At 41.5% G+C, this 144,179-nt stretch overlaps 1 protein-coding gene across 3 annotated transcripts; it reads right to left on the bottom strand.

Moving 5' to 3' along the window:
• Positions 1-55,312: 55,312 nt before the first annotated feature.
• Positions 55,313-113,397, bottom strand: CA8 (carbonic anhydrase 8). 3 transcript variants are annotated; one of them, XR_013234126.1, is made up of 10 exons: positions 113,146-113,397; positions 111,986-112,177; positions 99,900-100,024; positions 80,026-80,121; positions 74,712-74,774; positions 72,273-72,321; positions 69,349-69,461; positions 66,398-66,458; positions 65,964-66,030; positions 64,739-65,046 (listed from the first exon to the last, which is right to left on the bottom strand). XR_013234126.1 is itself a non-coding variant. In XM_077352330.1 (9 exons), exons 1-8 carry the CDS (start codon positions 113,222-113,224, stop codon positions 61,710-61,712), a joined length of 852 nt encoding a protein of 283 aa, XP_077208445.1. In that variant the 5' UTR covers positions 113,225-113,395; the 3' UTR covers positions 55,313-59,454; positions 61,685-61,709. The 3 variants fall into 3 exon arrangements, 2 of the variants coding, with proteins under 2 accessions (XP_077208445.1, XP_077208446.1); XM_077352330.1 differs by lacking the exons at positions 64,739-65,046; positions 65,964-66,030; positions 66,398-66,458 and adding exons at positions 55,313-59,454; positions 61,685-61,844 and having other exon boundaries at positions 113,146-113,395; XM_077352331.1 differs by having other exon boundaries at positions 64,739-66,030; positions 113,146-113,396.
• Positions 113,398-144,179: the final 30,782 nt, after the last annotated feature.

Genomic DNA, 144,179 nt, shown 5'->3' with positions numbered 1-144,179 from the left:
CAACAATCGTAGGTGAGTCCTAGGTGGCCTGATGTACACGGGAAAAGGAAATTGATGTCACCTTCTACAGTCTCCACAGGAAATAAGGCAACTAAAATCTGAACTATGATAAAATCCAACCAAAGTGAATACTTCTATGTCTCACTGATTTTATGGGATATTTGAGCACATGTCTAAACCTCTTCCATTGCCATCAGAAGAATTTACAACCCAATCCTAAACATATTGGTTCAGAATTAAACAGTTCAGGGCAATGCAGCACAAAGGAGAACAATAATTTGCAAATGTCTTCAGTTTATGATCTCTACATTTAACTCTGTAGTGTCTCCTATTGGATCGCTGTTCCTCCTGGAGAAGTTTTTTCCTTGGTGTGCATTAGTGCAGTTTCTCATTCTTTCTTTCGGTAATGTATAAAATCTTTCTCTTCAAATTTAACACAGTCTCAGGATGGTATCTCTAGCAATAGAGACTCTTTGCTTCTGTGTCTGCAAACGTCATTATTAATGCAGTCCATTCAGAAATTCTGGAGATATACCTTATTTTTCAGGACACTATACTGTCACATTTTACTGTTGCTTCTGCTCTCAAAATCTTCACATTACTGGCTTTTGTTTCTCAAGAATGTGTCCACTTATGCCTAGTGAAGGCTGCACAGGGTGCTGCGCCCCATAATCATGTAGCTCCTTCACAGAACTCTTTTTTTTAAATGAAACCCTGAATTCAACAGCAAAGATTCTATTGACTTCAGTGAGGATGGTTTTTTTACCTCACATGCTTAAACTACTTCAATAAATTACAACTAATTTAATTGGTTTAATTTTATGGACATTACTAACTAAATAAATCCCAGGTGTCTTGTAGTTTTTTGAGCCAATGCCTGAAAACATCTGGGGCCAACTTACAAGGCACAATAAATGCTCCTGCCTTCAGGCAGATGTGGCCATGTTTCTGCTCTTTGTTTACACCACTTCAAAAGGGACACAGACGTCTGAGAGCATATATAAGAGCTGTTACATAGGCTCAGGCCTTTGCTATTTACTTCCCAGTAGATTTAAAGTAGCAGATTGTACCACTAATCTTATTAAGTAGGTCGTTTTAATGGAAGTATCAAGTAATGGAAGTTAAATGAACAGAGCTAGGGCTGGCTGGTTGTAGTTTAGAGCTGTATCACAACAGTGCAAGCAAATTTCCAGTTGCATTTCACTCCACAGCAGCAAACTGTACCATGGAGAAAGCAAACAGACAGACTCTAAATGTGCATTATATCAAAGTAAAATATGACACTGGCATGCAATAGATCTGACCAGCCACAATAATAAATCATTTTTTTCTGGGTTCTATGGGAACATGGGAGGATAAGTGGAAGTCTGCAGCTTAGGCGGTATGGCAACTTTCATCAGATTTGCCTCTACTGAGTATTTGAAACTACTCTTAGATCTATTATGTATGGCACCAGCTACACCAGGCCACCACCAGTTTCTTGTCACTTCGAGTGTACGAATGGGGGAAGAGTTCCCCCTCCAGACATGGTCTGTCCCAGATTCCAGCATGTACATACACCAGCTAAAGCAGAAAATGCCCCATTCTGCTCTGTGGTGCCACAAAGCACCACAGAGCTGAACAGGCCATTTTCTGTCCCTGCTGAGATATTGTAGGCAAAGGAGGAGCTGGGCCTGGAAGGTCTGATCCCTGTGTGCACGGGCCTGGTCCAGCCTAGCCGTGGATAGTGCCTGCAGCGAAAAGGAGAAGGTGGAAACTAGCCACATTCCTTTAACATGGGACACCAGAGGCCCTAAACTGAGTCAGGCCCAGGAGGGGGCTGGGCTGGTGGTGATGTTATGCATAAGCAGAGATTTGCCCTGCTGCCAAGCAAGCACCAGCCTGGCCTTCTCCTCCTCCCTCATGCATAATCGGTCTTAGTGATAATGATGAACACTTCTGTGGCTATGATCCCCTAGTGCCTTGCTAACCTAGTGCCACCCGAAATATATTTGTTCCATTGTGCAGGTGCTGGACTCTGGTTGGCCAGTTATTTCAAAGCAGTACCAGCAAAATCTTTTGCTTATTTACAAAATAAGAGTTTTCATTAACCAAAAGTATTTCTAGATATATTCTATCAGACAGACCTGAGAGTTTGTCTAATAGTGACAAAATAGCCCTATGCCACAGATTGTTATGGAGTGGGCAATAAAAAAAAAATCTGCTACCTGGGTGTAAACTGCACGGAGATTTTATTCCAATCCCAGGTCGATTCAGTCCCTGCCATCTACACAGAATGCGATTTCCATTTTGATTTGGGGCGATTTAAATTTTCCTTCTGCAGCAAGAAGGATTGATCTGGAGTGACCCTACCTTTATTGTACGATATCTTAGAGTGCTTTTAATGCTCAATATTTCAAGATTCAGATTGGGAAAGCAGGCTGTTTTGAACCTCCATGGTAGAGACACCCTTATTGGCCAAATGTGGCCATGTGACAAGCTTGCCTTAAAGGAGAAGCCCCTAATTTCTCTCAACTTCTGTCGTTCTTGGATTTTTTTCTCCCTTCTCTGCCTTCTTCAATCCTCTCCCCCCCCAAGAAAAGAAAGAGGCTCCCTGCTTGACTCCTTTCCCCTCCCTCTTCAAGAAAGGAAAGAAAGAGGCTTGTATTCTCCCCCCCTTCTTAACTACCCTAACCACGTGCAGAACACTTTCCTGTTTCAATGGGGAGTGGGGGGGAGAGGAAGACTCAAATCGATCTGAATTCAACAGGATTGACAATGGAATAAACAAAATAAGTGCAGATTCTGCTCTGGTCTCAGTTTCTCCAAGGGGGCAATGGCAAATACTCTCAGAGAGTAGGGCTCTATTGTATTTGCCACCCATGATGGCTGAGGGATGCCCCTTCTGAATGTGTTTTCTTCTTTAAAAAGTGAGGTGGGAAGCTGGAACCAAAAAGCATTATGTTCCAGTGGGGACAAAAAGAAAACAAAGGTGACCTTGCAAGATCATTTTGTCTCTCAATGTCTTCCAGCCTCTGTTTGACCATTTCTTTGGTGTCTGTCAAGTTTCAGTAGCTCCTGAGGTGAAAAATCCAGCCTTGTTAAATTTGCTCCAACTGTAAGAAACTATGAAAGGAAGCTTTGGTTATCTAAATTTAACTTAAACCACAAATAAAAGGATACCAAACATATTCTAGTCTTCTTTAGATCAGAGCCATCTCCCTAAAGATCCACCGTTTAACACACTGAGGAAATTTATGTGAGCCTACCTGTACATGGAGACTCTATAAGGGAAAATAGGGACTACCTGGGAGACATATCAGGTCAAGGAAAAGTTGTGGGGGAAGGCTTAAGTTCCTTCTGTGATTCCAATCTGAACTGGGCCATGCACACCAGAGAATCAAGTTTCTGTTGGCCATTTCCAGCTCATAATGCTGTGAAGATTAACTTGAACACATTCACACTTGCCTGCAGCGGAGTTTTTGCCTCCAAATTTGTGTGATAGCTATTGCATTTGCTGAAGTGTCTTTGCTGGAGAATCTGCCACTGCCCCTCTAACCAAAATAAATTTCAGTCAGAGTATATATTACCTTATTTTTTTTAAAAATCAATCAAAGAAATGATATTTCTTGCAAAATGTATTGAGATATTTTGGGCAAGGTAGGAGGATTTTATCAGAAAGAGTACACCAAGAACAGTTATAAATGTATGTGAAGGTGTCAAGTAAAGCAGATGTGGAGAAAACATGGAAGTGCCTCACGTGAACATTACTGTCAACATATTGACAGTAAGCACAAAGGCTGTTTAGTCTGATCAAAAGGAAACAATGGAATCACTTTTAAAGGGGAAGAGAGGCCTTTTCTGATTTGACCATTTAACATTGTCTCAATTTTATGTTCTTATGTAGCTCTTTTTAATTCCCACATCTTTGAAAAAATATTATTCTATTAATCTCTCATTTTGATGCATAAGTTTACCTTGGTACAATATTGTGTGCAGTTAAATACTTGGAGACTAGCTTTTTTAGTTTAAACTTACAATGCTGCAAAGACGAATATTTCATTTAGACAGAACTGGACCTTCCACTGAACCTAGGTATTGCCATCATCAACCATTTCTCGATAGTATCTCAAGCTCTTAATATCACTTGAACATCAACAACTAAGGTCTACAACCCTTTCAGACATCCCATTAAACTATTTTGGTATAGAAATGAGAAACTCTGAACTGATGACTGATGCATCCAGGTCTTCTTTGTGAACCCTTCACTGATTTCAAAGGAAAATAAAGGACAGAACATATGTCAAAAATATGACATTTGACTTTTTCTTAAGCAGCAAGTTACCAGAGGCAATATTCCTGTTTCCATAAAGACTTGAGTTATAACAGTGATTTTCCATAAAGATGTGATAAAATTTGGAAACTGGGGCTGCCAATCACATATCCAAACTCAACAAACTATGTGAATAGATATTGTCCAGATAGGTAGCTGGTATAGCAAGCATTAAGAGCATGAATTCATTGTGCAGAGAAATGTAGGATTCTGTCCTTCCTTACCGTACATCAAAGTTGATCACACCAACCATGTATTTTGAAAGACAATTCGGCATGTATCATTATTTGTTTAGCTTCAGGTATAGCAGTCATTTATTTGAACAGGAGCTAGTTCAGAAAAAGGAGCTACACTTTGAAATTGTATTCAGGGAGAGAGTGTGTGTGGGTGTTTTGGGCAGGGGGTTCATATGGATCAATGGTGCACTTTTCTAGTAGCAACAAATATTACCATCTCCAACATATACATAGGTTCTAATATTGGCTAGTTTAATGCAGTATGCTTATCAGTGTCATGAATCCTTTAAACTTTGTTCTTTAATCGTTGCATCACAGTTTTAGACTTCAGATTGAGGGAATAGGAAACATGGCACCACAGTTTGGGCACCACGGTTGAAGAGGGATGTAGACAAACTGGCACATGTCCAGATGAGGGCAACAAAGCTGGTGAGGGGTTTGGAGACCAAGACGTATGAGGAAAGCTTGGGGGAGCTTGGTCTGTTTTGCTTGGAGAGGAGACAACTGAGAGGGGATCTGATAACCATCTTTAAGTATTTAAAAAGCTGCTATGTAGAGGATGGAGTAGAGTTGTTCTCTCTTGCCCCAGAGGGACGGACCAGACCCAATGGGATGAAATTAATTCAAAAGAAAAACTTTCGGAAGGAGTTCCTGACAGAGCAGTTTCTCGGTGGAACAGGCTTCCTTGGGAGGTGTTGAGCTCTCCATCTTTGGAAATTTTTAAACAGAGGTTGGATAGCCATCTGACAGAGGCTGATTCTGTGAAGGTTCATGGGGGTGGCAGGTTACAGTGGATGAGCGATAGGGTTGTGAGTGTCCTGCACAGTGCAGGGGGTTGGACTAGATGACCCAGGAGGGACCTTTCAACTGTGTTGTTCTATCATTCTATGTTCTAGGGAAATGGCCTATGGAATTAGCTGGTATCCATAAACACTCTTTTTGGAGAAACTCCTGCCTCTCAATGGAAGTTGACTGAGATGGGACAGTCAAGAAATTAACCATCTGCACCATTATATGCCCTCCTGAATCCACCAGGATGTTTCCTGGGTACTGCAATACCTCAAAGGGGACTTGAGCGACTATGCAGACAATATTCATGCCTTTAATCAGAATCCGGACCTGGTGTCTTTCATAGTAATAGGGTTCTTGCAGTTTGTTACTGGTTCCACCCATCAATCAGGACATGTCCTGGATTTGATCTATGGTGCATGGTTGGACATTGATCTGAGAACTATAATTAGAGTCCCATTGCCAGATCACTTTGGCCTGAAGGCCTGGCTCTGCATACCACCCCTGCCCAGTATAGGCAGTGAGCACATTTATGGCCCTCCCGTGGAGACTTATGGATCTCCCAGTGGCTTGGTCAATGAGTTAGTCAGTGACTGGCAATGGTGGCAATTGATGAGATTATATCACAATACCCCATCTTAATTTAGTATCCTAGCATATGGGGGAGCTATAGAAGAAGAAATGGGAGTTGAGTGGGTTTGGAGGAAAACTTACAAGGAGGCATCAAGAACATCTTATAGGATACTTATTAAAGCCAATGAGATGGCAATGAAAATCATGAAGAGGAAGTACATTACAGCTTCCATTGAATCTGCTACTTCATGTCCAGCTCAACTGTTTAAAATTATTAAGTTGCTTATGCCTCTAGAAGAGGAGCACTCAAATAATACCCAGTTGGTTCTTAGTTGTGAAGCTTTTGTAAGCCTTTTTGTGGTTAAACTCTTGGTGCTACACCATGACCTTCCTCCAACAATTGAGACAGTAAATGAACTGGGGAGCCCTTAACTATCTTCAGGGGTGTTTTTTGATAGTTCCAGGAGTCTCACCAATGTGGATAGGGTGCTAGCTTCAATGAGACCAACCATATGTCTCCTTGACCCATGTCCCTCATGGCTCATGAAAGTGGGCAACAAAAGGATCTAGAGGCCTCTCCAGAAGATTGTAAATCTGTCCCTGTCTTCAGGAACATTCTGGGGAGTCTCAAGAGGCAGTCAATCACATTCTTTTGGCTCACTGTCTTGCCAATGTGAAGACACAGGAGTTGGCCCTCCAGTGGCTGATCTCCTTCCTTCAAGGTCAGGGACCAGAGGGTAGCCATTGAAAAAGAGCAGTCACACTACTCTCCACTCCCTTGTGAGATGCCACAGGATACAATCCCCTACCCGATATTATTCAAGATCTTTATGCACCCTCTTGCACAGCTGCTCTGAAAGTATGGTCTAGAGTGTCATTAGGATGCTGATGACACCCAGCTCTATCTGTTGATGGGTGACCACCTGGATACACCCCTAGACTTACCAGAGGCCTGGAGACTGTGACAGGATAGCTCCTGAAACTCAGTTCCTTAAAGATGGAAGTCCAGTGGCTGGGAAGAAGGAGCCAGGAGAGGAAGCATGTCTCCTCTGCCTTTATGGAGTGCAACTAACAGCTTTGTGTATTGTCAAGAATGTGATGCCTCCCTTACAAGGGATGCACAAGTGACAAAAATAGCACACAAAGTATTCTACCATCTGTACCAGGCAAAGCTACTAGCATCCTACCTGGGCTCATGAGATCTAGCCACAGTGATCCATGCAACAATCATCTCCAGACTAGATTACTGTAACTCACTCTACCCTTAGCCCCAACCCAGCAATTACAACTTGTACAATGTACTGCTGCTCAGGTCCTTACGAGGGCCCCATGGAGGGCTCATACCCTCCAGAAACTTTATTGGCTGCCAGTCTGGGCCCTGCATATCTGAGGAGCCACGTCTCCCAATATGTTCCCCAGAGAGCATTGTACTTTGCTAACATCAGTTTGTTGATAGTCGCTGGCTCCAAAGTTGTCCGCTTAGCCTTGAACAGAGCCATTTTGGCCCTTGCTCCAGCCTGGTGGAATAAAGAGGGCAAGAGGAGGGGGCAGTTGTAACTATGTTTTAACAGTTTTCTTATTTTTGTTTTATTGTAACTGACCCAAGCCCAATTGTGGGAAGGGGAGAAATAATAAATAACTAAGACTGCCATCACCACTGCATCGCTGGCATCCGGCTACAGTGCTAAATTCAGATGCCTCATAGGAGAGGGCTTCCCTCCCAAAACAGAAGTCATACTGGTAGCTGCTCAGCATCCCTACTCATAAAATATATTAACATTATTTCCTTTCCTGTAAATTAGAGGCTGCCAGAGTTCTGAAACCAGTTGCCATTCTTTATCAGAATGCCAGTATTTTAAAAAGAAACATTTATTAATCTGATATTTGTCAATATAATTTTTAAACGCAGTTGCAATCACTGGGCTTGCCAATTGATTTTATGGGTTGGGATCCAGCATGACACACTTAGCTCCAATCAAGGCCCATTCTAGTCCTTTTAATTGTTTCAGTTGTGCATTTTTGTGACCCCTAATCTAGGGAAAGCAACAAATTGTCCATTACTGTTCACATTATGGAGGAGGATTTTTCCCCCATGTCCTGGTTCAGTTGATTAAAATAGTGTTGCAACTCTGTGTGCCCTTACTCAATTCATAAGACAGCCCGCATTAAAAATTAGTTTCCAACCAGGAAAAGACATTTCCACAGGTGGCTAAAACCTGTCTTTAGTTATAGTACCTTCTGGGTAAGGCAGCTACTGCTTCACCATAATCAGCATGGGGTTGTCATTGTCTGCAGAGTATGTCAAGGAAGATATTTCACAGAGCAGTTCATGAAGGGTCCCTAAAATCCACAATAGGGAATTTATTTGCAGACTGGATGATGTGCAGTGAGCAAGGCCTGCTTACTGAACTCTTGCTGTCTTATAAATGAATACTGAAAGAGCCAAGATGTTCCTCTTTGCTGCCTGTTTTCTTAAGGATCTAATACATCACATCGGGGGGGGGGAGGGTACCTGAATCATACATTAGCTCTGGAAACAAACAGACGTCAAAAAGTATGAAGTCCAAATTACAGCAATAGAGCTGTTGCTGCCATAAAAAGTACATCATTTTTAATATAGATTTCTGAAATGATGGGAAACGTTGCTATCATTTCTGGCTTCCCTTCAGAATGGACACTTATTTATAAATGAATGGCTCAGTAATAACCCAGTGGCACCTTCATAAATCTCTGCAATGTATAGCAGCCTGTAACACATCTGATGAGAAATGTGTTTACTCTTTCAGGATTAAAAATAGAAAAACACAATAGAACAAGTTCATTGGCAGGTTCAGGTGGCCACTTAGTATATAATAGAATCAGGAAATGAAACTGCCCTGTGGCACATGAAGAAAACACACACACCACGAGAGCATTTTTTCCCCACAAAACACATGCAAGCATACGCTTCTGTTTTCTCAGTTGTCAACATTAAAACAAAAATTAACTGTACCTCCTTGCAATCAGCTAAATATTTATTCAAATCTTCAGCTTGTTATTTCTTCATTAGCAAGCTTTCCCCTGCTGCTCCGTGGGATATGTGAATAACTTTGAAAATGTCAGAAGCACTCAAGTTGAATCAGCTGGGGGATGTGCTAACAAGACTCATAATCAAGTGGATGTACAATAGTGGCACATTTCAAGCTGGGAAATAATGGATCGATATTGGAGTTTGTTTCCCATAGGACACTATCATCATTTATTCCGACTTTAAGATTTATTTTTACTCATCACATCAGAGGGATAAAGTGATCCCCCCCCCACCCGTTGACTTACAATGTGCAAGTTTTAAGCTTTTCAGTAAAGACATGTAGTCTGGCAGTCAGTCAGTCAGTCACCTTTTATTGGCATAACATATATATAAGACATAAAAATAGGGTTTAAAATTTCAACAAAATAATAAAATAGGCCATGAGGTTACATAACCAAACAGATCTTAAAATGATCAAATAAACTATAAAAGATAAAATACAAGGTAGGGAGCATATTATAAAAGCATCTTAGTTAAAACTCTGGCAACTAAAATGGTTACCTCTGGGTCTTTGTCAGAGAGCAGAAATTGCAAGGTCATAGATTTACTTACAGAAGGCTTGTTTCCCAGAAAAGCAACAAAGCTGTAGTCTGGCAAATGAATGTTATTTCGGAGTAGAATCTTACCTTATATATTATCTTATCTCTTATCCTTATCCATGGTTCCTTTATATATTTGTGAAACAGCCTTAGGGGTGGAACATGTCCGGCTGTCCAAGCTGGAATAGGGCCAATCAGGGCGCAGCCAGCTTTGCTGATTGGCCCTTCCCCTGCAGCTCCCACCCTCCGTCCCTGGACTCTAGTCTCTTTGATCTCAAATGCACCTCAGTGCCTGGAGCCAGCAGTAGGTAAGGGGAGAGGGTCCTGGGCAAAGGGTCTTGGTGGAGGGCCTGCTAAGCAGGGCCTGCTAACGAGGGCCTCTTGGCCTGCTCAGCAGGGCTTGCTAACAATGACCTCTTGGCCTGCTAGGCTGGGCTTGCTAATGAGGGTCTCCTGGCCTACGAGGGCCTCCCAGCCTGCTAGGCTGGGCCTGCTAAGGAGCTCTGTCCCGGCCCTGCTAAGGAGCTGGCCAGCCCCCACCCGCCACACTTGATCCAGCTGCAAGCTGTGGCCCAAAGCCACCTTAAGCTGCCTGGCTGGGGGCCACGGGAGGGGACCCTTTCAAGGCCCATTCTTAGGAACAGTCTTTGAAGCTAGAATAAATAAAAGGCAAATTTATTCATAAAAAATAAACAGGAAAAGCCCAATCAAGAATTGTTCAAGTGTCTTCGTCATCAAAGCTCCAGTGCATATATGAAGCTATGGCAAGCTTAAAACCCTGTTCACTGAAATGTCAGATGTAGCACTGTCTTTGTGAATGCTATTAAAAGGAGAAACTTGCTACAGGTTCCATGTGCACATTTCCGTTCTTATAAAAGACTAGACTAGATTAGCAACAGAGTACTACAAAAGAAGTATGTATTTTTTTAAAAAAACTTTAATGTATGCTTTTAAAAATCTGAATGTTGACATTTTTCTTAGTTGAACTACAAGGCACAATTATAATTTTTGGAAGAAGGCATGCTTTATTAATATTTCTTGCAAGAGCACTATTGCATGGTGAGCTGATGGAACGTAGTGGATAGAGTGACAGACTGGGATCTGGGACACCCAGGGTCAAATCATAATTGTCCCATGAAGCTCACAGTCTGCCTTTGGCTCAGACAGTCTTCTTCAGCATCTGCTACTCAGGTATCCTTAGCTCCTTACAGGAAGCAAGGAATTTAAAGAGTATTAGATGTATGATGGAATCAACAGCTATATATCTGCAGTGTGAAGCATTATGGAAAATACAGCCTCTATTTGCATATTAATACATTTTCCCGCCACAGATGTTAGAAGTTCCAGAGGTGGGAACAGTATCCAGTATTCTGTACATGTGCCGGCAGGAAGTAAAGATAGTCAAATACTTTTAAACAGGAATGTTACTTCTTTGCTAGAAATGGCAAAATATCCACTGTAATGTGAGGAAACAACTGACTATAAAATTCAGTCTCAGTAACCCAACATGGGAGGCTTTTGCAGGGCCATGGAAATGTTGATCAGTGCTGGAGTCCCTCCTTTGCATGCAGAATGTTTGAAGTTCAGTCCTGAGCATCTCCATTACAAAGATCAGTAGTAACTTATATGAATAACCAGAAATATTGAACAGTTGCTGTCAGAATAGACTATATTGGCTTTGATACACTAACAGCCTCAATATAAGCCATTGAATCATGGAGTTAGAAGGGACCGCCAGAGTTATCTAGTTCAACCCCCTGCAAAATGCAGGAAATTCACAACTACCTGCCTACTTACTGTGATCCCGATTACATGTCCAGATAATCCCCTTCCCCCCAAAACATACAAAAACCCTGGTCTGTCTGATCTGGAGGAAATTCACCTTTTATCCCCAAAATGGTGATGAGCATTTCCCTGGACATGCAAGAAAGGGCCACAAGAGTCAAGATCAAACACAATCCCTTCTGCCCACCCACTTACAATCTGCCTAAGTTCACAGAATCAGCATTTATATCAGATGGCTATCTAGCCTGTGTTTAAAAACTTTCTAAGAAGGAGAACCCACCAACTCCCAAGGAAGCCTGTTCCACTGAGGAACTGCTCTAGCTGTCAGGAACTTATTCCAGATGTTAAGTTGAAAATTCTTTTGAATTAATTTCATCCCATTGGTTCTGGTCCAATCCTCTGGGGCAACAGAAAACTCTTCTCCATCCTCTTTGTGATAGCTCTTCAAGTACTTGAAGATGGCTATCATATTACCTCTTAGACATCTTTTCTCCTTCAGACGAAGGTCCCTCAACCTTTCCTCATACTTCTTTTTCTCCAAATCCTCACAATTTTTGTTGCCTTCCTCTGGACTCACTCCAGTTTGTCTACATTCTTCTTTAATTATGGTGCCCAAAACTGAACGTCTAACCAGAGCAGAGTAAAGCAGTACCATTACCTTATATGATCTGGACACTATACTTTTTTGATGCAGGTCAAAATCCCATTTGCCTTTTTAGCTACTGAGTTACACTGCTGACTCATGTTCAGTGTATGGTCAACTAAGACCCCTAGATCTTTTTTGCACATACTGTTGCCAAGACACATCTCCCCCATCCTATAATGATGCATTTGATTTTTCCTTCCTAAATGCAGAACTTTACATTTTCACTATTGTTTTTCATCTTCATCTTCTTTTCATCTTCATCCGCTCAGGAATGGATTGAAATCTGAAGATAGGGACAGACTGAGAAGGAAAAAATGGTCCTGAAAATAGGTCCTGAACTGTCCCACACTGGTCCCTTCGTTGGAATATGCCGGCTCTGATGTGTGCAAGATTCAACAGCACAAAAAGGCAGAGGACCTTCTTGGAATTTTTCAAATAATCTCTTCCAGAGTTCTGATTGGCTTTTTAGAGACTTCTTACTCCTTTGAGTGTGCTTCCTTCCTACTTGCGACCAGAACAAGAGGCAGAATGAACAAACAGACTGTTAGGACTGATTCTATCCCTCCTCCTTCTATACAAAGTTGTTTCTCTTCATAATAAAACTATTTTTTTTCTTCTATGCAATCTGGTTAATCACTCCTGTTTGGACATCTAAACTCTGTCAACACCTTCCCCCCAAAGGGGGTGAGGCAACCTGCCAGATGTGGCCACCACTTTGTTACATGAGGCACTATCACCACCAAGCAACCTATACCATATCTCTCTCAACGCTCTCAAAATGCTTGTGGTAGGTAGATCCTTATGTTCCACTACCACATATAAGCATAAAACCATAGCCGCCGGATGGACAACTGGCATCTTCAATCTGATCTCATTGATCACAAGATTGGATACATAGGAACTGAATCCAAACACCCCTTTTTAATTTCGACCCTAGGGATGAGCATAAACATAGCTGAAAGTTATAGCCTTCTAAGCTCTTTGAAATCAGTGTGTTTACTCAACTGCACCACTCATTACCTATTCACTATTGGAAAAGAGATTTTCCCCAATGAAGTAACAGATGTAGAGTCCACCACTCCATATAAAAGTCTCTGAACTGGGACCATTATAAATATCACTCACCACAAAAGTTTTATAAGGATACTTTTCAATATATTTGCTGACTTGTATGTTAGATTGATCTTGGGCCCATTACTATTTTCAAAGCTTTGACCTCAGTGTATATTATAGCACAGCATCCTGTTAGCTAATAATATATTGGATTCCTACTGACTCTGTTCCCCATTCATCAATGAACACAAATGAATTAGCTGTTCTGTTTCCATGGAGGAAAAATGTCTAATATGTCTTAAATATTATTCTTTGATCCTGCAGCCTTCCTTCAGATGTGCAAAAAAGCACTAAAATCAATATGACAAATCAATGGTATTGTCCATCTAAGAAAACACAGAGAGACTAGCTAGTGGTTAAAATTCCAGACTTGAAAGTCTGGCTTTTGTCTGATATAAGGTGACCTCTCCGAAAATAGTTGCAGTAGATCTTTGTCTAAAACAACTGAGCTGCTCTTGTGTCCACTCCCCAATTAATTTGGTATAAAAATAAATATTTAAAGTTGCTCTATTTATAAGCATTTACATCAGCAAAGTCTCAAATTGTAAAATGGAATGCTGGGCCCTAGATGAACACTTGTAATGATATTTTTAGACATACATTAATCATTGACAAAGCTTTGATCTGTTTTGTAATCTAGAAGTTCTCGTAGCAGTGTGGCAAATCATTCCTGACGTTGTGGCTACAGAGCCATCTGCTGCCCAGCTTTTGGCACCCAGTATTGCCAGAACACTAAACCAGCACTTTGCTCTAACTTGTTTTAGAAAGGGAAGATGGAAGTGGGGAACACCTAGATAGCAGATAGAATTGCGAGTTCTGAGTTGGGGAATACCTGGAGATCTTGGGAGGTAAAGCATGGGGAGGGTACAGTTTGGGGGAGGGGAGAGACCTTAGCAGGATATAATTCCACAGAGTTGCATCTCAAAAGTGGCTATTGTCTCCAGAAGAAATGATCTTTTTTCTTTGGAGATCAATTATAATAGTGGAAAACCTCTAGGTGCCACCTGTAGGTTAGCATCCCTAATAGCAGAATGTCTTGATTAATATCTGAGCTGAGTTTGTTTCCTCTCTGTTTACAGACATTTAGCTTGGGAATGGCCAGAGATTCAGCACAAGCTGATTGGCAAGAACCAAGAGGCTTTGTTCTTGGCCCATAAATCAAACTTTAGGCCTTAAAGTGAGGTGGGTCAGTGGTCCAAGACTTGCTGACTATTTGAAGTATTTTCATTGGAGAAAAAGTGAGGTAAAGGAACTTAAATAAAAAGAAAAGAGTATCTGTGGTCACTACCATGGCATCCAGGCTACTCTCCTTTTCTCTATCATTATTGACAGATATGGAAGACAGTGATCATTGTGAGGAGGTATAGTGAATTGTTCACAGGTTCTATGGCTGTGTGTGTATTTTCCTTTTCCTAAACTCACTATAGTAAGCTGTGACTTCTTTAGGTAGTAAAAAAATCCTCATTAATATATCAAGGCTGTAGACTGATGTGTATGTTCAGGAAGGCAACTTCTTAGGCCATCAATGATAAGGTTGTCCCTAAGACTGTGTCATCAATGCATAGTTTATCAAGGTGTGCTGTGTGAATCTTTTGTAGCTGGCAGGGGCTTGGCTAACTCCTCACTTGCTTGTGAGAGCAGCATCTAGCCAATAAATCTGCACCTGCATTAGCTCCTTGGACTTGTCTGGTTGGTCCAGAAATGATTGGTCCAGATGTTGTAAACTTTCTTTTCTTTGACTGTCTTTTATGCAACACCTTGTCTGGAAAACCTGTTAGTATTTTAATAAAGTATCATTATTATCACAAGTGATTGGTATCTTCTTGGGTACGCAAATCTCCAAGAACAGCCTGGCTAGACCATCCTCTAAAGCAGGGGTCCCCAACCCCCAGGCCATGGACTGGTACCAGGCCGTGAAACCCTCAGTACCGGGCCACAACGGGGGGAGGCCCCTCCCTCTCCCCTACACACAGTGTGGCACTCCCTGTGCTGGGAGCGATCGGCCAACGAAGCAGCCAATTCACTCAAGCCTAGGCCCAGCAGGCGCAAACGCACAGGCCCGCAAGTGCCACACTGCAGGGGGGAGGGAGGCACCGGTGCTCTGTGCATGCCCGTTTGCGCCTGACGGTGCCCGGGCCTCCCTCTGCCCCCCCCTTGCGGACCAGTCCCCAGCCCAAAAATGGTTGGGGGCCGCTACTCTAAAGTAAGCCAATATTTTGCAAACACAATCTGTTCATTTCATTACCTACCAGGAATATGAATTCAATGTCTCCTATGTTCTCTGAATTTATCAAAGTCCAAGTTCAATGCTCTTTTCACTCACTGGTATAGGATTACAATATAGATGAAATGGTGATCAGTTGATAATACAATTATTGAGTTGTTGTGGTTATCTTAATTTATCCCACTTTTCAATGAATCACTAAATACAAAACTACAAGAATCACTAAATACAAAAAAATTCAGTCAAACTGCAAAGATCTCTACTGAACAAAACAACATGATGGTGTTAAGACTGAAGAACTGGAAGACAATGAACATTTCCACATGAGAAATCTGCCCCTGGACAGCCTTTGAATGTTGGCAGCTTTTAGAGCCCTCTCCACATGACGTCACCTGCATCCAGAGGCTGCCCAGTAGCTGGGTCAAGTTTTGGGCATTTTTAACTCACAATTTTAGGAATCGGCAAAACAGCCCCGAGAGAGCAGAGCTTACAGCCAAGAGATACATACGCCTTACTTGATTTATGATAACTGCTAAATGGAACATAGGTATGTTGGCATATGGATCTGTATTGATTTATATTTCTTGGTACACATTTATGTTATTTGGTTAATTATTTTGATACTGCCTACTTGTAGATATTGGATTGGCAATCACTGATGAAGAGTCAGAAAATGGGAGGAACTTACCTGGGACCCCATTCTGGTTGCCGAGAATTGAGAGATTAATATATCCAATAAAAGTGGAATGAGAGATTTATAATTTTGGCCTACAGATATCGACTTTGGACTTGTTGTTGGTGCTGCGATTGATGGCTTGCTGTGATTGACAAGCCAGAGAGTGGAGGGAGAAGTTCGTTTTGTTTTCCCTTGCAGCCTTGTCAGGGGTCTCCCTGTGAGGAGGGCTGCAAACACAAGATTTACCATCCTGTGTTTGCAAGCAGGAAGCCACTCATACTTTACCCCTCCATGCCGAGATGGTTAATGCAAATCAACAGAACAAAATACTGTTTAGTGCAACTGTCTATAGTTTACATACCATACTGAAGAGATGGTTACAAAGTTGGAAAACATAAATGGTGTAAAGGGGGGAATGAAATTTATAGTAAACATTAAAGGTAAAGGTATCCCCTGTGCAAGCACCGAGTCATGTCCTTGGGGTGATGCCCTCTAGTGTTTTCATGGCAGACTCAATACGGGGTGGTTTGCCAGTGCCTTCCCCAGTCATTACCGTTTACCCCCCAGCAAGCTGGGTACTCATTTTACCAACCTCGGAAGGATGGAAGGCTGAGTCGACCTCGAGCCGGCTGCTGGGATTGAACTCCCAGCCTCATGGGCAGAGCTTTCAAACAACATTTCTGCTGCCTTACCACTCTGCGCCACAAGAGGCTCTACAGTAAACATTACTGGACATTATATAGCTATCCTTTATATAAGCAATTCTTGAGGTGAATCCTTTATAAGAATGATGACCTAAACATTTTGGTTTGTATATTCTGTGGAATAATTCATTTATAGTAGTTATGCACGTCTTTCTCACAATAGTCCAGGACAATAGTAAATGTAAAATACATTAAAACTATATACAAAACATCATTAAACCATAAGTTTGAACAGTGGGTTGGACTAGATGGCCTGTATGACCCCTTCCAACTCTATGATTATATTATTCTAAGAGACCAAGATTTTCAAGGTATAAGCTTCCAAGAGTAAAACCTCCTGTTCTTGGATATGTGGCAAAGGAAGCTTTGACTTTCAAAAGTGCACATACTGAAATTCTTATTGTTCTCTGCTACTGGCCTCAAAGGTAGCTCTTCTACTTCAGACCAACAAAGCTACCACACAAAGCTCTAATAACTGTGTTACAGCCTGGGGCAATCACCCCAAACCCCCCAAGGTTATGATGTTTTAGAACATGACAGATAACGGGTGCATAAATAATAGACCTTGCTGGGAAAATCTAAGCTACTACAGGGAACTGCATACATTTTAATGTGCTACAGTTTCAAGCAAGTCTTTGGCAAGGCTAGTTTCTCATATTTGACTAAGTGGAAGTCAAGGCATTGCACAGTAATGTTTCTAGGAGGCTTCTTACCCAGGTACTGGCTATACCTACATGGAATACATGCCACAAATAGGGAAAAGGCAGTCGGTACAGATCAGCCGTTGCTGGACAGATCCCTCAGACTGTCTTTTTCCTATTGGTCAAATATTCCACACTCAGGGCCAATTACCTCCTGCATTAAGAAGTCAGTAGTCTTCCAGAATTGTGCAAATTTTATTATATAGAAATAAAAGATATGATCTTGACAGCTGGCACCTGATATTGTACCAACTTAAGTTTCTCGATTGGCTTCATGGACAGGTTAATGCATTGTTTGTTGTTCTAATCTCAGGGATCAACATGGACAGATCAGATGTCTGCAAATACCTGAGTGAACACTGAAAATAGCATGAACACATGAAACTTTCCTATACTGAACCAGAGCCACAGTTCTTTCCTTCATTTATGAACGCAAGATACTACCTTATACTGAATCAGACACCTGGTATTGTCTACTCAGACGGGTAGCAGCTGTCCATGGTCTCAGATGCCATAACTGCAGATGCGATGAAGTGAACTTGGAACCTTTTGCATGCCAGTCTGCATAGACATTAGATAATTCCAATGCTCTATACCTGAGCCATGCCCACCATGGTGTAGTGGTTAGGAGCTTCAACCTCTAATCTAGCGAGCTGGGTTTGATTCCCCACTCTTCCACATGCAGCCAGCTGGGTGACCTTGGGCTTGCCACAGTACTGATAAAGCTGTTCTGACTGAGCAGTAATATCACAGCTCTTTCAGCCTCACCTAACTCACAGGGTGTCTGTTGTGGGAAGAGGAAAGGGAAGGCGAATGTAAGCTGCTTTGAGACTCCTGGTAGAGAAAAGTGGCATATAAGAACTAATTCTTCCTCTTCTAATGCGATAACCCACTTTAAAAAACACTTCCAGTATATTTGGGAGGAAGGAGGGAGGCAATTGAGGGCACAGAATGGTGGGCTTAGGGGGCACAACAAAATGTAGGGTGCAAGCAGGCATCTGTGAAAAAAAACATTTTTGGAAAAGGGGAGCAAAACGTCATAGGAGACTGCCTCTGTCCCAGTTAGATGCAGAAAGCATATGGCAAATTTCAGCCTGGAAAACCTAACATTGAGGGGGCTGCCTGTACCACAGCACTGAACCAATAACAGAAAAAAATCTCTGGAACAGGCAGTGCAATTATGGACAGGACTTTTAAGAGAAGTTGCCAGGAGGAACACATGTTGTACAGTTATGGACCCCAGGTCAAAAAGTGCTTTATCAATTAAAGGCATGACATAAAGAGAGGATAGATCCAAACAGGAAGCCAAAGTTGATCCTTCCGAATAAGTGAAATATTAGGAACACAGTTTACAGCTGATTAAATTTGTGAGTTGTCTTTAAGAGTAGCCCTACCAAAAGCACAATATAGTAGTTAAGATAATAACAAGGATTAGCATGGTAGATCTGTTGAACCTAGGAGCAATGACAACTAGATGAAGCCAAACTCCACTTAATCTTGCATCCTGTTTCCACCAGTAGCCATTTCTGTAAAGCTAACAATTAGGACATGAAGGCAAAAGCCTCCCTGTTGTTGTTTCCCAGATTGTGGCCCCCTGAACATGGAAGATTCTTTTTGCTATCATGGCCAAAAGCCATATTTTAACTTATTGTCCATGTAAACATAACCTAAGCCAGCAAAAACCTACTTTTGCTTAAATTTGGGGGAGGGTGGTGGGCAGGTAGAAAACTTCAGGCGCAGAAGGTATAATCCCAGCACTCCGGGGAGGGCGGTATAGAAGTATGATAAATAAATAAAATAAATAAATAAATAAATAACCTCAGAGTTAAAATACTGCTAGTCTTTGTTCCAGAATCACAAGAATTCACTTGCATATTATAATACTATCTGAGACAGCAAGAAAAGGTAAAGATGCCCAGAAGTAAATACAATGTATTGAACCTTCTGCATTGTGTGGTTTTTATGTTTTTGTGAATACTGGTAAAGGAGGAAGTGTGACATAAGACTCAGAGGGATGGAGAACCACAGAATAGTTCTGTTTAGGATTCCCATGGCCAACACTAATCCTGAATGAGAAGTGATAAAACCAGCTGATAATACCCTTCTGTTTTATGATGACTCCCCGTTTCCTTCCTCAGGGCATGTGCAATCATAAATCATACTTGCCTTTTGATGATCATCATGTTTAATACATGTAGGAGGCATATTATCAGAGGGGGAGCAGCAAGTGCTTGTTAATATATAATCTCAAAGCCATTTGAAGCCTGTTTTAGAGGGGGGAAATCCTTGGAAAGGGAAAAATGGCAAATTAAAGAGCAAACTCATGTTGCTTCTGGCTGGACCTTGGTGACTGCTTTAATGCAAAGCAGGTTCTGTATTAAAAAGCAATCACCAATAACATTATTCAAAAGTTACCTGTTGAAAACAGAGTTCAACATATCTCTGCCCACGGGATTGTAAATGAAGCTACGTAGCCTACAGACATCAGCCATAATAAACCTACACTTTTACACTCTCTAATAACACTGAAATTGAGTCCCCCACACACATTAATAACACGGAAATTGTGTTATAGGTAAGGTCACCTGGATACACAACTTTGTATTTAGAAATAATTAAAGACCTCTCCTGATTCTTTCTTTTACCTGCCCCACCCTGACCAGTCTTTTCACACAGGGAGGAAAGTTAGACTATTTTCTTCCTGAGTGACAAATGTCTTTCCAAGTCACACTTTCCCCACAATGTGATAATATTATTATGCAAAACTATAGACACTCCGGCACTGGCCTTTCCACAAAATAAGAATGTTTTCAGAAATGACTTAGAATAGGTTTATTTTCAATTTATATGAAAATTTTGCAGAAGCCTAATGGTACAGAATGTTGTCTAGTTTTATTCCTGATAACCAATACTGATGACATGGTTTGTATTTTATACCTTTTGCAAAATAAAAAACACACATTTTCTAAATATGTTTCTGCAAGCTGAGGTTAGAAAAAGGAGCACTATTAAGTAGGACCATAGGGTGTCCACAATGTTAAGGAGTAGGGGTATCCTTGCCAGCTTCAAACTTTTAAATTCATGTAAATATGGTTTTAGTTAAGCAATCTTGTAAAAACAAGATTATTATTACGTCTCTTTCTGTCACCAAAGCATCTCTAAAATAGTGATCCTTTTATGAAGGGAGAAGAGGTGATGGTACTTCTTTTGTATTTTAAAAAATAGGGAAAGGCTCAGGGCCATTCTGCACCCAAGAAATAAAGTGAAATGCTTACCTTATGCAGATGCCATATTTTTGGTGTTTTAAATTATATTGTCGCCAACATCCAGCATCCAAGCAGCAAACCGGTAGTTACATCCTCCATTTTAAAGCACTAGCTGGGGAATCGCATAAAGTGGATTCCCCAAACTACGTAGTGCTAGCCAGAGGAGAACAACCAGCAAGCCACACACCGAAGTAGCACTATCTCTGCCTCCAGTGCCCATCCTTGCACCTGCCTCCCTCTCCCTTCTCCCAAGGATCTTTTTTTTTTTAAAGCAAACTATCTGGAGCAACAAATAGGCATTAAATCGTGCAGGTAAAGCAAACTCCGCCCCTAGTTAACACACAAAGCATGCCTCTCTAAAGTCCCCCTGCAAAAAAAAAAAATCAGGAACAAGATTAATTTTTTAAAGCTCCAAGGCTCATGATTCCAAAAGGGGTGGCATTAAAAAAAAAGCACTATTAATCTATGATCAGATGCATAGGCATCTGAGAAGTTTTACATTAAAAAAATTAGCTGGCATTGCGGGCCCTTTAAAACATGGAGAAAGGTGACTGGCTGCCTGGCTTGATTGACAGGCGGAGGAGAGTTGCATATAAAGTGTGTTGCTCTCTTCTGCCATTTCAAGCAGGCATGCAGAGTGCTAAGTAGCATGAAAAGGCAGCAGAGGAAAGTGAGAGAGCCAGAAGAGATGAGAATGGCTGAAGGCATGTTATTTTTTAAATGTGGGGAATTGCCCTTAGCTATGTCCTAAATATTTTTTTAAAATCTTGCTTGGCTTTTTCATTGGAAATGACTCTGTTAGTAGGTGTAACCTTCCTTACTCTTGAGGGGTAGTTTAGAGATATCTAAAACATAAACACTCTTCCACAATACCTCCAAGATCACCTTTCAATGCACTGTCTGGCAGAAATAGACTTTCAAATAGATAGCAGAGTGCATCTGTACACTAAGCAGCTATCATGGATGCCAGCCAGTTACCAGGTTTCCAGAGTTTGCCTTGAATCTTTAGATTAGATTAGTGAGATGCCTAGATGCTGATCAACTGCTTGCTTTCTCTCCACACCCAAAGCCACGTGACATATCCTTGAGACAATAGTACCTCTGGTAAGGTGTTAATAATTTAATTTAACTCCCAATTTCTTCTCTATTACAACCACAAAACTCAATTAGCAATCACTAAAACATGCTCCACCCTAGCTATTTCCAGTTCTGTAATCCAAGAGTAATTAAGATACATTTACATTTCTGATTCTACCCAGTTGAAAAATCAGGGTTATTGTTTTGGTTCCTGGGAAATATTGGCGGCCCCACCCTGGGTTTTGGCTGTACTCTGGGCAGACCCATCACCTTCCTCCCAGTCTCTTTGTCAAACGCATAAATCACATCAAGCATATTGTTGTGGTGGCTACTGTACGAAACCTTAACTCAAGGGTACAGTTTTCCTATTTAAGCAGAACATATAGCATCCATCTCTCTGTGCGTATGTGTTTTGTGGGGGTAGAGGTTGTGTGTATGTGTTGTATTTGCTTGGTGTGCAAGTTTGTAAATTACTTTTTTGAATTCTTTCTTAATAAAAAGCAGTTTCATTTTTATCCCAGATTCATTTTGAGAGTTTCTAAAAGAGAATAACCACTGGTGAAAAGCCTGTTATTACCCCTTTCACTAGCTAATTTCCCCAATCAAACATCTGATTTGGGTGACAACTCTAGAGTTATTTTGCCTCTAATAATCCCTTTCAAGTATGCAGGAGGAGGAGGAGTTGGTTCTTATTTGCCACTTTTCTCTACCAGAAGGAGTCTCAAAGCGGTTTACAGTCGCCTTCCCTTTCCTCTCCCCACAACAGACACCCTGGGAGGTGGGTGAGACTGAGAGAGCCCTGATATCACTGCTCGGTCAGAACAGTTTTATCAGTGCCGTGATGAGCCCAAGGTGGGGGAGTGCAGAATCAAACCTGGCAAGCCAGATTAGAAGTCCACAGTCCTAACCACTACACCAAACTGGCTCAATTACATCTTTGGCAGGGAATTCTAGGGAAAGGGTCAGTTTCCCTTCCCCCCAAAAGTACAGGAAGGTCTCATCAAGACAAATTTGAACTTTACACTTATTTCAGGTTTCATTTCTGACCTTGTGTTGTAGAGCCCATGAATAGGACATTGTCCTCCTGCTGTAAAGTCTCGGTAACTGGACATTTTATGGATCTCTGCATTTGCACAATGAGATATCAACTCCAATCTTTGTGCATAATACTTCAGTGCCTGCCAGGAATGGCAGCAATATTGATGCCTTTCAGTGCCAATTCCGTCACCCACAGAGCAGAGCTCAGTCAAACAATACAGTAGTTAACAAATCTGATAACTCTGATCATGCAACTGCATCAAAAGCAAAGATAGGTTATGCCATAACAGGAACACAGTGCTGTCAATAAATAAGCCAAAATGTGTATTTCCTATTAATATGTATTGTGAGTAAATCATCAGTTCACACTAATGTATTTTAAGATATATGACAGGCTGATTTATGGAGTTCTTTCTGCAATGTCCAACAAGTTATTTTAAAAGCATAACTTTATTTGCCAAGGAACTTGGAAAGACAAAGCTTCTTCCTTTTCTGCAGAGGGGGCAGGAAGAGGAAGTTAAATTAAGCAATACTTAAATATTCATAGATGTCTGATTTAGGAAGAACAGCATTAGTTGAAAATTTTTGAACATCAGGGATTTAAATAAGAACCTCTAGTAGAAATCTATGTGTCTCTAGCCATTAGCTGCATCGTTATGTTTTTATTTTGCCTGTGGAAGCTAAGTGAAATGGCATCATTATGGCTTCTGGTGTACATTTATTTTGGGAAAAAGTCAAAATGATTGCACACAGCTGGTGCAAACAAATCTTTAATAAAAGGGTCACATAATGACAAAGTATCACTGGCAGCAAATGAAATTCATGTGTGGGGTTATAGTGGTTGGAGAAGCATGCTGTTTAAAATAGGTTTTGCCAGTTCTGATGTCAAGAGCAGAAGGATAAACAGTTTCCCAGCATGACAGAGATGGATAATGTTGTGGGGTCAGTCTCCCTCCTCCCATTGTTAACTCCAATTTACCCATGCCTACAAAGATATCCCTGACTATGACACTATTGTATTTGCTGAATTAAAGGCCTTTGATTCTCAGTGGTTTGTTACCATTGTCTGTCAGCCTAGAAGTAGTTTCCTTCTCGCGGATTAGGATATTTGTCTCAGGAGAGAAGACAGGACAAGATTCAACAATTTTTATTGAATACTCCTATCCACCATCAACAGTAACCAAACTGATCATGTTCTGTTTCTGAAGGCCTTCTGATTTCCAAATCATGTTCAAGGTGCTAGTTCTCGCCTTAAAGCCCTAAACGGTCTAGGACTTTCATACCTATGGGACTGCATCTCCCTATATGTTCCTCACAAGAATGCTTCCTCATGCAGTTTTCTGGTGGTGCCCAGCCTCCAGATGGTTCAACCATCCTGAGCTAGGTTACTATTTTATGGTCTGGAATTTAATGTTTTTGTATGTTATATCTTTATTTATACATTGCTTTATTGGATGTTATGAGCTGCCCAAGCATTGTGACCCAGAGGAGGAGGCAGGATATACATCTAATCCTCTAATCTAAAATAATTACATAAAAACAAAAATAATCTTTGCTACCTGAATGAGGAAGCCACTGTGAGACCGCTCACATCAGCCGAAGTAGCTTCTTTGCACTGATAGTCAAAGCAATAGTTGATACTCCCTATTATGGATAAGGATTCCAAGATTTTGCTACCAGCTTTATATGTTAAAGGCTAATAATAAAGTACTAAAGTCCTCTTCATATTTTTGCATCACTCTAAGATATAGGAAGGATAGAAGCAGCTTCTTGATTATTAGTTGTTCTTTGGTCCTAACTAGGGTGGCCGTTCTGGGTTGGGAAATTCCTAGGGATTTGGTGGGTGGAGTCTAAGAGGGCGCAGGGGGAGAAAAAGGACCCTCTTTCTGAAGCAGCCATTTTCTCTAGGGGAACTGATTATCTAGAGAGTTGTAATTCTGGTAAATCTTAGCACCAACTGGGGGAGGGGGGTGCTAACATTGGGCTAATGTATAATCAGCTATGTGGCCAATATGTGCCATGTACTGTAGTTTACTGGGATGTTTAACAAACATTTGGGAAGCAATAACAAGCAGGTCTATTCAGAAATAGCTCATTTTAATCAAAAGTATTAACTCTGAAGAAGGATTCCGGTGTGTAGTTGTGTTAGTCTGAAGCAAGAGAACAAAGTTTGAGTCCAGTGGGACCTTTAAAACCAACAAAGTTTTATTCAAGGTATAAGCTTTTGTGTGCATGTACACTGTATCTGACAAAGTGTGCATGCACAGGAAACTTTATACTTTGAATAAAACTTTGTTGATCTTAAAAGTGTCCCTGGACTCAAACTTTGTAACTCTGAGGATAATCATTTAAGAATGCAGCCTCATATAACTTGCTAAAATAAACATTTACTTGGATGCTAAATTACATCTTAAAATATCTATCTGCTCCACAATATTTCTGGTGAGGCCTTGGAAGAGGAGCATGTCTCATGGCTTAAGTGTCACTCAGCACTTAACACCCACTCAGGGCGGCTGTCTCACACCTGAGTGCCTCCTCCTCCAACCGGCTTGCCTGTCTATCCAGTGGCCAGCCAATCGCCTTCCATCCCCCACCCCCTGACCACCCCCTCCTCCTTCCTCTTCCCTCTGAGGCTTGGAGGCTGCAGATCCCTGCCGCATGAGAGCTGCCCCTGCCAGTTAGTTCCCTAATGGTTGCCTGCAGCCTTTCCAGGTCCTGGGTGGAGGGGGAGGCTGGCTGCAGAGTGCTTCCACTCCATCCCCTTAATCTAGTGCCCACTGAATTCCTGAATGCAAAAGGCTTGGCCTCTAGTCTACATATATTTCCAGCATATTGGGATTGAAAAATCCCAGTTTTGGAATTAGGGGCTTGAATCCATCAGATTTTGCTTCTCTGTGTGAGGAGATTTCTCCTTGTGCGACTATCTTACCTTGTCATTTCTACTTCAGTCTAAAACTGCTCCTCAAATGATGTTCCAGGGGGGGGGAGAGGGCAGGACAACAGGGACAATATTTGGGGGGAGCAGAAGAAGGGAGAGGTAAGAACACTTCTTGTCATGGAAAAACTCCAGCAGATCCAAATAAATGAACTGTAAGACTGTTTCTCAGCACAGACCATGTGCTGTAGTTTGGAGCAGATCTTCTTTAGGTCTAAAATGGCAGAGAATCTCAAGACTGAAATGGCTCATCTTTCTTGTCTCCTCATTACTTTTTATTATTATTTATTACTCATACTTTCTAATGCTGTAGAGGGTTTTTATTTTGTTTCATTTTCTCTGCGGCTTATTTCATGTGCACACACACAAAAATCCAATTCCCTCACTATAAAATAACTCATATTCTGGCCTTGTAAATGCTTGGAATGGCAAATGCTGAAGAGATGCTTGGCAGTAAGGACTCATCTTCAATATTTTGATTAGTTCTGCTTGGCTTGTAGCTGAATGGATTTAAGATTGTGCACATTAAACAGAGTCATGTCTTTATGGTGACTTGGCAATTATTTAACCACTTCACTGTACCACAAACCTTCGTAATTCCCAAATAAATGAAATACATTCTTCATCCAAAGTGAGGCAGAATTACTGTGACAACAATGAACTTCATAGGAAAATGTAAAGAGCTTAACAATCTTTAAGTTGTGCTCGGAAGATATTCAATATACCATTGAAGAATTCAAAATATACACTGTGCTGATCTTTTTACCCCAGAAAGATGGAGTGCCCAGAAACTCATTTGAAATTATACATTTTCAGGCAAAGTTAACTTAAAATTTCAAGATGGTGATGTATGTTTATTGCCATCAGGTCCACAAGTAGGATGTACAATTATCTGAATTCAATCTACTAGGAGATGCATCCTAATGTGGGATGAAATGAAAGCCAGCATGAGGTATTGGGAATAGTATCAGATGCTGATATGAGAGACCAAGGTGGAAATCCCCACTCTGGCATGGAAGCTTCCTGGGTGACCTTGGGCCAGTCACATGTGAGGATAAAATAAAGGAGACAAGGATGATGCAAGCTGCTTAAGTTCCCTATTGGGAGAAAGGGGGTATATAAAAGAATAAAATAAGTGAAAATAAATTCCTTGATACTTCTCTCTATATTTTCAGCAATTATAAATTATAACTTGTATAATTTTAGCATTTTAATAAACAGCAAGGGACAAAAAAGAATGTTTAGGGGTTGTCTCATTCACATTTCTCCCACTATTTCTTCTCTCCATTCTGCAGTAGCTCTCATAGCTGTTCCCCTTTTCCAATTCTCTTTTCTTCCCCTCTACCAGCCAACCGACATTTACCTCCCTCCCTCCCATCATTGACTTTTCTTCCTTCCCTCCTCCTGGAAGCATTTCCTTGGGAAAACTCTGTGTGGTGCCAACCACAACGCTGACCCAGAACCAGTTAGACCCTGGCTCCTCTCCCTGCCCTTTACTGACAAAAATTAAGGCTGGCTGGCAATACTGTTGCGGGTGCATAGTAATGGCCATAACTAGAGGGGCCACTGCTATTTTAAAAGCTTAGAAATGCTGAATAAACAGATAATGGTGTGTGAAGGGATAATTCTTCACAGAGCAGGAGAGCCTTGAATGGCAGGCTGCTCAAAAGAATGATTGGTTAGTACCAGCTGAACAGAAAAAGTCTTCTGAACTGAGGATTCTGAGGATAATTCATTCATAAGTCAGAGCTGACTGAGAGTAGTTTAACACAGGAGAACTGGGGAAAGTTGGCAGGGACAAGTAGGTAGCTAGATGGACACTCTCATTTGGGTATAATGCCTTGGTACATTGTTTTTAGATTTCTTGGGCATTTTTCTTGGGCATTTTTCCTGTTTGTAGAAAAATCTGTGTGGTCTCTTTGTGGCCCTGCTCTACAGATTTAAGTAAACATATATAGGGACATATTTAAAATTAGATATATTGATGTGCAGCCCCATACTAAGGCTTTGGTGGAATGCTAACACCAGCAGGGCTGGCTTGCTGACATGTTTTTGACATAAATTAACATAGAGCTTTACTCATTATTCTAAATCCCTTTGTACTAGATTTAAGATTGAGTAAAACTGTTCCATAATTCTCATCACATTTTTCATAATTTTCATTCAGCAAATCTTCAAGTTCTGTTTTTATCTCTGTATGTAATCCTCAGTTCATAACTTTTGGTCCAATGATTTACTGAGCTAATTGGAGAGATATTTGTTGATAATCTTGTTGTCTGATTGCTAAATCCATATAGGAGCAACACTGTCTTACAGACTGTTCTTTTTAGACTGCAGTAATTAGTCAGATAATGGGAAGTTGCTTTTGTCATTTACCTAGCATTGACCTATCCCTGTCTAAAGTTGTGACATTTCTAAGAATTAGAATAAAAATAGACAAGATTTAGCCAACTCCATCATTTAAAAACAAGATTCATCACCTGAAAGTTTTAAGTGAATGTGTAGAATATGCACAAAACAAAAAAGAGGGGCCATTTGAGATCCCCATACACACTAATAGCAGCCAGCAATAGCACACAAAACCTAGGCAGGGCCACCATGTTGAGACAACTTGCAACTATATTGCATGTATAGCCCTTACCATGCAAAACCAGGTCAAGTGACAGTTAGTTGTATTTCCCCTGCCTTTATCCCTCTATTCAAAGAAGGGCAAGCTCCCATGTAACACAAATCATGTTGATAACAGATAATTCTAACTCCTTTCATTAGCTTGTCTCCCAATAAATCAAATCATCTGTCTTTGTACTACTTAGGAACTTCTCTATTAATTATTAATTAATTTTATTTCTCTTGTACTTGATAAGAAGCTGTGATGTATTTTTTTCCTTTTTTCTACAATTTGGTTTTCTTTTATTTAATTCTAAATAGATTAATTGATGTTGATATTATTTACTTGGGCAGAATTAACATTCATTAGAAAAATATTGTACAAAAAGCAAATCCTTCTAACTTATATTGTCTACAAAATAATATTTCTTTAGACAACAATTGGTTGGTTCTGGTCTCTGTGACATTTACTCATTCATGGTTAACATAGTCCTATGACCCTGTCATAAATTACTCTATCTGAAAAGATTCCTCCATCCTCACTGTTAGCAAGGTACAAATGTGGTCTCTGGAGCGCCCTCATATGCTGCAGTATTCAAGACTAGGATTTAAGACTTTGAAATAAGATTCTTATGTTAGAGAACACCACAATTCAGTGAACCGCTTCCCTCAACGTTTCAGAACAAGATCCTAATATGAAGATACATCTATTGACATACTTGAGTTTTCCTTATAAGTTTTTCCTAGATATGTGGTAGATAGTTGTGTGCAGATGGAAATATTTAGTCCCCAGAAAGCAAAAGGTTTTGATGTATGAAAACTCCTATGATCTCATTGAAATACTATTTAATTCAGTGTGGAAACTCTTGTTGACTTTGCTAGAAGCAAAATGTCCCCAGTTTCAAAGACAGAACCTTACTGTGTGTGTGATTTTAGGACCACAAATATAAGGGAATAGGGTTAAAATGGTCATAATTATATATCCCATTTTAAAATGTAGCTGTCACTTTCTTCATGGCAAAAAATGCTCATTATCTCCTAAATGTCCCAATTGCTAGTTTGAGCAAAAGAGTGCTGTTTTCTATTAAAGGGTACCATAATCATTTTGGAATAAAAAAATCCATTGTAGATAGGAATGTTATACTGAATTCTCTTGCATTCATTGTTTTATATGTTGCAAATCCTCAAGTGAGTATCTTAGATCCACATCATGCCCTGAAGTTCTGCCATAACATTTGCATTTGGGCTTTTCGGTTAAGTGAGAAACGTGTTATGACATGTAACAAGACAGGTTTCTGTCAGCTCTGCATTGAAAAAGCTCCAAAGTCCTAGTCAAATAAAGAAACATGTGGATTAAGTTACAGTCTAGAAATTGACTAGAGAGTTGACCATTACTGAAAATAGAATTGTAAAGATAATTGAAAGCTGTCATGTGTAAAAAAAATGGGGGAAGGGTGCTTTGAGTGTAGAAGCTATGGGAGAAGGGAACAGCTCTTTTCTGCACAAAGATAGTGAAACGTTGGATTAAACGCTTCATGACATTGGTTTTCATACATCATTATGGGGCAACTGCACATCACTTGGTATATACAAGGCCATGTCATGAAGTATTGGATCCAATGATTCTCTGTACTAATTTTTTCACCTACTGCTCCCAATTCTCATAAAATAAATATACAACTATGAGGAAAGTAGAACAAATAAAAATATGTAAAGCTTTTTTTAAAAAGAGTTTGTCTGGTGCTTAAATAATCTGCTGTGAAAGAGAATGACCCAATCCCAGCAGACAGAAATGTCAGTGGTGAGGTGCCCTCTCCTGACTCAGTTGTTCTCTGATTCTCCGACCATCTGTGTCTGAAGGGCCACTGTGAGGAGAGAAGAGGCTTGGTTCCAGCTGAAGGATAGGTGCTTCTAGTGGCAGTGGTGGGAGCCATCTATGTCATCTCCTGCTCACCATGTCATTGTTTTATTCAGATATTAATTATTGATAGTGTGCATTTCTCACTGAGGCTCAAGGCACATTGCACAGGATCAATGGGATGGGGAATCACAATGCAATAAGGTTTGGATTGGAGAAATACAAAAAACAAATAGAAATCTGAAACAAAGCATAAGCATTGGAACAGGACACATAAAACAATGCAGAAATTATTTAGTAGGGATATACTGACAATGACACAAAGAACATGGTACTGATCCCTCTACCAGAACATCTTTCTGAACTATTTCATTACAGTGCAGACATTTAGATCATTTCCTTCTTTCTCTCTAGGTCCCAATCTAAATCTAATCCAGATCCCTTTCCAAATAGGGCTGGTAGGGCTCAAATTGAGACTGCATCTTGACAAGGACAAGGCTCTTCTTAGAGGCCTCCTAGGCTTGCTTCTTTCCTCCTTGGTATTCCTTTTTCTTTCTCATTTTCTTCCTACTTTATTACACACCAAGTCCCGTGCTCTTCTTCTGCTGCCTATCTCTGTCTTCTGCTTTTGCTCTGTGGGGTAACATAGACCCCCTGATGCCTAGTGCAAAAATGGGGATACGGTTTCTCCACTTTCCCTTGCCATGGGGCAAATGAGGGCCTGAGTTGGGCCAGGCCTGGGACAACTCCGGACCAGCACCAACATCATGCAGAAGCAGGAATTTGGCCTGCCACTGAATGAGCGGTGAGTCAGGCCAAATTCCTGGTACAGAAATGATCTCTCCTTCTCAGGCTTCCATTTCCTTCCAGGGAGTTTATCTCTATAGCCTGGAAATCAGTTCTAATTCTGGGAGGACTCCATGCCCCATTATGAAATCAAAGAGATTTCTTGCAATATGCACATTTCCTTAATAGCAGTTCCTGTAATATAAAGTATACAATTTTTATTAGATATATGTAGGCAATAATACATTCATTTTTAAGGATAATCCACCTTATACAAGCCCTACCTATCAAAGTTCTTCGACATTTCTCCTTGAAAGCATAAGAAATATTACTCTAAAATACTTTCAAACACTGCCTTGATCTCTGCTACAGATAGATTTTTCTGTATTGTAGCCATTTTGCACCTAATGATGAGTTACTTTCATAATCTATCCTCATACTGGAGCTTGTCTTTCAACAATATGCATGTCTGTATTGAGAGGAGAGTGATTGCTAAGGTACATTGTTAAGGGCTTTCTCTGTCCTGGCCCCCACCTGGTGGAATGAGCCCTCAGAGGAGATCAGGGCCCTGCCAGAGCTAAAGCAGTTCCACAGGGCCTGCAAAAGGGAGCTCATCCACCAAGCTTTCAGTTGACACCAGTGAAGCAAGTCCACCAACCAGAGCCAGAGGCCCTTACCACTAACTATGTCTCACAGATGAAAGTGTCAAAGTACAGTGCAGCAAAAATTGTTGAGTTATAAAGTTACAATGTTATAATATTAAATGTGGACTGTTCTACTGTTCTACAGTCTACTGTTAGAAATATTATATGTTCTCAATGACAATGTTTCATTGACCATTTCCCAGCTGATTTCCCACCTCCAGAAAATGCAAACAGGGCTGGTTTTTGTTTTTTTTTTGCCTCCCTCAGTTGTGAGAAGGCTGGACAAAGTCCCTGGAGTTCAAAAAGACATCTTGTGGTAATGGTTGGCTTAAAAACAAAGCACTCAGACCCCTGTATGATCAGGAAAGGGCTGCCAGATCACCCCCCCCCTCTTTCCCAGGCGGTTTCCCACCTCCAGTAAACAGGAAAAGGGTTGTGTTTTGCCTTCCTTATCCCAAAAAGACCATGGAAACTTTGCAAAAGATTTTATTTTACCTTTGACAATGTAGGTTTGTGGTCGTGCTGCAACATGGACTGCACCATTAAAAAATAAATTACCCAGAGCAGGAAATGGGGAGGGGTAGCTAGGTGCGAGAGCAGAACAAAACTGCCAAGAGTATTGCATGTTTCCCCCTCCATACACGTTTATCCCTGGTTGCTCACTGGTTTCTCACTGATTGTATGTGTGATTTAGGGAAGTAAATACAGTTTTGGCAATTCCCAAAATCGTCATGTGGAGGGGTCTCTAAAAGCCACCAGCATTTTAAGGGGCAGAATCCTTGTATGGAAATGGTCCATACATGAATTTTCACCATAATCTGCTCTGAGCTGTACGGGAGGGCGGTATATAAATGTAATAAAATAAATGAGTAAAATAAATACATGCTCTTATATAAAACAGCCCAAACATAAATGTCAGGTTCCTCCTTACAATTTAGGTTTCAAGACTAGAAGGAGGGGGAAAATTGGAGAGGCCTTGGGAATTTGCTCACATTTATATATTTCCCTAATTTGTTGCAGCCTCTCATCTGTCCTGTGAATTGGGGGGGGGGGGGTTTACAACAGCTGATCTTACCAGAAGCTATAGTTAAGGGTAGGCTGTTTTCAGTCACTATTAACAATGTATCTCAGTAATTCAGCTGAAATAATACTTATTTACTCCCTGTCTAACTGGAACTGTGAGGATAAATGTATTAGTAAATTAACTTAGTGCATAACATTGCCCAGCACATTCTTTCTTTTCATGAACTGTTGTAGACATTTTTCGTCTCTTTAAAACATAGTACCTCTGGGGGAAAGGTCTGGCTTAATGTATCTGTTTACATGTTGATCCTGCAATATGTGTGCTTTGTACATCCCCTGGTGGCAGCTTTGGGAAACGTCTGTGTTTTCCTGTCTAGAAATCAATTTCTTATCTCATGCTCCTGAGTGCCATTGTGCAGCCTTTCCTTTTACCTCTGGGTTTACTGTGTGAACGTCAAGGTGAAAATCTTCAAAGTACTCATGTAAGGAATTAGAAGGAGCAAAGGTACATACCGTTTGGAATGGCTTGCACTTGAAAGCAAGTTGTTTGCTATTTAGACTTAGGACAGCTGATGGCACTGTCACACCACAGGTCTAACAAGGTATGTTGCATTTCTGCCCAGGGAGGGGGAACACCCAAAATGGGTAAATTGATAACCGTCACTGGATCACCATCTATTGCTGATTGGAGAATTTTGTCGCCCTTTTTTCCTCAGTGTTCATAGTAATATGAAAAAGAGAGCTACTTCTCACACTGAAAATTATTGTCATTACCATATTCCTCTTCAGCATTTTGCAGGATGCTGACAAAACCAGATCATAGCCAGACCTGAGAAATCTCCTTATAAATTAAAAGGTGAGATTTTCTAAAAGGAGGTTGAGAGGATGTTCTTGTGACCAGAGCAGGATGAAACAGATTTCATACACACAGGAAGCTCCTGAATTAGAAGTCATCTAATAAGATATTGATAGTATACATGCCATAATGCAATAGAACTGATACATCTTCCATAGTAACACGGAAGGGTTTATCCCAAGTGTTCTGTTCCAAAATATGTTGGAACATCTAGCATGCAGGTGCCAGGATAGAAGATCTACATCTTGAGCTCCAACATGCTATTATGAGTGTATGTCCTTATCAACCACTGCCTGACCCACATTAGTACTTGGCATTATTGCATTAATAAGGCTGGTTCCATATGGGGGGGCTGGGTAGGTGCTCATACAGCAACGAGGCTAATCCCTGCATCCACATGATATTGCTGTCAACCTGGCCCGCTCCTGGTGCGCCTTAGGGGCCCATTGCCCCATGTTAAGGGAACAAGGATATTTTCTACATTCCCTTAGCCACCCCAGGGGCCAGTGGGGCCTAACCAAGTGCAAGCCCATGTAGATGGATACACGCACACATCACACACACACTTTATTTAAAATGTTAGCCACCCCATAGGTTGAGGGACTTGGGAATGTTCAGCCTGGAGAAAAGGAGGTTGAGAGGGGACATGATAGCCCTCTTTAAGTATTTGAAAGGTTGTCATTGGAGGAGGGCAGGATGCTGTTCCCATTGGCTGCAGAGGAAAGGACACGCAGTAATGGGTTTAAACTACAACAATATAGGCTAGATATCAGGAAAAAAAATTCACAGTCAGAGTAATTCAGCAGTGGAATAGGCTGCCTAAGGAGGTGGTGAGCTCCCCCTCACTGGCAGTCTTCAAGCAAAGGTTGGATACACACTTTTCTTGGATGCTTTAGGATGCTTTGGGCTGATCCTGCACTGAACAGGGGGTTGGATTAGATGGCCTGTATGGCCCCTTCCAACTCTATGATTCTATGATTCTATGTTTTAATACTGAAATATTGTAATATCAATCCTTGCCACCTTGGGAACCCTATTTGTTTAAAGGCAACTTAGAAATACTTCAAATAAAATAAACAACAAATCTTACATCTAGCCATGTATGGCTAGTGATGTTTTGGCTCTAGGTAAGTTGGTAACACCAATCAGTTATGTAGCACCACCTTCAAAGAGATTCTGCAAGGACCGTGTTCCTTTGTATTTAAAAAGTAGCATCCTTTTTGTTTGCTCTAGTCCATCATTATGAAAGACTCATGTAATGGTAGCAAGTCTACAAGGTTTCCTTACTTTCTCTGACATTTAAGAGAATAATCCTAAACAGGGTTAATCAGAATCCAACTCAGGTCCATTCCTTTAATCTGATCGTGTTCATATTTTTTTACAATAAAATACCTAATGCTACCTATTTTTTTGCGTTCAGTTTACTAAGTCACATGGTCAGTTTCCTGTTTTTCTTTTTCTTTTACTTGGTGTATGCCTTCAGCTTGTAATACTTTTGATCATTTGGTTCTCTTTTTTGCAATGTTGTTTCAGTTCTCCCTACTTTCTGTTTGTAGATTTGTTTGCTAGTTTCTCTCTACTTGTGTTTCTGAAGGTTCTGTTCTTTGTCCCCTTGTCATCAATTCACTTTTTCCTTTTGGACTTAATGGTCATTCTTTAAACACTGTATTGTTTTGTATGGGAGGGGGGAGGCTTGTGTTTTGTGTGTGTATATGTGTGTGTGTGTGTGCAGATGATCTGCAGTTCTGCTTTTCTTATTGTGCCCTAACTTTTCCTTCTCTTTCCAATACTTTTACATACCCTGTTTCTGTTTCCTCATCATCTTTGTGTCAATGAGATCAGACTTGGATATTTTCTAACCTATTTTATTAGTTCTTTATTTTAATTGTTTTCCTCTTCCCCTGTTTTCTTTTTCTCTTATGCTGCTTCTCTACTTTCTTCAATTGTGCATACTTACTTATTTTCAAAATAAAAATGCAGCAATGAATCTAAATATGTACTCTATGAATGAGGACAGAAAGTAAAGGCTATGTCTACTAGCAATTTCTCTTCACCATGTTGTAAGTCCTCCTATACTGAACAGAATCTGCCCAAGGATGCATTCATGGTTTTGCATATGTCTTGCTGGTGTTCTTAAGGCTTCTGCAGAAAACTTCCCTGTAGGTTGTGCCCATGCTTTCTCCCCAATTTCAATTGATATCAACAGAAATTGAAAGCTGTTTGTTTTCAGATGAATGAATATCACCTTTGAAAATGACAGGAATCATGATGCCTTTTCAGCCTCTATTTTTATCTTAACATCTACTGTTGTGAGCCAATGAGTAGGAAAGTTTCCATGCTTTTCTTTTAAGATCACTCATCCTCTCACAGTAATATGGAGATTTTTGTGAGTTAAAAAAAACCATCACTACAAAGGAATGCAAAAGCAAAGCATCGATTAACTTACCCTTATAGATGAATTATCTTACAAGCTATCGTAATTTTTTCAATAGAAAAATAAGTAAAGAAAAAATATCTCAATAGGACTTCATTTTTCCTTCTTATGAATTGCTGGCCTGGCTGTTAATCAAAAGGCTTGATATCATCATATACCTTTTCCTTTATACTTGCTGAACAATTCAGCAAACTTACAACCCATTTTCTTAGTGATAATCATCCCTTGGAAATGGATAAAAAGTTTTCCTGATTTTTTTTTTGTTGTTATAAAGATGATCTGCTTAGGAAAAGTTAGATGAAAAGGGACAAAGATTCAATATCATGCTGAAGAGTATGAAATGACTTTTTAAGGAACCCCCCACAAACTGATACTGAAAATATAACCTACTAAAAATGTGCATCCCCTTGCTACTTAAAAAAAATGCCCATATAGGAGGCTCATTCTAGAAGTTTCATCAGTGAAGTACAATGTGGCCTAACATTTTAGGTATTCATACTGCTGCTTTTCAGTAGAAATGGTTCAGCATGCCATCCTTTGCATGTCCTTACCAAAAGAACTTGGGTGTTATCCTGTTTTCTGAGCAAACTCAAGACCAGAAAAACATCAGTGCAGAAAACACCGTTTAGATTCCTGTGCAAGTTTGATTTGAACTATTTAAACACTTTTAATTGCTTATGTATTTATAAACTACCACAAGCTTCATTTAAATTAGGGGTTACCAAAGTGGGCGGTATACCCACCCCAGAGGCGGTGGAAAGATCCAGGGGGGCAGTGAGGAATTTGGGGCAGTAGAGGGCAGCGGTATGACTCTTTCAGCTGCAGATGCATTTTCCCAGCAAAAGATGTTCAAAGGTGGCTTGCCCTTACCTGTCTCTAAGTAGTAGCGACCTTGGACTTCCTTGGTTGTGTCCAAGCCCAGTGCTGACCAGAGCCAACTCTGCTTAGCTTCCTGAAGAAAACAACACCTTCAGAAGGTGAGATGGATGAGATCATATTCCTGTTGAGCTCCTTCCCTTCTCAGATTCTGTCCTTCCCAGGCTCCATGAATTTCTTTACCCAGATTGGCAACCCTTCCCCAACAGTCTACATCTTTAGGAGGCTGGGAATGCCTTTCTCCTGCTTGCTTCTGGCCATTGGATTTTCCATTGCTTGCTTCTCTCTCTCATAGAATAGAATCATAGAATAATAGAGTTTGAAGGGATATCATGGGTCATCTAGTCAACCCCCCTGCATTATGCAGGACACTCCCAACCCTATCGCTCATCCACTATAACCTGCCACCCCCTTAAGCCTTCACAGAATCAGCCTCCTTGTCAGATTGCTATCTAGCCTCTGTTTAAAACTTTCCAAAGATGGAGAATCCACCACCTCCCGAGGAAGCCTGTTTCACTGAGAAACCACTCTGTCAGGAACTTCTTCCAGATGTTTAGATGGAATTTCTTTTGAATTAATTTCATCCCATTGGGTCTGGTCCATCCCTCCAGAGCAAGAGAGAACAACTCTGCTCCATCCTCTATATGGCAACCTTTTAAATACTTGAAGATGGTTATCAAATCCCCTCTCAGTCATCTCCTCTCCAGGCTAAACAGATCTTTCTTCATATATCTTGGTCTCCAAACCCCTCACCATCTTTGTTGCCCTCCTTTGAACATGCTCCAGTTTGTCTACATCCCTCTTCGACTGGGGCGCCCCAAACTGAACACGGTACTCCAAGTGAGGCCGAACCAGAGCAGAGTAAAGTGGTACCATCACCTCCCGTTATCTGGACACAGCCCAAAATCCCATTCGCCTTTTTAGCCACCGAGTCACACTTTTGACTCATGTTCAATGTGTGGTCTACTATGACTCCTAGATCCTTTTCGCACATGCTACTGCTAAGACAAGTCTCCACCATCCTATATTGGTGTATTTGGTTTTTCCTACCTAAATGCAGACCTTTACATTTGTCCTTATTGAACTTCATTTAATTCAGTTTAGCTCACTTATCAAGCTTCTCAAGATCATCCTGTATTCTGATTCTGTATTCAGTTGTGTTTGCTACCCCTCCCAGTTTAGTATCATCTGCAAATTTAATAAGTATCCCCTCTAAACCCTCATCCAAATAATTTACAAATATGTTGAACAACACAAGCCCCAGGACAGATCCCTTGTCACTCTTCTCCCAGAGGATGCTGAACCATTAACAAGTACCCTTTGGTTACGATCTGTCAACCAGTTATCAATCCACCTGACAGAATAAGGATCCATACCGCATTTTACCAATTCTCTGAGGACTCAAAGTGGTTTTTACAAATGACTTTTATAAAGAGCTTATAGATTTTTTCCCACATTAAAATATGGCTACTGCACAACAACCAAAAGAAAAGTGTAGACAATATTGTGTGTTTTGAATTTGCAGTAGACCTAACACCAGGAAAAAGGTGTATGTTTGAATGTATGTGTTTGGGAGGGCATTAGGGATGGAGCCTCAAAAAGTTTGGGAACTATGGATTTAAATGAACAGGAGCTTTAGGAGCACACAATAATACATGTGGAAAAGGGTTCCTAGTGGAAGTATTTCTGGACTGGATAATGCAAAATAGCCAATGAGAAAAGATTAGCAAGTATGTCCTGTATGAGATGGTTAAAAAAAAAAAGCCTTCATACCTTTGGTTCAATCAAATGCTTTATTTTCATTGTGTAAGCTGTCTTTTCCCATTAGAAGCTGAGGAAAGTGTTTTCCAGTGCAGTCAGGATCCTAGATTAGCAGAAGTGATTATCAGATCTAATCGAATATTGTGAACTAAAAGTAGCTGGAACATCTGATACCCAGAAAGGAAGATACGGTAGCTCAATGGAAAAGCACACTGGACAGGTTCAGTCTCTGGCTTCTCCAGAAAAAAAATACTACTGGTAAGAGAAGTCATAGCAAAAAATTAAGAAGAAGATCTTAAGATTTAGGCATTCAGAATAAACCGTACCAAGTTAGACGGACCAATGGTCTGACTCAGCATAATTCATTTCCTCCTACACCGACTCCAAGAGTAATGTAATGGTAATGCTATCACATAGACCGACACAGAGAATGGGCAGTAAAACTTTGACACAGTCCAATTGCCCAGCTGTACTTTCTTCTATCTTTTCATCAGTTAGATATATATTTTAGAGGATCTAGTACAAGAGGTGACTCTGGCCTGGGTCTTACCATCCTGTAGTTAATACTGCCAGTGCTGCCACAATTGTCTGTGTGGATGTGCCATTGACTCCCTTAATTGTGCCTGTTGCCACTTTAAGTCAGAGGCTTTGGAATCACACTTCAGTGACTTCGTTCTTGCTTGTTTCTTAAGCATTTATTTCTGTGGCATGAGAAGGATGTGTCAAGAAATAAAACACTTTGAACTTCTGGGAGGGATGATTTGGGCCAGTGCTCTCATGGCAGCAGGACAAATCCCCATGTACAACATCACTGTCTGCCCAGCCGTCTCCTGGCCCTGGTCTGCTTTAGGGCCTTCGATGCCCTGCATTAAGGAAATGCTGATTTTTCAGCCTTCCCTATCTTAACCGCCCAGAGCTGCAAAGAAATGAGTGGTATAGAAATCTTGATTGATTGATTGATTGATTGATTGATGTGGGTGCCATCAGGACCCATCCTGGGCTGGGCCTGTACATACATGCCCCCGCCTACAGTGTCCCAGCATGGACACAAAATGTCCCGTTTGGCTTCATGGCATCATGGACCCAAACAGGACATTTTTCACCTACGCTGTTCCACTCTTGTGCAGGGAACCACCCCCCTGCCCTTACCTGCTACCATGAGGTGCAGCAGAACCTTCCTGCCCTAGAGTTGTGCATGTGCACACACAACTCTGGGGTGGACTGTGTGCGTCAGAGGATTTCATCCCCCGTGTGTATACAGGGAGTGGCCGGGCATCCTGCCCCACTGCATAGAACCAGCAGTGGCTTGGTGTGGCCGCCACTGAGCATAATTGGTCCATCTGTCAGAACAGGAAGTAACAAAGCTTTTTACTAAATTGAGGAGTCATACATCATATGAACTTCTGGGAAAGGGACTCACTACTTCATTTCTCCCTTCAGAGGCACAAACTGAGTTGGAGATCCTCTTCCAATACATACACACATTAACTTATTAAAGAGAGTGACTATAATATAGAAATGCTTACATGCAAATTTGCTATTTATATTCTTTCTCTACAGTTTAATCTTTGACAAGAATTACAGATGGTGGGATGTATACGAGCATGTTGTGACTTATTTCTCTATGAAATATACTAGATCATTTATCATTTATAATTATTTTATTTGGTTGGCAAGTAGATGTAGAGATATCTATTAATATATTAAATTAATGATCTTCCACATTTTGCTGTGGCCCAAGGCAGCTTAAAATTCTATATTAAAACCCATAACAACACTAACCTCTCACTTCAAAAACTGGGCATAGCCTAGACTCCATAAAGCCATAGGAAATAACAGCTTTACGACATCTCCTTTAAACTTCTGAAGTTGCCCCATCATCTCCTTTGAGAGAGACGGAAGCCACTACTGAAAAGGGTCAAACTCCAGTAGAAGCCAAGTAGATAACATTAATCAGAGGAACAAACAGAAAGTACCTCAGGTATGAGGTTGGCAAATGGAGACATATGGGAAAACACAGTTGTGATGCAGTTTACAAACTTAGATATGCTGTGTAAACAGATGGATTGTGAAGGGTTAATTTTTCACAGACCCAGAAAACCTTGAGTGACAAGCTAAAACGAATCCCTTTCCTTGATATAATTAATTGCCATATGCTGAATTAGTTGTAGTTTCTGTGCTGTCTTCAAGGTCCGTTCAGTATAAAGCACTTTACAGAAGTCCAACTACAAGGTACCAAAAGCATGGATTAGTATGACTAGTATGAACAGCCCAAGACAGGGCCTATGTTGTTAATTCTCCTTCTCAAGTGGAAACATTATATTCAGTCTTACAGAAAAGACCAAAACCACCAATAGCTACTTATCTAATATGAATTCCAAACAATGAATAAGCTTGGAGTTGTCAGTGAACCAAAAGCTAGCACAGACCTAGCACCATCAACAGGGATCAACTCTTAATGTAGACTATCCTCCAGAGCAACCAAAATAGACTTGGTTTCCTGAACCCAGACAGAAATGGATTAAGAGCAAACGATCATCCACAAACCCCTGGAGCTGCTATATCATAACTAGGGTTCGGTGCTTTGACGTCCGAAGCAGCCAGAGCCACAGCGCGGGGGGGGAGGGGAGGTGTGGGTGCTGGCACGCCGGATGGCGCACAGGTGCAGGTATAGAGCTATGTGCCTGCATGTGTGCGCTGAATGGTGCACCAGTGGCCGCACCTCCCCTCCCCCCACACAGTGGCACTGGTTGCTTCAGGTGAGAATGGCTGCTTTGGACGCCAAAGCACTCAACCCTAATCATAACATGCTGGGTCTCCTTCCCCAAAGATGGCAGACTGGAAACCAGACTATAAATTATATTTCTTTAATATATTTTTAAGACTAAATACTATCACAGGTTAAATTTAAAGCCAAAGGTTATTTAATCATTAATTATATTCCCTGTGCCTATCTGTTCCACATAATAAGGCCTTGGAGGAGGTAAGGCCTTGGAGGAGGAGCATGTCTCATGGCTTAAATGCCATTCAGTGCTTAACACCCATTCAGAAGCAAAAATAATGAACTGGGAGGGGTGGGTCCCAGTGAAGAAACAAATATAGAAAAATACAGACGCACTGGAAAACCAATCTGGCAATAAAATATCCAAATTGGACTTATATAGAGCTGTCTCTCTTCAGTAATTCTATTAGTCTTATTTCACACAAGCCCCGACGTGTTTCATCTTACAGCTTTTTCAAGGGATGGTTTTTATATTTAAGGGCCGACTTCAACTTATTAAGGAATCTCTTGATAGAGTATAAGGCCATACAATAGCTAAACTTAGCTTGTGGCGCTTCAGACGCCCTATATAAGTCCAATTTGGATATTTTATTGCCATATTGGTTTCCCAGTGCGTCTGTATCTTTCTAACACCCATTCAGGGCAGCTTTCCTGCCCCTGAGAGCCTCCTCCTCCAAACGGCTTGCCTGTCTGTCCTGCAGCCAGCCAATCGCCTTCCATCCCCCACCCCTGACCACCCCCTCCTCCTTCCACTTCCCTCCAATCCCTGCAGCCTTTCCAGGTCCTGGGGGCGGAGAGAGGCCAGCCACAGAGTTCTTCCACACACACCCTAGTCTAGAGCCCATTGTATTCCTGAATGCAACGGGCTTGGCCCCTACTATATAAATAAAACCGTACGCATGCCATTGATATTTTTATTACTAATATACAGGATTCCCTTTTAATGTATAATTAACAGCACAATATGAAGGAGGGGGATGAAATTACTAACTGAGCCAAGTGACCACTGTGATGACATATCTCCAAGATGTGCCACTCCATGGTTATCAAGTGCTGGCTCATCAGCCACCTATCAGTGCAACTGAGACTTGTGCCCCTGTGTCTGCATGCTTGCGAGCAATTTTGGGGGTGTGGCTAGAGTTAATTGGCTCCCTAAGCCATTTCTGTCTGGGAACACTACTGCCAGAGTTGGAATGGTACACTAACAAAAAATATGATGTATCCTATAGGAGTTAATTGAATTGCAAAATCAATTCCCCCTGCCCATGACAGCTAGAATAAGCCTGGTGGAGCCCAAGATACCTACTGCAGCTGCAACCAATTACCTTCCTCCCAAAGGGCAGCCAAGCCCCCTCCCAAGTACCCAGTTGCACCCCCCCCCCCTCCACATACTGTACAACAACCTCAGCCAGGTCATCTTACAACTCAGTTGTTAGGGGCACTTTGCAAAGGTTTCTGTCTCCCTGCCATTTGAACGTAGGCACTGATGGTGAAGAAAGCACTTAGAACTACCAAGGAGGAGAGCAAAGTCCGTACTCTGTGGCTGGCCTCTCCCATTTCAGATTCCTAACAGGGACCTTACTTTTGGAGGTTCAGCCCAAAGGGACAATCATGCACTAACAGATAAGCAAGGGCAAGGAACTTGACCAGCTCCCCTGTTTCCCTTGATTAAGGCTAGGTGCCGCCCTGGGGATAGTGTCTCCCACACTCAAGCCCAGCATTGGGTTCATGCAGAGGCAGCATGAGCCACAGCCTTCCAGCACCATGGTCCCTGACATACCATGGGAAAAGATCCCAGGGAAATTTCCCCATTTTCCCCCCTACACTGAGTTGCAAACTCAGGCCTGTGATTGTTTCTCACTCTTGGCAGAGGATATGGCTCACCAGTGCTTAGGGGAGAGGGGCTCTGATAGGTGCTTGACTCTATGTGGCAAACCAGCTTGTCAGGAGACCTTGTGACTCTTTTCTGTTCAGGATCAGAGCCTTGAGCAGCAACTGCTGGGTGTGGATCACCAGCAGTCCCTAAGCACTTTAACACAGGACAGGTTGGTGTAATTCATATGGCATCATCATGTGCCTCAAGGGTGAAACCCACCCCACCCCCCATGAGGCTGTATTTGTATATCCTGTCAGGGCAACACATCCTGGCTGAACATATTTTTGCTTTATTTTTCTGTAGGTGAAAATTTGTCAGGGAGACCACTGGGTTTGTCAGGGAGACCACTGCCTCCCCACAACACACTGCTCAGTCTGGTTTCTCAGCCCTCCTCTTTGAGTGGAGCATTGTACCCAGCCAGTCTTTTCAAGATCCACCTGCAACTCGACCCCACTTTGACAGATGGCATGTGGGAGGATCCTCAGTGTTTCTCCCCATAGCTCCAAAGAGGTAGCAGGTGGAGTCTCCAGACCCTGTCATGATTTGCACTTTAATAAAGTTTGTGTTGTGCTACAACTTTATCATAGCAGGGGTCCAGTAGCCTCCAAGGCTATCACCAGTGCAGCCAGACTCCTCAGAGACATTCTACTATATTTTACCATGTTAATGAACTGGTTATTTGTGGACTTGAACTAAAATCCATTGACCTTAGTTTGTTCTAAAACAGAGTGAAGAGACTGCTGTACAAGACATTTTAGTTCCTTTTCATATTAAAGTTATATGTTAAGCCATTTTTCATTCTGGTAATCTTACCTATGAGCCCAGAAATATTACACTGTGCTGATAACAAATCCATTTAAACATAAAGATTTTGTTCAGTTTTGTAGTTTTTATCCCATATCTCTTCAAAGCTGGATAATTTGATTTCATTTTTCTCTCTTCAAAACACCAGTTCTTAATAAGATGTAATCTCTTGAGCTGTTATCAGAATTATTTCTGCAAAATATTCAGTATTACTGAAACCCATGTATTATTGACATAAAGATTCAGTTCACATATGCGTGCACATTATTTGATTTCTTTGGACTTGAATTTTGTATTATTCACTGAATGAAGAATATATGAATTACATAGAACTACAATACATCGGAATATTGGAATTTGGTGCATATGAAAGATCCATCCATGGTACTGTTACCCAAACAAGATACTGAGTTGGGAAATGTACCTAGTGAGAGCAGTAACAGTGTGAGCTCCACTGGTGTATGCCAGGGTTATTCCCTTAGAAACTCTCAAAATGAACCAGACTGGATTGACAAGTGTTTTTAATTTTAAAAGCTACATTTTAAGTAATCAACAAATTTGCATATGAACTAAAACTCATCATACACATGAGATCAGAAAAATAGAGTTGAAATGGTGTGATAGGAGAATATAAGGAGGGTATTCTGCAGGGAGTTGGACTAGATGCCCCTTCCAACTGTATGATTCTATGAGAATATAAATTATAGGTACCATCTCAGCATGAAGAAGTCCACAAGAGAAACAACAAACATCTCTGGAAAAAGTGAAGCCTACAAGTGTGTAGAGATGTACATATCAGATCCAAGAATGCATAGGTATGGAAGATGAAAGTAGGCCCATACCAAGTGGGGGAGATGTAAAGAATCCCAGAGAACACACAGAGAGAAGGGGATTCTGGTCCTTAAATAGACAGATTTGTAACTTGAGGCTAAGCTAGGGTGCTGTAGTGCTGAAAACAACGTACTCAAATGATTATGATAAAGAAACTAGAAGATATGGGATGGTCTTCTTGTTTGGTCTGAGACAAAACTCTTGAGGTTTCCCAAAATGGGAGCAAGAACTGTAATTGCCCCAGGCAGATTCTGATTGAATTTCCCAGTAAAGAGACAAAGCCATGATTGCATTATCTATGTGAGACTAAAATGCAAGTGGTTTCTTGACAACCCCTAGACTGTGGAACAGGATGCTGACTAGATGTGGCCGATATGTTAGTGATTTCCCTAACTGAATTGTGCTTTTAGTGTTACTTATATTAGTAATACCCTTAGGAGCTCTATTGTCCTGCAGGTATGCATTGCTGTTTTGAATGGGAAAAAAGAGTCAGGGGCTAACAGTCCCCTGGAAGCTAACAGTGATCTTAGCTACAGTAATTTGTAGTATCTAATGGCTTGTTATTTTCCCATATTGTAAGCCATTTTGAAGGGAGAAAAGCTGGTCAAAAGTCCCCAGTCACATGCAGAAAGAGGTCTTTCCTTGTTCCTTTCCCAGAACCTGGAACTGAATGAGGGTTCCTCTATATACACAACATGCTCCAAACCTCAGTTAGTGTCTCTTCCCCAGCCTGTAAATCAAGATGTAACTAGCTCATTATTGTGCCATGATTCTATCCAGTTTCAGGATGTTTTATGTTATCGAGACCACCGTTATTGGTCTGGAAGGTTTCTCTAAGACCTTATTATTTTCTAGCTGGTTCTAGTAAAATAAACTTTTCTTTAGAATGTAACAATTCTTCAACTTCGTGTGTCTTCTTTCATAAATTAAGGAAAACTCAGTTACCTTATCCACAGCCCTCCAACAAATACCTTCCCTTTCTCCTACAGAATGGGTAGACCAGTTTCAGGGAAATTTGAAGTGCAATAACCAAAATAAACTTGCAACTTTAAAGTTTACAGATAAATGATCCCAATATAAAATGAAAGAAAGAGAATGCACTTTTTTTTGCAATAACACACAAGGTAATGAGTTTAAAAGATCTGCACCATCTTTGAGAGCAATGTGCTCCAACAATATGTGTAAAAAATTGTTAAAAGAAAATTCCCATATTTTAGTTTTCTCAGTTAAGGCACTATCTTAGAAGGCATCAACTGAACATACAATTTTAAACAGACAATTTTGTATCAACATAAGATCATCTTATCATATGGTTACAATATATTTTGAACATTTTAGTGTAAAAATCTAGGCAGAGCAACAAAGGGATTAGAGATGTGTCATTTCTGGAAAAAGTGAGAATATAATTTTACATGGTATTAAGGCTCCCTTTGCTCAGGTCAGCAAATATTCAAGTGGACTACATGGGCAGAAAGGAGAGAGAGAAAGCATTAACCAAAGAGTCCAGAATTAACTGGTGAGCCAATTTCCTCAACTATAAGTAAGCAAGGTCAGAGGGGAAGGAAGTATGGGTGTAGCTAGAAAGGCAGAGGTAGGAGGAAACAAAGAATTATGTAGTCTCAGGAGGTCATTGAGAGAGTGAGCCACTATAACAAAAGCACCAAAGGCCACCATACTTTCCATCCAGCTGAGAAAAAGGGTTGTAGATGGCCTCCTGCTGAGGTCACAGGGGCCAGGGCTTGCCCTCATTCCCCTTTCTCACATACTAAAAGTTAGAGATAAAATTTTGACAGGCTGAAGAGAAAATCACTTTAAGAATTTATATAAGTAGTATAGGGCCCAAACCAAATTATAGAAAGTGAACTTGTGAATCAAAATAACTGTTCGATATGTTCATAGAGATTATTCTGGAGCTGCAATACAATCACGCAACTCTTTAAATAGGTTGTTAATGTAATTTGGTTATGACCTGCTATTAAATTTTTTGATTATTCCCTTGGCTCTACAAAGGATATTGTTGCCAAACAGAACCAGGAATTGCTAATTAATCTCTCTGTTATAGCCAGGGTGGAGTCAGCATCAAGCTGGAAATCAAATGATTGAGGGTGATTAAGAGAATACATAAAATATTGTTGCTGGTGAAATTGGTACCTATAATTAAGTACAAGGAAAGGAAGATAAAAGAGGAATGCATTCATAGAAAAAATGTTAGTTTGAAACTCCTAAAACACTAGGTATCTCAGGCATTTTTTCTTTATTAAGAATTGTGTACCTATTTAACAAACATTAATAATATATTAAGATTTGATATTCTTTTTAATTTTTATATCAGTTTTTCAAATGAGGGGAAAACATCTGTCACTCTCTTTTTATACAGGAGTTGCTAGTAAACTTGTGTATCTCCATTCCCAGTGAAGTTTGTATTAGATGTATTGTAGAAACACACACCCACACATGCATAATTGGCACCATTTTAATTATATGTTTTTTTGTTGCTTGGTTTTACTAATTTTAGCTCTGTTACTGTGCTTTTTGAATTTTGTTTCATTTGCCTCCTTGAGTGCCTTAAGGAAAAATACCCCCTAACTTTTATAAATATATAATAAATTTGGGAGCTATTTATATAGTTATATCCCATTTCCCCACCACCATGGGGACCTAAAGTAGTTTATATCAGTCTCCTCTACTCCCTCTTATTCTTACAATAACCACTGTGTAAAGTAGTTTAGATTAAGAAAAAGTTGCTGGCTAAAGGTCATCCAGCAAGCTTCCATGGTAGAGTGGGAATTCAAATGTGGATCTTCCAGATCTTCGGGCTCCACAAGACATGAAGGGCAGGGGGAGCCTGGAAATAGAGCTTCTCATATACACCTAACACATTGGCATTGTACCAGTAAAGGGCGCTTTCATATAAATACCAGTATAGTGTGAAGTGTAGTTCATCTGAGATAGTGTGCCCTAATCTAGAATTGTGCATATTATCTGGCCTGTGAAACATTGGATCTGATGGAGAAGAAAATGATGTAATGTCTCCCTTTGAAAGAAACCATTATTTTCCTTTCCTGAGCTCCTTTCCTGTGTTTATTGTGGTTTCTATTATAACCTTAACACTTTAATCTCCAATACTAAATGTTGCACTGTTGAGAAAGGGTAGCTTTCCTCAACATTTTAAAGAAATTAGACTCGTATTAAATTGTAATTTTAGCACCAAATATCAGCTCTGAAAACTTGTAATTGATCTGAATCACACCACCAACTTGAAAGTCATCATAGTCAATGCACACATGTGCAGCCCTCAAGTTGGGCAAATCATGACCCTGGCCTGTTTCAGGCTAGGAACAGGGGGTGGGGGGGGATTCTCTGCAGCTCTGTAGTCCAGATCTAATGGAACTAGAATAATTCCTCAGGGGTTGCAAATGGGAGCTCCTCTGCCCGGCATTTTGGTTGAGGCTGAACAGAACCATTCCTTCCTCTGGCCACCCCAAGCCTCCCTCCCATGTAAATCATCATCTCTACCATCCAACGATGGGGCTTTAGTATGCTGTAATAATCTTCTGGTCACTATTGTTCCATTGTTCTACCGTATTAGTGTTCTATTGTTATTACTATTTACTATTATTGTTATTTATAGCCACTGATTTCTCTGTACTGTTCCGCCAAATGTTATGTAAACTGCCCTGAGCCCCAGGGGAAGGCAGTATATAAATGTAAAACAAATAAATAAAAATAAATGAATTAACCTCTGTGGGGCTTTCAAAATTAGTTACTGGCAGCTGCCATCTGACGAAGGAAAAAGGGCGTCAGATCAGGGGAACACTGACCAACTCGTTGTAAAAAATAACATCTAGTTTGGCCCTCAGATTTAAATAATCCTGGTTAGTAGGGATTAGAAATAACTCCCTGTGAAAAATACCATTTTTCAGTGACCATAGAATAATCAAGACAAATAAATATAAAAGTCAGTCTTTTAATGTTTAACTCAGCTTCATCTTCCAGCTACTTTTAAATCAAAGTTTTTAAAGGCATCTTTGTATTTTTTGGACAAAATTTATGACAAGTTTAAACTTATTTTTTAAATAATGATTATCTTTGTTTTTTCTTGATAGTACATCCTTATCTACATAAAGAAGCATTTAATGCACCTTTGATTAACTCTTTATTCCAAAACTGGGTTAGAGCATTTAAAACCCATCAAAACAATGAGATACTTGAGGGGCCAATTCAAACTTATTTTCCCACCCAACTTGCTATCAGTTTTGGACCATTATTGAATACCACTGTGTAAAACCTGGATGCCATAAGTAATAAAAAGTTAAGAGTAGTGAATTTGGAAGTTTTTATGTGTTTTCCCCCTTGTAATATAAAGCTCATTCCCAGAATTTCGCTGGACCGTGTGGACAGGCCAACTGTCACAACTGTCTGTCAAAGCTGAATTAGATGAAGGCAGACAATACAGGCTTTGTGAGGGAACTGAAGCAGTAGCCTCAAAAGTTTCCATTTCTCATCCAAGGGCACTGTGGGAACATTGTCTTCCCCCTCTCTGAAAAGAGAATGGAACAATTATGTTACTGAAATTCCACAGCAAGTCTGAAAGACTGTTTATGTCCAGCCAGGGAGACAGTGAAAACTGAAAGGAGTTTCATGACAGCAGGAGTGGAAGTTTTGTGGTATATTCTTCAATGGTATGGTGGGCTTGATGCTCCTTTCTTGGAGCAGCGTAAATCAGAAGGAAATCCACAAATGTTAATGTTGTGGAACTACAAGAACAGGCCTCAGTTACACCTGATATTTGTGTAGCACTGCTCCACCATACACTCTAGAGATTTTTATTACTGCCAGTCACTTGCGTATTTTTTCCAAGCCAAAATTTCAGAGGAAATTATAACAGTATTGTATATGTAATCATGAAAAATTCAAGCATATCTTTGAAGAAACCCTCTGTATACATTTATAATACTGAGTTTCTCCTCTGGATTTGGACTGGGGAAGAAAAAAGCATGAATCCAGTTGTGTAAAGTTTCCATTGGAGGCTGGGTGTTTGGTTCCCTTTTTTCACATGCTTAGGGTAATCACACCCCATATCTCCTTTAATAAATGATCTGTGACTTTCAGGAAAAGTAGCCACCCAGATTTCTTTGGCAGCTTCCCAGGTCAAGAGTCACTATTGTAGATTAGATCAGTCTATTTTACTAATAACTCTCTTTCCTAATATTATTTTAGTGCCAAGAATGTTGTATCTAAATATATAAATAGATAACATAGCATGGTTCTCTTAGGCAGAATGTTCAGCTTTCACTTGAATTCCCACAGTCTTCACTGGTGATCTGTGAACAAATTACACTGGCAAATATCAAATGAGATCCAAACAGATATTTAAATTTGCCCACTAGAGTGTTTTTACATTTTAGAAGACACAGGGAAAAGATTATCCTGTCAGTCTGAAAAGCAGTCTGGGCAGCTCGTATTTAAGCAGTACAAACAAAAACCAGAAATTGGATATTATTGCTTTAGTTAAATTTGGGTAAGCTAGCCAAGTCAGCCATTCTTTTTCACACAGAGAGAGATTATCTAATTATTTCTTGTCACTGATGTTTGATGTCATGTTTGCCTTTCTGTATGTACTTTTTTTTACTGTTTATGAGGGCCTTTGCCTCTGTTCTCCCAGTCTCCTCTGCACCATTGCATGCCTGTCCACCAGCTAGTGTGGATATAGTATTTACTTCTATTATCTCATATCTCTAGAAGGGCAGAATTTGTCTTCCCCCCTTGCTTTTACCTTCCCACCTTTCACTTCAGCTCTGTCTGCCAGCATAATACCCCTAGACCATTAGAAGCATGGGAGATCCATGTTTTGTTTGCTCAATTTATTTTAAGGGTTAAAAGCAGATGCAAGGGTTTCTCATTTGCTTCTGGGGAACAGCATAACAGGAGGAGGGAAAACACTTTCTCTGTTTGTTATCAGTGCTAGGGAAAGGTGCAAAAGTATTCTGGAAAAAATAAAGTCAAGAAATAAAATCATAGATCTCTCAAAGCTTGTCTAACTGTTCTCCATGGGAGATACACTGTAGCCCTGTTCACAGGTTATTGTGAACACAGGTTCACAGGTTATTGTGAACACATGTGCGATCCATGTTGTGTACTCGTGACTGTTCTTTGTATGTGCATTGGATAATTATGTTGATAAATTCAGCAAATATGGAGCTGTATGTGTGCCACAATTCCCCACATTCATCCAGGTCCTGGTCCCTGATTTCACACATTGCTTCTTTTGAACAAATAGATGTGTGCGTGTACAAGCAGGAGGTTTATTGAATTTTCTGTAACATGTATACACTGTGGCAAATTAATACAAAATAACTTTACAACTGATCCTTTGATATGCTAGAAATGTTAAAGAAGTTGAGTTGTCCTTGTATTCAGGATTATTACAGTCAGATTATTAGTAAAAAAAGGTAAAGCTATGCCCTGTGCAAGCACCGAGTCATGTCTGACCCTTGGGGTGACGCCCTCTAGAGTTTTCATGGCAGACTCAATACAGGGTGGTTTGCCAGTGCCTTCCCCAGTCATTACCGTTTACCTCCCAGCAAGCTGGGTACTCCTTTTACCGACCTCAGAAGGCTGAGTCAACCTTGAGCCGGCTGCTGGGATTGAACTCCCAGCCTCATGGGCAAAGCTTTCAGACGGCTGCCTTACCACTCTGCGCCATAAGAGGCTCTTTCAGATTATTAGAAACATTCAAAAATATAAAGTTATATTGTGGTGCATTACTTTTGAAAGTTGACGAATCCATTAAAATACAGTTGCAAAATTTCCTAGTTGTTGCAAAAAATCACACTAGCAACATAAACATCTCAACTGTCCACAGTTATTACAGCAAGGCTGGAGTACAGTGATGTGCTTTCTTTGAACAAGGCTGGAGTACAACAAGGCTGGAGTACAGTGATGTGCTTTCTTTGAAAACAGTTTAGAGATGGGAATTGGTGCAGCAGCTAGGTTATTGGGTACGTATTACACTGGCTGTGGATTTATTTCTGGAAGCAATTAGAAGTGCAGGGGACTTTTCTTTTTTTACCATTAATACCCTAAATTGGATTAGGATTCTACTCCCATTCATTCCTGCCTGTTTACTGCAATCAGCACAATAGTTTCAGCTTTATGAATCACCAATAACTGAATTAGGTGGGTTGATAATCTTCTCCATCATAGCACCCAAGATGTGAAATGCCATACCTTACCTGCTCATTAGGCACAGGTTTTTATTTGTTTGTTTGCTTGATTTATTGCCTGCTACTTTCGTAGTAGACTCGTGGTGGGTTAAACAATCCATTAAAACCCCCTTAAAAACCCCATTTAAAACTATCCAGACATACATTGATACAACTCATAAAAAGCAGACTCCTAACAATTAAAAAACTGGTGGTCATTACCCCACTAGCCCATCAGAATTCTAATGTAGGAGTGGGAGGAGGGAGCACAGATCATATAGTGGGTGCCACACTCTTAACGCTGGGGGGCCCATCAGTTCTTCCTCACCGCACCAGCCTCAACCATAAACCTGGAGGAAGAACTCCGTTTTGCAGGCCCTGCGGAATGCCAAAAGCTTCCTCACCGTTCAGTGCCAAATGAAAATATATTGCATTTACTAGGTTGCTCTGCTGTTTGGCTGGTGGCAATCTGCTTTTGTTGCTGGTGCATTGTCTTTGCTAATAAAATTATTATTATTGATTTGTTTTAATATGCTTTTAAATGATAATTACTTTTGATATTTTGATATTATTATTATTATTATTATTTGATATTATTAGTGCTCTCTTCCCAGATTATTAGGAAAAGATTTTGGCTTGTATGTGATTTTATGTTCATTTTTATTTTTGTTGTAAGCTGCCCTGAAAGCATGCACACAAAAGCTTATCTGTTCTTAATAAAAGGGTAAGAGGATGTTGGGAGGAGCTGGGACTATCGCTTATCCACCAGTCAAGAAGGCTATCCTGGCTTCCCATCCCTGATTGGCTGTCTGTCCAACAAACAGCCATTCAGGAGGGATGTCCCACCCCTTGCTGTATCCCCCTCTAACTTCTTCCATCTGGAATAAGTGCCAGCCACTGGTAGGCGGGCAAGTAGGCAGGCAGCTGGAGCTGGGAGGGTGGAAGGCCAGGGACTGCAGTCAGGGGCAGTGGGAGTGGAGGGAGGAGGCTTTGCCTCTAGTACCCAAAATAAAACTTTGATCTTAAAGGTGCCACTGGATACAAACTTTGTTCTGCTGCTCAGACTAACACAGTTGAATCTCTCCTGAAAGCTGTTATACCAAGAGTTGATATAAATACAAAATAAAATAATTTTATGAATATGTAATATTATTTAATATTTCAAATATTAATTAATTCATTAAGGTTCTGGATATGGTTGATGTGTTTTAAACCTTGCTTTAATGAATGACTTCAGCGTTTTTGGGGGACTGTGAGAAAACTGTTTTCCATTTAGCTTTTATTGGAAGACTCAATGTCATTAAAATATTTTTTAAATGCTTTTTGCCTTGTGTTATCAATTTTGCACAGATGTTCTGCAAACTATGTCTTCTATTCCGTCTTTCAGACAGATTTCACTAATTGCTATCTTCAGCCCAGGAAGATGTTTTGGTAATCACTGACTTGTGTTTGCAGATGTTTCACTGGGCATGTGTTTTGTATGTCTATTGTTGTCAAGGTCACTGATGAGATCAGATTTTTAACTTTTGCATGAATACTAATGTGAATTTTATGGGTGACAATTTAACTATCTAGAAAGTGTCAGAACTCAGATATCACAAGTCCTGCCCTACACCTAACTAGTTCTTCTCAGTATAACGCATTCTAGAAGTTTCTAATCGCATCCAGTTGTTTCTAAACCTAAGAAAAGTCCAGTCCCAAGCAATTTCACTCCCCACCCCCACCTCATACTGCTCTACATGTAAGAGTCCTATGTTATCAGCTATGTTGCCTTCCTGTCACCCACTTAGTTCAGCCTTGGTGAGTGTGTGCATAGTTGTGATAGAAGAGGAACTGGATTATTCCTCCTTTGAATTCTTGTTCTTTATTAAGTTATTCCTTTTCTGCAGTGTCAGTATTATTTCCTTTGCATTCATTGAAGTCTAAGTAATGAACCTTGGATCAGTTTGGCCTTGGTAAACATAATGACTTTGAGCAGGGGTAGTCAAACTGCGGCCCTCCAGATGTCCATGGACTACAATTCCCACGAGCCCCTGCCAGCGGTTACTGGCAGGGGCTCGTGGGAATTGTAGTCCATGGACATCTGGAGGGCCGCAGTTTGACTACCCCTGACTTTGAGCCTCACAGGAAGTAATGCAGCAGAATTATTAATGTTTCATTGCCTGCCCATCCCAAACGAAGACACCAAATCAGCAGCTTTGCTGTCTGCACCCTGATTGGCCCTATTCCAACTTGGACAGCTGGACATGTTCCATCCCCCCCCCCCAGGCTGTTTCACAAATATATAGAGGGACCATGGATAAGGATAGCAGATCTTGATAATACACAACCATTCATATGGGTTACCCTATCTACTGGTCTATTTTAAAGGTATGCATAAACCATATACAGGCAATCTTACTGTAACTCTGAGCCCAGGTCAGCATTTCTGTCACACCTTGCATTTTGTTGCCTGCATAGGTAATGGTATGATAGCTGAACTTTGATCCCCAATCCCCTCCTAACAATAGCACTAGTAATCAAATAGTGAATACCCACACACAAAGAGACACACATCTGTTAAACTATCACAAAATATCCTGGTAAATCAACTTGATCCATAGATGCCTTGAGATGGTCACCAAATATACTTATGCAGAACTACATTTACCACTCTCGTGGAGTTACTCAAACAGTAACTCCAAAGCAAAAGAATCCTGTGATTGTGTTACAACAGAAATTATTAAAAGCTGTTGAGAATTCTCATTGTCTGTGCTAGATGTTAATTTCCTACTGCTGCACACAGATTATATTCACTGGACTGACATCTGAGCCTCCTGTAAATGAGGGCATTATCACTGACTTTAGAAAAGCACAAAAACAAGTTCTACAAATCACTCCAAGAACCATTTAACCAAACAGAACATCATCAAATTAGAGAGTTCTATACCTGGTGTGCAAGTTCCATATCACAATACACTCACAGAAACCGAAAGAGTGCTGTTATGACAGCTTTTGGCAAAATCTATCTTGGGGAATGCACATACTTTCTCAGCTTCAATTAACACTAAACTAATTAACTCAGCTCTCCTATATATTGTGAACAGCAGTTCCATCTTTCTTAGCTGGTCCCAAGTGTGATGTAAGAGTGATTGAGTATCTAATTACTCTGTAATTGAATTTACACATTATACACTTTCACATTCAAGCTGTATGCTCATTCAAGAATCTAACTAAATGAAATTAAGTTGTATTGGCATGTGAACACCCATTGTATTAAAGATGTGAAACATAACTAACAGCAAATATGGACATTTCATATTTTATTGTATTGGTAAATGGAACAAAAGGTGACATAAACAGGCAAGTTGTGTCAATTAAAACATTTATTCAAGAATACCAGGAATCCCCAAACTTTTTGAGCCTGTAGAGATTTTTGTAATTTTGAAAGGGGATGGTTAGAACCAACCCAATATGGCCTCTGAGAAGAAGGAAGACCCCAAGCCAAAACATCTTCCAAATGAGGAGCCTAACCAAAAAACGGCTACCTTAGGAGGCAGAGCCTCTTTGCTTTGCAATAGAATTGCAGAAGGAGAATAAAGATAAAGAAAAGCCTGGGGAAAAGGAATCAAAACGTGAAGAGGATTACAAATAAGAAAATCCTAATGTTTCAATGAAACCAGAAGCCTTTACCATTCCTCTTGATCTTCCGGTAGCAGCCATGGGGGAAAACATTTCATTTGAATGAGGGCAGATGATAACAAGCTCTGTCTTAAAATGGCCACACAGACTTTCTGAAAGCTTGGTGGGCACCAGGAAAAGTACTGGTAAGTGCCATGGCACCTACGGGTACCTGCTGGAAAATCCTGACGTAGACTTTTGTAGTCTTTAATAAATGTGCATGTTAACATTTTAAAAGTTTAACAAATACATCTTATGAACAAGATGTGGAGTATAGATCTTGGCTTGGAACCTCCCCCAAAAGCATGATTGGCTGGTGTTTCTAAGGCAGCTATTTTATGGTTCATCTAGTCCAAAAATGTCCCTTTCCCAGATATGAAATTTCCTGTCCAAAGGAAAGAAAACTTCAGTCTGAAATTTTAAACACATAGAATAATAGAGTTGGAAGGGACCTCCAGGGTCATCTAATCTAACCTTCTGCAGAATGCAGGAAATTCTACACAGAATCATAGAGTTGGAAGGGTTCCTGATTCTAACCTTCAGTGAAACATCTTATTAGCACCCATTGAAGAAATATTCTGCTTTTGCTACTTATTTTAAAGAGAAAAATTACCTCACTCACTATTCATTCTGCCAAATATAACTACTAAAGAGGTACAATCCTCTTAAAGGTACTAATTCCTGTGGTTGTTTCTTGGTACAATTGTTCTTTAGGTAGTAAATGGCCCAATTAGTTTTATAATTTCCCAGAAGCTTTTATTTGATATCATGTGCTTAATGGGTTAGAATCCAAAATTCAAAACACTAAACAAAAGTTAAAATATTTATTTTATAGAGATTTTGTGTGGCTAGACTTTAGGAATCTTTTCTTTGCCAGGAATTTATACTGGAATATTTTAGAAATATTATATTTCAATGTATCTGACAATATACTGAGTATTTCTCTTTAAGAATGCCTGCTTGGTTTGGTACTCAGGATATTCTGTTTTTTTCTGGTGATGATAGATGTGAATTGTATATGAATGAACAATACCAGCAGCACTTTAATTTACATTTGCATGCATACAGACTGGACTTTATCTTTTGCTTTTGCAGGCCTTGTATGGAATACTGCCAGACATCCTGGTAAGCAATAAGACCAGCCTTCTTGAATACAGTATAAGATAGAATGAAGATAATTAGCTGAACAGTTATTATGAATTGTGCATTTGTTCTTCCTTCACATTGCTTATTAGAAAGCAATGTTTATATTTCCAGTAGGTGTATGTTATTGAAACAAAAAAGCATTTGTGAAAGCCAATTCCAGCAATTAAGTTAACATAGAAAAAAGGGGGGAAATTATTAGATCCCCACCCCAGCACTTCTTTAGTGAAACTCAAAAAATCCACAAAGGATTCCAGTAATCAAGAAAGAAAAATATATATTGACTAGAAACATCAATAACTATGAACATGCCAAGCATGTAGAAATTAGCCTATAGAATACTTATATAAAACTAGAATTAAAGCCAGTTGTAGCTGATATAATGGGCGCTAGAAGCGGGGGGGGGATAGCAAAGAAAGAGGGAGGTAGAAAGGAACAGAGTGAGAGAGCTTGGCACTGGGAAGAGGAAGGGGAGGGGTTGCCCAGTCTGTAAGGGCATGAGGTTGAATATGTGTGTTGTGGGAGGCAGTTGTGGCGGCATGGTCACAAATGAGGGCATGGATGTGGAGATATGGGTGTCAAGAACCTGTGGTTTTGAATTTTCGTTTAGTGTCGGTGAGGACTGACCTTTGGGAATTGTGGCATAGTGGTTACAGATGAGCTTTCCAGAGCCATGTCTTCAGATATGTGGAGGGGAAATCAGACTGGAGACTCTTCTTAGGGGGACATTACATGGCAACCAATTCCTCCCAGTTCTGCATCATTGCGTGAATTAGGTCACAGACACCAAATTGTCACCCTGCCCTAATCCACATGGGGTAGTCACAGTACACAGGTGTTCACCCTGCTCTTTCTGTCTCCATTTTCTTTACTGTTGAGATAATGTTATGTGCTCACCTGCTTCTTACACTGTTGCCCCTTAGAAGAAGTCAAAAGTCTGCACTGAAAGGAATGTCCAATAACCATGTTGTTAACAAGCCATAAGTCAAAAACCAGAGGGTTATCAGAGCCAGGAGATTCCAGAGAGCAAGACAAGAGTCAGAACCATGTAAATAATAAGCCAGCAAGGAAGATCCAAGGTCAAGATCATGGTTACCCGTCAGCGTTGTCAGGAGATTCAGAAACAAGGAAGTAGAAGCAGGCTATCTCAGATAAGAGACAAGTTGTTCCCTCGCTGCATTCTTTCAGGCCATATCTTAAACCAAGTTTGCAATGTGTATGAAAATACTTCTGTAACTACCCACTGTCAGAGTCTTGCATGCAGTGACAGCTTTGTAGGTGTGCTAATTTATATCTTCCTTGTAAAGCTACTCTAAACTTCTGTTGACAGCATCAGACTGTGGGAGAAGGCTCTGAAGAGCTCTCTGTTTCAGAGGCTGTAAGTTTATCAGAAACCGTCCTACTTGTTTCTGGCTGAGCCAGGTGATAATGAGCAGGATCTGATCAGCTGGCCCTTCTTCTGTGCCAGCTGCCTCAGCTTCCTCTGTGAGCAATTCCATTTTCTCATCGGAGGAGCTGACAGGGGACACACACATTCATCCATACCTTTAAAAATTGCTTGCTACAATCCCACCCTCCTCCTTCAGATGTACTTACCAGCAAATTAAATGTTGATTGATTGTGTATTTTGTCCCTTGCTCTTTAGGTAAAATCTATTTTTATTTCTCAAGGATGTGTATATATTTAATCAAACAGCCATTCATTTAACACTTGGAAAGGTAGAAGGGACTCAAACTTTAAACAAAAATATTACAGTGTTGCTGAGAGGAGAGATTTACGATGCTGCAAGCCAGCAGCTCGTCAATGCTACGAAGACCCTTATTTCCACTGCAAATTAACAGACTTTTAAAATAGAATAGTTTCCTGAACAAAAACATGGCGTATGCATTTCCAGAGCACAACCACTGTTATCTTTGTTGCAAATGTTTCTACACAACAAATAGAGAAATGAGGTTCATACTGAAGGAAGTCACCATAGCTTGGTGGACTTTTCCTAACAGTCAAATATCAGCAGGAAACCCTCCACATCTCTCCCACCCAAAAAAAAATTCAGTACAGAAGAACAAATTTGCACATGATATCATCAATCTATCATAGGGTTCTTGTTCCAGGTGAAATGAAGAGGGGTTGACCTGGTGCATTGGAGGTCATTAGTAGCAGATGGAAAATTGTTGACTATTTCCAGTAATCTGAATTTAGTAGGTAGCAAAGTAGAAGGGACCAGGGGGTTTGCATAAGAACAGTCCCACTGGTAATGTAGATGTTGATCTGAAAAAGACTAGAATTCATTTAAGTTCTTATATCCTATGTAGGTTTGAGAGCCATTTGGAAATAAACAATGTTCTGGATTGCATTTTAGCCCTGTGAAACCATTAAATGTCCTTAAATTATACCTTCAGTCAGTTTAACCATTTGCTGAAAGGAAAATGAGCAGTCTTAGATCAGTTGGTGCATTAATTTAGAAAGTACTTGAGACTCCTTGTTAGAAAGTCACTGCTGTTGGGATCAGAGTCCAACATCATATCCTCCTCATTCAGATATGGAGTGTTCCGCTTGGTCTGTTTCAACATGACCTCAGGGGCAGGATCCTCTGGTTGAAGGTCATTATCAAAAGGATCTGGGGACTGAATCATACATTATTTAATAATTAGTGTCAATACATAACAGGAATCAATCAATCTATTAAATTCAGTTTTCCTTACGTGTCACATCAGTTAAACAGTACTATACTATATTTTTCAAGAAATTTTACATATGTAGATAAAATAACTAATTTGGACTGTAAGCTCAGCAGATTTCTCAGTAACCTGCTGTAAATTTAACAACAGCATTTAAATATGATCAGGTTGAAAATCATAAAGTTTGTGACCGTTTTGTATAGGAAAAATATACTGTTAACATTAATGTTTTCACTCCATAAATAGTTCCATACACGTCATGGCTTTCCTGTTTTCCTTAGTATTGTGGAAATTATGTGGGATAAAAAATTCAAGGACTTGGATCCTGGGCAACACAAGAGAAGCTTGGTACACAGAGTGGTCATTTCCCCTTCCCATTGCCATCATTCGTGCCCCCCAATATTGTGCACCTAGACTCTCAGGAGCATCATGGAAGTCAAAGTAGGGAATGGAAGTGAAAGGGGGCATAAACAAAAATCCCTTTCTCCATCTTCCACAAATAGAAATGCTTACAGCAAGTAAAAAAGGGAACTTGGAATCCTGGCCACATTTGTAAAAGTTTCCTATAGTAAGACAGTTACAGAAAAGACAGCTTGTTTTGCAAAACATGACCTGCAAAAAGGGTATTGAAAACAAATGTCTGAACTGGAAATTACCCTTTTATCTTAGTTATTATTGGACATTTAATATTTAATTATTTACGACATTTCTGTACTGCTTTTTCAAAGTACTCTCTTCAGGGAAAAAAAAAAGAATTCCTGAAGTTTATTAAAATACTGGTTAGAAAATTAGCACTTTAGATGTTCAGTTTCCTCTTAGACTTTTCCCAGGGCCAAAAGGGAGGATGCCTGATTAATTTAACAAGCTGTAATCAGAACTTTGATGATGGTAGTGGTGGGAAGTGTCATCAAGTTGCAGCCCTTTTACAATGAGCACGTTGGGTTTTTCAGTGTTTTTCAGACATTGGCTGCAAGTCACAGCCAGAGAGAATGACATAAAACATTTGGGAGCTGGAAGGTTCTCCTTTTGTTCCAGGGCTTTCACTCACATTGCTGGCACAATGGTTGCTGACAAGATGCACACATCCAATCTTCCTAAAGTGTTTGGTATGAGTTGCAAATCTAGTCCTGTCCTAGTCTGCTTTTCCTTCCATTCTTCTTATAGTGGCTGCAAGCCAGAACCTGATTGGGGAGCAAGACATAAAATGTCTGGGAGTTCCAGATTTTCCCCAAATGGAACATTTTTCTGGGGAACCTTCATATGAATTCTGAGCTTGAGTCACAGGGTTTTTCCCTTTAAACAGCAGCAAAGAAAGAAAAACCACCTTTACTCTGACTTTAAGAAGAAATGGCACAGTAGCCACAGGCAGAACCTTCAAATAATGGTCTACTGAGAGCCAGTCTGTGGAGGGGAGGGAAAGCTTAGCACTACTTTCAAAATGGCATCAATAAGCTCCAGCAGTTCATTTATTATTTAGCTGATCCATGGCTAAGTTTCTGGTGGGAAGAGGGATTCCTGGGCTGTGGCAAGTCCAACAAGACTCTTATCCAGTCAGGGGTAAGCAGAAAGAAGGTTGGGGGGCAGTGCCAGGGAGTGCTGCAGGGATAAAGGAGGTCATTGCCAACTGCATCCACCTCCAACCCACTCACTACAGTTTTCACAGTGGGGGCAAGTATGCTGCCATTATCCCCTAATCATATACTTTCCAGGTTTTTCCTTGCACAGCACTGATCTTTCCTTGATTTGGTCTGAGGCAAGATTTTACTGTATGTTCTTACACCCAGCCTACAGTGACGTAGCAACAGGAACACACAAGTGGGGAAAATGAGAATGTGGAAGAGCCCAGAGTCACTGAAAAAACAGAGTTTAGGACAGAGGTATTGTAAAGTCAGACCTCTGAGCATGTGCAACTAGAATTAATAATTTATATCTATTACATTTAAATTATACATTTAAATTTAAATTAAATTTAAATATAATTTTAAAATCAGCATTTCATGTGCTAGTTATGTACCCATAATTGATAGGTATAAATAAGCAAGAAAAGCACATTTTAATTAAATACAATGTCCCCTTTGATCTCCTCAAAAGGAAACTATCACATATGTGATGTACTTTTTTTTATCTTTAGTAGAAATTTCTACCTTACACATATTAATGATATTGTATTACTTACAGGCTTCTTTCACATTTTTGCTCTACTACTGGAAGGCTGCTCTTATGACTCTGTCACTGAGAGGCTGTGTTGGCCTAAAGTTATCGCCTAGAATTCCATCGCAGCCTTCTAGGATTTCTGCCCCTTTAACATGTGTCCTCAGTCTTCGAAATTCTTCTATCTGACAAAATAAATAATAATAAAAACCATTTTATTTACTTCAAAATTGCTACCAAATAGAGCAGTCTTAATCAGGTATACTCAAAAGTAAGCTCTGAGCTATTCAAAAAGGTGTTCTTAGGATTGCAGCCACAAGACTGAATCCCATCTAAATGCCTCGCATGGAAGCACAGAATCCCCAACTCCTATCTCCCAAAGCAGTACCGACCCCACAAATGTTGTTCTTGGTGAACAAGGGGCCCACCCTCATGAGAAGCAGAGTTGAAAAGCTATCAAAGAAAAGTGAAATCCCACCCCTCCCCTGCACATGTGAATCTTTTGACAGGATTCAACCCATAGTTGGAAAAAAACATCTTCAGTTTTTCCATACTGGTTTTGATTATTAGTTATTTTTGTATTTATTTCGTTTATAGCATATGGTTTCATTCAGACCTTTAAAAGTGATATAATAATTAAAGGTAAGAAATATAATGGTCATGAAAGAAATGGGTCAGAATTGCTTAAAATATACATCTTAAAGTCCAAAGCATCTACTTTAAAATTTGAATTATAAAATGCTGCATAAAATCATATAACAACAAAAGCTCCTGATTTAGTCAATACTCTTAGCACTGTTCAGTGTTCTCAGTAGGAACTAAAAAGTCAAAGCCCTATTTCAATCTGCAGGAAACTTTTGCCAGATTGTTGCCTTGTATGGGTTCTGTAATGTAGAGATTGTTGGCTTGTGACAGCTCACATTTTATATATATACCTCACATGTGCTGGGGGTTCCCAAATGGCACAGGACAAGTCACACCACTCTGAGGGCCAGTTTGGTCCACAGAGGGACTTTTCCAGGTGGCCTTAATTGTCAATCTGCCCTGGGATCCAATGTCTTTGGTCAGGAGTGAGCAGAAATACTTATTTGGTTATTCTTGCTTACTTGATTAACAGCTTGAGATATTGTGTTACTAAGACTTATTTTCCTCTGCAGTAATGTTTCTAAAATCTCTAATGCTCCATTTCTAAAACTGAAAGAATGGAGCATCTGGCATTGTCATTATGAATGAAAGGAAAATCTGGGAGGATCTTGGAAAATGTTTTTTAAAAAAGATTACACATTTTGAAAATTTCTTGTTCATTGATTTTATATCTATTTGATGTAATTTCAGTAATAAACATAGTAAGACCTGAATAATTCCTGGAAAAAACTGCAGATAGTAGGGAGCAAGATGAACCAGAAAAAGGTGGTGTATGTCAGTTTGTGACCAAACCACAATCTGAATCACACTGGAAGGTTTGTTCTGAAAACCCCATTGAAAAGGATCATAAGACTATAAGTCTTGCACCTTTGTTTTCATTGTTCCCCTTAACTCTACTGTTGTGCACCCTTGATTGTCTCCCCCCTCCCCCTGAAGTGTCCTGAATGTAATTTTTTTATTGGGTTATAATATTATAGCACTGCTGTGTAAGACTACAATGCTGCTTTTTTTTTTTTTTACTAAGAAACAGCATTGTAATGCAATAATCCCCTTTGTTTTAAAGGCGGAGGGAGGGAGTCAGGAGGGAGGATGGCGACTAGGAAAAGTGCATACCCAGATGACTCGAAATGGCAGGCATGGAGAGAAAAACCCAACTGAACATATTTCCCCATTAGGCAGCCCTGAATTAGTCCCCCATTAGACCTTACTTGAAAAGATGAAATCCAGTTTTCTGGGGACAATTTGGGATTGTGTCTGATGAGGGCAATTCAGGACTGTGTCTGAAGAAGCAAATTTTAGTGTGGAAACAGACAAAAAAAGTCAACCCTTTGAAAATGCAAATCCGAAGAATATCGCTAATGTGGAAACATTCTGAGATGTCCTATTTTTTTTTAAATTAAGCTACAATGTTTTCAATATGAAGAAGTCTCAGTCAGCAAAAAATGCTTTTTTTGCTGTATGTTTTGGTAGAAGAGACAAATATTTATTATATTTATATTTTATTTATTATATTATATTAATAGCACAGATTTGAAAACCTTTGAGATTATGGTATATGTTCCCTTTTTAGAACATTTTAAGATGAAAATAAAATCTGTATAATTCCCAGTATTTCTACTTAAACCAATGAAATAAGGTCATTTCTTATCCCGCACATAATATGGAATTGGAGATGAATATTATTTAAATATTCTAGACTCAACTAAGGCATCTGAAAATATTTTTTCTAAGAAAGATGAATAGATTTCAGCCCAGTCCTGAGGGCTGCTGTGGTGATGGTGGTGGCCAGCTTCCCCCCGTAATATTGATGGCCCTGGTCAGATCCCTATGGACATTCTGTAGAGAGAGGAGAATATCACATTCCCATCCACAAGGTGAAGACCGCATTGCGAGCATGCTATAATCCACAGGAACCCCAGCAATACCCACCAATCAGGCTGTGATGCCCAATAACATTATCCTGAGTAGCACACATGGGTGTAGCCAATCACCATTGGCCAATGCAGCCACTGCTCGTTGATGCCACCCCTCCAAATTGCTAGAGTACAGGGAGGAAAGACTCAGCAACAGTGTACCTCAACAGGGGAATGAAGCCTGATGTCCCTCCATAGCCCATAGGACAAGGCCACACAATGGACAAGTCACCCATCTGCCCCCAGCAAAAGTATTGGCCATTCACAGACAAGTTACATAATTTTTTCCCTCCAAAATGAAATAGTTAAACAAAACAGAGGTCCAGTGGCACCACAACAACAGACAACTCTGATCCCGGCATGATGGACCCAGGATCCCTGGGTCCATCCTTCAGATGTGTGAATGGGAGATTATCTGGGTGGTACTATGCACAGTTCAGAGAAGAGGGTTGAGAAAGATGTGCTGGGAGCGGATGGGGGTCAATTCAAATCTTCTCAACAACAAACACACAGGGACAGAGTTGTAGATCACAGACTTTATTGAACAGTAGCAGGGAAATAGTAACAAGGAATCTAGTACAGCTTCTGTATCTTTGCAAGCTGCTGCAGGGAGCCTTGGGGAGATGAGGCAAGCCCTCCCTTATCACAGCATGCCTTTGAGTGGAATAGACTTTCTGTGATAGATAGCTGCCTGATTCAGGATTCTGCAGGAACTGGGCTAGAACTAGTAAGATGGCAGCCCCATGGTAGAGTGAAAGGATCACTGCAGCCAGACCATACTGCACGAAGAAGATAAGCTTCCCAAGTGTCCTTCATGTTGAATCACAACCTAGACAGATGCCAAACAAAGATACAGGCAGTGGCGTCAAGCAGTGCATTAGCAGTGGTCAGGAGGAGCATGCTGGAGGGGCACTAATAAGGTTGATGCTTCCTCCTAACCACGTTTTTATATGTTTTCATATAATTGTGATCTCACACCAGATCATTTGTTGGTCAAATGTGATTGCATAATGTTTTTTTCGTTTGCCTTTGCCAATTAATTAAAGCTGATCCAGAAATATCCGATCATATTGCCTTTTATTTGAGATTACAACTTGTTTGGCCTTCTAATCTTGCTTGAAAAAGATAATGAGCACATGTGTCTTTAGATGCACTTGTTTGATTATCACCATGTCATTATCTAGGTGATGATCATACATTTGGTAGAAAGAACTAGCATAAGATAATATTGCTATTTTCTATATAAACATATTATCTCAGTCAAATCTCTCAGGATAGAACTTTCACAAGATATTAGGTGAGATTTCTGCTTGTATGTGTGATTTTGATTTATATAAAAATTCCTAAAAGCTGTTTTAGATGATAACCTGAAATATGGATTGCTTTTAATTTTTCTTATTCAGATATGGCTGAAAAATACTAGGGGATTTGATTTTTGGCACTTATTTTTGCAGTTGCTAGGGTTAATTATCACATTTGTATAACTGTCTAATAAAGATTTTTTTTTCCAATCCAGATAGTTAACACTCTGAAAGCTTTCTGTCTGGTTTGAAGGTGAACACAAAGAAGAGCACTTGCAATTCATTTGTATGAACAAAATTAAAGCTTCCAAACAACCTTATCCAATAGATCCCAGAGATATCTATAGCCAAATAGCTTTTTAAAAGAATGAATTGGTCCCAGTTCTGTAATTTGGTATGAGAGCACATTATTCCATTACACCATAGCCATCCAAATGCCATTTACTCATCTGCTGGGTGGGTTGTACTTCATGTATCTACTCCATCTGCTGCTGCTGCATCAGGCATTGGTCCTGCAAGGCAAAATATGCCACAGTTTTTTGGCCATCTGGTCCTTAGGGCACAATGCAGCAACTTCCAGTAATGTCCCAGCCCCCCACCCCACCCTGGGGAAACACCCTGGTAATAGCTATCTGGTACAGGTCTGCCAACATCTCTGCCACCCCAGCCCCTAACATCATAGCTAGCACTCCTAGCTACATCCCATGATGTGAGACGTAAAATAGTGGAAATGGCTGCCTCAGGTTGCTTCCATATGCATACACATTGCTAGCCTTGACTACAGGAGTTTGCATTGTTGAGACATCACCCAGGGTTCATATGAGGGGAAGGGGATGCAAACATCTGGATACAGGCTGCTGGGACCCTGCCCATGCTTACCTGTCAGTGCTTGGTTTTTCCTTCAGTGTGCACCTCCAGAGATGAGATACCAGTAAGGGTTCTGAAATGAGATCACTTTGTCATGCAGAAAGGAGGTTGCTTCCCTCCCTTATGTATAAATGCTAGGCACCTCCTATCTGGTGCTATGTGTACTTCCTGTGCCTTTCCCATGGCCAGGATGTTCTAAGAGCATGAGCTGGAGATGGCATTCCTTGCTTCCTGCCATAGTATCTGGGATAAATCTGGCATTCCACCCCTTTTGGAATTCATGTTCTTTTGCAGTTCATTTCTGTCTGGGTGGATTTCTGAGACCTTGAACATGATAACTGGAGCAAAACAAAAGACATTTTGTGCCAATGACTGGCTTTAAAACAAGGTGCTCAGAGCCCTCTATGACCAGGAGAAGGTTGCCAGATCACCCACCTCCCCCTTTCCCAGCTCATTTCTTACCTCCAGAAAACGCAAATGGGGCTCTTTTTGCCTGCCCCAATTGTTAGAAGTCTGGACAGGTAACTGAAGCCCAAAAAAGACATTTTGTGCTAATGGTTGGCTTTAAAAGCAGGTGCTCAGTAGGGTTGGATGCTTCGGTGCCCTAAGTCAGTGGTCCCCAATCCCCGGTCCGGGGACTGGTCCCAGTCCCGGTCCGTGGATCAGTCGGTACCAGGCCGCGGCTCCTCCTCGTCATCCTCCCTGGCTGCTGCCTCGGGGGTTGCCCTGCCACTCTGCTGCCAGCTCACCTTTGGTGCTCTCTGGCGGCCGCCATGGCTGGGGCTCCCCCTCAGCATGGCACTGCACAGCTGCTGCTGGCAGCGCCCCCCAGCAGGTGGCAGGATGTCAGGGGCGCCGGCAGGAAAGCAAGTGGCTTAGGCAGCTGCGATGTCCCTCAGCAAAAGACTACCCCCCCCCCGGACCTCAGTAAAATTGTCAAGTGTTGACCTGTCCCTGGTGATAAAAAGGTTGGGGACCACTGCCCTAAGTGGCTGTTCGCTCCCGACACAGCCAGCACTGTGGGGGGGGGAAGCGTAGATGTTGGTGCGCCGGCAGGCGCACACTTGCAGATGCGAAGCTCTGCGCCTGCATGTGTGTGCCCACCAGCACGCCAACACCCGCACCTCCCTTCCTCCCTGTGGCATGGCAATGGCTGTGTCTGGAGCGAATGCTGCTTTGGGCGCCAAAGCACCCAACTCTAGTGCTCAGACTCCTGTATGTTTGGGAGAAGGCAGCCTGATCACTCCCCCCTTTCCCAGTTCGTTTCTCACTTCCAAAGAACAGAAAAGGAGTTGTGTTTGACCTGCCTGATCCTAAAAGACTGTGGAAACTTTAAAGATTTTATTTCACCTTTGAAAATGTAGGTTTGCAGTCACTGCAACACAGATGGCACCATTTAAAAAAAATACTCAGAGCAGAAAATGGAGAAGAGAGGGTAGGTCCAAGGGTGGGACAACGCTGCAGAGACTATCATGTGTTTCCCCCTCCATACAGTCTTATCCCTAGTTGCTCACTGGTTGCTCACTAGTGGGTTGCATGATTTAGGGTGGCAAATCCAGTTTTCTCGATTCTCAAAATCATGCGTTAAAAATGGCTAAATCGTGACCCGGCTACCGGACAGCCTCGAGATATTGGCGACATCATGTGGAATGGGCTCTATATGCCACCAACATATGAAGGCTGTCCAGGAACATTTTCCTTGTGTGGAAAAGGAAAACATTTTCCTTCCTGCAAGACAAAGCTATTCCATCAGGCCTACAGTTGGGGCCCAAAATAACAATTGGGGTTTTTATGGGGATTTTATTGTGTTTTATTGTGTTTTAACTGTTTAAAACTGAGACCTATTTGGAGAAGGGTGGTCTAAAAATTAAATAATAATAATAAAAATAATAATAACCATCAACAAATGGTTGGCCTTGCCGCTGGGAGAAGGAAGACCAGCTCCTAATCCTAAAAAAAGCCCTGTCTGGAATAAATATTAACTGGGGCAATCAGTTTTTAGATTAATGGTGTTTTAAGATATTTATATGTTTGTATGAATGTTGTTACCCATCCTGAGTGACTTGGAAAGATGGGTTAGAAATAAAAATATATTATTATTGTTATTATTACTACTACTACTATTACTACTACTACTACTACTATACTGCTCAACTTAGAATGTTCATAAAAAGTCTGCAGAAGACTATGCAGCGAAAAACGATGAGGGAAAAGGAAGCACTTTAGGAAGTGCTGTGGACACTACAGTGATTGAGAAGCACAATGAAGGGGTAGAAAATGGAAGAAAGCACTTTCCCTCAAAAGCAGCTCAACCTGCTTTGCTAAACCAATGCAAGTGTGTTTGTATGAACAGGTAAATAAATTCCTCTAGCTGATGTGTACTAAAACGGATCTGTCTGAAGAAATCCATTAGCAACCAGTTACTAAAATGTAATACCCAGGCAGTTTGAAAATGGCCAGGAAAAGTTACTTACTGCTACTAGAATCTTATTTCTATTAAACAAAATATATAGGTGGAGGTAAACATTATCTTCAAATGTTCAGTAAAATCAAGACAAGCTACTGATATCAAGAATAATTCAGTGCAATGTAGTTAACCTGGAGCAACAATATTCTTCCCTGTTCAGAACATTTAGTTTTGGGTCTTAGTTCAGTCAACATTTAGCAGTGGTTATCTGAAGGTACACTATTATAGCAGATTGGCTTTCTTGTGCTCCATTTTTTCTTCTTTCTTTTTCGATAGTAAATGTTTTTAAGTGCATGAAATAAAAGGTAACAACAGGGTATTTTTATTTCTGACCTTTCCATTTCTTTCAGTGACACAAAAGATTTGACCTTTACTTTAAAAGCCACGTACTGACTGATCTAATGAGATCTGCAAGATAAAACAACTATAATGCCCTACTGTATATTTGCACGGTATAACCTTTCACTGAGAATCATACTCTAAGAAGAGTCATTACCTGAAGCTGAGATACAGTCAAAGGATATCTAAATAATATCCATGTCACACCTTCACTGCAGGGTGGAACTGTAAGAGAGCCTTCGTACACCCAATAATCTCGTAACAGTGGGTCTGGAATTAAATGGAATTAAATGGATAACTTAGTTTGGAAATAGTAATGAAGCAATCTTTAGCATGCCTTTTATTCTAAAAACTGAGCATGTAATCATGCCCTACCATTGTGCAATGTATGTGGAAGCCACCGATGGGCATGGGCAGATTGGCATCAAGGCCACTGGGCAAAATCCTGGAAAGTCAATGGCTACCAACCTTGGTGGGGGCACTCCTGGGGTCATCCTCATACACATACACTGGGGTCACACCAGCCCCAAGTGAAGAGCAGCCTACTCCTCACACAAAGGGGGAAGGAACTGCTGTTGCCAGAAACCTGTAGCACAGGGCTTGTGAGAGCAGCTGCCATGGCCACGAGTCAGCAGCCCAAGCCCTGTGTGTGGCTAGTGGTAGAATCTGCTGCCCCAATTTGATAGTCAGAGAGGAAAAGAGAACAATCTTGCATGTTGTAGTTGGCTAGTGCTGCTGTTTCAGTGAGTCAATGGCCAGTTGGCTTCCATTGAGCTGTATGTGGACAGGGGGAAAGAGGGAGGTTCTGCTGCTCTTGAGTAAAAGTGAGGTGGGCAAAGCAAGTGAGCAGTGAGGAGACTCCATACCTAGAGGCATGCAAGAAAGGGAGAAATGACAGATGCCTGGAACTGCCTCAGCCTGGAGTAGCCACGTGTGGTTCTCAGGTGGTTTTTAACTCTCCCTGCCCTTCATGGAGCAGCTTCTCAAAGGCAGTGGGTAGGACTGATAGTCACTACTGGGTGAGAGGATGAGCCAACTCAGCAGCCAGTCGCCTTTCTTCTTCCTTTACCCACTCCACTGGGAGACATGTCTGAGGTAGACCAGTGAGCAGGGCCATTTTTTGGCCCATGATAAGGGTATTGTAACGTTTCCTAGGGTTATTTCATCAGCAAGTCACATTCCAGCTGGTGTTCTGACCATTAGATGGCAGCACATTACTGTTGTACTCAGGAAGGGATTATTAAGAGTTGCAACTTGCTCTGCTGCGTAATAGCCCACCCAACAGAAGCCCCCAGCTTTCTCCTGTTTGTCTTGTTGTATAGTGGATTCAATAGGGAATAAGCGAGGCGCAGTCATGCATTACAGCTCTTTTATTTCTTATAGTGATTCCAGGTTGGAAGTAACCATGCTGACTGGGGACTTGCCTGGACAAGCCCCCCAAATATATACACATAAGCAAAGGTGGACACGCCCCTGGCTGAGCCTTGATTGGATTAGCAGAGCCTGATTGATTTAAACTCATTGGACCCTGCGGTTGGGAACTTGGCAGTTCATTGGCTGTCCTTCGTGGCTGCTTGGATCCTGCTCCAGACCCCAAGCTCAGCCCTCTGCTACCTCGCATACACAACATGTCTCCCTCAGCATCTGGTTCTTCCTGTAGAATCTCAGAGCCAGGTTCTTTTTCAGCACAGCCAGCTCCAAACAGCTCCCGAAACAGTGGGAGTAGGGGAACATTATGCAATGAGTAAGGAACAAACCAAATAAGACAATCCGTAATCTTTTGCAGATTTGGAAAAAAACTAACAGACTCTTCATTACTTCAATCTTTGAAAACTGGAAAAGGTTATTGAGTGAGAACTGCAATCTATGTTTTTATCCCCAGTAGAAGGCCAATTGCACATTTGCTAGAACATTTGGAATCAAGGAAAAGACACCAGAAGAAAGGGGTAAACATCCTTTTACCCTAGAATTTCCTAATATTCAAAGCATCGATTTTTTTAAAGATCCATGGAAGATCCCATAGTTTAGCCCACAATAAGTCAAATAATAGAATATAGATTCTATTATGTGTGACATTTATTAGGACTTAATTATCCACCCATGTGAAGAAATCCATTTACTTTGGCATGATCCAACATGAAATTCACCCATACGTCTCTCATCGAAATGACTAGCCCCAAATGCCCCTATGCAGATATTCAATTGTCTGATGATGGAGAAGTCCATGTTCATATGTCAGCCAAATATATTCAATCAGTTTGAAGTTATTATCCTTTCTCGTGTGTATCTTTGAAGTTCCATCTTCTTTATTTCTGACAAGTACATATACTTCTTTGAGTATTTGTGTCAAGTTTATGAATCCCCAACTTCCTTTCCATGCATTGATTTATTCATGCAAAGCAACTTCAGGCAATTATGTGTTGTGGTAGAAAGTGCTGTCAAGTTGCAGCTGTAGTTTTCAAGGCAACAGACAAACTGAGGCAATTTGCCTTTGCCTGCCTCAGCATAGGAACCCTGGACTTCTTTGTTGGCCTCCCATCCATGTGCTGACCATGACTGACCCTGCTTAACTTCCAAGAGCCGATAGTGGGCTAACCTAAGCCATTCACAACAGGGCAATCCATTTTTTCCTGGGTGTAACAGCACTCTTAGCCAAGCATCTATTCTAAAACATTCCAGATAGTAAAAATGACAGGTATATTAACTGCAGCAAAGTTGTAGGCTATAGCTGCCAGTGGAAAGGCCAGCTGCTGAGATCCTGTTTGAGTTACACTTCACTGCAATGCAGAAAGACAGCTATTTTGAGAATTATGACTCATTGTGAGGAACACAAATGTTACCTGGTGAGTACTCAATATGTATTGTGCTGACAGACACTATTCATCATCACTGCTATTTTAGTAGGACACAACATGTTTAGAGATCTCTCTTCTGGTAATCCAATTACATTAAAACTGCTTTATAAAAAGAGAGACTGCCAAACAATTTATAAAGTAGCAAAAACCATTTGAGTGGTTTACAACTGCAATATATATATATATATCTGAGCAAAGTTTTTGCAGTATAAGAAGGAAAACTTACCAGGCAATAATGTATTGGGATTAAAACAGGGTATTGTCTTGCTCTTCCCCTGAAAAATTAACAGGAATCAGTCTTGTTTCTAGTTCATATCAGGAATCAGTAGCAATTTATAAATTTTACAATTCATGGATCTATTCTATAATGTTCCATAATAACAATTTTAACAACATACAAAAAGCAATCCTTTACAAAAAGAATTACAGTAATAGAAATAATCAAAACAATAAATATTGTTATCTAACAACAGTCTCCCAGACTTCATCTTTACGTTGTTGTTTTTTTGTCAAATGAACATCCTTGTTGAACCTTAATAGGCTTCTCCTCAGTTTTCCCTAAGTATCCCCCTTCATATCTCCCAATTAATTGCATTTATGTAAGTAGCAATAAAAAGCAAAGTACTATGTGCCATGTTTTACCCAGAACTTTGGTAAACGTGTTGTTTTTCTGCTACATTTAGATGGCACAAGTACAGACACAACCTGACTTACTTTTTAAACATGACCTTAAAAGAGGGAAGGGGGGGATCAGCTCCAGACTGGGGCATGTGGGGAGACATGTGGGGAGACATATGGGAACCAGGACTGAGACACCTGCCCAGGGAAGACATAAATATAGATATGCATATGCATATGCATATACATATACATATACATATACATATGAGAGAGAGAGTGAGTTTACACAGCATTGCTGTATTGGTGTTGCAGTTAATGAAGATATTTCTACTCGTGCAAATAGAGGTCTCAAGATTCTAAAGTTCTCCCCTGTAGCTACAGCATGCAGCAGGCTACATCGCACACCACTGTAAAGAGTCCTTCAACCTTAAGGAGTGGCTTTAAGATGGACACAAATCCTGATATGGGATCAAGAAGATGGAAAAGTCCAGCTGCACAAGCAGAACTCCACTTACAAGCCGCTGGATGTTTCAGATTGTTTGAAAATCTAGCATAGGTAGCCAAGGATTTATGTTCATTTTAAACTAGTGTGCCTGGGATAAAATTGGTAACAGAGTTGCTATTTACCCTCTGGGGATGCAAGAACACCAGTCTCATTCCTCCTTTCCTACTCTCATTCTAGTAGTTATTGGGGGAGGATGCTGACCCTTTTTTGGCATGGTTTAATGTTTTATCCTCTGCTTTTTTATAAGGGGGTATGGTGTACTATACCAGGAACATATACAAGTAGGGCAGCCGAAACATCTGGACATTGCATTGCCCGTTTTTATGGCAATCTTATATATGGCTTTATTACTTCTGTCATCCAGAAATCTCCTGGTAGGTCAGAGATATTGTACATTTCCCTTCTTGTCTTGGACTGTGAATCTTGGATTACGGATAGAATTACTAGATTCTGTGCATATCTGTAACAGCTGGCCCTGTTAAATAAAAGAGCAAGGGGTAGGTGGGCAGGGAGTGTCCAGACATTCCAATTGGCTGGACACTCCCTGCTTCCAACAGCTCTGTCCAGGAGTGCTCTGGCAGAATCGCCGCCATTGTGCTTCTGGCCACCCCAGCCCAGCGGTGAGTGTGGCAGGGAGGGATGGCCACCTATCCCCCTTGGGCCAGGAAGCCCAAGTCAGGAGGACTTCCTGGCCCACCCATAAGCGCGGAGCGGAGGGCAGGTGGCTTACCTTCCCCCTTGGGCCAGGAGGCCCTCATGCTGCCTCCGCAAGGCAATGGGAAATATTCCTGGCCTGATGGGAGGCACGGGGGGAGGGGGTAGCTTCCCTTCCCTCTTGGCCCAGGAAGCCAGCTTTCCCTTCTACCTATATTTCTGGCTCACACTCTCTTTTCCCTCTCACTTTTCTTTCCTTTCTCTTTCCCTATCCTCTTTCTCTCTCTCTTTGTATCTCTCTATCTTCATCACTCTCTTCATAGAATCATAGAACCATAGAGTTGGAAGGGGCCATGCAGATCATCTAGTCTAACCCCCTGCTCTACGCAGGATCAGCCCTAAGCATCCTAAAGCATCCAAGAAAAGTGTGTATCCAACCACAGTATCCAAAAGTTGTAGGCTATATCTTCCTTTCTACCTCGCTCTCTCTTTGCTATTTTCTCCCTCCCCCCATTCTAGTGCCTGTTATATCAGCTACAATGGGATTTAAATCTAGTTAATTAATAGTTCTGTATGAATTTAATGAACTTGATTTGCTATTTTTAATATCATTTATGTAATAGTTCTGTATGTAAACATTTCTGATATTGTATCTATTTGGGGACTGATCTTTGACTGTAATAAGTAATTCACTGTTAACTTTTAATATCTTTGATGAGGGTGCACATGCTCCCCTATTTTTAAATATAGTCACCATACATTGATTTAACACTGATATTTTTGACATTTTCCTCTTGATTATTGTATGCACTGACCCTTCTCTCCCCTACTATTCAGTGAGTCTTTGATAATGAATATGTCCTTTTCCTTTGAAGGATGCCATACCTTGTACTGGATATCTTGTAGAATTTCTGTCACAGCCTTTAGGCCTGAATGTTCCTTTCCTATCTGAAACATAATGGGCAATAAATTAAATGTGACATACAATGTTATGGAAACATCTCTTCCTGAAATCTGTGTAATGACAAACTCAGCAACAAGTCATAAACTCAAAACTATGGAAACTTATTGTATAGTTTCTGAACCTGTGACTCAAAGAGGTGATGGGATAGGAGTGCAGTTTGACATAGTAGACAGAAGAGTCAAACATTGCTTTCTTTATGATGGATTTGTGAGATGGAAGGATGTAGCCTATATAACTGCAGGCATCATTCCCACTCCCTTCTCTTTCTACTTACTGGAGAAGAAAATACCCACCTTCTGTTTATTTCAGACTGGGAACATTACAGTCACCCATTTGGGGAGCCACAGGAATTTTCCCTATTCTATTTTGGAAATGGTAACAGGAAATCCACCAGTTTCAATAATATCTAGGCATTATTATTCCATGTTGAAGGTAGCAGTGCAGGCCAAGTTGTACAGCTTAGGTGAGTGCTCTTGGATAACATTTATATGGTGAAGGGTTAATCCTCAAACTAGGCCTGAGGCCTTGGTGCCTTCATGAACCTGGAACATGAAAACCTTGAGAAATTTGGTTGATGTCATTTACTTGGATTTTAGTAAAGCTTTTGACAAGGTTCCCCATGATGTTCTGATGGATAAGTTGAAGGACTGCAATCTGGATTTTCAGATAGTTAGGTGGATAGGTAATTGGTTAGAGAACCGCACTCAAAGAGTTGTTGTCAATAGTGTTTCATCAGACTGGAGAGAGGTGAGAAGCGGGGTACCTCAGGGCTCGGTGCTCGGCCCGGTACTTTTTAACATATGATCTAGATGAGGGGGTGGAGGGACTACTCATCAAGTTTGCAGATGACACCAAATTGGGAGGACTGGCAAATACTCCGGAAGATAGAGACAGAGTTCAACGAGATCTGAACACAATGGAAAAATGGGCAAATGAGAACAAGATGCAATTTAATAAAGATAAGTGTAAAGTTCTGCATCTGGGTCAGAAAAATGAAAAGCATGCCTACTGGATGGGAGATACGCTTCTAGGTAGCACTGTGTGTGAACGAGACCTTGGGGTACTTGTGGATTGTAAACTAAACATGAGCAGGCAGTGTGATGCAGCGGTAAAAAAGGCAAATGCCATTTTGGGCTGTATCAACAGGGGCATCACATCAAAATCACAAGATGTCATAGTCCCATTGTATACAGCACTGGTCAGACCACACCTGGAGTACTGTGTGCAGTTCTGGAGGCCTCACTTCAAGAAGGACGTCGATAAAATTGAAAGGGTACAGAGGAGAGCGACGAAGATGATCTGGGGCCAAGGGACCAAGCCCTATGAAGATAGGTCGAGGGCCTTGGGAATATTCAGCCTGGAGAAAAGGAGGTTGAGAGGGGACATGATAGCCCTCTTTAAGTATTTGAAAGGTTGTCACTTGGAGGAGGGCAGGATGCTGTTTCTGCTAGCTGCAGAGGAGAGGACACGCAGTAATGGGTTTAAACTTCAAGTACAACGATATAGGCTAGATATCAGGAAAAAGTTTTTCACAGTCAGAGTAGTTCAGCAGTGGAATAGGCTGCCTAAGGAGGTGGTGAGCTCCCCCTCACTGGACATCTTCAAGCAAAGGTTGGGTACACACTTTTCTTGGATGCTTTAGGATGCTTAGGGCTAATCCTGCGTTGAGCAGGGGGTTGGACTAGATGGCCTGTATGGCCCCTTCCAACTCTATGACTCTATGATTCTATGTCATTATCCTTGACCCATGAACCCTGCAACTAGAGGAAGGAAATAGCACACCATCCTCGAAACTTGGCAAGGAAGGCTTCAACCATAAATTCGGGGATGCACAAATAAAAGGAGACCTGACTCTTCTGTTTCCCACCAACTGCCTGCATAGCAAATGGGTTTGTAATGTGGTTTGGCCTCCAGATGCCACAGATCCCCTTTGATAAATGCAAACAAATACACTTGGCTCTTTTTACTACCCAACTGAAGGTGTCAGCTCTCTTATTCTGTGCCTATAACGTACATACTTGTCATTATGACATAGACAAATTATATCTTGGGGCTTTCAAGGCAAGTGAGAAGCAGACATAGCTTGCCATTCTCTATGGAAATTTATAAGCATCATTCAAAATATCATAAAATAGCATTCACACTTTTCAAGGCTCCAGAATTTTTCGTTGTTGGATGTTCAATTAAAAAACCAAACAGAAGAGATGGGGAGGGAATTCCACTAATGGCATAGTGGAAAGCATCTTTTCCAATATGAACTGAAATAATTTTCTTATTCATTATTCCACCTTTTTTGGGGATACTAAATATCCAACCTGAGGTATAATCCCGAAGTGTTCAAAGTTTCATACTATTTTTAATCTTGCTCCTTTGCTTTGGAAATTGTTTGAAGGCCACCTACAATCTTCAAGATCTATACTGCTATCAAGTGCTTAATCAGTGATACACAATGAAGAATACAGACAATAGCTTACCAAAAGGAATGGGAATGCAGTGAAATTTATCACTTTTTTAAAAAAAGTGCAGAAGTATCTCCTTTGTTGCTGAAGATCTATGGCCAGTCCAACCTTGACACATTATTATATTTTATTAGCAGAAAAGCCCGTTGTACAAAAAATACAACAGACTCTAGCCTCTCCCCCCCCCTCTGGGCTGCTCTGCTGAGGCCAGGCAGGGCTGCTCGGGGTGGGAGCGAGCTCTGGTGGGGGCTCCCTGCCTCCCTCCCCCCACCCAGGCAGCTCTGCTGGGGCCTGGTGAGGCTGCAGAGGAGCTGCTCAGACCCGGGGCCACCTGACCTGACTGCCACTTCTTCATGTGGCTGGACAACAGAGGAGACAGGACAGAGGATAGATAGCCACCTCACATAAATGCTGATTGTGAACTTAGGCAGCTTGTAAGTGGCTGGGCAGAAGAGACTGTGTCTGAGCTTGGCTCTTGTGGCCCATTCTTGAATGCCCAGGGAAATGCCAATCACCACTTTGGAGTTGGGAGGTGAATTTCCTTCAGGCCAGACTGGCCATGGATTTTGGGGGGTGGGTTGGGGGGAGACATCATTTGGGCATGAAATTGGGGTCACTGTGGGTGGGCAGGTAGTTATGATTTTTTTTTTTTTTGCATTCTGCAGTAGGTTGGACTAGATGTCCACAGAGGTTCTTTCCAACTCTTATGCTTCTATGATTTGATGATTATATATAACTTTTGATGCAAAAGTGGGTAGGTATTCATACCTAGAGCCACCAATTATTGTCAAAATCTAGTTGCCCATAACGACAAGTGAATCAAAGTCTTTGATGTGGTTTGGGTTTCTTCCATTAGGTCATACACACTTCAAGGATATGGTGCAGATAGTTTCAATTAAACTTTTTTTAAAAAGTAATGCAAAAGTTGAGATGTAGAAAAAGAAAAAAGAGTCAGAGATTTATTTAACTGTTTTATATAACTTTGAGTAACTCCAAGGTTAGCTTTGCTGAAATTGGAAGACAGCTTACAAAGCAATTATGGAATAGTCCTCTAGGATACAGAACATAGAGAAATGAGAACTACTTTCATTATTTTTACCAGTTCTATCTCTGTGTCAGAACTATAATCAATATATTTTTACATTCAAGTCTTGGAGCCATTTATAATCATATTACGAAAGATGACAAATTAATAGAAGCTGAAAAAATCAATACAAAACAAGAATAACAAGTTTCTTCCTGCCCCCCTGAGAAATGAAAGAATTAATTTTCTCTTGGCTATGTTAAAGAACTAACTTCAGCCATTCAGGTTCATACACAATAATTCCAAAGTGCTCCAAACTCCTTTAGAAATATGAGTTTTAAACAGTTATCCCTGTTAGAACCATATGCACAAGGGTGGTTCTTAGAAGTATTTCCACCTACCCTTCATTGTTTAACCAGTACTTAATGTGATGTACAATATGATGTACTTATTAGTGAGGGCTGGTAGCCCAAAACTTTTCATAGAAAACCTTTTGTTCTCCCAGCAGCTCAGGTTGTCCAGTACCTCCATATTCTGTTTTTTTATATATATGTCTAAACCACTATTTCTCTTCTTCTGTGATGCCACTAAATTCTAATCACTTACATATATCAGCAACATATAAATTTGCTGATTTAAACATTTGTTCTAAGAAACATATTATTACTACTAAAATATATTTTCTATAAAATATGGGATATGGGATGGGGGACTTACTGGGAGCAGCAGAGAGACCAAGCCAATATACAGCAATATGTGGACATCACTGCCCACATGACATGGAAGTGACAGTGTCACATCTGATATTTGGGCAAAAACTCTATGGTGTATTTGGCTTCTACCATAGAGCTTTTGCTCAAATACGAGAGTGTCACCTTGATGTCCCAGATGTGAAAATGTCACATCCAGGTCATGTGGGCAGTGATGTAGACAGGTTGCTGCACATCAGGTGACTCTCCTGCTTTTTCAGGGTAAGTTTCCTCTTGCTGGCCAGCTGATTGGTGATAGGGAGGTGAAGCCTGGCAGTGGGGGGGGGGGCTGTCTCCACGGGGGGGGCTGAAAACCCTATTAAGCATATATATTAATCATACTTAACACTCTTATATGTTGTTTATAATCTTAAATTTACTGCTTTCTCCCATAAATATATGTATTTGGAAACAAATATTTATTCCCATCCAAAAGGAAATTAAAGATTACTATCTCATTTGAATCCATATGCATTTATGGATGAAATCCTTATCTGAATTACAGTTGTAATCTTTTCTAGCACTGAAAGATCCTTAGTTTCTTCAGCTAAATCATTTACATCTGATATTCCTTCATCTTCCCAAAGTTTAGAAATAAATGCTAAAGCCTACCAATATATAGATTGCTATTTTTTGCCAGTTCTTATATTTCCTAACAAGATCACTTATGTCTTAAAAGGCAATGCAGAACTGTCCTACATTTGATTATATTCAGAATATTTTCGAAAAACCCAATATGACACAAATTATAATCCATAATAGTGTGACACCTTGCAAACCAAACATACGTTGAGTTCACTTCAACATTGTGTGAAATAGGAATCACAGAAGCAATATTCCTGTTACTGGATCTAGGACTGCCATCTTCTGTTTCATAATAGCTGTTCAAGAAAGCAATTTATAGCCATTGTTTCTCCCATCATTGCAGTACTGTGACAGGAAAAGCTGTGGCCAACATGCTCTTTACAATAATCGGTCAAAATAATAACAGGAGAACAGTTACCTGCACAAATAAAGCAATAATGGCAATGCCATTCTTCTTCCCAATTGCCTCATCAATACTGTGGTACATTGTGGAGTTCCAGTGAATTAGGTGAAGCTACGAAAAAAGAAAGAGAAATCACCCATAGGAAAACAACCTAGTCATTGACTAAGATTGCCTCAAATTTGGGATACTGGGGCCATTTCTAGACACTGCCCAATACCGATACATTTTTAGACATGTCAAAAATATCAATGCAGTAGCTTTGGCTGAAAAAATAGACTGAAAGAAAATAAATGCATTTCCTAATAAAGGAAGAATTTTTCATTTACAGTAACCTTGGAGCAGGAAGACCTTTTTCCCCTCTACTTTTTTGTAATCAAGAAAGACCATCAAAAAGAACAGAGTCACAGGGAAGGGAGGGAAGGGGGTATTCCAACACTAACTTTTTAAAATGTCTGGATATTTAGGGAGCTTTTATTGAAAATCTGACAAAGGAATTTTACCTGTTATCTTCAATTTTACCTGTTATCTTCCCTTTTTAGATCAGCCCCCCCCCCTACATCTACATCAGCAGTGACCCCTGGTTTCCCGGATACTTCTGCCGCTATCAGGTGGGGTGGGTTGGGTTTGGTTGGTTTAGGGATTGTTTTTAGGGGTTTTATGTATTAGGGGTTTTATGGGGGTTTTACATGTTGTTTCCCACCGCGAGCCTCAGGGGAGCGGTGGGCTAAAAATCCAATAATAATAATAATAATAATAATAATAATAATAATAATAATAATAATAATAATAATAATAATAATAATAATAATAATAATTTATGTAAGATCATAAATGGTCACCTACATCACAGACTATGTGAGAATTTCTAACTGCAGCCACAATTGGAACTGGGATGGTTGTCATTGCCATTTTCTTTTTTGTTGCCCCATTAGGGATGTTTTTAAATAGCCCTTTCAACATCCTGCACATATCCCACATAGATAATACCCTTTCAAATAGCTACAAGGAATTCATAGTTATAAAAGAGAGTAGTCAAATGTTATAAGTAGGCAAAGTAGTCAAATGTTATAGGCAAAATATTGCCTATACCTTTCAGTGTTAGGAAAACTTCTGTGTACCACCTTGAGTCACCATGGTTGGTGGGATACCATATTTTAATGAATAATATGCTCCAATAGAAGATACTGTTACTTCTTGTTGCCATTGACATTTTTATCTCACTCTTCTTCTGGGGCATCACAATGATACCTATAGTTCCATGTATCCAACAGCATTACCTGGTAGGTTAAGGTTGAAGCCATCCAGTTAGTTTTCCATAAGACCAAGGACTGAACTGGAGGCTCCCGGTTCTTCATTCAATACTCTATCCACACTGGCTCTTTGGCCACCACACCACCATTCTACTTTTGCCCACAACAGGTAGGGAAGGAGTGAACAAGGGACCATTGGAAGAAGAGTGTGCCAACACACCTGTTGCTTAATCACATTTAAGCAACCTAATCTCATTGACCTAAATACAACTTTGAGCAGCCTGACTAGAAAGGACCGCAGCCTGTGGTATGTGATAGGAAATCCAAGTATATGGCCTTGTGCCCAAATTTTACCCACAGTAATATGAAATATACATTTATTGATTGATTGATTGATTTAATTTATTTATTTAATATATTTTATTTGATTTTTATACCACCCTTCCATACAGCTCTGGGCAGTTTACATAAAATGTCATAGGGTAATTACATGGAACATCATAAGAAATGTAACAATCATAACATAACATCAACTAGAACAATATTTCAACAGGAATAGTAACTTAGAATCCTTAGGTAGGTCACTTTTGATAGTATATTAGTAGTTACATAGTATATTATAATATACTATCAGCTGAGTATAGATCAAAACACAGATGAAATCACCTGGTGCATGAATTGGCCTGATTGTTTTGACACTGAAAACCATTCTGGCGTGGTGTCTATTCACTAGCGTAACATATCTTGTAAGAATGTCTTGAGCAGTGAAAATGGAACCATACCACTCAGAATTCCTGGCAAGAAGGGTAAAATGTAAGTGTGTGGAACTGAAGCCAAAATGTACTACTCTCATAATTTGTCACAAAAGTATTTTAATCAAATGTATACCTTTATGACTGAGGAACTATCAGGAAAATCTTTAATTTAAAAACTTGCTTAATTCAAAGATAGATGCTACGGGTCACCAGCATCTTCCGGCTCTGGTGAAATGAGCTCCCGTGAGAGCTGAGGGCCCTGCAGGAACCTCTGTGGGTCCACAGGGCCTACAAGACAGAGCTCTTCTTCTACCAGGTCTTTGGTTGAGGGCAGCACAATGAAGATAAGGGCTCCCTCCTCATTTTTAACCCGAACAGCAGATCTCCCATATCCCTGAGGCCCTAGTGGGTGATAGCTGAGTGGGTGGGTGGGGTTACAGTGGGTTTTTAATGCTGGGATTTTATTGTGTTGTGGGGTTTTACTGTTGAAACCCACTGCAAGATGCTTGCTGATAGCAGCGGGTAAGAAATCCAAATAATAAAATAAATCAATACAAATAAATGCAAGGCACTGAAAAACCTTCAAATGTAACCATACAAGCTGTTTGTTACTCAGCTTGGTAATCAAAAAGCTTTACACATTAGATTACTATACTGCTTAATAATTTTCCTTTTTAGGAATCCTCACTTTTACAAGCATTTTACTATCATACTTTTGTAGTCCTTCCTTTGTTGAAAATGGTTCCTTTAATTACCAAATTAAATTTAATGACAAAATTAATTTTAAAAAAACAGAAGCAGCTAGCAGGATGCTACCTGTTATTGATGTCAAATTGTCCTGTGCACCGTTTTTCAGAAAAGAATTGATTTAGCTATACTCCACTAGAGGGTGCTCATGCTATCTCATGAGTATTATATGAAGCACAAAGAATTAAGGAGTTTGTTTACAGGCATCCATGGGAACTTCTGATAAAGAGTTAAGTCCCATTGTTTGCCCTGTAGGAAAAACAATGGCCAAATCAGTCCCACTATCATCTTTTTGTAATGTCAGTGTATACCTTGCCTTCAAACATTATAACTATGCTACAATAGATAAGTTTACAGTGACCGGATTCTAAGTCACTTGGCCTTTTTAATTGCTTTCATTATAGGGGTCACATTCAAAGAGGTGAAGATTTCATGCCAACTTTTTCTCTTGCTCTCTAAAAAGGAAATATGAACAGCAGTTATTTCATGACATATTCCATTAAAATGATGTTGCCTGTTGGGGGAGCGGCTTTGTCTGTAATGAACTGGTGGAAATGTTACAATAAAATCAGAGTCCAGTAGCACCTTTAAGACCAACAAAGATTTATTCAAGGCGTGAGCTTTCGAGTGCAAGCACCCTTCGTCAGATAGGCAAAAGCTCACGCCTTGAATAAATCTTTGTTGGCCTTAAAGGTGCTACTGGATTCTGATTTTATTGTGCTACTCATTTGAATACGGCTACTCATTTGAATCTATTGTGGCGGAAATGTTATAACCTTCAGATAAGAATAGATTAATTCATTTTGGCTACCTGAGACTCTATTTATATTTGGCTTTTAAAACCTGTACACAAAAAGTGCCTCACCTGTATACAAAAACTGCAAAACACACACTCTGTGTCTCCTGTGACTTAGAAACTTTATTCCATAAAACCAACAGCCATTTTTTAAAAAAAGAATTCTCCTGCCTTGGGGAGAGCTGCAATCAGGGGATCCTTATGCCCACCAGGGTGTCAGCAATCCAGGTACACCTGGGAAAGCTGAGGTCTCACAAAATAAAGTACCAGCTGAAATAAAAATGTATCCACTCTATACAGCAAATGAGTGGAGTGTGCACACTGCAGAGAGGAACCATAGCCCAGTAAGGGCTGAGCAAAAGGAACCACAGGATACCTCACCATTCCTCCATTTCATCCTCACAACAATCCTGTAAGGTAGAGAAGCCGGAGAGAGAGAGAGACACGTCTGAAGTTGCTCAGTGCACTTCAGGCCTGAGTGGAGATTTGAGCAGGAGTCTCTGCCCAACTTTCTAGCCATGACACCAACCTGGCTGTCTTGATTAGATCATCCTGTGAAGGCAGGGGATGCCTTCAGTACTATTAGTGTTTCTATTAGTATTTTGGAAGCTGATTTGAAAAAGCAAAGCTGGGAACTTAGCTTTAAAAAAAATGTTCCTTATGACTGGAGTCAAAAGGTCAGAGTTTCTAATTCTGTTACTGTGATAGATACATTTCCTAAAAGGATTTCTTTATATCAGGTGCCTGAACCCACACATCCAGGAATACAAACCCCAGATTGCAAAATAACCTTCTGGTTACTGCTAGTGGACCACACCCTTTGAAAGGACAGGGAAGTCAAAATGCACCCTGCCTTTCCTATTTCCTTCTGTCATCTTTAAAGAGGAGCTAGCTTGTTTTGAACTTAGATGGAGTAACGCCCCTATAAAAATTGTTCACTGCTTATGATACAACAGCAATAATGCAGCAGAGAAAGAAGTTTGTATTATGATTAATGTATGAATACAAGAACTTTGACGCTGTTGGGGGTAGTAACCCATTTAGACATGAATCACATTACTGCTGTTTCCTCTTCTACTCTATTATGTGGACACAAGGAAACCAGCTGCTTTTTACTCAGCTGTGTGAGTTGGTTATAAAGTTAACAGGGTCTGTAAGAACACCTTTCCCCTACCAAGACACCATACACCACTGGTTAATCTGAGTACTTTGGCAATAGCTGGGCTTGACTGCTGGTAGTCTGCATGGCCTGGCAGGATTAGGGGTGGGTAACCAGATAACTCACACCAAAGTGGCACTGATAGAGCCAGAGGATCACAGTAGATCCTACAAGGTTCCTTCTACAAGGAACAGATTGACTTTGCTTTCAGTTTAGAGCTACAGCTATTAATTGATATGGCTATCCAGAAATTTGTCATAGAATCACAAAGATGGAAGGAGCCATTCCCCAGATTGTGCCACCCTATGCCCAATTATCCATCCGCTCCCTTCTGCTCATCCAGTAGGCCTGTATGGAAACCGTTTTTTCTTAATCACCATCATTGTGACTGAGTCATTGTTTATGGGGTTTTAATGGGGAATTTTAATGGTTTTTAATGTACTGTATTTGTATTGAAATATTGTGAACCGCCACAAGCCGGTTTCTGAGAGCGGCGGTCATACAAATCGATTAAATACTAATAATAAAATAATAATACAGGCCATCTAGTCCAACCCCAGCAATGAAAAAGGATCTTTCTGAAGGAAGGAGACCGTAACTAAGAAATTAAGACAATAGGACAGTAAAATTATGTTGTTCTTTTGCTTATGCTTTATAAATACTATCTTGCTCATGCATGTATACATTAAGATTATATAGTGGTCTCATGGATGACCCATTCCCTCTGTTTAGACCATGCAGTCACCTACCTGTATTTATAAAATCTCCTCTTTGATATGTTGTGATGCAAAGGAGAAGCATTGTAAATAAAAAGCTACAAATGCATCCGCTGTACACATGGGTTATTGTGACAGTACAATACAGGTTGCTGGAGAAAACCAAGTTTGTATATGTAAGGGAACACTATTTGGGTTTTCTTCATCAGGCATAAAAATATATCCTTCAGTGAAAGCAGAATTGGGCAGTGCAGACACACATGGAATGATTTCTCCACGCCCCATTCCTGCTCTGCTCCTTGCCACCCCACCTGCCTCTCACCCATCCATCGTGTTGGTTACGAAGTGTCAACACAAGAATCTTGCTGGGCACCTGCAGCCCAGCAACCCTCCCACCCTTGTTTCACAGTGGAGCCCTAGTGACTAAAAAAGAGCCTGTTAAAACATTGAAAGGCAGGGATAGAACCATGCCTTAGCAATGCCATTTTAAAGGTGGGGTTTAGATCTGACCCCACACCCCACAGGCTGCAGGCAGAGGCATCACAGTACATTGAGAATGGAGTAAAGGGGAGGGGTTTTTCTAGTTAACGGGGGAAGCCCCACGCATTGTGCTCAAAAACAGCACAGTGTTGTGTGGCACCTCCCTGGAAAAGCAGCTGCATTCTAGCTAAAGAAAAATCCCTGTGCAGAAACAGCGATTATCTGGTGGGTATAGAATCACAGAATCATAGAGTTGCAAGGTACATCCTGGGTCATCTAGTCCAACCCCCTGCACTATGCAGGACACTCACAACCTTATCGCTCATCCACTGTAACCTGCCACTCCCTTAAGCCTACACAGAATCAGCCTCTCCGTCAGATGGCTATCCACCCTCTGTTTAAAAATTTCCAAAGATGGAGAACCCACCACCTCCCGAGTAAGCCTGTTCCACTGAGAAAGTGCTCTGTCAGGAACTTCTTCTGGATATTTAGACAGAATTTCTTTTGAATTAATATCATCCCATTGCTTCTGGACCTCCGGGCCAAGAGAGAACAACTCTGCTCCCTCCTCTATACTCCCTCCTTTTAAATACTTGAAGATGTCTATCAGATCCCCTCTCAGTCATCTCCTCTCCAGGCTAATATGAACTATCCACTTGGGAAATCAATGGAGGGCCAAATTTCCATGCAACGAAAGAGAGTAGATAACATCCAGAATGTTCCAGCTATACAATTCTATTATTTTAAAAGACACTGACGTGTATTTAGCCTAATAGACATAATGATGAGAAAGCTATATCTACTGATTAGCAGCCATTATAAGCTATTTAATGTTTTAGCAAAGTATGAACTAGAAAAATAATTGCTTATTCTCAAATAAAAATTGATGAGTACCTACATAAGAACTTCTGTGAGGTCAGTTAAGAGAGTGGCGCTGGGCCACTGAGAAAGAACAGCAAGATGATAATTAATCCCCAGGTCTTTACAGGGGATGATTCCAACAGGTAGTTCTGGATTGCTCCATGTCAATAAAGGTGATTTAAAATAATATATATTAGCCATTAGCAGCCATAAGTGGGGAAAGAAGGAAATTGAAATTCATGGGTGGCTTAAGTAAATAGCTTAGTGGAAACATAAAATGCCAGCATAGTACAAGTATGCAGGAATTCTGCATCAAATAACAAAGAGAAAATAAGAGTAGACAGCAGTTCAGCAGGACTTTAAAATGCATGCTTTCAACGCAGGATCAGTCCAAAGCATCCTAAAGCATCCAAGAAAAGTGTGTATCCAACTTTTGTTTGAAGACTGCCAGTGAGGGGGAACTCATCACCTTCTTAGGCAGCCTGTTCCACTGCTGAACTACTCTGACGTGATTTTTTCCCCCTGATATCTAGCCTATATCGTTGTACTTGTAGTTTAAAGCCATTACTGCACATCCTTTCCTCTGCAGTCAATGGAAACAGCATCCTGCCCTCCTCTGACAACCTTTAAAATACTTAAAGAGGGCTATCATGTCCCCTCTCAACCTCCTTTTCTCCAACCTTTCCTCTCACCAGCTCCTTCAACCTTTCCTCTCACCAGCTTTGTAGCCCTCCTCTGGACATGCTCTTTTCGTCATTTGTGGTGCTCAAAACTGAACACAGTGCTCCAAGTGAGGTCTAACCAGAGTGGTGTAAAGTAGTAGCATCACCTTGCATGATCTGGACTATCCTTCTTTTAATACAGCCCAAAACCCCATTTGCCTTTTTAGCTATCGAGTCACACTGCTGACTCATGTTCAGTGTATGGTCTACCAAGACTCCCAGATCCTTTTCACACTACTGCTGCCAAGACGTCTCACCTATCCTATAGTGATGCATTTGATTTTTCCTACCTAAATGCAGAACTTTACATTTTTCATTATTATAATTAATTTTATTCATTTTAGCCCAGCTTTCCAGCCTGTCAAGATCATCCTGTATTCTGATTCTGTCTTCTGGTATGTTTGCTACCCCACCCAGTTTAGTATCATCTGCAAATTTAATAAGCCCCCCCCCATATTCCTTTATCCAAATCATTGATGAATGTGTTGAATAACACAGGGCCCAGGACAGATCCCTGAGGCACTCAATTGATCACTCCTCTCCAAGAAGATGACAAATTATTTACACGCACCCTGTGGGTGTGATCTGTCAACCAGTTCTCGATCCACCTAACAATAATAAGGTCCATACCTCATTTCACCAACTTGCCAATAAGAATATCATGTAGAACCTTATCAAAAGCCTTACTGAAATAAAGGTAAACAATTTCCACAGCATTCACCTGATCTAGCAAGGTAGTAACTTTCTTAAAAAAGAGATTAGGTTAGTCTGACATGACTTGTTCTTGAAAAAGCCATGTTGATTCTTAGTAATTACAGCCATCTGCTCTAGCTGCTCAAGGATCAACTGTTTGATGATTTGTTATAAATTTTTGCCGGGTATAGACATCAAGCTGATGGGTCAGTAGTTATCCAGATCCTCCTTTTCCCCCTTCTTGAAGATGGGGACAATGTTTGCCTGCCTCCTATCTTCTGGTACTTTACCTGTTCTCTAAGAATTGTAAAAAATAATGGACAGAGGCTCAGAAATGACATTTGCAAGTTCTTTTAGTACCCCTGGATGCAATTCATCTGGCCCAGAAGATTTGGTTTCATTTACAGAAACTAAGTGTTTATGGACTAATCCTACCCTAGGCTACAGCTCCCAAGACATCACATGAAATGATTTTGTCATGTTGAGCATGATTCCCCTAACAAGAGAAGACTGCAGAGAAGTAGGAATTGAGTAATTCAGCCCTCTCTTCATCACCTGTTATAATGACACTTTCTGGTCCCTGCAACGGTCCTATTTCATATTGAGCTTTAGCTTTTCTAACACTTTCCCTACAAGCATTGGTTATTTGTTTACATTCCTCCTTGGTTATAAAGTCATCCTTCCATTTCATAATTGAGTCTTTTTTATTATTCAGTTCTTTTGAAAGTTGTTTATGGAGTCATCCTGGTTTCTTTTGATTCCTCCCAGTTTTCCTTCTCAAGGGAATTGTCTATGATTATGCCTTCAATATTTCACTTTTGAGAAACTGCCAACCTTCTTGGACTTCCATTTCCTTAAGTTTTTCTAACCACGGGATTCTATCCAACTTAACTTTCAGTTTGTTAAAATTTGCACTCCAGAAGTCCAGCATGTATGTTTGACTACGTACAGCGTTTCTCTTCCCCAAGATCATAAAGTCCAAAATCACATGGTCACTATTACCAAGTGCACCTCATCAACCAGTTCTTCCCTATTGGTAAGAATCAAATCTAAACAAGCAGACCCCCTTGTTGCCCTTCCACTTTCTGGGAAATGAAGTTGTCAGCAAGACAAGAATGTATTGGACTTCTCATTTTTAGCAGAGCAGGTCTTCCAACAGATATCTGGGTAATTGAAATCTCCCATGAATGAATAGAGAGTTTATTTTCTCTGCAAAACCAATTCTTGGTCAGCCAGCAAACCTGGGCTTAATCTGCACTTACTTTGTTTATTCCATTGTCAATCCTGTTGAATTCAGAACGATTTGAACCCAGGTCTTCTTCATTACTTTCCCCCGACTTGAAACAGAAAGTGTTCTGTACTTGATTTGGGGACCTGAAAGGGGGGAGGGCAGAAGAAGTCCAGCTGGCATGTTTTATTTCTCCTCTTTTGACTGCCGGTGGACAAGCCTAGTGCAGCACAAGGCTCTTTCTTTAACAAATGCGGGGGGGGGGGGTAGCCGAGCAGCTGGTCGGCTAGCCAGCAGCAGCCTCTCAGACAACGAGGCAAATCTCTGCTGATTCTGGAACACAGTCACAAAGAGAAAAAATAAATCTGAGGAGGAAAGTTTTACAACCAGGAAGCCTTTGAAGTGGCCAATCAGGGTGTTGGAGACTCGGCAGCAAGTTAGTTTGGGGAAAAGCAGAGAACTGCACACTTTCTTATGCTGATTTTTCAAATATCGAGCATTATATCCACTCCAGGATCTTGCGGGCAAAAGGTAGGGTCACTCTGGATTAATCATGCTTGTTGCAGAGGGAAAATTTAAATGGCCCAAAATCCAAATGGAAATCGCAGGGACTGGACCTGGAATTCCAATAAAAGCTCCGTGCAGATTCAGCCCTGGTCAGCAGTAGATTTAGGACAATTAAGGAATGTTTTGCAACCCAGTGTAGGATGGGCATTAATTCATGTAAAAGTACTACTACTACTCATATTCTTGGAGCCTTTAAACAAAGATGTTGTTTATCAGTACTTGCCATATGCTCAGGGCAGTTAAAATGCATTTTAACACAGTCTTTTCCGTGACTGGTTCTTGAGCTTCCTTGGGGTATATGTTTGGCCACTGGTTTAATTGGCCTCTGGTCTGATCCACTTGGGCAGTTCTTAGGAATGTGTGGGACCAAATGGGCAGGCATACAAGCTTACTAGGGTTTTCAGAGTCTTGGCCAGGGATCCTAGACTAAACCTGCATCTGAGAACTGCAGATTATATGATTATCACATCAGTTCCACTCTTACAGCAGCGCTGCTGCTCCATGAGTAATGAGTTACAGCAGATGTTTCACAGGTAGCTGTCATTTTTAGCTGTTATAACAAAACACTAAATGTCAGTGTTCTCCAACCAATAGATACGTGAACTTATTTGCTTTATAAAATTGAAGTCTTATCCTTAACCTTCCAGTGCAAAATAAAAAGAAAAGGCAGTACAAGCAATTGATAGCATCTTTTGAAAAGTACATGACAGAAGCACTAGGAGTCAGCAATTACCTCATTACCTGCTGATAAGGTCTTCTGTGACTGAGTTTGTTTTGTTAGGTTTTATTTGATACAAATGGTACATTCACAGGCTTTGAAATGGATTTTGGTTTCAGGTAAGTCAGCAATGCTATCAGCTATTAATTAATTTAAAATAGCAGATATCGCTTGCCAATACAAATCTAACACTTGTGTGAAGCAGATACAATGAGCTGCTTTAGGGGATGTTCAGATGTGCTTCATCCCAAAGATGTCCTGGGGGAAAGTTGAGGCAACACACCAAATTTTGGGTGAGAACACTGATGGTGCTCCACTTCCAAAATTCATGGCAGGCTCTCTCTTGAGCAGAGTAGGTGAAAACAATACATTCAGCAGATCTTGTGTCTGCTGTCAGTGAGATAATAAGCCCAGATTCTCCAGGTATTTCCTAACCCAGAGCTAGGAAATGTGTGTGTGTGTGTGTGTGTACATAGTTATATATAAAAACAAGGAAAATGAACTTTTTTCCTATATAGATCAATTTATGTAAATGTAATATAATGTAAAATATGCTACTGGGAGATAACATACTTGGCGTATTTAGTCTATTGATGAGCCTAAGAAAGCAACAGAAAGTGATTAATGGGTCCCTCTGCCCTATCTATTATTTTAAATTGCATTTGGTTTCTTAAGGAAAACCAGAATAAAAGGGGGCTGTATATAGGAATGAAAAGACAGCTGTGGAAGAATAAATCATCCTTCCTCCCAGACTTCCTCTCCATCAGGGCAGCAAGGCAAAGGGAGGAGGGGAAAGCATCTACAGAAGTGTTCTGAAGGATACAGATGGACACAAAAATACTGGTCCTCTGTCTTATACATTCAAAGAGAAAAGCTTCTCTTAGCAGCTGATTATCTTTTGTTAGGTGTATCAAAGTACCTACAAATTCAGTAGCTTCCTGTAATGGCTCTGTGCTCTGCTCCCTCAACACTGTTAAGAACTGTGACATGGTTCCTTGTTTTTGAGAAAGACATAGTATAGGCATATGGCCTTTTGATGAAAATTAACATTGCAGTGTAGGAAAACTGAGAATATAACCCTGTTCAAACACCAGAGTCCACATTATCTAGCCCTAAAACATGGTCTATGACCCCACATAAAACTTGCTCTGCTAAAGCTAGACTGGAAATTCCCTTCCTGTATTTTGCAACAATCCACCAAGTATGCCACTTTTGGATTAAGCTAATCTGCACTCACAAGGCAGCAGCTAAAAACAGAGGCCTAAGTAGGGTTGCCAATCTCCAGGTGGTGGCTGGAGAACTCCCCTAATTACTGATGATCTTCAGGCAACAGATCAGTTCACCTGGAGAAAATGGACACTTTGAAAGTTGAGCTCTATGATCTTATATCACATTGAAATCCTTCACCTCTCCAAATCAGCCCTCCTCAGGATCTATGCCCAAATTCTCCAGGTATTTCCTAACCCAGAGCTAGGCCTACACCTTGAAGTACAGAACAGCAGGGGGGGATGTTAGGGACATATAGAAATATGCTATCTACAAGGCTTTAGCAGCTACCTCTTCTACTTATATAAGTACAATTCCACCTGTGGAGCAGGGTGGAAGTGAACAAAAACCGTTTTCAGATGTTTTACTCATGAACGAGAATGGCTGGCATCTGTAAATATTGGGATTATGCATGGCTCACAATGCTCCCAATAAGTACAGTCACCATATTATTACTTGCATGTGCACACAACTTTGATAGGTATGAATCAGAATGCAGGAAACTCCAGTGGTTACTTTGTTAGGGTTGGCTATGAGGGGCTATGAAATCTCTTGGAATTACACCTGATCACCAAACTACAGACACACCACACACACAAAGAGGTCTCAGATTGCTTCCTACCACCTACTGAATGCTCCGACCTGAATTGTGCCTGCAGCTTCCCCCTTTTGATGGCCTTTTATCTCAAATGCCAGGGTCAGGCATTCGGGGGCTTTACGCACCGGGATCTTTGTTGCAAATTGGTTACTGAATGAAAAATCGCCATTTAAAATAGTGGAATTCGTCGTTATGCATGCCTGCCTTTGTAGTGGAATCCAGTTGCGTTTTGTAGCGTTTCCCACAGCTTCCGGTCTCGGCAGAAATCGCTAGAAAGGAAGCGCTATTGCCAAGCTCGTCCCGCCCCTGGCCGTCAAGCAGCCAATGGGCAGCCGTTAGCATGCTCCCAAACAGCCCCTTTCCCTTTAAGAAAGGTTTTTTTAAAAAAAAAAAAAACAGACCCATTGTAACGAATCTGTGTAGATTCGTTGCAATGGAGAGACCCATCCAGCTGCCTAATGTGTTTGAGCTGTCGTTTGATCGTATGATCGTTGCCACGCTGCCTCGAGTGAAAAAAAAAAAATCCCCCCCCCTCTCATGGGCCCGATTTTCGGCTGAATGAATGTGTAAAAATTAATGGGAAAATACATCAGCAAACGGGCTTTTCAGTGGTTTGGGCTTAGTGACTAAAGGTGAAGGACTGAAGCCAGGGAAGCCTCTAAACAGAAAGAGGCTCGCTGATGCGTTTATCCCCGCTCGCTCGGAGAAAAAAAAATGGCGATCGCTTCGCCGGAAGTTTGGAGGACAGGCTCAGGAGGAGGGACTTTGAAGAAACCGCAACAATGTTAACGCATAGGTCTTTTTCGCTAGTGTTGCAGATTGGTTGCAAGAGTGTAGCGCTTTCCGGAGGGCGAATCCACTTTTTGGGATTCCCCTGAAAGCGCTACAAGGAAGCGCTTTTTGCAGATTGGTTTCAGGTGTGTGGCAGATTGTCTACGACGTCGTGCGTTATGGCAAATCAATAGCGTTTCCAATTGGCAACCATTGTGCGATTTTGAAGGCGTGCAAAAAGCCCCTCAGTTTTGGTGCTCCAATCACATGTAAAGGGACATGTACTACCTGTGATCCTCCTGGTACATAAGGTGGACTGAAATGTCAAGGACAGCAGCATAAAGGCCTATTATGCACGGCCGCTGAAACGGCGGCATGGAGAACATAGAGGAGGAAGAAGCGAAGCAAACCACTTACGCACAGGATGGAACACAATGGCGGCAAAACCCAGAGTATCCGATTATGCACACGGCTACTCTGGAGCCGCTTCTGGTTGCGCCCTGGTTCCGGGAAGCTCCACTTTCTTCTGCATCTCGCTAACGCGGCTTTTTCGGTGGCATACGTTGACTCTGCGCCCTGTTGCCACCTGCAGCGTGCATAATTGGTGATTTTAGCCGCTGCCATTCCACTCTGAATGCAGACCTTCCTCTCCGTGCATAATGGGCCAAAATGGACAGTGGGAAGAGGTACTCTATATTGAGAAGGTGCATCCAGCTGCTGTTTTACTATGGATTTCCTGACCTGATAGACCAAGCTGATTCCATCAGAGCTGGGAAATTAAGCAGGGTTGACCCTGTATTTGGGTGTCAGACCTCCAAGAAATACCAGGGTTGTGACATGGAATATCTCTTCCCTTGAAAACTCCACATGGCCACTATAAGTCAGCTGTGACTTAATGGCGCTTTCTACCATTACCACAACATTATATCTGAGGAAGTGTGTGCGCACACAAAAACTCATGCCTTGAATAAAAATGTTTTGGTCTTAAAGGTGCCACGGGACTCTAAATGTGTTTTACCATTACTGAGTTAGAACATTGGAGCCCAAGTTCCGGCTTCTTTTGTTTGGATGCATAGTCCTCAGACCAATACATTCCACAAAATCTGATGGGCTCTTTCTGTACAGAAGATTTTCTCAGGTTTGATGCTGTTGTGAAATAGGGGTTGTGCCTGATTTTTCATAATATGGTGGGGCTTCCATGCATCATCTGAGTTCTTTTCTGACTTTTCTGCCATATTTTACAAACCTACTTTGCTGTGCAGTTTGTAAAAGATCTCGGCAAAGCCAGGCTGGCAGCCCACACTGTCATGTCACTGGTGGATGTTTCTGGCAGGTTTTAAAAATAGGTTATTGTTAGGATGTCAGCTTCCAAGTATGACCTCCAGACTCCAGGGTGCCAGTCTCCAGGTAGGATGCCAGTCTCCAACTCATTTCCAGACTCCTCTGGAGAAAACTGATGTTTTGGGATGTGGACTGTGTGGCACTATACCCCAGGGAGGTCTCTGTCCTCCCTAGACTCCGCCCTCAAATTTCCACATTTTCCAACTTGGATCTGGCAACTCTACCTCCTTACCCCCACACACACTACCTGGCAACTCTAGTTTATTCACATATTGATAGACTGTTACATTGGTAATCTATTAGTAATTTTTTTGGCATAGAAAAAGAGGACCAGGACAGAGAGAACAACTGTTTGGAAGCCACCTTGTTATGCTACATCATCAGCTGTAATGACACTTGTGTTTCCAGAGGATAGGACTGTCATATGGAAAAGGTCTTTGTAAATGCAAGTGAATCAATACCTTCTTAGCTAAAAAGTAGTTTCCCAGCATTATACCAACTACTGAAAAGGCATCATCTCTTTTTAATTCTGATTTATAATTACAGTTTCTGGCAGTAAAGCTGACAGAATTTAGGGTTTTAAAATGACTGATCTGATCACTGTATGTGTTAGCTTGACGGTTCTGCAAAGTCTGCTTTGTTACAAATTTCTTTAGCCATAGATTTTTGTTGTTGTTTAAACGGAGACCTTTACTGAAAATTACATAACAAAAACAAGGAACGAGACTTTGAATCACATGAGCAGACTTACTGTCAAGACAACACAGTAATTTATCTTAAACATGTCCGTTCCAGAGGTCACACTGGAAATCCTCTAGCTAAATCATGAACCAAAATGTCCTAGCCTTGAATTTAGAGGTTACCCAGATGTACAGGGAGAATATACTGTCTCACTTAAAGATACAGGATGTTGCTTAATTCCCATAAAAATTGGAGGGAAAGATAGAACTTGGCAAAATGTGTCTTTTCACAAGTTTGAAAAACAACAGCTCTCTCTAATATGCTTCATTTTAGGTATTCTGCAAGCTCTAAATTTAATTAAATATTACAGAATACATCTGCAAAACGAATATATCCACTATTTGTTCCATTGGCCTAAGCAGACCTGCATATCCATTTAATTCAAATCAGCTGCTTAAGTCTGTGGTTCACAAATAAGAGATGTTTACAGATATAGGCAGCCACCCTAAACAGGTCTACTCAGATGTAAGACCCATTTTCAGAGAAATTTACTCACAGAAAGATGCTTTTAGGATGGCAGCTTTAGTTATACCATGGAACTAGCTTCTCCTTTAATTTTTATCCAGATTACCTGTGTTGGAAATGCAATCTGCAAGTAACTTGATAAAGTCACCCTTGAAGGGCTGTTGTTAAGCTGTGTGCTCACCAGCGACATCAAGTGGTCATTTGTGAAGATGCAGGGAATTCTGAGCCATGTGGGATTCCTTAGTTTAAGGTGGGCTCTTTCCCACTTCCTGCTTCTTCAGGAAGAGAAGCCCAGTGTGCTTTGCTGCAGTGGTCCCCAACCTGCGGGCCGCGGCCCGGCGCCGGGCCGCAAAGGCCATGGCGCCGGGCCGCGGCTCCCTCTCCCCCCCGCAGTAAAAAACTTCCCAGGCCGCAAGCTTGCGGCCCGGGAAGCTACTTACCGCGGGAGGGCGGGGAGAGGGAATCAGGGCCGGGCCGCGCCCGTGCAGGCCGCGCCCGCTCGGCCCGATCCGCGGGCGCGGCCCGATCCGTGGGTGCGGCCCGCGGGCGCGGCCGGGCGTGACCCGCGGGCGCGGCCCGCGGGTGCGGCGTGGCCGGGCGCGGCTCACGGGTGCGGCCCGCGGGTGTGGCAGGGCGCGGCTCGCGGGCGCGGCCCGATCCGCGGGTGCGGCCCGCGGGCGCGGCCGGGCGCGGCCCGATCCGCGGGTGCGGCCCGCGGGCGCGGGCCGAAGCATGGGCGTGGCCCACGCAGGCGCGGTCCCTGCGGGCGCGACCCGATACCCTGCCGGTCCCCAGCCTAATAAAGGTTGGGGACCACTACTTTGCTGAACCAAGCAGCCACCATTAGACTCAACTCTCTCCATCTGCTGATGTGTGGCATATAATCCTGCCTGCAGCCTTGCCATATGGAATTGCAATGTGCTGCTTTTGTAGCTAAACTTTTGAACTCTGCTTCAGTAAGGAGACTGAAGCAGATGAATATGACATATTTTTAAACTAGAAATATAGCCCATTTTATTACTGAATAAAATGGGTGCTAGAAGCCGGTCTTCTCTCGGCTCCGGGAGCAGGCTCACCGCAGCGAGGCAGCTCCCGGGGCCAAGAGAAGGCCGGCTCGGCCCCCCCTCCCCAAAGACAGAAACGGCTTTCTGTCAGCCCCGGGAGTAGCCTCGGCGGGCGAGGCCGCTCCCGGGACCGACAGAAGTCCGGCTCCCGCCCCCCCCATCCTCCCGAAAGACTCCAACGCATTCTGTCACTCCAGGAGCGGCCTCGTCTGGCGAGGCCGCTCCCGGGGCCGACAGAAGGCTGTTTCCCGCCCCCCTACCCTCCCGAAAGGAGACGCTTCGCGCGCCTCCCCATTGCCTCCTTGGTTCAGGATTGACACTCGGAGGAGCAAATCAGGAGCCGTGCCCGCCCTAAGTCCTCCCCCCATGGCCTTACTGCTTTATTTAGTCTGTGGTGCCCGTGGCGCCGCGGGTGGTTTTAAGATAATCTTTCCTAGTAAAGATTTATCTTAAACCTCAAAGTGGTATGAGTCTAGATCTGTGTCTCATCCACAAAGGTAACTAATAACTGCATACTTTCAAATGCTCTGTTAGACTGCAGCTCTATTTCTCTGGAGGGACTCAGGACTAGGGTTGTGCGATTCGGCCGCCGAAGCGGCCGTTCCATCCGGGCGCAGCCACGCCTGCGTGGTTGCGCCCGCTGTCACGCCGCTACCGGCACCGCCCTCCCCCCCCCGCGGCGCGGCGCTGGCTGCGTCCGGACGGAACGGCCGCTTCGGCGGCCGAATCGCACAACCCTACTCAGGACCAAGCCAGGTCCAGAAATCCTAACACCTGTTATCTCTCCAAGCAGGATATTCCAGTTTCTAATAATAAGGTACAAAATATATTGCACTCTCTACCTCTGAGGTTCTAGATTTTCAATTTGTGAGCTTCTTGTGAGTTTCAGTACTCCTTTAAAAATTAGACTACAAAAGACATAGGACCATTCAGGCATCTCATTTAGCAACAGCAAAAAGTAACAACATGCAAAAATTTAGGCTTACACGTACACCTCATATCTTGTTCCTCACCCTTTCTTTCTTGCATGGAGAATTGTGGTTTAAAAGTAATTCTTGTTACCCACGATGACTGTAGGCACACATGTTAACTAGAGTTAGTTTTCCCATCATTAATCAGGATCCTAAATCAGAACTATTTGCTGAGAGGAGCAGGAACTAGGAAGCATAGACCAGGCCATGGGAAGTCTGCTTTATGTAGTAAAGAGATGCTGATAATAGGCCATTGTTGTCCCCTACATTTTGACTCAATCTCCTTATTACACCAAATAGTAGTTATGATAGAAAGTATTCCTGAGAATATGCAAAATAAAGCCATTCTTAATTTGATTTAGAATACCTTCATTGTACTATTAGGCTACGTCAAACAAGTCACACAAAAGCTCAAATCCTTCTTGACAATCTTAATATCAGAATTTATGTTTCATTTAAATTTAAAACTATCATTAGATAAATTCATTGTCTGGACAAATGTCCAGTTTTTCAGAGAGAATGCTATGGGGAATTTCTAAAGCAACCAAATTTCATTTCCAATGCTTATTTTAAAAGAATCAAAGTTTTGCACAGATTTTTGTTGTTGTTGTTGTTTTCACTTAGTGATGAAGCACCATTAACTTGTGCTTTGGATTCAATGCCATGAGGTAAGTTTTGTGTGAGCAAGAAGAACACGGAAATCACTAAGGCAGGAATAAAAATAACAAAGAAGATTTATTTATGTACATACAGGTTGTTTAAAAGAACAGTTCAGCAGCACAGGTCTCAGACAATCACAGCAGAAGCTTGACTGAGCCATTTTTTATAACTTCACAGTGTAATCTGAATTCCTTTTAACCCTTGCTGTTATCCTGCTTACTGGCCACCAGATCAGATCCTTTCACATGTACACAAAAGATCCTACTCATCCTACCCTGCCCTTTCCCAAAATTCAGACTAAATAGCTGCAAATCTGTTTGTCGCCAGAAATTGGCTTCATGGGTACGCTGTCGTCTCCCACCAGTAAAACCGCTCAGCCACATTACCAGACAGAACTATCCTTTAAACTGCCTGATTGCTGCTGAGGCAGACGCAAAATAACTGCCCCTCCCCTCCCCCACAGGGATTGGATATTGGAGCAGTGTCCCCCATAGGCTCAGGAGCAAAACAGCTGGTTGGCAGGGGCAGGATAGACTCCTGTCTATCACATGGACCCAAATTTCCTTTGGCACAGGGCTGAAAACCAGCATTTATCAGAGCAGCTTGGTGCTTAATGACAAATCCCACAAAGAATTAAAATGGAAAGGAAATTTGTTTTCAAGCTTCTAAAGGGATTAAGATAAATAGCATGAAAATATTTAAAGCCAAAAAAAATGTCCTGAAAGAACTTTTATAATATAAAGGATTAACTGCATAGCATGAGGAAATACTTCAGTAACTCCAGCCAGCATCACAGATGAACACATAGTGTTGTAAAACCAGAAGTAGTTTGAATTTAAGACTATGGTTGTCTCTTTTTTGTTTCTGAAAGTCTGCCTTTCTCTAAAAACTGGACATTGTTGTGCCATTCATGACCTTATTTCTAAAGAAACAAAATCTGTTCTTTAAACAATCTCATTGATGGTTTGGGCTTGATTTATTTATCACACCATAGCACTATATGCCAGCACCTGTTTGTACCAGCTATTAGTCAAGGTGACACAGGAAGCACTAACAGGGCCAATGTCATTAGAATATTATTAATGCAGAAGTTAATAGCATTGTAGGTTAACTTTATGACCAATTAATCATGCAGCCGAATTTCCACCAGAGGCATAGTGCTATACATGTCCATTCAAATTCCTAGTGCTTCCTTCAAATGACTGCCTTTAAGTTTTACTATAAATCAATAAACTGTTGAGTTAAAATGAAACCAACAGGTTTAGGGGCAATGGTTTAATGTTCCGAAGCAGGGGCTGTACAGGGTGAGAACTCTCTTACCTCCATGGGAAACGCTTTAAAATTAACTGTGTGTTCAGAGCCACGCTGGTTTTCTCTACCCCAGTGAAATCGAACATCATGCAGTTCAAATTCATGTCCCCGAGGTAATGGTCCTCCAACTAGCACTGCAAAAGAAAACAAATTGCAGCAAGTGACAGTAATTTTGTGAAAACTTTCTCAATGAACAACAACACAATGTTTCCTCTTAAAGGAGCTTTCCGCAGTGATGGGCTTGGGTGGTATTCCTGTTGCTAGTCTGACTGAGAAAAAGCACTGACACCCAGGCTCTCACAGGTATGTGGGACACATACCTGCTCCAGAACGCTTTAATCCATCTCCCTCCCTCTCTCTCACACACACACACAAACACGTACACAAGGAATCCTCCCCCTTCCCTCTTTACCTCTTCTCCCAGGAGGGCCCCAGCCTCCTCCAGCCTGGAAGGCAGCACTTGAGCCTATGCTAGTGTTGTGTCCTGTGCACCAGCCCCTGGAGGCCTGAAGGGTAGCTGCCCCACCCCCGGGAGCCATGTGGCCTCCACCCTGGCCCCCAGAGGCCAACCCACCACCCAGACTCCTTGCTCCCCTCTCCTTCCTTCTCCTCACCTTCAGAGCAATATTAGCTCACTCGGCCTCCACGCTGCCTCACAATGTCCCCAGGCTGGGTGGGGTGGCATTGGCCTGCCTGGCTGCCGTGCTGCCCTGCCTGGCTGCCGTGCTGCTCCGCCTGGCCACTGCACTGCCCTATGACTTCCCAGGTCGCCCCAGGCAGCTTAGTGGTAGCCCAGCCTCCTCCCACAATGGCATACACTGTCCCAGGTGGCTGCCTGCCGTGGCGAACCCACAGCTGCCCTAGTCTCTCCTGGCACACTCCCTGGGGTGGGGCTAGGGATGTCCAGTGGTAATGAGGCTTCCACTTAGCACTTAGCACTGTCAGCGCTGTCTGACATGGTGTCTCCGAAGCTCGCAGGGCCTTTTTCGGGTGTGGGGGAGGCATTGGGGCTTTCCGCACCAGGATCCTTGTAGCAAATTGTTTGCTGAACGAAAAATCGCCATTTAAAATAGTGGAATTCGTCGTTATGCATACCTGACTTTGTAGTGGAATCCAGTTGCGTTTCCATCGTTTCCCACAGGCTTCCGGTCTCAGCAAAAATCGCTAGAAAGGAAGCGCTATTGCCAAGCTCGTCCCGCCCCTGGCCGTCAAGCAGCCAATGGGTGGCCGTTAGCATGCTCTCAAATAGCCCCTTTCCCTTTAAGAAAAGTTTTTTAAAAAAAACCACACCCGTTGCAACGAATATGCGTTGATTCGTTGCAACGGAGAGACCCATCCAGCTGGCAGGTGTGTTTGAGCTGCCGTTTCATCATTGCCATGCTCCCCCCGAGTGAAAAGAAAATCCCCCCCCCTCACGGGTGCAATTTTCGGCCGAAAACAGTGTGAAAAATAAAGGGAAAATACATCAGCAAACGGGCTTCTCTGTGCTTAGTGACTAAACAGCTCTGGGGAGGGACTGAAGCCGGGGAAGCCTCTAAACGGCTTTAGATCTAAAAGATCTAAAGTTGATCTCTGCTCGCTCGGAGAAAAAAAAATGGCGATCGCTTCGCCGGAAGATCAGAGGAGAGAGCTAGGGGGAGGGACTTTGTAGAAACCACAACAATGGTAACGCACAGAACTTTCCCGCTAGTGTTGCAGATTGGTTGCAGGAGTGTAGTGCTTTCCGGAGGGTGAATCCACTTTTGGGGATTTCCCTGAAAGCGCTACAAGGAAGCGCTTTTTGCGGATCGGTTTCAGGTGTGTGGCAGATTGTCAACGACGTTGTGCATAATGGCAAAACTGTAGCGTTTTCAATTGGCAACCATTGTGCGATTTTGAAGGAGTGCGGAAAGCCCCATTGAATTCCCTCCCCTGCCCTGAAAAGGCCCAGCGAGCCTAGGAGCCACTGTAGCAGGCCTTTTCCACTTTCTCTCTCCTCTCTCTCTTTCTACCTCTCCCCTTCTATCTCTCTCTCTCTGTCTTTCTCTCTTTCTATCCCTCTCTTTCTTTACCTTTCTCTTTATTTCTATCACTCTTTTTTCTTATTCTCTATCTGTCTTTTTCTCTTTTTCTCTTTCGCTATTTGTTTATTTCTCTCCCTCTCTTCTTTCTATTTTCTACTTTCTATTTTATTCTCTTTCTCTGTCATTTTTCTCTTGTCTCTCTTTCTCTCCATAATTGTCTCTCTGTTCTTCTTTCTATCTCTCTCTCTTCCTTACTTTCTTTCCATCTGTCACTCTCTTTTCTCTCTTTCCTTATCTCTCTCTCTTTCTTTCTCTTTTTCTCTCCTCTTTCTGTCTCTCTTTCTTTATCACTCTCCTTATTTCTACCTCTCTCTCTTTCCTGTATTTTACACCCTCCCCCCGTACTAGCGCCTATTGGATTGACAGCTACAATAGACTTTAATTCTAGTAATTATATAATAATAAAACAATATTCTAGTAACATTTTTTAAAGATCCAAATGTACTCACACATTCAGCAGCCACGTAGACTTTACTGCAAATTATTCCAAAATTTTGTAGCAAAGTAGAAAGATCAGAGAAAAGTTGGGAGAACCCAGGAGACACATCAACTCACTCCAGCTTTCTTCCTGCCAAGGGCTGGCAACCTTAGGGAGGGTTTCTTAATGAACAAACTTGCACCAGATGCTTTTTTACTTAGAAACAAATCCCACTGATTTCAGTTGGGTTTACAGTCAGGCAACTGCATAGAATTGCAACCTTAGCTGATTTTGTTCTATGGATTCAAACTTATTTCCAGGGTAGGGTTTTTTCTTCTTCTTTCCAATGTATCTTGCTATATTCTTTTATATTCCTATTTTTTTTATTTTTTATATATAAGATAGAACAAGAGCCTCTTGTGGCGCAGGGTGGTAAGGCAGCTGATATGCTGTCTGAAGCTCTGCCCATGAGACTGGGAGTTCGATCCCAGCAGCCAGCTCAAGGTTGACTCACCCTTCCATCCTTCCAAGGTCAGTAAAATGAGTACCCAGCTTCCTGGGAGGTAAAATTGTAATGACTGGGGAAGGGAATGGCAAACCACCCTGTATTAAGTCTGCCAAGAAACTGCTAGAGGGTATCACCCCAAAGGTCAGACATGACTCGGTGCTTGCACAGGGGATACCTTTACCTTTACCTTTACCTTTACAAGATAGAACAACTTATTATAATGGAAGATAAAAGTTGTTATGTATTTCTCTTAGGTATGCATAGCCATACCATGGGCTCTTAGCTTTTTGTTTCTTTTAAAGCCTGTGATATATAACAGATACTGTGAGGCTAAATATGATGGAAAACATCTATATTTACATTTTGTTATCTATGTTGCTCTTATTTTTCTTAAGCAGCTATCTTTTTATAAGATACCACTGGTTGTGCCTATAACCTGCAGAATGCCCTATGTTCTTAGAGCTCATAATATGCATTGTTAAGATTCAAAGTAGCAATATATTGTATTTGCCAAGTATTAACAACTTGAAAAACATTAGTACAAGCATTCTGTGGGTTCCAGAGCATTAGATTTTTTTTTCTTTCTTTAGTTCAGAATTGAGCCTTCAGGATACCACCGTGTTTAAATGGGGGGGGGGGGGAAGTAAATGAAGTTATCCTAATTTTTATTTTGATTGAAATCTCAGGATCATTCTGAAGTGATTATGTAAGAAACTAATGATATAGATTACATTTTATCATTCACTGGCTTAGTTTCCTTATATTTGCTAAGATTTTAAAATTCTCCAATAACTGAATTCACAAAAGAAAGAACAAAGTGTAATTTCAACAAAAAGCCAACACAAATAACAGTATTTTTCACCACAAATTAGCCTTTGCTCAACTTTTTAAAGTAATAAATGTGAATATTGCCAAGAGTTCAGTCTAGTACACATGAGGTGATTTTCTTGCCAGTATGAAAATACCATGGTGACATAGGCCTAACTGATACAGATTGCAATGAGATATACTGAATGGATGGGACAGAGGAGAGAAAGTAAACATAATGATCCCTTGGCAGATTCTTGTAGCCATTCCGCACTCGTCCAAAATAGCACAATGGTTACAAATTGAAATCGCTACTGTTTTGCTGTTATGCACAACGTCGTTGACAATCTGCAACACTCCTGAAACCGATCCGCAAAAAGCGCTTCGTTGTAGCATTTTCAGGGAAATCCCAAAAAGTGTATTCACCCTCCGGAAAGCGCTACACTCTTGCAACCAATCTGCAACACTAGCGGGAAAGTTCTGTGCGTTACCATTGTTGCGGTTTCTGCAAAGTCCCTCCCCCTAGCTCTCTCCTCTGATCTTCTGGCGAAGCGATTGCCATTTTTTTTCTCCGAGTGAGTGGAGGTCAACGCACCGGCGAGCCTTCGTTTACCCAGCGAGGCTTCCCTGGCTGCAGAGCTGTTTTAAGTCACCAAGCATGAAACAACACACAGCCCTGTTTGCTGGTTTATTTTCCCTTTATTTTTCACTGTATTTTCGGCCGAAAATCGCGCCCATGCTGGGGGGGGGGGTTAATTTTTTTTTCACTCAGGGGGAGTGTGGCATCGATGAAACTGCAGCTCAAACACCACCTGCTACCTAGATGGGTCTCTCCGTTGCAATGAATCAACGCAGATTCGTTTCAACGTGTTTCTTTTTAACTTCCTTAAAGGGAAAGGGGCTTTTTGGGATCATGATAACGGCCGCCCATTGGCTGCTTGATGGCCAGGGGCGGGATGAGCTCGGCAATATCGCTTCCTGGCTATCGATTTTTGCCGAGACCGGAAACCTGTGGGAAACGATAGAAACGCAACTAGATTCCACTACAAAGCCAGGTATGCATAACGACGAATTCCACAATTTAAAATGGCGTTTTTTCATCCTGCAACCAATTTGCCACATAGATCCTGGTGCGGAATAGCCCTTGGTTTAAAGGGATTCTGCTGCTAAAGCCTACAATGGGGAAGAGGTAAAGAGAATCCTTAAGCTGACTTCTCCAAATATAGGATTTGATCATGTGGCTGTAGTAAAGAGTGGATGATGAAGGCTTCTCAATACCAACAAGTAATTTATGAATTAGAATTGTACTTAGAATACAGAGAGGTGAGTTACTTGGCAGATACAGGAATCAGGCTAGGATGATAGAAGCTTCCTCTAGCCTAGTGATGAATGATCTCTTTGATCCTGTGGCATTTGCTATCTATCTTGGGAGGCTTTCTATCATCCTCCATGATAGAGAAGGCAAATGTCCCAGAGCAGGAAAAGATCTAATAGTTTAAACTCTTCTTTAAACACTTCTCATGGGGGGAGTTTAATTATGAATAAGTTGTGGCAGAGCCACAATCTTCCCCATGTAAATTGGGACTATGAACTGTGGCATAGATTTGGTCTCAACAAGTGAACTAAAGATTGCTGCTTTTCTATGTGGAAGTGAACACCTATGAAAGCCTTGGCACCTAAGCCATTTACGGTAGATAAATTCTAGGGTATATTATGCATGGCCCAAAAGACACCTTTTTTATTATTTCTGTATGTGGCACCATTTTCACTATGGAAAACCCACCGTAGTATTTTTCATTCTGCACAGTCCTCCACCCCAGTGGTCCGCAACCTTTCGGCTGCCACGGACCGCTGCTCCGGAGAGTGGGAAGAGGGAGGCCCAGGGGCCCACGCACGCGCGGCAGCCCCAGCGCGAACACGGGTGCGCGGACTGCTGCACACGCGCATTTGCGCCTGGCAGGGGCACAAACACGCGTGCGCGGCAGTCCGCGCGTGCGCGTTTGCACCACCGCCATGCCGGTGGCCGCGGCTTCGCCTCCTGGCCCCTCCGGGCCACCAGCAAATCGGCCGCCAAAGCGGTCGACTAGCTTGCGGCTCGGCAAGCTTCTCTTCCCTCCCCCGCCCAAAACAAGAAGCTTGCCGGTCTGCAAGCTAATCGGCCGCTTCGACAGCCGATTTGCTCGCGGCCTGGCGAGCTTCTTGCTTCGGGCGGGGGAGGGAGGAAGCCATGGCCCGGTGCCAAGGCCTTCGCAGCCCGGCACCAGGCAGGTTGGGGACCACTGCTCCACCCCATAGCAGTGACTGCATCTTTTCAGCGCAGTATTTACTAGCTTTACAATGGCTTTTTCTTTTCCAATGATACCGAGGATGCCCTTTTTCTCATGCATAATCATCAGTGTGGTTTTGGTCTCCTTCCCTGTGCCCTGTGATAGCTCCTTTTCTGCTCGTGGTACCTCATCCACCAATGGGAGCCTGAGGCACATGCTGCTGATTCTCTGCCAGCAGTGGGTTGTCTTCACTATAGGGAAGTGGAGCCTTTGGTTGTGTGGAATCACATGGACTACAAAACTGTAGCTTCTCTGTAGAACTGTAGCACACAAGTAATTATGTGCAGCAGCTACCTCTTAGCAGCAAACAAGATGGGGAAGGCTGTCATTTGATAGTTTATCTAGTGAAGCAGAAGGGTCTTCCCTGTGCCACTTTGTGTGAGCTCTGTGGCTGTCTGAAATGCAGGTTTCCTCTTACATGAAAATGAGGAAGCACAGTTTTCTCAGCCTATGGGCAGAGGCTCCCATTTTGGATTGGCTCCCCAGTGATTTAAAAAACTTGGGGGAAAGTTGTGATAGGGGCTTTCAGTTTGCATGAGAACCTGTGGTCTGCTGTGGTTCATCCTGCCCATTCTCTACAAAGAACAGTATACCACAGAGGGGCAAGGTGGTAGTGTTGGCATTCAAAAGCCAGTGTACTCCCATGGAAATTTCTTGTTGAAGTATCCATGTCCATGAACTACAATTCCCATGAGGCCTGCCAGCAGCGTGCCAAAGTAGCAGTCGGGTGACACTGCAGCTGGCCATGGACTTCCACTGAGTGTCTAGCACAACATAGGAAGTTCCCCCTCCCACTTGGAGAGTTACCGATGTAACTGTTTCAAATGCATAATCACTGCAAAACAACAACAATGCAGTATCAGAGCACATGCATAAACAGGAACATTTTTAAAGGAGAATTTAAAATGGTTGGCAAACTGACTGCTGTGAAAACCAGTACATGAATAACAGCCTTAGGAATCAACCAGCAGGAGTCATTGAGGGGAGTGATGCTTGATTATGTGGGCCTGATAGATCCCCACAGTAGAACAAACAAACAAATGAAAAGCAGGAAGGTAAAAATTGAGAGCAGGTTGAATATTCCAGAACTTTCCCATTATTTCTGATGATCTAATATCTAATGGATAAGAAATTGAACTTTGACTGCAATGTAGGTTTTAGTTCAGCATTTTATTTTAAATTCTTTATAGTTCATGTGCTATACTTTAAAAGAGTAAAAATAAAACCCAACCCAAGATTTCAGGAAAGTAATGGACAAAAATCTAAATAGAATATCAATGCAATCTGTAAAGGAAACAGTAACACGTAATGAAGGGGGAAAGGAAAGCCAAGCATTACACTGTGTTTCTAGAAGTCTGAATATATTAACTTTTCTCCCAACTTCAGTGTTTGTTTCTTTGAGCCTGCATTAATAATATAATTTGTTCAGTGGGAAAACTAGTGTGAAACATTTGGATAAAAGATGTTGAGGTTTCTGGTCTTTATTACTTCCTGCCGAGGAGATTTTTCATAGTCTGAGGCAAAATGCCAATTTGCCTTGGATCCTGTGTATAAAAGCATTACCCCTTGAGGCAGACAGTCTCATTGCTTCTTCACATTTCTTTTTTCCTTAGATAAAATCCCTCAGTGGAAAAATGCCAAACTGAATAAAGAAGAGTCTGATGGCACCTTGAAGACTAACAAATTTATTGCAGCAGGAGTTTCTATACACAAAGGCTTACTTCATTGTGTGTTCATACTGCAATGAATCAGATAGGCTTTAAGATGCTAGAGCTTCTATTTTGTAGGCCACTAATATGAATACCTTTTAGAACGTAGATAATATATCTGTCCAATGCCTTCTGTTTGCAGAATATGCACATTTCCAGTTGCTGCTACTGAGATAGCAGTTTTGTATGAATGAACAGTGCTAATGAGACAGGTATAATAAGAATTTCAGTGTAGAATATGCCTCAAACTGAAAGACCACAAGACACTAACAGCAAAGTAATATCAAGGTAAAGGTATCCCTTGTGCAAGCACCGGGTCATGTTATGCCAAAACATTATCAATTGACTTTATATTTTATGGCCACATCATAAAAAGGTAAAGGTAAAGGTATCCCCTGTGCAAGCACTGGGTCATGTCTGACCCTTGGAGTGACGCCCTCTAGCGTTTTCTTGGCAGACTCAATACGGGGTGGTTTGCCAGTGCCTTCCTCAGTCATTACCGTTTACCCCCCAGCAAGCTGGGTACTCATTTTACCGACCTCGGAAGGACGGAAGGCTGAGTCAACCTTGAGCCGGCTGCTGGGATTGAACCAGTCTCATTGGCAGACAGGTTCAGACATCATTTCTGCTGCCTTACCACTCTGCGCCACAAGAGGCAAAGTAATATAGTGATTGTCAATTTAAATATCATTATTTTCCCAATACTGTAGTACTAGGGGCCACTTCAGACTTTCTCCAGATGAGGTAGAAAAAGAAGAATAAGTGACTCATGCTTTATCTCCTGTGCTTCTGGGTCACTTCCAAAAACAGACAATATATACAAACCCACGAAAAGATGTGTATTCTACCCCTCTATCAACAGAGCATGACACTTTTCCATGGAGATATGTGTCTCTTCTCTTTATATCTGCCTGTGAAGGGGAAGGATGTGTAAGTCACTCACACCTCATCTCTTGTGGCTTCTGAAGAAGCAGTGCACCAAACCTTTGTCCAAACCTGAGCTGCAAGTTCATTGTATGGGATCTATCCACTGATAGATTTTCATCCTCAAAATATGCTGCTAGCCAGCTGGCTACATGCATAGTGGAAATTTTCTATTTTTTCCTCCAGCTGCTACATTGAATTTAGCAATAAAAGGCTGAATATATGTTAAATATTCTACTAGATTCTGAGTACTGGTGTCCTCTATAGTAAGATCCAGAATTTTCTTTTGGTAGGGAAACACACCAAAAAAAGTCAGCTCTATAGTATTCTGAGCACATGAGAGAAAATAAAAGTCCAATAACACCTTTAAGGCCAACAAAGATTTATTAAACTCTTTGAATAGATCTATGTTGTTCATAAAGGTGCTATTGGACTCATATTTTGTTATGCTGCTTCAGACCAACATCGCTACCCACTTGAAACTATCCACATAAAAGGAAGTCAGAATATGAAGGTAACACCTAGGGCTTTATCCATCCTGTACAAGACAGTCTCTGTCACAAGGCCACTGTTGTGCACCAATTCTAGTATTACATTTACCTCATTCATGAACGGAAAATTCATGGTTCCTTCCTTCCTACATGATTAATTACTTTTGTAATGCACAAAACATGTATATATTTATTTTTGTTTATATTTGCTTTTATTAACTGCCACTCCCAGACCCTGCCGGCTTGTGGCGGTTTACAATAAAAAAAACATAAAACACCATAAAAATACAACAATATTGGCAGCAAAATCTAACTATGTCCTTCCTCGCCCACGCATTCACACCTGATGACAACTATCTACCACCACCCTTGGGAGAGGTATCTCCCAGATGTTTGGCATGTGAGGGTCTATACTGGGCCTATACCTGGCCTGGCTTCAATCAAATGCCTGCTGGAAGAGCTCCATCTTACAGGCCCTGTGGAACTGTAGTAGTTTCATCAGGGCCCTCAGGTCTTCCAGGAGCTCATTTCACCAGGACTTCACCAGATCAGGGCCAGGACTTCACCAGATCAGGGCCATGGTTGAGGCCAGGTATACCTACCAGGAACTGGGGACAATCAGCAAACGCAAACCCTCAGAGCAGAGAGCCCTATGGGAGGCATAAGGAGACAAGCAGTCCCTCAGATACGCAGGACCCAGGCCACAAATGGCCTTAAAGGTCAAAAACAGAACCTTGAACCTGATCCAGAAGCTAATTGGTAACCAATGCAGCTGCCTCAGTAGAGGGTGGATATGGGCCCTCCAAGATGATCACATGAGGACCCTAGCAGCTGCATTTTGCACCAACTGCAATTTCTGGGTCAGAAACAAGGGAAGACCCACATAGAGTGAATTACAAAAGTTTAACCTGGAAGTGACCATTGCATGGATCACTGTGGCCAAGTGTTCTGGGGACAGGTAGGGCGCTAGTAGCCTAGCTTGGCACAGTTGGTAAAACACCACTTGAGCTACCTTCATGATCTGTTCCTCTATAGATAAGGAGGCATCAAAGATCACTCCCAAATTGCTAGCGGTGGTACAGCTGTAAGCTGCACCCTATCCAGGAATGGGAGGCATGCTTCCTGATGCTGCCCCTTCCTACCCAGCCACCAGACCTCCATCTTGGAGGTGCTGACTTTCAAGCGACTCTGCCTGAGCCATCCAGACACTACTTCCAAACAACTGGCAAATGTTTCTGGTGGGGAGTCTGGCTGGCCGTCCATCAGGAGAAAAAGCTGGGTGTCGTCTGCATACTGGTAACTACCCAGCCCAAAACCTCAGACCAGCTGTGCCAGAGGGTGCATATAGATGTTAAAAAGCATGGGGGAAAGTATCACCCCCTGCAGCACCATACAGGGGAGAGCAAAGGGGCCAGACAACTCTTTCCTCACTGCCATCCTCTGTGTCCAGTTATGGAGAAAGAAGATCAGCCACTGCAGGCTGATCTCCACCCCAGCAAAGCGGTGGACTAACAACTCATGATCGACCATGTCAAATGCAGCTGACAGACCTAAGACCACGAGGATAGCCAAATCGCCCCAATCTAGCCAGTGCCAGAGATAATCTGTCAAGGTGACCAGAACTATCTCCACCCGTGTCCAGGACAGAAGCCCAACTGGTATGGGACAAGGACCGAAGTTTTCTCCAAGAATGCCAGGAGCTGATCTTTCCACTGTATTCCTTAACTAATGTTTGAGGTAGGAGCTCCACAGGAGGCCTGTGCACAAGGAAGTCTATCCATATGACCTGATCTGAACACATGAACTGCTAATCTGCTGCTGGGCCTAATTCAAAGTGTGGATTTTTATCTTTAATGCTACAAACTGCCAAAGGCCATCTTATCTTTGTGCCCTACCTCTCAAGGTAAGGTGGGTGATGACAAACGACAGAACTTGTCCAATGGCAGGTCCTGTCTGTGGAATTCTGATTGAAAGTGCACCTGAGACCTATGCGACTGTCAACAATTTTATTTGCTTGAGTTTTAAGCTGAGCTTCTTCCTGATCATTTTATTGTTGGTTTTACAGCCTATGTTGTTTTATATATAGCTGTTTTTAATTGGCTGGTCCTGCTTTTTGATGATACTTATCTTGTGCTGTCTACTCTGATAGCAGCTCTCCAGGGTCTCTGGCAGAGAAAGGTAATTTCCAGTACCTGAAATGTTAGGAATGCAACCTGACACTTCCTAATCACCAACCATATTTCCCACCAACTGTATGCTCCACCGTTGAAACCCTAGCCTGACCTCCTTTTTTCCACCACCCCTTCAAGAGAAATAATCATAGAATCAGGGTGATTTATATTTGAGTATTGAAGGTCTAAGTTGGAAACATGTAAACACATGAATATTGGATTGAGTACAACATCTGCCTAAATTCTAAGAGGGGGAAGTGTCCATATATGGATAACTGATATAGAGAGGTCAGCATGTTTTGTAAACAGGGAAGAGACTGGAATACCTGAAATGATATAAATGGTGCCAATTTGCCCTCATCTAGCTGGAACTTAAATGGAAGATGCACATTTTTAAAGGTTTTTAATGTTTTAATGTTAATTATTTGTATGATTGTATTATCATTGATGGACACTGCCTAGAGCCTGCAAGGGAGGGTGGTATAAAGATTAATTAAATAAATAATAAGTCTGAGAGATATTCTGGCTATTATATGAGAATGATTTTGACTACTCTAAATACTGTATTTCAAATACAACTAATGGTAGTGCTGCTACTACTGCTAATATTGTGATGATGATAATGTGATTGTCTAAACACATTCTTTTAAAATCCCATAAATAGTGGGAAAGCATACCTGATTTGGATTTTAAGAGGATCTGGACTGAGTGACCATCGTTGATGACTTCACAGTCACGGCATACAACGTAGTTTGGTGATAAACGTACTTCTAGCAGTTTAGAGTCATATTTGGCTTCTCTTGAATTCAGGTTAATAGGAGACTGGTATTCTCCATTAGCATCAGGAAAGACTAATCCCCACTCAACTCCTGAAAAAGAAATCAAATCATATTGGGATGAACTGAACAACAAAGATATTTCTATATCCTCACACATTATTGGTTGGAATGGTGATTTAGACCAATCACCACACAGGTAAAAGTTCCTAGAAAGTTCTAAAAAAATTCACTCAAATCATTCTGGTCCTTCCAGCATGAAGTGAAGCAAAGCTTACATACACCTTGTCAGAAATACTTGTATACCAGGGAATACATTTGATATATGAATTCTCATTCCCTTCAAGCAAATTACCCATTCTATGGAAACACATAACCTCGTATTCTCCAGCCAACCGAAATTGAAGTGAAAATTTCTTTTCAGCCATGATCGTGTCAACCTATTGGCACCCAGGTGTTTTTTATTATTTTTTTCAGGAGAAACAGCCCTCTTTCACCATGTTTCACATGCAATTGTTAAAGCAAGGCTGTCATATCAAACATGAGCCTGAGCCATACTCATAGCTTTAGCTATGTTGGATTAGAAAGAGAGGGGGAGAGAGATTAGAAATCCCTTTAATTTGCCATGGTCTGTGTTCACTGGACAGTGAAAGGGCAACAAAAGCCATTCATTTGTGTGTATGTGTGTGTGCATGCAGATGGTAGCACTGTCAGGTTCTCAGAGCAACAGTGTTTGAGTTTCAAATACTGCAAGGGAATGTGTCAGTTATTTGCACAAAACCCACTGTTTGCCTTACCTTTTGAAAAAAAGGACTAAATAGGAATCCGTTCTATAGCTTTCAGATTTTTTTTTTACCTCAATACAAAACATGCACATTGTGAACCAGAGGCCAGCATAAATAGGATCAAAGTTGATATGCTCAAATGACACCTGATACAGTAGTATCAAAATGCATTGATGGCTAGAATAAATGTATCCTTTACCTTCACACAACTTTCTCCGTCTCACACAAAGAAATGTCTCCCTCCTTCAGACCAGCTAGCAGCTCACAGACTCTTACCTTCCTCATAGCCCCACTCCACAGTCTCCTCTTTCTCAGGCAAGGGCTCAGATTCCTCAATGTAGCTCTTGTCAGCCATTAGCAAGCACTCAGCAGTTACTCTGTCCCTCTGAGTGCTCTGGGTCCCTCTGTGAGGCAGCTTTGCGGAAGTCTGTCCTCCTCAGACAGGCTCTGTGTATGTGTGTGTGTATGAGACACACACACAGAGAGAGAGAGAGAGAGAGAGGTGCAGAGAGTTGCTTTGCAGAGCAGCTGAGCTTGTGACTGGGTATAACAAACATATACCCGAACCAAGTGGATTGTACGTTTTGTAAGAAGACAACAGGCATGCATTTTTTGCCGTATGTGACTTGTTTCTAGTTGTGGTCTGAAATGGGATATTATTAACCAGGGTGAGACAGAATATGATAAAAACAGAACCAGACACTGCAGACAGAAAAATAGGCTGCAATGAAAAAAATTAGATGTTTCAGGAGAAGGTACTAAAACTAGTATGCCCAACCGGATGGGATGTGCATGTCCTAAGACTTGATTTACATAACCATATTTTAAATAAGCTCAATACAGAGTTATATGTTTATGTGTGTCCTTGTACTGAGGAAGGGGAATTTAAAATTTTTGCTGCAGAAAAACTTGCTTTTAGTGCATGGTGTTGACTCACTTTTTGTAATTCAAGTTTTATTAGTAGACTACCTTTTGACTCTGTTTAGATCTTGATTCTTTTTTCTGACTGCAAGGATCTGTATATACCTGTTTTATTTCATAGATGAATCTAGACCTGCAGCTCAGTTGACAACATTGTGGTACGAGCCTCTGGTTTGTTTCTTCATTTGTTTGTTTGTTGTTGTTGGTTTTTTGTTTTGTTTTTTAAAGTGTAGTATAACTTGGCAGGGATAACAAAAGATATTTATTTTAAACATTAATACCGTGTCTTACTTCCAAAATGGCCTATAAGTGATTTACACCAGTAGATATCTATGAGCTTCATAAAGCACTTCAAGTAAAATCAGGTTTAATATTAATAACCCACCCCCAAAATAAAATTAATATGTCCAGTAATATAATTCAACAAGTTCCAGCATCAATATAAGCCCTAGAAAATCTGTCTACCCACTGCCATTTTATCCTGCTGTTTTCCAAGGGGTTATGTACATGGTTCTCCTTTTCCATGTTATATCCTCACAACAACCCTTTGAGAGATGTGAGGCTGAAACAGAATGACAGGTCCAAAGTCATCCAGTGATCCAGCTATTTTCATGGCTCTGTGGCAGCCTGGATTAACCATTAAGCAATATAAGCACATGCTTAGTGCACCACAAAGGGTTTTTGGTTTTTTGCTTGTATAGCTTAAGGCTATATAGTGTTAAATAATTTTTTTAAAGTTTATATTTAATATAGCTGTGGGGTCTGGCCTGGAAGAAAACTGCATTGTTAACCTCTTATTTCACCTTCAGTACTTATTAAGTCTTAATCATGTATTTTCAGTTAACCAACGGAAGGGCCGAGGGGCATCACTGTTGGGCTGTGCTTAGGCCTTAGGACATCAGTTGACTTAATCCTGCCCTGTTGTCTGGGGATCTTGGAGTTCCAAATCCAACAGCTACACCACTCTAGCCCTGTTCACATGTTATAGTAAATGCACATACAGGCTGCATGAATGTACATACATCTGTTTGTAAAAAATCCCAATATGCATTCACTTTATAAATTAAATCAAAGTACCAGTACATTCAGTTTTACATGAATGTAAAATGACAATTACTCAGTGCATGTATAAAAACAAATAAAAAGTGCACATAGTATAAAGATTGTTTTCTGGGACTTGTAAACAGGAGTAATGGCTCTGACCACACTGAAGTATAGGAGGATTTCCCCATAGCTGTAAATAAAGTTGGAGCTCCTGAAGCCCCCCCCCCCGGCTCCCAGGCGACTTCTGGCTTCAGGGCCGGCAAAGGCCCGCTGGTCCCTTTGCCGGCCCCAAAGCTCCTCCCCCGGCTGGCTCCTGGGCGATTTCTGGCTTCGGGGCCGGCAAAGGCACAGGCCCACCCGTCTCTTCGCCAGCCCGAAGCTTCCCCCCCACTCGCCTCCCGGCGGAGGCCCACAGGGCAGACTGGGCTGGTTGGCCTACCTGCCATGTTAGTGGCCAGGGGGTGGGCCCAGTCCGCTGTGTACGGCTGCCGATTGGCCCCTTGGCACCAGACTGACAAGCGGAGGGCCCAATCGGCAGGTGCGAAGTTGCCAATGGGTGCCCTTCCCCATCCCAGACTGGGCCCTCCCCAACCTCCCTTACTGCTTTATTTATACCGCTCCCGCGGAGTGGTTAAAGATACTTGCCAAAACATAGTAAAGATGGGCTATTTCCATACTAACGGCTTTTTTGCATTGGTTCTGGTTTCATAACGCTTCAATCTACCCTCTGATTAGATCTAGCAGATTCTCAGAATTCCTAGCATCTATTCCTAGTTTCTCTCACTGTTCCTCACAAAGGCATGCTTTTTCCCTTATATTTCCACAAGGGGAGGAGACTTCCTCTTTTTGAAATGAATACTTATTATTATTGTTATTAATATAACAATATTTATTTATTTAAAACATTTATTAGCTGCCCTTTTCCCTTGTGAAATTTGATGACTTATAATTAAAACAAAATGACCAAAAATCCTTTTAAAAACTGTCAAATTACTTCTTGAAGATCAACAGTGAAGGAGCCAGAAACACTTCCATGAAGAGGTTGTTCCATAATTGTGGAGATACCACTGAAAAGACCCTTTTTTGTGTGCCTACCAGGGAAGATTCTTTTTTAGTGTGACAGTAGGGAGGGCCTCTCCCTACAGTCTTAATTCCCAGACAGGAACATATGGGAAATGATGGTCATTCAGACTCTCTGATCCCAAACAATGCTGGGCTTTACAGGACAAAAGCAACACCTTGAATTGGGCCTATGAGCAGATTGGTAGCCAGTGGAATTGCTGTAATATTGGAGTCACATAATCCCTGTAGATAACTCAGACCAGTAGACTAGCTGAAGCAATGTGCACTAGCTACAGCAGGGGTAGTCAAACTGCGGCCTTCCAGATGTCCGTGGACTACCATTCCCAGGAGCCCCTGCCAGCATTCGCTGGCAGGGGCTCCTGGGAATGGTAGTCCACAGACATCTGAAGGGCCGCAGTTTGACTACCCCTGAGCTACAGCTTCTGAAGTAGGGCTGTGCACTCTGGTGTGCTTCGGCGAGCACCAACGCCTGAGGTACCCAGTGCCACAGCGCAGAGGGGAGAAGAGCGATGGCACGCCAGCCGGCACCTGCATGCAGGCACAGAGCACTGTGCCAGCATGTGGGCGCTGGCTGGCATGCTGCCACTGCCCCTCCCCTCCACGCTGCAGCACTGGCCACTTCAGGCGTCAGTGCTCGCCAAAGCAGACGAAGCGCACCGGAGCGCACAACCCTATCTGAACCCTCTACTGAACAATATTTTAGCGCCACTTTTTAATTGCAATGCCAGAATAAGTGGTGTGGTTTGAAAGTGACATAGCACTTCACACACAGTTTGTACACAGTTGGATGGTAGAGATGCTTCTCTTTTAGAAGAAGGTTGGTTCTTATATGCTGTTTTTCTCTACCAGAAAGAGTCTCAAAGCAGCTTACAATTGCCTTCCTTTCTTCTCTCCACAACAGACACCCTGTGAGGGAGGGGAGGCTGAGAGAGCTCTGACAGGACTGCTCAGTCAGAACAGCACTATCAAGGCTGTGACTAGCTCAGGGTCATCCAGCTGGCTCCATGTGGAGGAGGAGTGGAGAATCAAACCTGGCTCACAAGGTTAGTAGCTGCCACTCTTAACCACTATACCATGATGGCTTCCCCATGCAAAGACAGGTAAGCATTGATCCTCCCCAATAAGTCGCCATGAGCTACCCTGGCTGGGAGCAGTGGCCTAAAAGCTCTCCACCATGAGCCAGTGGGACCAGTGCATGAGCCAGTGCATGAGCCAGTGGGGGACCCCCCCCCCATATTTTGTTTCTATCCCTAAGCATGTATTTATTTTCTATCTTTTAAAAAATTCGGTCATATCAATATATTGACATAAGATGCACAACAAAATTTAAGGGGGACAGGACTGCAATGTCACTAGTGATGTCACTAATGACGCAGCAACCTCCTATGAAAATCCACATTTTGAAAAAAATAAACTGACTTCACAACTGGAAAACACAGAGAGAGAACAGTCATGTGGAAGAACAGTGCCCAGACAGATTCCAATGCATGTGGATCAACTGCCAAGAGAATCATGAGCTGAATGTGTGGAAAAGTGCTAAGTAACAATGCCTGCTGTCCTCAGAAGCATCAATAATGTTCCTTGACACATACACTTAGCTATGAAAATATATGGACAACTTAACATCCACACAGATTTTAGCAAATTGTTAATCCAGCATCAGTGGAAGCTATTTTAAAATGTGAAGATCCAGAACTTAAAATATGCTTCTTATGATAAAGAGAATATGATAAAGGAGAATGGGGAAGTCTCTAGACTCTGAGACAGAAATATAAATACAGTATCTCTCCCTGTCACACAAACTTCTTTTTTTTTCCCAGGACATTTACTGTTTATTTATCAAAAACTTAAACTCTGCATTACTGACTGTGTCATTGTTAGAAAGGTAGGTCTCCCCCTAAAATGAAATGTCATTGTTCTCTCTCTCTCTGTCTTTCTAATTTGTTGCTACTAAGTCACTGATGACTTGTGGTGATACTGAAGGTAAGAGATTTCAGGTAGGTAGTTTGCCATTGCCTACCTCTGTGTGCCATTGCCTACCTGAGCCTCTTGTGGCGCAGAGTGGTAAGGCAGCGATATGCTGTCTGAAGCTTTCTGCCCATAAGGTTGGGAGTTCAATCCCAGCAGCCGGCTCAAGGTTGACTCAGCCTTCCATCCTTCCGAGGTCGGTAAAATGAGTACCCAGCTTGCTGGGGGGTAAACGGTAATGACTGGGGAAGGCACTGGCAAACCACCCCGTATTGAGTCTGCCATGAAAACGCTAGAGGGCGTCACCCCAAGGGTCAGACATGACTCGGTGCTTGCACAGGGGATACCTTTACCTTTTACCTTTTACCTCTGTGTTACAATCCTAATATTCCTTAGAAGCCTCCCATCCAAATATGGGCCAGAGGCAAACCTGCTTCGCTTCTAAGACCTGATGAGATCAAACTAGTCTGGGTGATCCAGGTCAAGGCCCTTTCTAATTAGTTTTCAGTAAAGTTTAGCACAGCTGCAGCATTGCATGCCCAATTGCAGGATTGCACGCCCAATAGAGATCGGACTGTTCAAATAGGACTTAGAAGAAATAGTCCCTTCATGGAAATCAGAGGATCTTTTTGTGATCAAGAATGTAATATTGCTCATTCAAGGCTGTTTCCTGATGTCCCATAAATGAGAAAATATTACATTATAATAGTATTCTTTTCTCCACTCAAGTTGTATACAAATATTCATAGTAGCATTCGAACATTTTTTCCTGCAAAAAGCATCTTCAGGAGAAAGTAATTGAGAATAACAAGGGTGAGGCAGGAAATCAAGTAGGAAAAGAGTTAAGTACCTTTATTGTTTCATCCCCACATTCCTTCCAAAGTTGCTTTTCTAGACCAAAAACATACTTGGGTTCTATTGTGGGCCCTTAAGGCAGAGGTAATCAACTTGTGGTCCTCCAGATGTCCATGGACTACATTTCCCATGAGCCCCTGCCAGCAAATGCTGGCAGGGGGCTCATGGGAATTGTAGTACATGGACATCTGGAGGACCACAGGTTGACTACCCCTGCCCTAAGGTACTATGGGTATTGTAGCATACCCGGGGCAAAATGTATACATGCATTTTTGCTGTATGCTACTTGAACAGTGTTGAGGTCCTTTGTTTTGCCATTGGTACTAAATTCAAAGTCAAGTATGACAGGAAACAGAAACGAAAAATACAATATATCAGCGTTGGCAAGATGTGTGCAAAGGTTTGTTCCTAAGAGGGTAAGATGAATACTGTTGTTGTTTTAATCGTTCTGTTATTAGCTGTATGATATACACTGCCCTGAGTCAGGTCCCAGGAGGGGAGTACAGAAACTGAATAAATATCAATAACAACAATAATAATAAATAAAGATCCCTGTAACACTGAAAGGTATTGAAAGCATGCCTAATAGACATTAGGTGGCAAAATTGCTACCAAAAGATGATGCTGTGGTAGAAAAATAAGACAATGAGAATGTTCAAGAAAAAGAACAAAACTGCAGTCACAAGGCATTGGAAAATCATCTTTAAAAAGTTGAAGTCCAGATGGAATTCCTGAAGGACTTAGGATTAATGTGGCTGTGTCAAGACACTCTTGGCTCCTGTTGGTCTTTTTATTGTTGAGTAAGAGATTAAATGACACCTGAGGAAACAGTGATACCTTTTGTTAACACACCTGAGAGAATCTGGAGAATCATGTGAAACGGGCAAGAGCAAGGGCAAGAGCTCATGTCATATGGGTTTCATTTTTGAGATCAAAAAAGAAAGTTGAATTGAAATAATTAATTTTGCCTTCCTGTTTTAGTAACATATGTACAATACCTTCCCTTATGTACAATACCTTATGTACAATAAGGTTCTGGTTATCACCTTCAAGGCCATGCACGGTCTGGGACCAGTGTACCTGAGGGACCACCTCTCTGTCTACACCCCTCAAAGAGCTTTGTGTTCCGCCACCTCCAACTAGCTGGCAATCTAAAGTGACCAGAATTAAGGGAACCTAAGACGGGACGTGCCGCCGCCATTGAGGTCAGCCATAACTAGCAACACCCCTGGGGGCTCCGAACCTCCCTCCCATGAATCCATGTGCCTGAACTGACCAACTATGCATAGGTTCTCTCTGTTTATTGTTATTGTTATTGTTATTATCCATTCATCATTACTATTGTGTTTGATGTATTGTTCTTGTTCGTTATGTTTCATATGAACTGCCCTGAGCCTCGGGGGGGGGCAGTATATAAATGTAATAATAAATATAAATAAATAGACACAAACAAACACAGCAACAGCCTTTATTGGAGGCAGCAGTGCCAGGCATTATAAAATGGCTCCAATCTGGACATGAACTTTGAACATTACAAGTGCCTGGTACAGGGACACAGATGACATTTGGTCATGGGGAGTGAGAAATATTCTGGGCAGCACTGACAGGCAGACTGGAGCAGCAGATAAGAAACCAACAGGGGTGGGTGGGAGTTACCCCAACAACACTGGGCACAGCGGAGACGCCTGAGTGAGCAAAGTCCTTGAGTATCAGGTGGAAGAAGGGAACAGGCGGCAGCAGGAGACTACAGCCTGAGGAGTGGACTAGAGTATGCCATTCTCTTTTTCTCAAATAACACCTCAAGGAAGCCCAGCAGTATTTCTGCACCTTTCCCTATGTACCAGCTTCCTCTATTACACCCCTGTTTCATACTGCTGGCAGACTGTTCCCAAAAATCAACAGTATCTGATTCTGCAATAGAACACAGACCAAATTTTTTTTGCAAATCATACAAACTCTTAAATGTTTATCTAAATCTATCAGCCTAGCAAATGTTATCATGGCTGGTGCATACTGAAAGGGGCTTAAACTTAACATTAAAAATCCTATTAGTCAACCATCTAGTTAATCTATTTTATTCATAATATGCACTAAGGAATAGAGAGAAAAGTAGGTTAGGGTGCTTAGAAAAGAACAGAGAGAATACTGTTACAGCATTCAGAGCACTAATCCACAGCAAATGGTCAGGGGACAATGAGGAAATTATATAAACAGCTATGCCTGCCTTTCAGTTGGAAAGGACCAAGATGGATATACCGTCTCATGTCTGTGTCTTTTCCAGGATTTTACAAGTGCAAACAGACATCACTCACAGGCTTCACTCTCACCCCATCCCTTCCTCCCTTACCCAAATAATGCAACTCTAATCAGAAGACACTGCCCTTCATGCCTGCTTCAGTTTCCTTTCTCAAGAATCCCATCCAGGCTGTCTGAGGGATAGATTTCACTTTCCTCATCTTGCAAGCAGCCTTACCTACTTTCTATAGGACTCCAAATATTTGGAATTATTCTGAATATTGAAAACAATTCAAATTCAGAACTATTCATAACCACACCAAATATAGCATTATGAAGTGCTTCCTGTATTTCCAAATCCAAACTGCACATCCTTAATGTATTTATTTATTTATTTATTTATTTATTTATTTATTTATTTATTTATTTATTTATTTATTTATTTATTTATTTATTTATTTATTTATTGTCATGTGTGCAATATAGCCATGTCACAACCCTAGTATTTCTTGGAGGTTGCCCTTCCAAGTGTTAGCCCACCCTGCTTAGCTGCCAAGATCTGATGGGATAGGGTTTGCCTGGGCAATCCAGGTTTGGGTACCTTACTACCTGTCCTGCCCCTTCTGGAGTAGTGGTAAATTTGCGAACTCTAGCTTGGAAAAAGCCAGAGTTCTGGAGAAAGCAGGATTTGGGTAGGGTGGAGACTTCAGCAGTGCCCAATGCAGTGGAATACTGGCGGCTCGCACTGGCTCCCCAAGCTTTGGCCGCCAGTGGCTGGCTGGGCGGTCAGTCGGACAATGTCCCATGGGTGGCAGTGTGGACGGCGCTTGGGCAGCAGGTGGAAGCGGCTGCGTGCAGCGCCACTGGAGCTGGGCGGCTGGCGCCCTGTGGTGGAGTGTGGCGACGCCTCCGGGGGCCCCGAAGCTTCCTCTGGCGGCCAGTGCTGGCTGCTTGGTCCAGCGGGCGATCTGTTGTGGGTGGCGGCGGGGCATCCGGTGGTGCGCGACAGGCGGTAGCTGCTGTGGGCGGCGTCGCTGGAGCTGGCCAGCTGGCGCTCCATGGTGGGCCGCGTTGCTGCCGCCGCCAGTCCCCAAGCTTCCTCCGGCAGCCGCTGCTGGCTGGGCCAGGGGGCGAGGTGTTGGCGGCGGCAGCAACCTGCGCTCTTGCACGTTTGGGAGGTAATGGCGGCGGTAATAGCCAGCCGCATCAGAACTCGGACGGGAGCGGATCAGGAGGCTACCGGCACCCTTCCTCATCCCGGACAGGGCCCACCAGCGGAGCCCTTACTGTTTTATTTTATCCGCTCCGCGAGGAGCGGTTAAAGATGCAAAAGTGCTGACTTGCATTTCTTCATACTGTTGTGAATTTGTGTCTCATTACGATGAACTGTTTTATCTTGTATGTTTGGTTTATAGTGTTATGCCATGGGGAAGCTAACCTGTGAGTATAATATGGCAATTTTGCTTTAATCAGTCTATGCATTTCCTCAATGGGCGTTAAGCATTAGGAAACATCTCCATTCAAGCACCAATCAGGGCTTAGAGCAGCCTTTTAAAACCTTTTGACCACGAGGAACCCTTGAAATATGTTTCAGGCTTTGAGGAACTCTGAAAGTGTTGACATGCCCCTTCAGAGAAGTGGGCCTGGAAGTAAGATGCAGGAGCCAGCCAATTGATTGGGCATTTACCGTTTCCCCTGTGGAGAAAGAGACTAGGCCTGTAGAACAATAGGGGAAGTTGGCTCCAGTAACATCTAGTGATATCAGCAGCCATCTAAACTTCTGAGAAAGGCTGTCTAATCCCTGGAGAGGTCTCCCATAACCCCAGACTTCCCCAGAACTATGATTGGGAATCCCTGGCTTAGAGGAAGTGAGACCCACCTCCAGCTGAAGGGAAGAAAAAGCATCTTAGAAAAAGGAGCTTTGTTAGAAAAAAGGAGCTTAGATTCTGGAAGTGGCAGAGAGAGAAGTAGCTCATGATACTGTGAACTGGCAAAGTACCTTGGAGGAGCAGGATATCTGTCTCAGGGACTGTATGTCAGGTAGTGGATCTGCCATGCTCTTTGCCTCCGTCTTGCATTACTTATACATCTGTAAATAAAGGCAATGCTACCAAAGCATTGGTGCTCTTTCCTCCCAAAAACCCATTGCAAGTGTTCAGAAACTGCCCTTAAATGGGTAGTTAAGGGTGAACAGGGTCAGGTCGCTTCTACATAGCTCATTTCACAGACTTCAGTAGCTTGCTACATTAGCAGCAGAACAAGGGAGAACAGACTGGAGTCAGGTCATGGTGTACTTCCACCTACCTAGGGGTAAAAACAAAAAGGAATCTTGTGGCGCCTCAAAAACTAACAAATTTATTAGTAACAGATTTACTTTGGGGTAGAGCAAATTGTTAATAGTTAACCCAGTCAGAGAATGCCGTTTTTCTTTCTCTGAATAATCTAAAACCAATTCTTAAATGTGAAAGATAACTTACTGTTGATCTAACAAAGGATTCAACCGTGAACTTTAGATGTTAATTAAAAAAAATTCTTGCATGCTTTGGTGTGGTATTTCTGCACAATAATTTACTCAATGATCTATAAAAACATTGATGAATGGCGTTCAAAAGTGGCAGAAAACAACACTGTCAACAAGCTTGAAATAAAACCTCATCATTCTGAGGACATACAATATCATCTCTATGAAGGCTATAGCTCAGATGCCTCAAATATATCAAAAGCACATTTCTCACTCAATCTGCATTATGTAGTTGCACAATGGAATTAGGATTTTGTTTTTATGGTTTTAAAAATGTTGTCAGTATGGTGAAATTAAATCAATAAAGCTTGCCAAGATATCTAAGACTGAAACTTGAAAAAACAGCATTTAAAATCTTAGTATCTGTTTAAAAAAGAAGAAAAATTGCTAACCATGGTAAAAAAGAAGCCTGCCCATGAGGAAATAAAGACCTACTAACCTTTGACAGATGTAACTTCTCTGTAGTAAACAGAATATCAGAACCTAGCCAGACAAGAGACTGAGGAAAATAACCAGAATGTCATATGTTCAGTGAACCAAGTCAAACACACTGCTTGCCTGCAAAGAATTGTGAAATTCAGATCTGGACTTCTAATCAACACATTCTGTACTGGATGTGTATGTTGGAGGAAAGAGGCTAGTGAGGAAAAGAATGGTTTCACTTTGAGTCTGAGGAAGCCGTCCATCACTTGTTTTGCCTAGTAACTTCCTAAAAACTCCTTCCCACCCCGTAGAGCTTCCAGAGAAGAGACAAGGGAGATATCAACAAGCCTAAAGCAGTTTGCAATCTAATTATCAGCTGTGCAGGTACTTAAACACACACAACATGCACAATTTGAGATCTGTTTTTGGAGTGGGTGGTTGACTTTTATGGGAGGATTGTTCTCTGCAACCAACACTGCAGAACGACTTGGAGATGAGAATATTTCCCAACAAAACACACAATGCCAACACACATTAAAATGTTATTCAACTGTTGGGCTTAAGAAAGTTAAAATCACTTCTGCAATGACAGTATGGGGATGTGTGTACTGTATTACTATATAAATTGTTTATACATCAACACCTGGGTCACTGTCAACACTTGGCAAAAGTTAAACAATAGTATTAAAAAAGAATCACTCAACATTCACCCAACAGAATGGCAAGAGAAGGTGGTGTTATGAAAAGAACATAGCTCCAACACTGCAAATGGTGTGGGCAAACAAAAACACCAACCACATTGTCTGGAAATGATGTGGCTGCAACTTGGATTTTCGAAAGAACCTGCAGAGGTGGGATAGAGAGGGAAATAAGCAGGCATATGATGCTACCAGCCATCCAAATAGGAGAGCAAGGATAAATTACTGGTGCTGTCAGTACAATTGATGATTACTGATGAGCAGAAAAACTTTTTCCATACAAAGCACAAATACAAATTATGAAAGAAGCCCAAGAATGGCTTCCATCTTATACTGAAGAAAGCCCAGGTAGGTTTTCTGAATGTATAAAAACAATCTTGGCAGATATTAATTCTAAGTATCTCATGTATATTATTCCACTCACCCAGCCAAGACCATAGGTGACCCTCACAAGTCTGTGCAACATTTGTCTCCTGCTTTTTTAAAAAAGTGCTGCATTTCATGTCTATTTTAGGTAGCAATCAATTATCTAAAAAATCTGTTCAGTGACTGAGAAAAGACTGTGTTGTGAGAAAATATGATAATCACCAACTACCTATAATCACAGACTAGATTGGAGATATAAATTTTATGGAAACTTTGAAGCCATGTAGGGGAGGATGTGTGTGTGTGTGGGGGAGGGAATGGAAATGGGAAGGGAATGGAATGGGGGGTGAAGTATATGTAATACTTTCCTATTAAGTCTAAAATTATTCTGCAGCTTCCACTTTCCTAACAAACCTAACCTTATATTTGCTTTTTTAATAAAAAATGAACAATTTATAACATAGTTAGCATGTACAATTGTATCAACTGCCATATTTAAGGTACTAAAAAGTATAAATGTCTTAGTTTTTTACAAGTAAATATACTGAATACTAACTCAAGAGAGAGAGAGAGCTGCAAACTGCTATGCCATATGTTACCTTAGTTAGTACATTTCACTTATCCAGCATGAGAGAAGGGGCACATCTTCTATTACCTCTTTGTCATTACAAGAAGCAGTGAGGCTTTTTTATTGTCTCTCATTGATGAAGCAGGGGAAATAATTTTGAGTCCAGTGGCACCTTTAAGACCAATCGAGTTTTATTTAAGGTTTTATTCGAGATATAAGCTTTCGTGTGCACAAAACACTTCCTCAGCCACCGTGAAATGGGAATTGCCAGAGGGTGACCAATAAATTTGTGTGCACTAATTTAATTAGTGTGTATTAGCATAATGAAGATGTTTAACAGATTCAAGGATCATGCAAGAATAAGCTAGTTTTATAGGATTATCATCTGTTTGGGTTCATCTCTGGAGGGAAACATAGTGAAGGAAATAAATATGTCAAGATTGGAGATTAATGCACAGATGGATTCCCAGTTGTGGAACACAGAGAGTAATTCAATGAGACTGTGTCACCACACTCTGTCTCCCTCCCCAGGCATAGAGGTGTCCCCACCCTCTTCCCCATAGAGGTGTCACCACCTTCCCTGTAGTGGGGTGACCGCCTGTGTAGAGTTATGTCCTCTGTTCTCAGGATGCATAAAATCCCTGTTTGGGATTTCATTGTTTTGAGTGTTGTAATAACTTCTATTCATTTCTTGAAATTCCTTTGTGATAGAACACCCACTTTGAAGTCACTTGTTTAATTCTGGAAGGCTGAAGTGTTCTCCTACAGGTTTCTCATTCTTGTGATTCTAGATGTCACTTTGTGTCCATTTATTGTTTGGAGGAGGGTTTGATCTGTTTGCCCTATGTAGAGAATGGAAGGGCATTATTGGCATTTAGTGGCAAATACAAAGTTAACAGATGAGCATGTGAATAAGCCTGAGATGGTGTAGTGGATGTTGTTAAGTCCGGTGATTGTGTTATATGGGTGTTTCTGGCAGCAAAGTTGGCCTCTGGGTTTATTGTGAGCTCTGGTACCAATGTCCATAATGTAAATGTTGTGCTATTGTGGGTAAGGAGTTGTTTGAGATGGGGGGGGGGCTTTCTGTGTGCAAGAAAAGGTTTGACCCACAGGACTTGTGAAAGATTATCCAGTAGAGGTTGTAAGTTGCTGATGATGTTTTGAACTGTTTTCAGTTGAGAACCGTATGTGACCACCAGTGGTGGTCTCTTATTGTCTCTGTTGGGTTTGTTTTGCAAAGGTTTTCTCTGGGTATCAGTCTGGCTTTGTTAATCTGCTTCTTGACTTCATCAGATGAGCAATTTAGTTCCAAAAAGGTTTGTTGCAGATCCCTCAGGTGAGAATCTCTGTCTGTAGATTTTTAACATATCCAGTTGTAGTACAGAGCCTGGCTGCATACAATGGGTTGTTTGTTTTTATGTTTAAGATGTAGCTGGAGGTATACATGTATGGTTGTCAGTCAGTAGGTTTCTGATATAAGGTGGTGTCTATGTGTCCATTGTATATTTTATAGCAGTGTCCACAAAATGTATTTCTTCCCAATATATTTTCACTTGGAGAGCTCTAAGTTATTATTTTGGCTCCTAAACTGCCATATGCTGTACCAAGCCATATCTGTGTACTTTCACCCCTGCTCCCTAGATGCAGTCTAGGCATAGTTCACTAGATTCCCATCATCACCATCTCATAGTAGCAATAGTAGTAGCAACTGGAGTAATAGTGATGGTAGCAGTAGTATGTGCACAAAGAACAGCTAATCTGCCTCCAGTTCAGATGCAAATTGCATCACGGCCTGATGCATGCTATTTTAATAACTGTTATATTCAGTAGCTGTTCTTAAGTAAGAACAAGATCACGACATGTTAAATTGAGGGTGACTTTGCTATTACAACTGTGCTAAACAATGAAAAGCAGTTCTATCATGTTTGCTGGTTTGACTGTGAAGACAAAGACAACATTCATGGGCAGCATGCACATGATCTGAGCTCTCTGATGGCAAGTGGCCAACTCAGTGAAGTATTAAACATATTAGAAAGATGACAACATGCAGCCCTGCTAAATACAGCTCATCTGTCCCAAGGCAACAGATTTTTGCAAGCAGTCTTCCTGGGCCTAATTAATCAAATTAAAGTGATTATTTGTTATGCCAAAACATTATCAATTGACTTTATATTTTATGGCCACAGCATAGTTCAAGGGATATATATTAGTTTAGCTATTTACTACTTGAGCTTTCAGCTTACTCCATTTCTTCTTCAATGCTAAGATAATTGTCATCTTTTTCATCCAGTTCCGCCTTACTAATCCTTCCCAGAGTGTTGAAAATGACAATTTAAGGTTGCTTCATTAAAGTTTTGATCCAGTTTCATGTCTAAACTGAAATGAAGATGAATAAAATGAGGGAATATCAGGTGTTCAGGGGCTCTCCCGGACTCAACCCTGCTCTCCCCTGCTCCTGAAGTTCCAGCTCAAGATGATGCTGTCCACTCACCATGCCTATCCCATCTAGGGCTGAACCCACAGCTATCAGCTTGCCAGGTTCTCTGCCTTAGTGGAAAAACAGCAGATTCTTGAGAAGGCAGCACAAAGACAGTGAATGCAAAGCTGGAAGCCCGTTTTCATTTCAACGCTAGTTGCTAATCAGGAAATTTTGATCAATTATATTTTGGTAGGGTTGCCAGATCTCTGCCCCTGGAGAGGTTTTGAGGCATGAGGAGGGGCAGCATCAAACAACATCACAATATCACTTCTGGGGTGTACCTGTATTCACTATGTGTATTAAATCTGTGGGTTCAGTAAAGACTTCAGCTCCAAACAAACAACACTTTACTAGAACCAGAAAATATTGAACACTGATAAGCAAAACTGGGGGATTTAAATACATGCTTGAGAAACCCACACGCAATTGGCCCTTAACAGGAGCCTGTAATAGGTCCATAAGCATGTTTGCTGATCCGTTAGAAATTAGAAGCTAATAGATCCCTAACAAGAGTTCAGGATTCCAGTCTTTGCTCCAAACTTGAGATTTCTGAATATTCACAGACACAATATGTATGTGCTATTCTAAGCTTATATGAAGAGCAAGCCAGTCTAATGCCAGTGCCTTCTGTCAAGAGCTCAGTGGAAGCCTAGATCACAAATGTTGCTCATCTGGTATTCTTCCATCTGCCTCAGGCAAGACAGCTGGCCCCCTATCTCTCAGCCCCAGACCCAGCCAGGGAAATCTATGCAACGGTCACCTCTAGATTAGATTTCTGCAACTTGCTATATGCAGGACTTCCCTTGAGACTGCTCCAGAAACTCCAGCTGGTCCAAAATGCAGCTGCAGGGGTACTTACAGGGACCCAACAAAAGGCCCACATGACACAAGTGCTTGCCCAGCTGCAAATTGAAGACTGGATCAGGTTCAAGGTGTTGGTGCTAACTTTTAAAACCCTAAACAGTCTGAGACTGGTATAGCCACAGGATAGTCTATTCCCTTTTACTCCCTAAAGAGTCTTAGATCAGTGGATCACCTAGTAGAATTTCCTCACCCACATTTTGAGGGATGAGCAGAGATTAAACATGCAGTCAGCATCACTCTGTCTCATTATGTATTCCTGTCCCTTGTACCAACCCAATCCAATATGCCCCATTCCACCCCCCCGGTCAATCTTTTGAGCAGTAGTTGGGATGGATCAGCATGGGCAGGAGTTTGCCAGGCAAAGCTAAGAATGTAGTTTCAGCAATTTGTTTATAATGCACATGACATGACATTTCAATTTATGTCTCACATAAGATTATTCCTGTTAATGGATGGCCATTTGCTGATACCACTAGACTGTCTGGCCAGATACCTGAATATCGTAATGGAGTGGGTCAAGCGGAGTCAGCTGAAGTTGAATCCAGTCAAGATGCTGAGAGACAGGGTGCATCTCCTGGCTCTTAATAGACCTAACTAACACTGGTATCACTGAAGTGATACCAGTCACTGAAGTCACTGGAGTCACTGAAGCAGTAGGTGCAAACTTAAATGGACTCCGGGGAATGGTAGAGGACAGGAAGGCCTGGAGGATCATTGTCCATGGGGTCGCGATGGGTCGGACACGACTTCGCACATAACAACAACAACAAACACTGGTATCTTCTGTCAGGAGTCTGGGTGTGATTCTGAATGTCGTCCACCTAACATTTTCCCATGCCCTATCTCTCAGCATTGGACCTGGCCAGAATGATCCATGCAATGGTCCCCTCTAGATTAGATTTTTACAACATACTTTATGCAGGGCTTCCCTTCAGACTGCTCTGGAAACTTCAACTGGTTCAAAATACAGCAGCACAAATTCTCATGAGGATGTAGTAGAAGGCACATATGACACCAGTGCTCTCCAAGCTTCATTGGCTCCAGATTGGAGACTGGATCAGGCGCAAGGTTTTGGTATTAACCTTTAAAGCCCTAAACCGTCTGGAACCGGTATATCTATAGGCCCGCCTTTTCCACTACACTTCCCAATGATCATTAAGATCTTCTAAACCAAACCTGCTTACGATCCCTGACCCAAAGGAGGTGAGACTAGCCTTGACCAGGACTTTGCTACAGCCTGATGGAACACTCTGCCAAGAAAGATCAGGGCCCTGTGGGACCTTAACCAGTTCCACAGGGCCTGCAAGACACAGTTATTCTCCCAGGCCTATGGTTGAGGCCCTGATAGACTACCAAAAATGCTAGTCTTGTTGCCAGAAACTGAGGGAAGACTCATTGCCAGAAACTGAGGGAAGATCTGCCATCTAAGGACCTGAACTCCACCACAACCTAAATTAGTTAGTGGTGACTGAAACACAAATGTTTTGTTTGTTTGTTTGCTGCTTTCCAAGACTGCTCAGGGCAGTTCACACGAAACAGAAACTTTAACAATAATACAGTGATAATGGCAAGCAACATAGTAGAATAGAATAATATGGAGAATATTAAATTAATGTATACTGATAGCCCAGTGGATTGGGCGGAACTGCAGTAAGTGCCAAAGAAGAAGAAGAAGAAGAAGAAGAAGAAGAAGAAGAAGAAGAAGAAGAAGAAGAAGAAGAAGAAGAAGAAGAGTTGGTTCTTATATGCCGCTTTTCTCTACCCAAAGGAGGCTCAAAGCGGCTTACAGTCCCCTTCCCATTCCTCTCCCCACAACAGACACCCTGTGGGGTGGGTGAGGCTGAGAGAGCGCTGATATCACTGCTCGGTCAGAACAGTTTTATCAGTGCCATGGCGAGCCCAAGGTCACCCAGCTGGTTGCATGTGGGGGACTGCGGAATCGAACCCGGCGTGCCAGATTAGAAGTCTGCACTCCTAACCACTACACCAAATTGGCTCCATAGGAGGGAGGCTCAGAGGGAGGGCCAATGGAAAGTGGTAGTTCAGGTCAACCTCAACCAAATGCCTGGCGGAGGACTGAATATTGAATATTTATATATACTTTGTACTTTTATTATCATTTTATGTTACTCACCCTGAGTGTTCAAGAAGGATAAATTATTATAAAAATAAAGATTGATTGATTTTACTACAGATGTAGGTGGCAGGGTGTATATTTCTCATTTATTCAACCCCCTCCTTATTTCTGGCATTAAATAGGAACAATGGCCCATACTCTCTAAGGTGTTGCTAGCAACGGTATTTCAAAGTACCAACATAAAGAGAAGCAACAGAAAGCTCTGCAAAACAGGCCATTGTTGGGAAGGCTGTCTCTGCTCTCTCGCTTTTCTTGATTCTACATTTCAGCATGACTTTTTATGTGCTGCTCGGCAAAAGGGGAGCTCTTTTGTCACAAGAGGTGCTTATGAAAAACAGATCTTCAGAAATAGAATTATGAAGTGAATATCCAGCAGGATTGATTGCTTATATTAACCTCATTTCCTCGTTTAAATCATTTTAATATTAGTTAATAAATCAAAGGAATGGTTGGAAACTATATATTTATCAACATCATTGCAGCAGCCTTTGAAAAGTATTGCTCTACACAACCAGATCAATTGTCATATTGCCCCATTCATCATTGGGTATGGACCCCAGTAAAATGGATGCATATTCATTTAGTAATATGTAATAAAATCTTAAATCATTTCCCTTGTCCTAAACCATCTTTTGGTCCTATTTTAAACCTATTCAATATGATTAACATTGTAATGTATTGTAGCTTGCAGATCTTCGTATTTTCTTCTTATATATTTATATATTTTATATAGACCATAGTCTTCTTGTGAAATACATTTTTTAGATCAATTACATACATGTTGTTGCCCTGTCTTGAATGCTATTTGAAAGCATTTTGGAGTTTGTTTCTCACTTTGTCACAACATGGCACTTACATTGAGTTCCTGGATTTTCCCTAAATTTCTATCAATTTTTCCAAAGCTATTTCTTAGCAGTATTTTGGGTAAGATCACAACAAAGCTCAGATGACATCCCTCCCACATCAGGGCCATTCCCCAGTCCCCAACAGGCATCTTTTTCAGACACTTCAGATGCTAGAGGAAGCTGGTGATTCTAGGAAGGGATATTAATAGAGGTACCTGCCTCTGGAAACCAGGGGAGTTCAAATGAACTCAGATAAGAAGACATAAATGTGTTTTGGGTTCACACAGAAATAAGTAGTGACTGGATAAAATCAAGCATTCCTGAAGAAAACAGATACCTTGGATCCTGTCATGGTTTCAAGCCTGGTTATGGGACTGGCACAGCCTTGACTGCCCCCGGTGGATGATCTATGTGAGGAAACGGACACTGAGAGTGTGAATCTGTTGATTCTCCTAGACCTCTCATCAGCATTTGATACCACTGATTATGCTATCCTTCTGGACCACCTTTCCAGGAGAGGATGGGGTGGTGGTGTTCGGCAGTAGTTGCAATCCTACCTAGAGGGTATATTTCAGAAGGTGGTGTCCAGGGACTACTGCTCAGCCCCTTGACTTTTGTCCTGTAAAGTTCTGCAAGGCTCCATCTTGTCACTTATCCTTTTCATATCTACTAGACCTTGGACCTTTTCAGCAGTCAAGAAAAATGCTGCTCCAGCATTCCTAAAGTCCCATGGAATAACAAATAATTTACATAAAAATCCGGCTCTTAAGGAGTAGATCCAAATGTAATCCCCGTTTGCCCTGAATTTGTGAATCTTTGTGAATCTTTGTGAATCTTCAGAAATCGTAATTCTGCCTCCACCCAAAGGAAGCTTGGGATTTGAGTCTGCATCCTCCTCCGTTCCTGCCTACAGTGATGACATCATAGATACATACCAACTCCACCTACTATCTGCCTCTCCTCCTGCATGCTCCCTTTTCTCCTCTATTTTTTTATTTTTGAACATGATCACATTACAATGTGAATTTTGCAATAACAATAGCACCGTTTTCAGGGAACACTCGAGAAAGTTAACCAATGTAGTATTGTTTTCTGTCTGATCTTTCTCCACTATTAATATAAGAAGGTTCATTCAAGAGGGAACCTATATCAGCAGTTGTTTGGGGATGTAAGGCTCCCAAGAATTAGGACTCCATATTCCTCCCCCTGTTTCCCCCTCCAGCATCTAAACACATTTGCAAGATTTAAGGCACCACCGGGCATTTAATTTTTTCATCACACTTTCTGCCACCAGAACTCCATGCTGTTTAAGGGATGTGACTGAAGTTGCAGCTTTTCTTTTTGCTAGGTAAATAGTACTGTAAAATAGGTAGTTGGTTCACAGGGCATTACAATGTTTTAAGGTTTATTTAATATCACTCTACTGTTTGTAACTTTCATTGGTTGAGTGATTTGAGTGCCACAGGAATCAAGGGATGGGAGTCTTGCAATAAGTATTGCCTCATGTAGGAAGGGAACAAAAAGCAACTAAAACACAAAATTCCACTTCAAGCATGAGCGTCTGCTTGTTAAATTGCTGTAACTGACATTTTTAATTGTTATGGCGTGAGCACATTATTAAGCATACACTGACCAAAAATGGAGGGACATGGTGGGAGGGGGGACTGTCCATCCTCCCAACAAAAATACAAAATACCTGCTGTGATGGGAGTCCTGACTAGTGACAAGTCAAAACTACAGATGCAGAATGCCAGGTACAAATTTGGAATCTACATTTAGAACCTGGTGTAGTGAAAACACCCCACCAAATCATGACTGCAGAAATAGTCTAGGTGAAGTCATCTGGAGTTTTGTATTGAGTTGTCATCAGTATGCTGGTGACAGCTCTCTCACATCTTCAGTTTATTCCAGAGAGAGTGTAGAAATCTTGAACTGGTTCTTGGAGGCAATTTTGGAGTGGATGTGGGATAATAAACTGAAGTTTAATCTTGACATGATGTAAGTGCCACTGATGAATGGAAGCTGTGATTGGAACTTAAGGTGTTTGGATAGGGCCACACTCCCCTTGAAGGAATAGGTCTATAGTTTGGGTGTAGTCTTTGACCCAAGCAAGGTGGTAACTGTAGTCAGAAATGCCTTTTATGAGCTTCACCTGGGGCTATTGTGCACTCACAGTTTTTCACTGAAGTCAGTTCACTGATGCTGTTAAATTGGCCCTTTTTAAATTGCCCCTTTCTAAACCGTTTATGTGGTTTGTTTTTTTTTTGCATACCATTGTAGACCAAAATAAACAATTATGCATTTGAGAGGGTTTTCATCAAGTGGGAGAGTACTTCATTCATTTTACTGTAAGCTCATTGGTATTCTGTGGTCAGCTGCAATGTCACCTGACTGATACATGCTGCTGGCAGAGCCCCATAGGCTTTCCATTCAACCATAGGTATAAAATAAGCTCAGTGGAGGAGACTGAACAGTAACATTTATGCATGCCATAAAAAGTATCGCTGGAACCAGCACAAAGGAAAAAGTTGTACCAAATTAAGTTTACAATACTGTGAGAAAACGATGTAGAAAATGCCATGAGTGCCATGCAGAATCAAAAATACTATGATGGGTTTTCCATGGTGAAATCAGTGCCACATACAGAATTTAAAAAACACATCTTTTTGCAGATTTTTTGCAAGGTTTCCTGCCAGGCATAATAGCCCCTGGTTAACTAGCTGTATTCTTTCCTGTCCTGAAAAGATCTGAGCACTGTGATGCATGCCCAGATTACATCTATATTAGATTACTGCAATGCACTCTACATGGGGCTGTCTTTGAAAAGTGTTCAGAAACTTTAATTGGTGCAGAATACTGCAGCCAAGATACAAATGGACAAGGTTGTAGGGATCATATCACTCCAGTCTGGGACCTTCCACACTGACTCTCTGTCTTTTCTGGGAACAATTCAATGTGCTAGGATTTAACTTTAAATTCCTGTAAAGCTTGGAACCAACATACCTGAAGGCCACCTATTTCCTTATAAACCTACTCAACTATTATAGTCATTTCTCAAGGCCTTGCATTGGTTGCCCTTACATTCTGTGATTAGGTGAGTAGCAACCTGGAAGACAGCCTTCTTCGGAGTGGCACCAAAACTCTGGAATTCTCTCCCCAGAGAGACTCGTCTCCCTCTATTGCAATCTTCTGCCAACAGGTGAAGAAGACTTGCTTCAACTGCCATTCCTTGAGTGATTCTTCCTTCCTGACCAGTGTTTGGTTTGGTTTTAATTAGGTTTAAGACATGTTTTTATTATGCATGTTTTAAAATCTGTTAGCTACCTTGCTGGCCCTAATGAGGGTCGAAAGGTGGGATATGGCTTTTGTAAATAATGGCATATGATCCTTGCAAATGGTAAGCACCCAGTCCTAGACCACAGTCAAAAGACATTTGCCACAGGGATATATGTATTTATAGAAGCCACAGAATCTTTTTCCATGCATAGACTGGCCAGCACTGTAATATAACTGTAACTCATTGGCCCATATGTCCTTAATTAAACAAAAACCACACGTGAAAAACTCAGCCCAAAGAACCTAAAATGAACTTTAAAAGGATACTTTCCATCTTATTGGAAAGCTGAATAAAAACATACAGAAACCATTGTTTTGTTTTGTTTTTGTATCTCCTTCAGTCTACCAGAATCGATTTGAAAGTCACACAAAAAAATTAATTCACTTTTTACATGCATTCTGTTCCCACTGGTGCCAGCAGTAATGGGAGACCAAGTGATTCTAGATTGTGTTAAATTAGTATCTTATAATAAATTCCATGAACATTAGTGGAGCTCAGTTAATGTCCTATTAGAGCAAAGTAAAGCAAATACTGGTACCATCAACTGGAGATGACCTAATTTTGGCTAAGAATAAATGCAATCACCTCGTAATGTGGTGAAGAGATGACTGAACATTAGAAGGTTATAAAGGAAATGAGGTGCTTCAAATAAAACAATGAGGGTTAAAATAAAGAAAAGGTCAATATCAAATGTTACAATCAGTATCAATTAGTACTAAGCAAAATTCTGGGAGATCCTTAACTGGACTTTCCCAGCCTTATTAAAATTCAAATAGCCAGTGTACAGAGACCTCATTAAAATGAGAGCAATGAAACAAAAGTAGGGTGGGAAGGAGAGAAGAGAAAGGGTTTAACTCTTTCACTCCTCCTCCTCCTCATGCACCATGGCCCCAGTCTGCAACAGGCATATGTGTGTCTTCAGTCAGTTTAATTGATAGTTTTAAATGATAGTCATGGAGGACAATCATGATTGGAAACAACACACTCAGACACACATATACAGGTTTGCGTCCATACATACCTAGGCTGGCTTCAGATGTAGTTGAGACAATTCAAATTGGAGAACTGTGACAGATTGAAAAGGAGGTTCCCTTCTCCCTTTGTGCTTCAGGCTCTATCTAGTTTGTACCCTCTACCTTTCAGGATCAAGATAGGACTTGGCAAGATTTGGTGGGTTATATCTGAGTGTTCTTGGACAATCTTCTGTTGGGGACAACCTGGTGATATCTTCCCCTTTTCCTCTTATCAGAAGGTTGTGTTAGGCTGATTCTGAAGACTTGGTGCAGTCTAATCCAGAGGTATCTTCAGTATTTACAGCCACAGGTTACTCAGCTATTGTGTACAATAGCCAAGACTCCACTGCAGAAAGGCTGAGATGGGGGAGGCAATCAGGCACATAGTGTCTCATTAGAGTTCCTTTTAAACAGGAGAAGTATCTTCTCATTTTGTAGCTCGTGTTCATGGCAAACAACGGAAAACACTTGTTTGCTTGTTGTAGCTTGTCTGTACAATGCTTTTGAAGTAGACACAACCACATAGCATTCCATAAAACAAAAATAATCTAATAAAAATTACTGTTAACTCGCTCTTCACAGGCTTGCCCTTGTCTCTGACCTGAAATTGCAACTAGTTCAGAATGCAGTGTTATGGGTCCTCACTAGAACATCCTGGATAGCCCATATCTGGCGTGCACTCAGGCAACTGCACTAGGTTCCAGTTGAATTCTGGATCAAGTTAAAGTTTTAGTTTTGATCTTTAAGGCCATTTGCAGTCTGGGCCCAAGGGACTGCCTGATTGACTATATGCCCCAAAGAGCACTTTGCTCAGCCAGGGCGAACAGGCTGGGATCCCTGGCCTCAACCAGGGATTTTTTGGTCCCTGGCCCCTACTTGGTGGAATGAGCTCTAGGAAATTCTTTGAGCTCTACAAGAACTTACATAGTTCCAAAGGGTCTGCAAAATGGAGCTTTTCTGCCAGGCATTTGGTTGCACTAAGGGCCCTCCCTGTAGAATTGCCAACCCTGACTGAAGAGGAAACAGAGCCCCAAAACAATAGGGACTGACAACTATAATGAATACAAGCTTTTAATGTTTTAATGTCTTTCTGGTGTTTTAAACGTTTATGTATTTGAATGCCTAAATGTTAATGTTATATTTAATCCTAATGTTACTTAGAAATGTAAACTGCCCCGAGATGGGTTTCCAAGAGGGGTGGTCAGAAATCAAATAAATAAAGAAGAAGAAAAACATATATACACTGGGTGCAAGCTAGTATTGCATGCTGGTTTTATAAGGAATATTTTAAAAAAGAAAAAACAAAATCAGGAAGTCATAAGTTCAAGTTTCTCATACCATCACTAATTGCTTGTCGAAGGAACTGTGCACATATGGCCTCAGAATCTAGTTTTGTTGCTAAGCAACAGAGGCCTGTTCTCTTGCTATGTGGGAGATAGCAGTTGGGGAGGATACCGGAAATAATGTATGGACTGGGAAGAAGCAGAGGTCTTGGCTGGGGGGCAATGCGTACTGGCTAAAGATTGCCACACAAGAAAGGATTCCTTCACAACCATTTTAGGTACTTAACTGGAAGCTGAGATGGGTGAAAGTTGGGTGCCATTTAACCTCATCCCCTCTGACTGGGGCCCAAGTAGGAGAAGAAGAAGAAGTAGAGTTGGTTCTTATATGCCGCTTTTCCCTACCCAAAGGAGGCTCAAAGCGGTTTACAGTCGCCTTCCCATTCCCCTCCCCACAACAGACACCCTGTGGGGTGGGTGAGGCTGAGAGAGCGCTGATATCACTGCCCGGTCAGAACAATTTTATCAGTGCCGTGGCGAGCCCAAGGTCACCCAGCTGGTTGCATGTGGGGGAGTGCAGAATTGAACCCGGCATGCCAGATTAGAAGTCCGCACTGCTAACCACTACACCAAACTGGCAAGGAGCCCTTCCTCAAGAATCCTGTGTTTACTGCTGAGGTCTATTTAAATCTCCCTACAATAAAGAACATGAGCAGCTAGAAAACATCAGCAGACACTAACCATGAACACAAGGACATCATCATTAAATGTTGTTGTTGTTGTTGTAAGTCATGTCCAACCCATCTCAACCCCATGGACAATGATCCTCCAGGCTTTCCTGTCCTCTACCATTCCCTGGAGTCCATTTAAGTTTGTACCGACTGCTTCAGTGACTCCATCCAGACACCTCATTCTTTGTCATCCCCTTCTTCTTTTGCCCTCAATCGCTCCTAGCATTAGGAAGAGAAAGAGGAGCGTGCCTTGTTTTCACCCAGGGCTGATCATTGACCCTCCTCCCATTGAATACTTTCTCCAGGAATCATTCACTTCCTGCTGGAGCTTGCCAGTAAACTTGAACAGTTCCGCAGGGCCTGCAAAAGGGAGCTCCTCCACTAGACATTTGGTTGAGGTCAACCTAAACCACCGCTTCCCAATGGCCCCCAAGCCTCCCTCCTACATGACCTCTACAACCCACTAGGTCTCAGTATGAGTTGAACTGATGCTCTTTGCAGTTTCCACCATTCTTTACTGCTATTGTTATTATGCTAATGTTATTGTTATCACCTTGTTATTACTACAAATAGTTACCTGTATTGTTTCTTGTTTCATGTAAATCGCCCAGAGCCTTCGGGGAGGGCGGTATATAAATACAGTAAATAAGTAAATAAATCAGGATAGTGACAGTTGTTTCTTCCATCAATACCCTTGACAATGGCCATGGTGCATATGTATTAGATATAATATTGTATCTCCCTTTGTTTCAGTTGATTTAAAGGTTGAAGTTTTAATCTTAGAAAATAGTATAATAACTTCCAGGTCCTATTAGTCAAGGGACTTTCCCCCAGAAGATTAATATGTATTAATGCGTATATTCCACCTAATAGTAAGAGCCAAGGAGAAGATCTCTGGGACTCCCTGGCTGATACCATAGAATCCTTGCTCCTTCATTATCCAAACTTTTATGTTATAATGGGTGGTGATTTCAATGCAAGAATAGGCTTTGGGGCAGTTGATGTAGAAAGTAATAATACTCAAATATTGTATCTCAGGAAGTGTGCATATACATAAAAGCTCATATCTTGAATAAAAATTTGTTGGTTTTAAAGGTGCCACTGTTCTCTAAATTTGTTCTGCTGCTTCAGATCAACACGGCTATCCACTTGAATCTGGCTATTATGGTGACAATGGATATGTCAAAATAGATAATTAATACTATTTCCTCTGCTCCAACACAATAACAACTTTATCTTACTTGTGACTTATCAATGATAGCTGGTTTCTGGAACCAGTCACCCAGTAAAACTTGTATGTATAAAGTACTGTGTCATAACAGCTTTATCAGTGCTGTGGCGAGTCCAAGGTCACCCAGCTGGCTGCATGTGGGGGAGTGGGGAATCAAAGTCCATGCTCCTAATCACTACAGCAAGCTTAACCACTACACCTCTGAAGCCTCATCGTGAAAATCCCATTCAGTTGCCATTAGACTGGTATGATCTTACAGTGCAAAAAAAAAAAAAAAGTTAATTTTTTGGTAGGAATAGCCTACTTAACCACATATAATTCAATGATAAATTTATTACTTAATATGTTTCTAGGAACTCTATGCTAGAAATGACGATGAGAAGAGTGGCATACTATGATGATTCACTTACTAAAAATATAAATTAACTTAATAGGGCTAGACTGGTCTGTTGTACATAGTTGATGCAAGTCCGCCACCTAGTGGACTAGTGATTTCTAACTCTAGATAAATGAAATACACTTAATTTTGCATTCTCTCTAGTACTGTTGTGTTTCCTTACTTATTCTTTTATTTTACTGTTGTAAATCTGTGCTGTTACATTGTGCATCAAAACAAAACCAGATTTATATTAGAAACACATAAGAGACAGCACAACTTTGAATCCTATAGTACTGACAAATATGTATTTTAGACTTGCCTACTTTCTTGAGCGTACTCAGGACTTTTGACCTTTGGTAAACTTATTATAAAGCTTCCCTGAGTTTCAGAAGAGATTTGCTATTTGATACTTGCAGCAGGGTATATAAAAATCAATTTCCCTTTATTAATAGGGAGGTGGAAAGTGCCATCAAGTCACAGCTGACTTAGGGCAACCCCATAATGTTACTAGTGAACCACATTATAATACAACAAAAAGTACTAAATACATGGCTCCAGAATACCATGCAAAAAAGTTATTTGCATCATTAGAAAGTTTTATTTTACAGTGCTGTCACCAAACATTTTATACTGAGAAATCAATTAGTGGAATTTTCATATCACAAAGTACCAGTTCGAATACACAATAAGTTGGCAATTTAAAATTTTAACTTGGCAGTAACAACAGAGAAATGTAGTAAATCTTCATAGTAATAATTAAAGAGCTGTTGAGACGGGGTGCCATCTTTACTCCCATTTCAAAGTTTTCTTCTTCAAGGCCACATTTCAATTGCAGCATGTCCAAAGCATTCATGTGTCAACCCCAGAGTGTTTTCAAAGCAAGTGACAATGGGGGTGGCCTGCCATGGCCTCAGGACTGCAACCTTCATTCCATTTCCTTAGCAAACAGATGACAAAATCTTTTCCAAAATATCGTGACCTTTATGAGCAAATATATCCAGCCTGAGGATCTACCTGGAATCTAATTTCAGAATGGAACACTGTGTAGATCGTTCTCACTGTGCTTTCCAATGGGGATCTCTTATCCATTTTATTCCCACAGCAACCCTGTGAGATACATTAGGCTGTGTGACTGAATCAAGATCACCCAACATACTTTGATGACAGAGTGGGGATTTGAATGTGGGTCTCCCACATCCTGGTTCAGCACTCTAATCACACCAATCTCACTCTTTGTTATTCACACACCTTATCTGACAATTATTGACAGTACTGTTAGTTATGTGCATAAAGAGTTTGAAGTGTTATCAAATTTCCCTGATATTCTTCTGGGTCAATATATTGAAATTATTCTGCTGTGCCAAGGAGTCAACCAATCTTTGTTAAGATGCCTGCTTTTATATTGGCCAGGCATGCTGGGTTGGTGTTTCTTTGAGGGAAGATAATATTTGGGAAATAGTTTTATTCATGGAAATCTATTTGAAGAGTGAAATGTGAGGGCATACTATTAAATGTTCATCTGGAATGAAAGTTGGTGAATTTAGACAAACTCAGAGAAAAAGCTGACAGTGCTAAGAGGTTTTAATTGGAATTGGTTGAAATGGAACCATCCTCAGAATGCCATTTTTCTTCAGAAATCTGGTGCAGTATTAGCAGTTATGCCACTTAAGAATCTTGCTGCCTCTATGCTCTTTCAAAATATTTTAAAGCAGGTATTGCGAATATTGTACCATCAGTCTGTAGTGTTCTTTCATTATTAGGCCATATCCCCCATTTTTCCACTCAAGGAACTGAGGAGCAGGAGAGAAGAAATGGTTTCTAAATAGTGACACTCTAGGAATTTTTTCTATTCTGTGATAAAAACCATAGAGACTAGAAGTAGCCTAGAGTGAAGGGACATGACACCCCCTCAGAACTTCACCTTCTCTCAAAATCTCTTGGCAAATACCAAGGCAGTATTAGGAATCCTGCTCATCATAAGGGCAAGAGATCATTTCTTTAACCCTCATCAGAAATCTCATTAAGTCTTCCATAGTAACCTTATGCCTAGCTTAAACTAGAGAAATAATACCTGCTTGACAGTCTGTAACAATGGTGAACAATTAATTTAAAATATATTGGGTTGGATCCAGACAGCTTTCTCATCCCATTTTGTCCAATTCCTTTCTTAATTACAGTCTCCATTCCATGTGGCTTTTGGCAAAGCAGGTCTCATAATCCCCAAGATAGCCTTTATTGTGATTCAGTTGGTTTTTCTCATTCCTTTCTCACAAGCAGAGAAATGGGTTGGATATAACCCAACATTTGTTACCAATTTAGTTCCCAAATACCTTAATGATCTGAAGTAAACCATTTGCATGGAAAGCCAGCATAGTGTAGTGGTTAAAAGAAGCAGCTTCTAATCAAGTGAGCCAGGTTTCATTTCCCACTCCTCCACATGCAGCCAGTTGGGTGACCTTGGGCTCATCACCATCCTGATAGTACTGTTCTGACCAAGCAGTCTTATCAGAGCTCTATCAACCTCACCTACCTCAAAAGGTATGTGCTGTGGGAAGATGTATTGTAAGTTGCTTGGAGACTCCTTCGGACTGTGAAAAGTGATGTACAAAAATCAATTCTTCTTCTTCATGGGTGTTGACCACTCCCCAATGCTGAAGACTTAGCAATGAAAGAAAGCCAAAATTGTGCGCATGACGCTGTAAGGAGGGCCAATAATTTTGTTATAAGCTAAAACACCCCCAGCTCACAATGAGATAACATTTGAGTCTTCCTGGACATTCAATACTAAGCAGTCTGCATTCACCCTGATTGAATTATTTAGTCACATTAGATCTTGTTTTATTTGCTATGTAAGACCCTTTGTCCTGGGAAATTGGGTCTTGTGGCCCCTCTGTTTATCCTTCCCCCTTCTGCCAATAATATAACATTTCATGAATCTAATGAAGTGGGCTCATAAAAGCTGATGCTGTTGCCCTAATAAAAGTTCTTGTCTTTAAGACACCACACCACTCTTTGTTGTTGTTGTTTTTGTCCATGTTAGTATCTTGAATCCTTCCTTCCTTCTTGTTGCTTAGATTAAATTATTTGTACCCAGCTTTTATCACTAGTTGGATCCAACTTTAGAACTTTTAAAACCATAAAAATCAATATTTAAGAAAAGAATTAAATACTATTGACTATTTTAGGAAAGCAAAATGAGACATAATAGCAATAAAACTAATAAACTATCTAAACACCACTAAATAATTCGGTAAGGGCTTCTGGGGCGGGATGTGTCCATGATGAGGAAGGGTCCGGATTGGACCCTTCCTCTAGACAGACAATTGGAGGGACCAATCGGCAGGCGCAAAGCGCCTGCCGATTGGTCCCTCTGATTCCCAGCCCCAGCAACTGTGAGCCGCGCGCAGCGTGGCTCGCAGTTGCTCCCGGCCTGATGCGGCGAGAGGCGCAAAGCGCCTCTCGCCGCATCAGGCCGCTGCCGGGGGCTCCCTCCCTGCCGCCCGAGGGAGCCCCCGGGCAGCAGCGCAGAGCGCGGCTGCCAGCGCCTCCCTGCCGACGCCGACGCGGTCCTCCCTGTCACCGCTGCCGGGGCCTCTGTGCCGCCGCCGCCGCGGCCCTCCCAGCCGCCGCTGCCGGGGCCTCCCTGCTGCCGCCGACGACAGTCGCCGCCACACGGAGCCGCCCCGGAGAGCCGTTGCCGCGGGACACCACGATGTGTGAGTTCCTAGCGCCCGCTGTATCCCTCCTACAGCGGGCTATCTTTCTAGTTAAAAAAGAAAACTAAAAGATTAAAGGACGAACCATAAAAGCTACTAACCAAAAACATAAGTAATTCTATGGACCAGTCAGCAAAGTTATAATGCTATACGTCAGTGACCCAATCTTTCCTAGTTCTTGAAGCTAGCCAAGCAAATTTTGAGGAAAAAAGTGCAACTTTGTATATTCTGCTACAATCTTGCCTAAATGATAGAGATTTGCTTTTTTGTCATTGCAATTCCATAATAATGACATTATGTTTAAACATTAACTCTTATGAATGAAAGTACTGTACTCTTTTTTAACCTAAAGAATGACCTGATCATTTCAGTATTTTATTCAGCATATGCAGTCTTTCATGCCACTGAGAAGAGATCCAAGTGCTTATTACTGCTATAATTTGATTATGTGTTAATAGTTACTGTAGAAGTTCACTCTGCAGATGACCACTCTGATTACCCTATTGAATAATAAAGAATTCTCTCTTTGACACACAGATCTGTAATTGTAGAACAGTGTTTGTCAAAAGACCCTTTCTGTCCATAGTTGCATTAGTCTCATAAATGATACACAAAC

The sequence above is a fragment of the Paroedura picta genome, chromosome 9 (genome assembly GCF_049243985.1).
Source record: "Paroedura picta isolate Pp20150507F chromosome 9, Ppicta_v3.0, whole genome shotgun sequence".
NCBI classification, from domain to species: domain Eukaryota; kingdom Metazoa; phylum Chordata; class Lepidosauria; order Squamata; family Gekkonidae; genus Paroedura; species Paroedura picta.
Note: the sequence above shows the minus strand (reverse complement) of the source record. Positions and strands in the feature narration are given on the sequence as shown.

What these genes read in the sequence shown, in the direction of transcription:
- CA8 (XM_077352330.1), bottom strand. Translation starts at nt 113,224, where the DNA reads ATGGCTGACAAGAGCTACATTGAGGAATCTGAGCCCTTGCCTGAGAAA. An exon ending in GGAGTGGGGCTATGAGGAAG is followed by an intron (nt 112,178 to 113,145) that starts GTAAGAGTCTGT and finishes TTTCTTTTTCAG; the next exon opens with GAGTTGAGTGGGGATTAGTC. An exon ending in TTAAAGCGTTTCCCATGGAG is followed by an intron (nt 80,122 to 99,899) that starts GTAAGAGAGTTC and finishes CTTTTTTCGTAG; the next exon opens with CTTCACCTAATTCACTGGAA.